The 144179-nt window shown below is 37.8% G+C and overlaps 5 protein-coding genes across 8 annotated transcripts; 3 read left to right on the forward strand and 2 right to left on the reverse strand.

The window, feature by feature from the left end:
• Positions 1–46592: 46592 nt before the first annotated feature.
• LOC122014352 lies at positions 46593–64795 on the forward strand. The gene is made up of 5 exons (XM_042570568.1): positions 46593–47095; positions 47250–48593; positions 62361–62428; positions 62639–63262; positions 64073–64795. The coding sequence occupies exons 1-5, from the start codon at positions 46987–46989 to the stop codon at positions 64565–64567; spliced, it is 2640 nt and encodes an 879-aa protein (XP_042426502.1). The 5' UTR covers positions 46593–46986; the 3' UTR covers positions 64568–64795.
• Positions 64796–66820: 2025 nt separating this feature from the next.
• Positions 66821–72975, forward strand: LOC122014920 (E3 ubiquitin-protein ligase SINAT5-like). Its single transcript, XM_042571440.1, has 3 exons — positions 66821–67203; positions 71881–72267; positions 72442–72975. Exons 1-3 carry the CDS (start codon positions 66988–66990, stop codon positions 72808–72810), a joined length of 972 nt encoding a protein of 323 aa, XP_042427374.1. The 5' UTR covers positions 66821–66987; the 3' UTR covers positions 72811–72975.
• A 980-nt stretch (positions 72976–73955) lies between these two features.
• LOC122015314 (probable lactoylglutathione lyase, chloroplastic) lies at positions 73956–80885 on the forward strand. Its single transcript, XM_042572139.1, has 9 exons — positions 73956–74217; positions 76790–76991; positions 77099–77223; positions 78128–78192; positions 78916–79128; positions 79245–79292; positions 79888–79995; positions 80123–80266; positions 80614–80885. The coding sequence occupies exons 1-9, from the start codon at positions 74097–74099 to the stop codon at positions 80653–80655; spliced, it is 1068 nt and encodes a 355-aa protein (XP_042428073.1). The 5' UTR covers positions 73956–74096; the 3' UTR covers positions 80656–80885.
• A 15988-nt stretch (positions 80886–96873) lies between these two features.
• Positions 96874–98896, reverse strand: LOC122014601. 4 transcript variants are annotated; one of them, XM_042570926.1, is made up of 4 exons: positions 98756–98896; positions 98622–98651; positions 97626–97747; positions 96874–97571 (listed from the first exon to the last, which is right to left on the reverse strand). In XM_042570926.1, exons 1-4 carry the CDS (start codon positions 98822–98824, stop codon positions 97475–97477), a joined length of 318 nt encoding a protein of 105 aa, XP_042426860.1. In that variant the 5' UTR covers positions 98825–98896; the 3' UTR covers positions 96874–97474. The 4 variants fall into 4 exon arrangements, with proteins under 4 accessions (XP_042426860.1, XP_042426862.1, XP_042426861.1 ...); XM_042570928.1 differs by having other exon boundaries at positions 96879–97560; XM_042570927.1 differs by adding an exon at positions 98374–98551 and having other exon boundaries at positions 97519–97747.
• On the reverse strand, positions 98824–102305 carry LOC122014600 (auxin-responsive protein IAA21-like). Its single transcript, XM_042570924.1, has 5 exons — positions 101699–102305; positions 100975–101204; positions 100050–100194; positions 99690–99751; positions 98824–99153 (listed from the first exon to the last, which is right to left on the reverse strand). The coding sequence occupies exons 1-5, from the start codon at positions 102166–102168 to the stop codon at positions 99116–99118; spliced, it is 945 nt and encodes a 314-aa protein (XP_042426858.1). The 5' UTR covers positions 102169–102305; the 3' UTR covers positions 98824–99115.
• Between the last annotated feature and the right edge of the window lie 41874 nt (positions 102306–144179).

Raw genomic sequence — 144179 nt, forward strand, 5'->3', positions numbered from 1 at the left:
ACGCTGAATCGATCCATTGATCAATCCAAATGCTTTCTGGAAAATCGAAAACGCGTTCCAATCGATCCATTGATCGATTGAAACACTCTAAATCGATCCATTGATCGATTCAGATGCTCTCTGTGGTGAAACGCAAGCCTCTTAATTGATCAACCGATCGATTGGGAGGTTTGATATTACTGCACTTTCGAAAACTTTCAGATCCAAGTTTTGGAAATGCACAAACAAACGTACACTACTCTAAAAATCATGAAATTTTGTGTAGACACTATACATATCACATATTATCAAGGAAAAATAAAATTTGACAAGATTTGACTCTTCTTAGCGAAAACTTACACAAAATTGAAGATTGTCGAAAACTTCAATGATTTGAGTAAGTACGTATCTAAATGTTCAGTGTTAACTCCCATCCAATAACAAACTTCACTCAAGATTTCAAAAATAAGTTTTACACATATGTTAAATTTAAAATTTCCAATCATAATCGTAGGGCAACGTGCACATGATTTGTACACTTGCTTTCCCTATGATTGGACAAATGAATTTTTCATATGAAAGTCATTTTTCTTGACCAAAATAATGCATCATAACAAGCATTATGACCAAGATAAATGTCTCTAACCTATCACCCCCATCTAAATCATATTAAGAGGACAAATCTAGATTTTTGTGAGAGGCAAAATTAAGGTGAAGAGACCTTAAAACGTTTTACCTATAAAATGATCATGGAGGATGTGATTTAATTAATACAACAAATTCCCAATTCCCTTCTAAGAAAGCTAAATTCGACTTCGGGAAGAGGTTTAGTGAAGATATCGGTTAAGTTTGATTTTGACTCAACATAATTTAAAATGATGTCACCTCGAGTCACATGATCACGAATAAAATGATGTTTAACCTCTATATGTTTCGTTCTTGAATGATGGACGGGATTTTTGGTCAAGTTGATCGTACTCACATTATCACAAAGAACTTAAACATTGTTGTAGGTAAGCTTATAGTCCTCTAGAGTATGAGCCATCCACAATAATTGTGATACACACTCTCCCATGACAATATATTCTGCTTCAGTTGTGGAGAGTGCTACACAATATTGTTTTTCTACTTGACCAACTTACTAGAGAGGATCCTAGAAATTGACAACTACCACTAGTACTTTTGTGATCCAATTTACATCCGGCATAATCGGAATCGGTATAGCCCACTAGGTCAAAAGATTCTATTCTAGGATACCAAAGACCAACATTTTGGGTTCCCTTAATATATCAGAGAATTTGCTTGACGGCACTCAAATGTGACTCCTTGGCGCAAGATTGATACCTTGCACACATTCCTACGACAAAGAGTATATCGGGTCTACTAGCCGTAAGATAGAGAAACCTTCCTATAGCACTACGATACACCTTGGAGTCAACCTCTTTCCCCTCAATGTCTTTAACCAATTTTGTACTAGTGGCCATAGGAGTAGATATTTCCTTTGCATTTTCCATTCCAAACTTCTTAAATAGCTCTTTGACATATTTTGATTGATGAATGTAAATGCCCTCTTTTGTTTGCTTGATTTGTAACCCTATAAAAAATGTTAACTCGCCAACCAAACTCATTTTAAACTCACTCTCCATGTGACTAATGAATTCATTTAAAAAGTCTTTATTTGTGGAGCCACAAATAATGTCATCTACATATACTTGGGCCACAAACATATCATCACCACTATTTTTTAAGAATAATGTGGGATAAATTTTCCCTCTATGAAATCCTTTTGATACTAGAAATGTTGACAATCGTTCATACCAAGCTCGGGGAGCTTGTTTTAGCCCATATAAGGTCTTTTTAAGTTTATATACATGGTTTGGATACTCCAAATTCTCAAATCCCGGTGGTTGCTCAACATATACTTCTTCTTTTATAACACCATTTAAAAATGCTGATTTTACATCCATTTGGTACAACTTAAACCCCTTGTGGGCGGCAAAGGCCAACATCATCCTAATAGACTCTAATCTTGCTACGGGTGCATAAGTTTCATCATAATCTAATCCTTCTACTTGATTGAAACCCCTAGCAACCAATCTAGCTTTGTTTCTCACAACTATTCCCTTATCATCAAGTTTGTTTCTAAAAACTCATTTTGTATCAATAATTGATTTGTTGGTAGGCCTAGGAACTAAATCCGAAACTTGACTTCTTTCAAATTGAGATAGTTCATCTTGCATTGCTAAGATCCACTCCGGATCAAACAAGGCATCATCAATGGTTTTTGGTTCTATTTGAGATATTAAGGCGACTTGGCTTCCTTCATTTCTAAAGTAAGATCGAGTTCTCACTCCTTGAGTGATGTCTCCTACTACTTGATCCAAGGGATGATTTACATGAATCCTAGTAGATCTTGATTCTTGATTTGTTATAATTTCGAGTTTAAGTGGAAAATGTTCATTTTTCTCACCATCACTCTCTTGGTATTCTTCTCCTTGATGATTTACTTTGTTTAGTGTTAGTTTCTCTAATTCAAATTGTAATTCTTCATCGTTTGCTCTTGTAGAGTTCAAAGAAGGATTTTTTTCAAATACAACATTTAGTGATTCTTCAACTAATTTTGATCTTTTGTTGTAAATTCGATATGTCTTACTGTGACTAGAGTAGCCTACAAGAATGCCCTCATCCGCCTTAGCGGAGAACTTCCCCAAATGATCTTTGGTGTTTAGAATATAAACTTTACACTCAAACACTCTAAGATGCTTAATTGTAGGGGGTTTACCAAACCACATCTCATGAGGTGTTTTTTCCTAGAAACCTATGGATTAATGTTCGATTTTGCACATAACATGCCGTATTAATTGCTTCGGCCCATAGGAAACTATGAAGTGAATATTTATTTAACATGCTCCGAGCGGCCTCTTGCAAAAACCCTATTTTTCCTCTCAACAACTCCATTTTGTTGAGGAGTCCTAGGGGTGGAAAATTCATGTTTATACCCTTTTTCCATACAAAAACTTGTGAATCTATCATTTTCAAATTCACCTCCATGATCACTTCTTATCTTGTTTATCTTATGACTCTTTTCATTTTTTACTCTATTACAAAAAGTAATCAAGATATCTAGAGTTTGATCCTTATGCTTCAAGAAAAACACCCATGTATATCTAGTGTAATCATCCATAATCACAAAGCAATATCTACTAACATTTAAAGAAATATGTCTACTACTATCAAATAAATCCATATGAATGAGCTCCAAAGCACTTGAGCTACTTGCTATATTTTTACCTTTATGAGTAGCTTTGGTTTGCTTACCCATTTGACATGCATCACATATTTTATCTTTTTGAAACTTCAATTTTGGCAATCCTTGCACCAACTCCTTCTTTGAAAGTCTTTTGATATTCCTCATGTTGGTGTGAGCAAGTCTTCGGTGCCAAAGCCAAGTCTCCTCCTCTTTAGACATGAGACACTTAGCAAACACATTAGTAGCACCAAATAGTTCAACTTGATAAATATTTTCTCTTCTATGGCCTATGAGTATATTTGTGTTTAGTTCACTATGCTTAATTAGGCATTGAGATGAATTGAACTCAACTCCATAACCCGAATCACATAGTTGACTAACACTTAAAAGATTAAAGAACATGCCTTTCACTAACAACACATTTCTTATCACAAATTTTTCAGAAATTCTAATATCTCCTATTCCTATGACTTTTAATTCACCACTATTACCAAAAGAAACAGTACTTTTACTTTTGTGTCTAAATGATGAAAATTTTGAAGAGCCCCCCGTCATATGCTTAAAGCATCCACTATCTACGAACCATGTTGTTGGATTCTCCCCCTCGACGCATGCATGTTTACACACGATGAACCAAATGTTTTGGTACCCAAACTTTGGGTCCGGTAGCATCAATAACAAAATGCTTGGGTACCCAAGCTTAAACAAACTTAACCCTTGAAGCATGATTTCTACTAATTAGAGACATGAATTTAACTTCCTTATCTTGTGATTTAAAACCTAGTCCTGCTTTGTTGTACACACCCCTTTGAGCTCCTAGAATCATGTCTAAATATTTTGAGCTTGAAGTAAATTTTTCTAGAGCACCTCTAAGATCAACAACTTGTAATTTCAACGATGCATTTCCCTTTTTAAGATCATCAAAATCATTTTTGTCATTTTCATGAAGCGTGCAAATTTCACATGACACAATTTCATTTTTAAGTAATTTCAATTCATTTTGCAATTTTTTAACCTTCCCTTTTGATTTAGCTAGTGCATTGGTTAAGCATGCAATGGTGGCATACATCTTATCAAGCTTGGGAGAAATTACCTCATCATCACTAGATGATGACTCACTTGAGGACTCCACATCCTCTCCATGGCTATCTTCATCTTCACTATCTTCAACATGACTTAACGCCATGAGAGTCATATGCTTTGAGCTCTTCCTTTCATCTTCTTCCGATGAGCTTGACGATGAGTCGTCCCATGTGGCTTTCAAAGCCTTCTTCTTTTTCTTAGTCTTTTCCTCTTACTTCCTCAACTTTGGACACTCCGTTTTGTAGTGCCCCTTTTTCTTACATTCATAGCAAATTACATCAGTCTTAATCTTAGAATCCACAAGAGATTTACCTTTTCTCTTTTCATCATTGAAAATCTTTTTAACATCCTTCTTGTCAAACTTCCTTGAACGTCTCATCATTCTTCTAACAAAATTTTCCATTTCACTTGATGATAGCTCTTCATCACTATCACTATCACTATCTTGCTCAGATTCTGAAGATGATTCCTTATTCTCCTTCTTCTTTTCTTTGTGCTTCTTTTAGCTCTTTTCACCTGCAACCAAGGCTATACCTTTCTCTTTGTGGCTTGTGTTAACTTGCTCATGCAATTCAAGTTCACAAAATAATTCATTCAATTTTACTACTGACAAATCCCTTGAAACCTTATATGCATCCACCATAGATGACCATAATGAGTTTCCTGGGAAATATTTTAAGGCATACCTTATGAGATCCCAGTTCTCCACACTCTCTCCAACTGAATGAAGACCATTTAATAGTTCCTTGAATCTCCCATGTAGTGAACTTACCGTTTCTCCATCCTTCATTGTGAAATTTTGAAGTTGATTTATCAAAAGATCTCTCTTTGCAATTCTTGAATCCTTGGTGCCTTCATTTAGCTCAATGAGCTTATCCCATAAATCCTTGGCACTTTTGAAAGGTCCAACCTTGTTGAGTTGTTCCGAACTCAACCCACACTGAAGAGTCACAATTGCCTTAGCATTTGCTTGAGCCTTCGATTTTTGTTCAGCGGTCCACCTTGATGATTCAAGCATCTTTCCATTTTCGGTTGGCGCCGTGAATCCCATGTCAATTTTGGTCATGAGATAATGCTCCATGCGGCTCTTCTAATAAGCAAAATTACTGCCTTTATAGAATGGTGGTTGTGAAGTACTATGTCCCTCCTTCAATGACATCTTGTAGCTCTTTAACTTGTGCTTTCTTGGCGATGAATCCTCAAAAGCAAACCAATGCTCTGATACCACTTGTTAGGATCGGTTGAGCTAGAGGGGGGGGTGAATGGCTCACTTCGTTTTCTTGATAAATTTGATCTTTCGCAGCGGACACTTGAAGGCAATGTTAACTCTTGTATTTACTTGGTATCCACCTCCTCAAGGAGGTGACTAGTCCAAGGATCCACACCACCGTCACCCTTTCCACTATTAAACTTCTCCTTCTCGGACTAACACCGAAGGTGGAGAAACCTTACAAGACTTACAAGCCTCCCTTTCCAAGAGAAAAGATTACACTCACAACAATGAGGAAGAAAAGAAAGATTACAAACGTGAAATGCTTCTTCCTTGTGACGTGAGTCTTGAAAGCGTGGGGAGATGGAAAGCTTGATCTTCAATTCCTTGAGAGATCTTGAGCGCTTCAAAGGTTGATCACACTAGAGCAATAGAACAGTAATTTTTCTCAAGAAGATCCTGTTGGATCGTGAAACGTCGATAGAGGGGGGGTGAATATCGATTCGAAAAAATCGCATTTAATAAGAGTTAAGCGCAGCGGAATAATAAAAAACTTAGGCAAACTGAACAAGGTGTTTTTTACTTTGTTCGGAGCCTGTGACGACTCCTACTCGAAGGCCCGTACTCCTTGAGTACTTTCGTTGGGCAATTCACTAGCAATTTGAAATACTATTACAAATTAAAATACAGAAATGCTAATGGAAATAAAGTAATACCGACAAGAAAGTTAACCAAAGAAGAAGGAGCACTTTGTCGGAGCTTTGTTAGCGTCGCAGGAGCGTAGAGCAGCAGAGCAAGCAGTCGAAGAGTTCTCAGTTGTTATTGAAGCTCCACCCCTGGGGTTTCTTTTATATGCTGCTCCGGGCGCCTGGATCCCTTCCGGGCGCCATAGTGCGACGTGACAGGTCTAATCAGCGAACTCCACGTGGCGACGACTCGGCCTGGATAAAATTCACCTCCGGGCGCCCGGATCCCTTCCGGGCGCCCGGACCTCCTATTTCCAGAAACTTCCTTTCCTGCAAAACAGAGTTAGTCCGAGGCAAATATATATTCTGCAAAACAGATTATTAGCACAACTAAAGTAATATGATTTAACAAGAAAAGATTATGACTTAGATTCCATCTTTCCGAGACCGGAATCTAGTCACGATCTCGACTTAGATATCCGAAATGGATCTAAGCCGGATCGGCGCCTAATGTTCCCTTCCTGGGAACGCGTCCAAGTCACTCCCCTCCGGTGACTTACCTCACTTACCCGTCGATCCAGCCCGTCGACCCATCCGGACTTCGTGCCACTATCAGCCCGTCGACCTAGTGGGCTTCATGCCAAAGCGTCCGGTCAGCCCATCGACTCGCTTGGACTTCGTGCCCATCCCCACCGTCGACCTGGCGGGCTTCGTGCGGACATCCGGTCACCCGTCGACCTGTCTGGACTTATCGTACACACGATCAGTGTTAGATCAACAATAAACCTAACTTAACTTTGTCATTCATCAAAACCTGGTTAAATCGTTAGTGCTAACCGCACCAACAATCTCCCTTTGATAGAATGACACCGTTAAGTTAGTGAAGACATTTGCAAAAAAAATAGATAACATCATTATGTGGAGGTTTTTAAGTTAGTTTGTATTTTCAATTGGTTTGGCTAACTTAACCCACCTAACCCTCCCCCTTTGGCATTCATAAAAAATAAGCATGCTTAAAGTAATTAAAAATACAGACTTCAGACAAAGTAAGGAATCATGTCAAGTTAATCTGGGGGAGTTAAACTTAGTAATTTATCTTTTGTAAAAGAGCTAAGTTTTGAGACAAGTTTAATAGATCTATTTTTCAAAACTAGGTAAAATTGATTTTCTAAAACTGAGTTGGTAAAGGATTCAACTTTCAAGACTTAAGTACATAAAAGACTTGATTTTTTTTTTAAAGCTAGTTTTCAAAAAAAAAAAATCCAGATTTAAAGGCTAAGTTTTGTGAAAAATAGCTAATTTTTCAATTATAGCTTCTAAGGTTAAGGTTTAAGAATAAGTTCTAAATTTCAAGATTTTTTTTTTTTAAAACAGGTTTCAACTTTTTTCAAACATAAGCAAAATTTCAAAACTAAGTTTTAAAATATATTTCAAGATTGATTGAAGTTTAATTTTCAACACTAAGTTTGTAAAAGATTAAAAATTTTAAAAAGACTTAGTTTATAAACTTACGCTTAGTTTACAAAAATTAATTTTTGTAAAATTAAGTAGAATTAAGTAAAGTCAAATTCTCAGAACTAGATTTTTAAATTCAATTTTCAAAACTACGTTAAATCTAATTTTGAAATTCAATAACTTAGTTTTCAAAAATAGGTTTAAGAAATTTTTAATAACAATGTTTTGAAAAACCGAAAAATTTTAATTGATTCCTCCCCTGGACCTGACATCAAATCAAATGTCTAACCAGTTAGTTACTGACTGACTTATCAAAAGATAGCAGCTTTCACTTGGTTAGTCAAGTTAAGGTCAACCTTAACTTGATTAATATATATTTTGTTTTTAACGCCCAGACTTATGTCGATGCACTGAAATAAGCATCTTAAGTCTTAGGCAAGTGGCCTATGCATCTCACCCCTTTCTATTGTTCGGCAAACACAAGCAAGGTAAGCCTAGGGTGTTGGTGAGATGCTCAAAACTAGTCCTATGGGTGCATGTCCTCTAAGGATTTTGAACTAGTCTAAGGCTAAAAGTTTATTTAAAAATCTAAAAATAGGAAGGTTTTAAAAACTGACACATGTTTGAACCTATGAGTTAAAAACAATCATCTTTGAAAATATTTCTGAAATTCAAAATTCCTAGGCTACCAAGATAGAACATAATCAATGCAAGTCTGAAATATCACTAGATAGATCCAAAGTATTTTACAGGTAGTGTAGCTACAGAAGTGAGTCATAACTAGAGCTACTGAGATGATGAAGGGGGTGGTCCAGATCCCAAGGATCGGAGAAGCGCCATCAGCTCAGTGTGTCGGGTCTCCCCGGCAGCTCGTAACTCGGCAACCTCTCGCCGTATGTCCCGATGAAAATCAGAGTTCTCCTGCTGGAGACTCGCCATAGCTCTCTCTAGTCCGGTCATACGGTCGGCTAGAGTGCGGGGAGCGTGACGTGGTGCTCGAGCTGGGGGCGGTGGTGGAGCCGGTGCGGCTTCCTCTGGAAACAGTGCAAGCATGAACTCGTCCCCCTGTGCGTCTGGATCGGGCTGGTGCTGTGCCCCCCTCCGCCAAGACATAGTCCCGTCATCCCTATCTACGTGGATACCAGCTAGGGAGAAGTTCCTAGCTGCTATAACATCGAACTCGGTCATATAGACAATGTCTCCTCTAGTGACATCAATGTGCAACGAGGACATATATGCTGTCAGAATATGACAGAACGACATGTGGACTCGTCTATCAGTCACGTATCCAGCCGAGTAGATAATGGTGGAGAAGATATGTAGGCTGATGTCAATATCTAACCTATGACTCAGGGCATAGAGTAAAAATGAATGGAATGGGCGCATCACAGCGATGTCCCGAGTAGTCAGTGGTAAAATGCAAAAGACTAAGACCCTATAAAGAGCGTAGTCCTGGACTCGAAGTTCTACCGACCTAAACTGGGTCACAGTAGGATCTTGCTCTCCCCCAAAAAAATATGAATAAATCGTATCGAGAGTAATATGTGAGTAGGGATCTCCGAATGGTAGATCCCTGGGAGGATAGCACAAGAAAGAACAAGTAGATGGACGTAACTCTAAAAACTCTCGGATAGTCGTAGGGGAAAACGTGATATCAGTACCCACTGCCCTAGTGGTATAGGTGAGATCGTCTACTTTCACTAGGTTATTGCAAAATTCAGCACACAAACTTATGTTTACTGGACCGGTACATTCGACAAGGTTCTTTAAGTTATAGTGGTTTATAACCTCTATAACTGAGGCACACGAACCTAGAAAGAATGATCTATCTATACATTTAGTCCTAATGGCCTTATAAATGGTTGACTCAAACTTAGTCCTTAGTTCATCTGTGGGAAACCTAGGGTCAGTGCTAGCATTAGAGGGCACAGCACCAGTATTTGTTCGTTTCCTACTGTATATAAAAAAAATATTCTAAGAAAAAAAATGAGAAGACAAATTCTAATAAATTTTCAGATAGGGGAAGAAGATTTACCGAGGAGCCATCGACAAATATAGATCTGACGACCTCGGTTGAATCGCAGCAGCGTCTTCATCGCAAGAAAATTTTGATTTAAAATACTCTCGCACTGAGGTTCGGAGTGAACCTTGGCAAAAGTGAAGATTTTGTGGGGCAAGGGTTGGGGGCGCCCGCTGCCCCTTATTTATAGGGAGCTCCGGGCGCCTGGAGCCATTCTGGGCGCCCGGAGTTGATTTCAGGCGGGGCGCCCGGATTCCCTCCCGGGCGCCCCGGAAGTGAATACCAGGGGCGCCCGCCTTTTTTTTTTTTTTTTTACATTAAGATTTAGAGATTAGGTTCAAAATTAATTTTTAAGTTTTTAAAATTAAAATTTTGAAATTAAGTTTTAAAATTAAAATTTTGAAAATAAGTTTAAAATTAAAATTTTTGAAATTAATTTTTAAGTTTTAAAATTAAAATTTTGAAATTAATTTTTAAGTTTAAAATTTTGAAATTAATTTTTAAGTTTAAAATTAAAATTTTGAAATAAAGTTTTTAGTTTAAAATTTTGAAATTAATTTTTAAGTTTAAAATTAAAATTTTGAAATTAATTTTTAAGCTTTAAAATTAAAATTTTGAAATTAATTTTTAAGTTTAAGATTAAAATTTTGAAATTAATTTTTAAGTTTGAAATTAAAATTTTGAAATTAATTTTTAAGTTTAAAATTAAAATTTTGAAATTAATTTTTAAGTTTTAAAATTAAAATTAATTTTTAAGTTTAAAATTAAAATTTTGAAATTAATTTTTAAGTTAAAAATACAATTAATTTTTAAGTTTAAAATTAAAATTTTGAAATTAATTTTTAAGTTTAAAATTAAAATTTTGAAATTAATTTTTAAGTTTGAAATTAAAATTTTGAAATTAATTTTTAAGTTTGAAATTAAAATTTTGAAATTAATTTTTAAGTTTAAAATTAAAATTTTGAAATTAATTTTTAATTAAACAAATTTAAGCCTTATTCATCTCACCCGATCTATATTATCAATCAGGGAATCCTATGATTTTATGAGATGAAATTGGATTTTTAATTATAGAGTTTTGGTTTAACTTGTGTTAGATTCAGATTTAGCTTTGGTCTCCACAAATAGGCAATCTTCGAATAAACTTCTAAGCTTGGTGAGTCACATGGACGTCATTAGTAGTAACCAACCTTTCGAGGTTTTCCGAATAGTCCTATCCACGGAGCTTAGTACTAAATCTTGGTCTAACTGGTTAGGATTCATTTAAGGGTAGCTTCGGTCAGTTCCACTTGGCCAAATGCACCAGATCGAAACCATATCTTTCTAGACATGCGATGCCCAAGCTTCCCTAACGTACTATCATTCAAAAACTTCACCAGTACCATGATTCAAGTTAAATTTGGTCTCTTTTTTAACTAATCCTAATTACCCTACCGGGTTAGTTAATTTTGGAGGTGTCAGCTATTCTGGAGCTTCCCCTGAATTATTGATCTTTAATTTAAATTTTCGTTTTAGGTTTGTGTCTGCTTCTTTTATAGTTATAATTAACTTGGTGATAGTTTATATTTTGTTGAGTTTTAAATTTTGAATTTTTCGATTTAGGTTTGTATTTTGGTTTTTTATTTGGTTTAATCGAGTTTATATAATATACTTTTTCTTTAGGTATATAATATTGATTAAGTCCTACTTGCGTGGTCAGACACGCTTTTGGAACCCAAGCTTGATTAGTTGATTTGTATTGAGTTATTAATGACTTAAAAGTTTTATTTGAGTTTGACTTGTATCCGAGTCCGGTTTTATTATAACATGCCTTTTGATTGTTCAGGATTAAGTCAAAAAATTTTGATCTTGTTGTAAATTTTTCTAGCATTTCTTTTAAATTGTTAATATCATTTTTTTAATGATAAATTCTCCTCCTCAAGTGTTAGATCTTGAGTTGGATTTGAATTTTTGATTTGTTCCTTGAGGTTTTGATTTTCCTCAAGAAGTGATTTATTTTCATTTTCTATTTTAATTAATTTACTATTTAAACAGGAAATAATTCTAAAAAATTTTTGTTTAAATTAAAATATACCTCATTTGGGCCTTCGGAAACAGTACAGACTCATGGCTTGTTTCGGGTTCAGACCCGTCTTCATCTTCCGATTCGTCTTCTGTTTCAGCTTCGCGGGCCATCAGTGCGAGGTGGCTCTGATGTTTCTGCTCTTCTTCCTCCGATTCGTCCGAGGAGCCGTCCCACGTTGCTTTGAGGGCCTTCTTTTTGGTTGGCTTCGGTTTGTCGAACTTCAGTTTTGGGCATTCGTTCTTGTAGTGTCCCTTTTTATTGCAGCCGAAGCAAGTCATGTTCTTTTGTTCTGAGGGAGAACTAGGGAGAACTGATCTTTTGAAGGTCCTTTTTGCTGAAGCTCCTTTTTCTCCTGGTGAACATTTTTCTTACTAAGTTCACCAGGTGTTCTTCATCTTCGGAGTCTTGGTCGGAATCTTCTTCATATTAAGGCTTGCTCTTCTCTTCTTTGGAGGAACCTGCAAATAAAGCTATACCTTTCTCGGCTCCAGCATTAGTTTGTTCATGAAATTCTAATTCACAGAAAAGCTCATCTAATTTTAACTTAGAAAGATTTTTAGAAATTTTGTAGGCATCTACGATTGATGCCCAAAAACTATTACGTGGAAAAGCATTTAATGCGTACCTTATTAAGTCTCTATTTTCCATCTGGTGGCCTATCGCATGAAGTCCGTTGAGGATGTCCTTGATCCTCGCGTGGAGCTGATTCGCCGTTTCACCTTCCTGCATTTTTATATTAAGAATTTTATTTAAAAGCAGGTCTCATTTTGTTACCTTGGCGTCGCTCGTTCCCTCGTGCAGCTCGATCAATTTGTCCCACAGCTCTTTAGCGTTTTTGTGTGGACCGACTCTGTTCAGTTCTTCTCTTGTTAATCCGCACTGTAGAGTGTTAATCGCTTTATTTTCTGTTGACGCCTTTTTCTTCAAATCTGCTGTCCAGTCTTCAGGATCCAGTATATTCCCAGAGCTGTCCGCTGGAATTTTATAGGGTCTCGTAACGCTCATCCACTAGTCGAAGTCTGTTTTGAGGTAAACCTCCATGCGCTTCTTCCAGTACGGAAAATTGTCCCCGTTGAAGAGTGGAGGTCGTACTGTGCTGAATCCTTCTGTCTGAGACATTTTAGTCTTGCGCACAGAAGAAAGAAAAGAAAAACAAAAATCCCAAGACTTGGTCTTGGATTAGTAGTGCGGAAGAAGAAAAAATAATAGAAGTATCTAAATTGGTGTTGCACCAATTTAGATTTAATTGCAACGAAAAAAAAATTCAAAACAGGTAATAATACTAGTTTGAAATTAAACGTAAAACTGAAAACCGAAAAAAAGATTAATTTTTCACCCCCTGTCTGATTGGTGGTTGCACCAAATCAGAGCGGTACCTGCTCTGATACCACTTGTTGGATCGTGAAACGTCGATAGAGGGGGGGTGAATATCGATTCGAAAAAATCGCGTTTAATAAGAGTTAAGCGCAGCGGAATAATAAAAAACTTAGGCAAACTGAACAAGGTGTTTTTTACTTCGTTCGGAGCCTGTGACGACTCCTACTCGAAGGCCCGTACTCCTTGAGTACTTTCGTTGGGCAATTCACTAGCAATTCGAAATACTATTACAAATTAAGGTACAGAAATGCTAATGGAAATAAAGTAATACCGACAAGAAAATTAACCAAAGAAGAAGGAGCACTTTGTCGGAGTTTTGTTAGCGTCGCAGGAGCGTAGAGCAGCAGAGCAAGCAGTCGAGGAGTTCTCAGTTGTTATTGAAGCTCCACCCCTGGGGCTTCTTTTATATGCTGCTCCGGGCGCCTGGATCCCTTCTGGGCGCCCTGGTGCGACATGGCAGGTCTAATCAGCGAACTCCACGTGGCGACTACTCGGCCTGGATAAAATTCACCTTCCTGGCGCCCGGACCTCCTATTTCCAGAAACTTCCTTTCTTGCAAAATAGAGTTAGTCCGAGGCAAATATATATTCTGCAAAACAGATTATTAGCACAACTAAAGTAATATGATTTAACAAGAAAAGAGTATGACTTAGATTCCGTCTTTCCGAGACCGGAATCTACTCACGATCTCGACTTAGATATCCGAAATGGATCTAAGCCGGATCGGCGCCTAATGTTCCCTTCCTGGGAACGCGTCCTCGCAGTCACTCCCCTCCAGTGACTTACCTCACTTACCTGCCAGACGTCCTGTCAGTCCGTCGACCCGTCTGGACTTCGTGCCAGCTATCCGGTCAGCCCGTCGACCTAGCTGGGCTTCGTGGCTAAGCGTCCGGTCAGCCCGTCGACCCGCTTGGACTTCGTGTCAGCTATCCGGTCAGCCCGTCGACCTAGCTGGGCTTCGTGCCAGACATCCGGTCAGCCCGTCGACCTGTCTGGACTTATCCTGTACACTCGATCAGAGTGTTAGATCAATAATGAACCTAACTTAACATATTTTTCATTCATCAAAACCTGGGTTAAATCGTTAGTGCTAACCGCACCAACAGATCCGTTTCTTTTTCTTCCAGCTCTTTTAAATGACGCGAAAACTAGCCGTTTCTCACATAACTGTCACCGTGAATCGATTGGGATTATATTTGAATCGATTCACAAGTATCTGTTGGAAGCCATCGCGTCAAGATCAACGGCGTAGATTACTTTACTTGAACTTGAATCGATTGGTGCAGTGCTTGAATCGATTCAGACACACGCTCGTGAAATCGCAGAATCGCAGTGACTCTGTGAATCGATCGACCGATCAATTGAGTAACTTCAATCGATCGGCTGATCGATTCAGGAAGCTTCTGTGCTTCGCACAGAAGCTTCCTGGATTGATCGCTCGATCGATTGGATTACCCCAATCGATCGGTTGATCGATCCAGAAGCATTCTGTGCTTTACGCAGAAACTTCTCGATTGATCGGTCGATCGATCCAGAAGCATTCTGCGTTTCACACAGAAGCTTCCTGGATCGATCTATTGGATTACCCCAATCGATCGGCTGATCGATCCAGAAGCACTCTATGCTTCGCGCAGAAACTTCCCGATCGATCGGTCGATCGATTGGCTTCCTTCCAATCGATCGGATGATCGATTCAAAGGCATTCTACCTCACAACCATATCTAAATCGATTTACCAATCCATTTTTGCCAAGTGAGCTTAACACGCATCCAACCTTCTGACTTGCAGGAACTTCTCTCGCCAAGAATCCGGTCCTCGACCTTCTTGGACTTCTCTTGCCTTGCATCCGATTTTCTGACCTGCAAGGACTCTTTTGCCAAGAATCCGGTTCTCGACCTTCTTGGACTTCTCTTGCATCCGGTCTTCCGACCTGCAAGAAACTTCTCCTGCAAACTCACAATGCATGTTAGATTCAATGTATTAACCTAAACTTAAACAATTGTCAACACATTGAAACTTCCAAGGCATGATTGCACCAACAGTATTCGCCTGGTCGACACACGAGCTCCCGGGCATCTCGCCGAGCATGGCTTAGCACAAGCTTCACGTCTGACCAGATGCTCGGCCGGTGAGACAAAGAAAGAGGGACTTTAGCTCATAACAGAATCAAATCATTCGAGTAGAGATAGAGAAATTGCTATAAGTCAGTCACATCCACGAGGTGAAATTTCCCAACTAGCTTGCCAACGTCGTGTTGGTCTCTAAGTCAAGTAACAAGTGGCAAGTCTGCATCAACTTTCATGATTTAAACAAAGTTTGCCCGAAGGACTTCTATCCTCTTCCCTGAATAGATCAAATGGTGGACTCCATGGCGAGGTGTGAATTGATCTGCATGCTCGACGCATACCATGGCTACCACCAAGTGTAGCTCGCTCGTGAAGATCAAGAGAAGGTCAGCTTCATTATGACCAATGGGATATACTGCTACAATGTCATGCCATTTGGACTGAATAACGTCGAGGCCACTTATCAAAGATTGATGAACAAGGTGTTCTGACAGCAGATTGGTCATAACATGGAGGTGTATATTGATGGCATCTTGATAAAATCTCTCTGAGTCACTGACCTTTGCATAGATATTAAACTTGCCAAACTTTGAGGGTATATGGAATAAAGCTGAATATGAACAAGTGCCTATTTGGAGCAAAGAGTGGATGCTTCCTTGGTGATATCGTCAATGAATAGGGATCGAGGTAAATCCGAGGGAAATGAAGGCATTGCAGGACGTGCCCCCACCCCACAACTTAAAGATGCTGAACGACTGACCGAACATATCACTACGTTGTCAAGATTCATCTCCAAGTCATCTGACCAGAGTCACCCATTCTTCATGATTCTGCAACATGCGACAAAATTATAGTGGGGCGCGGAGTGTGACAAGGCTCTAGAGGAACTTAAGAAATATCTTACCTCTCTACCAGTACTGACAAAGCCCAATGTCGGAGAGCCACTTTGGATTTATTTGGCATCCACAGAGCATGCTATTGGCTCGATGTTAGTGCGGTAGAACGACTCTGAATAGCAGTCAATGTACTTTTTTAGCCATATATTGGAAGATGCAGAATCCCACTATACCAGTCTCGAAAAATTAGCGTATGCGCTAGTACACACCTCTCAAAGGCTTTGTCTATATTTTCTCTCACATCCCATCATTGTGACGATTAACAGCATATTGGGAAAAGTCCTCTTTAACAAGAAGTATTCGGATGGCTGATCAAATGAACCACCGAGCTGAGAGAGTCTAACATACAGTATCAGTCGTGGATGGTGATCAAGGCCTAAGCCTTAGCTGATTTTGTCAGTAAGGTCCAGGACGCCGAGCCAAACGTGACTTGGAAGATATATGTGGATGGTTCATCCACTCGGCAAGGTAGCGGGATCGGCATCCTCCTAATATCACCACGAGAGGATAGGATGAAACTATCCGTATGGCTGGATTATCGAGATACAAATAATGAAGCAGAATATGATACCCTAATAGCAGGCCTACAGGCAACTCGGCATATAGAAGCTACAAGAGTCATCATCCACTTAGATTCTCAACTAGCAACTCAGCAACTATTGGATATGTTTGAGATAAGTAACGCCCGACTCAAGTTGTATGCCAAAGCTTTCGAGAAATTAAAAATAAGTTTTCAGGAAGTGATTATACAGAAGATCCCCTGGTCGGACAATTAGACTGCATATGAGCTGGCTAAGTTAGTCAGTGCATTATCGCCGATCATCATAGATAAGTTGGTCGAACAAGTCTCACTGGTGGCAAACATCGACAGAACAGAGGGAATAACCTTCTCGAGCGATTAGAGGGCGCCAATGATAGAGTTCCTCCAATCGGGCATCACATCAGCCAGTCCGAAAGAAGCACTTTTATTAAAAAAGAGGGTCGGGCAGTACATCTTGCAAGAGGTTCATCAAGGCTCCTTGGTAGTCATCCAAGCGGCAGATCACTGGCCTGAAAGATCCTGCTGGTGAGGTACTTTTGACCCATAATGCAAGGTGGCGTCGCTCGGATAGTGGTCACTTGCTTATAATGCCAGAAGTATCACAACATCCCACACCAACCCACTAAGGAGATGAAAGTATTCACAGTGTCCTGTCCGTTCGACCAGTGGGGCATGGACATCGTTGGATCATTTCTCATGGCAATCGGTCAGTGAAAATTTCTACTTGTGGCACTAGATTATTTCTCAAAATGGATGGAAGCTGAGACGCTAGCCAAGATAATCAAGCATATGATTATCAAATTTATATGACAAAACATATTGTGTCAATTTGGCATCCCTCGTCGGTTCGTCTCAGATAACGGGAGATAATTTGCAGGGAAAAGCTCAAGGAGTGGTGCGAGTGCTATGACATTGCACAGACTTTCACTTCAGTGGCTTATCCGTAAAGCAATAGCCAAGTAGAAGTCACCAATAGGAAAATCCTCAGAGGGCTTTGGCGTGGCTCGACCACGCTGGAGGCAGTTGGATTGATGAACTTCCCAGTGTATTGTGGGCTTATCATACCACACCAAGAGAGGCAACCGACATAACCCCGTTCCATCTGGTGTACGAGGGTGAAGCAGTGGTTCCAGTAGAAGTTGGGGTAGAGTTTGATCGAGTGCAGCTTTATAATGATGGAAATATCGATCGAAGGCTTATGGAGCTCAAATTGATAGAAGAAGCACGACATAAGACTGCTATTCGACTGATGGCATACCTACAATGCATGAAGTAGAGCTACAACCGAAGGGTGATCCCAAGGTCATCCAAGTCGGTGACTTGGTATGGAAGAGAGTGAAGTTGGTTGACAACGTCACCAAGCTAGAAGCCATGTGGAGAGGACCCTACAAAAGTCATTCAAAAATTCTGATCGGGAGCATATTATTTGCAGGATGAAGACGGGAGAAAGCTCGAGCGGCCTTGGAGTGCAAACCACCTCCAGCTCTATAGGGTCGGGTGAGAGGTGCATGGTTACATTTAGATACACTTGTGTAAACATATATCTTGTAAGTGCAGGGGAATGATAAATAAAAATCTCAAGTGTCCCAAACTCTTGCACTAGTCGGTCAAGTTAAAAATCGAGCGGCGACTATAAACCCCTGATATGAAATTATTCAGACAAAAAGGTACAATAGTTGAGCGATGACTATAAACCTCGGATCAACAGTCGAGCAACGACTATAAACCCCAGACCAATAGTTGAGCGATGACTATAAACCCCAGATCAACAATCGAGCGGTGACTATAAACCCTTGAGTCAATGAAATTAACAGTCGAGTGGCGACTATAAACCCTTAAATCGATGACATCAACAGCCGAGCGACGGCTATAAACCCGAGCGTTTACGCCAAATAAAGTTGAGCGGTGACTATAAACCCTCGAGTCAACGAAATCAACTGTTGAGCGGTGATTAAAACCCTTGAGCTGACGACATCAATAGCCGAGTAGCGGCTATAAACTCGAGAGTCTATGTTGATCATAAAGTCGAGTGGCAACTATAAACCTAAGAGTCGACGAATTCAACAGTCGAGCAATAGCTATAAACCTGAGAGTTTACGCCAAATAAAGTTGAGCGACGACTATAAACCCTTGAGTCGACGAAACAAAAGTTGAGCGGCGACTATAAACCCCAGATATGAACCCTGGTTTTACTGTTGATTAGAAGATAAGATTTTTTATTAGAAAGGATAAGAGATCGTTTGCCCTGCCAGAAATGGTCAGTCGGGCATCTTAGTGACTAGTTATATGGAAGAGCAGGAGCACAAGGATTCACACTTAGAATACTTCTGTGAGTGTTACCAGACTATAAGATGGGAAACTGGATAGTCTTATGGAGCCGAGTAGCGATGCACGAAAGGACACTTGGAATGTTTAAGAATATGGCTTACAAGAGAAGTTAGGAAATTATCGAACGGGCGCACGTTCATTGATACTTAGAAAGTTTTTTACAATCGAGGAAGTACAAAAGGCAACCTAAGAAACTAAAGAGGAGTTTATTCAAGGTAGTCGAGTACATCATCCGACAGTGACTCGGTGAGCTTCTCCCTATTTATGACTTTGTTGATCAGCATGGGAGAGAGATAGCCGTCATCCTTCTACTGCTGGAGAGTCCCATCAATGCCATAGTTGAAGATGTGAAGAGCCCTGATCGACGAGCCTGTCATTGAAAGGGTCGAATCAGAGATATTTGTGCTTGAGCACTTCAAACCGTCCAAGCTCTTCCTCTCGGTACTTCTTGAAGGCCACTCGAGACGACTCCAATTCAACCTTTAGGGATGCCAACTCGGCATCTTTGGCATCGAGCTGAAGCTTATTAGTCACTTGCTCCTCCGATTGAATCTCCTATTTGATCACCAAAGTAGCCTCCTCCTCCTTGAGATTTTGGGTCAAAACTCAAGATTCTTTATTTTTGATGCCTAAGGATTAGCGCACTTTCAGAGCCAATTAGCTACTCGAAGCTCCTCTCTAGTTTGGCCATCAACCGAGCCACCTCGGTAGTCAGCTACTCAAAATGAGCTCAGGAAGCCTCAGATGGGTTGCTCAAGGCATGCAGCTGTTGCACTTCATGCTCCAAAAAAGCCAACCTCTAGCACATGGCTAGGCTTTTGACCTAGAACTGCATTGAAAATAGGTTAAACAAGGCCGATCGAGAAATACGCAGGTAAAAATAAGGATGATATACATACTTCAATGGACTTCTGAGTATAGCCGTCTGCAAGCTCGCTAGGAGGAATAGTCACCGTGCAAGCCTTAGCATCAGCCCATACTTGCGCCAGTGGTCTTTGAATTTTGATCTGGTGCTCGGGAGAGTGCGGCTCGGTGTCGTCCAGATGGCGCCACTCGTCTGTAGGTAGATGAATGATGGTCGTTATGTGCTTACAGCCGCTTGACCTAGATGGCTCGAAGGTAGCCTGCCCCGTAGACCTAGGCATGGGGGAAGAGTGAATGGTGGATACTTGGACGGGCGGTAGGGACGATGAAGGTAGAATGAACGCGACGAGCGACGTGCATATGGTCCTTGGGGGTAGGGTGGACAATGAGGGCATCTGGTCAGATGACATAGGGGTGGAAATAGTGGCAACCTCCAGCTCGGGATAGGCGAGAGAGGGGGTTTCGCCCCGCTTGGAAAGTGGACGAACGATAGTGGGAACGGAGGTTTGTAGGGCAGAGGTTACGGACTGGGATGATTCTTCCTCATGGTGCCTCTTGTGTCGCTAGATCAAGGGCTCACCCGAGGTGACCGACTTGGAGCGTATAGAAATCAGTGCCATCGATGCCCACTCAGGAGGGAGTTTGGTTGTGGCGGCCACGACATCGTTGGTGGTTGTTCGGCTTCCGCCTGCCTTATTGGTCACTACGTGATTTCCTCCAACATCGCTGGTTAGATCGTTGAATTGGTTGACCTGTAATAGGTCCCAACTCTCCAGTTTGGCAACACCCTTGGCATTAATCTCTGCGTCAGTGAGCCTGATCTTACCGCTCAGTTGTGCCCTCAACATGATTTGAGCTGTAAGAAAGAAGGAAAAATTAGTTAGATTCAAAGATGAGGAGAAAAAATAGCATACCTAGAGTAAGGGGTAGCCACTTGCAGATTGGGCGCAACCCGAACACATAAAAGACACTCTCTAGTAGAAGCTGGTGGATATGATATTTCTGACCGGCTAGACTGGAGGCTACTTAGAGGTAGTCCGATCGACTTCGATATTGTAAGTACCCCATGGTAGTTTTGATGTGATCAATAAAGTCAAGTTAGGTCCTGTTATATTTTTGATGTCATATGTCTAAGTGTGCAGGAACTTAGGAGCACAGCAAATCGAGCGAAAGATGTAGCTAGCAAGAAGGACGGCACGGGAGAGAATCGACGGGCTCGGTCCATCCAAGGGACGAGGTGCTGTGGAAGAGTATGCTGGCGGACGAGAAGGAGGCGCATGATGTTTCTAAGGGACGAGAAGTCAGAGCGAAAGGTTGCTCGAGAAGGCCAGAAAATGAGTTCGGGTGAGCCATATTCCGGATGGTCGAAGTCACCCAAGCGAGTGGAGTACGCTAGTGGACGAGAAGGAAGCGTATGACAATTCCGAGGGATGAGAAGCTAGAGCGGAAAGTTGTTCGAGAAGGCCTAAAAATGGGTGCGGGTGAGCCCTATTCCGGATGATCGAAATCGCCCAAGCAAACGGAACCGAAGTAGAAGACCCGGACCAAAAAGTCAACCAAAGTTTACTTTTGGGTCTAAGCACCCGGATCACCTGGGTGCCTCGCCCAGGGGCTGTGTCGACCTGGTCTGGGTGCCCGGAACCCTTCCGAGTGCTTGGACTAGAAACTTTATCAAAACACAATGTGACGCGATCCATTACGACGGGGATAAAATTTTATCTCTTTCCAGGAGCCTGGAACCCTTCCAGACACCTCGATCAGGGCTATAAATACAGCCCTGATCCCAGTAGCTTAGAACAAACACTTGTAAATGATTTATTTGTTTGTTCTACTACTGTTTGAGCTATCAACGCTGTAAGAGGCTTCGTCGCCTGAAGGAGACTTTGATAGTGAACTCTAATTGCCTTGGATTAGCAATCCTCTGATTGCAAGCCAAGTAATTCCTTTTGTGTCTCTGGCTTTAGTTTACTTATTATTTCTTTTTATGCAAGTGTTGATTTTAATAAAGTTGTAAAGTTTGAGGAAGGTTCATTTTTTTCAAGGCTATTCACCCCCTCTAGCCGACCGATAGGGGTCCAACAATTGGTATCAGAGCAAGGTCGCTTCAAAAGGACTAACCGCTGACTGAAGTACAAGAAATGACCAGAGCTAGCATCTACAAACCAGTATTCAAGGGAAAGTTCATGTTTTGGAGACGTCAAATGGAGGTATACTTTAATACCGATTTCAATATTTTAGTAACAATTAAGTACAGTTTTAATATGCCCAAAGTGAAGAAGGAAAAGAACTTGAGGAGCATTGATGGACTGAGAAGCAGCGCAATGATTTTATGGCACATGGTAAGGCTGAGTTCCACCTTCTGAGAGTTCTGCCTACTCAGGATCTCGACAGAATCGACAAATATAAAAGTACAAAAGAACTCTGGGAAAAGTTCTTGAAGCTTTACGAAGAACCAAAAGAAGTCGAATCCAACTCCTCGATGGACATCAAGTCATCGTCAGAAGAATCTAAGATCCAGGAAGTTACTAGAATAACTCTTATAACCGAATACCTACTTGAAGATAATGAAAACTCACCCGAGATGAAAATTGATGAAGGGGGAGAGTCTTTAGAAGAAAACAAAGATGAAGGGAGAGGAACATCAGAAGAAAGCAGCTCAAAGAGGGAGCATCAGATTTAGAGATCGACAAGGTAAATCAAGTACGATCTCTACCTTCGGATAAATTGGTTAAATTTATAAAAATATTGTCGAAGAGTTCTTACAAATTAGAAATAGAAAAAAAAATATTAAAAGAAAATAATGAGTTAAAAGGAACTTTAACAACATCTTGTCGACTTTGACAAGATAAAAATGGAAAATTAAAAATAAAAAATCTTGCATGCTCACATGTTCAACAAACTCGAAATAATAATAGACTAAATTGGCAATTTAGATATCATCAGGGTCAAATTAGAAAATTATCATCAAAAAATATCTTAAAGAAATTTTTAATTAATCTTATTGGATAGAATTTATGTTGGGTACCAAAATAATGCCTAAATTAAATTTTTTTCACATGCCCTAATTTTTAACTAAATTAAAGTTTTATTGTCTAATGATTTCAAATAAATTTCTTTGCATAATTTCTATTAAAATTTAATTTTTTTTTAGAAAGATAATTTCATCTCTTATCTATGGAAAAATTTTCAAAATTTTCTGTTCATTATATTTTGTTTTATGAATTTTTCTCTCAAAAATCATATTTTTCAATTTAAAATTGCTTCAACAAGGTATTTTTGCAAACCTTATTTTTCTAGAAAATCTTCTCATATTATCTATTAAATAAAATATTTTCAAAAAAAAATTGACCATTGTATTATTTTTCTATAATTTTTTAAATATTATTTTAAATGTTAAAAATTGGATTTTTGTTCAAATTTTGGAAAATAATGTTTCTGCAAAAATGCATGCTCTATTTCATTTTCAAAACATTTTCCATGATTTCCTTGAGATTAGAAACTATCTTTAAATATTTTTTAATACAACCTTTTGTAAAAAATATTTTATTACTGCTTAAAATCAATTCAATCTTTCGTGAAAATTTTATCACAATTTTTATATATTTCTCTGATTTTTAAATTCTCAGAATTTTTGAACAATTAAAAATATTTTTTTTTCAAAAATGTTATTATAAATCAAGATCTTCAAAACTTAAGCTTCTTGATTTTTTTATGATAGTCACTATATTTTATCCCTTAGACTTTAATTTAATTTATTTTTAGTTATTTGCATAGATTATCCCATTTTAATGTGATCAAAGGGGGAGAATTAGCAATTAAGTCTAGGGGCGGGTACATTTTTTTGAAAATCATGTACTTACAATTTTATAATTGTTATTTGTTTAAGGTTCCCTAACTTAACTTGGGGTTGCTCATATCAAAAAAGGGGAGATTGTAAGTACCCCGTAGTATTTTTGATGTGATCAATCAAGTAAAGTTAGGTCCTGTTATGTTTTGATACCCTGTGTCTAAGTGTATAGGAACTTAAGAGCACAGGAAGTCAAGTGAAAGACGCAACTAGTAAGAAAAACAGCACGACAGAGAGTCGACGAGCTGAGTGTATTCGAGGGACGAGGTGTTGTGGAAGAGTACGCTGACAGACTAGAAGGAGGCACACGGTGTTTCTGAGGGACGAGAAGCCGAAGCGAAAAGTTGCTCAAGAAGGTCAAAAAATAGATTCGGGTGAGCCCTATTCCAAATGGCTAAAATCACCCAAGCGAGTAGAGTACGCTGGCGGACGAGAAGGAAGCGCACGGAGGTTCGGAGGGATGAGAAGCCGGAGCAGAAGGTTGCTCAAGAAGGCCTAAAAATGGGTTCAGGTGAGTTTTATTCCGGATGATCGAAATCTCCCAAACGGAACTGGAGCGAAAGACCCGGACCTAGTCCGAGTGCTCGGATCACCTAGGCGCCCCTGGGCGCCTTGCCCAGGGGGTTGTGTTGACCCGGTCCAGGCACCCGAAACGCTTCTGGACACCCGAACCAAAAACTTTATCGAAACGCAATGTAGCACAATTCATTGTGATAGGGATAAAATTTATCCCCTTCCAAGCGCTTGGAACCCTTCTAGACACTCTGATTATGGCTATAAATATAGCACTGATCCCAGTAACTTAGAAGAAACACTTATAAATAATTCCTTTGTCTGTTTTATTACTGTTTGAGCTGTTAACGCTCTAAGAGGCTTCTCTGCCTCAAGGAGACTTTGATAGTGAGCTCTAATTGTCTTGGATTAGCAATCCCCTTATTGCAAATCAAGTAATTCCTTTTGTGCCTCTATCTTTAGTTTACTTACTATTTCTTTTTATGCAAGTGTCGATTTTAATAAACCTGTAAAGTTAAAGGAAGGTTCATTTTTTGTATTCACCCCCTCCAACCAACTGCCAGGGGTCCAACAGATATCTCTCAAGCAATGGAGCCTTCATCACTTTCATTTGCCAACCGGTCGGAAAGTCGGGCCAAGCGGGAAAATGAATGAAAAAATAATGCTCCCTCCAGTGCTTATTGGAGGATGACATTTTGTCAAAAAAGACGGCGCCCACTCGAGCTTGAAAGAGAAATGTCCCTAACTCAGACAACGTAGGATAATAAAAATAATGAAATACCCTAGGTACTAAGGTGATGTTGTGTAGACGGAATAGCACAACCACCCCTCATAACAACCTAAAGGAATTGAGCACTAGTTGGTATATGTTGATACGGTCTGACCTGACTATTGTTTTGATGTTGACACTGATTTAAGTTTGTATCAGATATTAATTAAACTCAGATTGATTACTGATCAATGTTGATCAGGTGGAAGGGAAAAGTCCAAGTATGGAAACTTGGCACACGAAGTCAGAGAGGGCTCGGTAGCTCGTTCTCCGGACTAGGTCAGAGAGGGCTCGGTAGCTCGTTCTCTGAACCGGACGAAGTCGGAGAGGGCTCGGTAGCTCATTCTCTGGACTAGGTCAGAGAGGGCTCGGTAGCTCATTCTCTGGACCGGACGAAGTCGGAGAGGGCTTGGTAGCTAGTTCTCTGGACTAGGTCAGAGAGGGCTCGGTAGCTCGTTCTCTGGACCGGACGAAGTCGGAGAGGGCTCGGTAGCTCGTTCTCCGGACTAGGTCAGAGAGGGCTCGGTAGCTCGTTCTCTAGACCAAGAAGGCTTTAGAGTTTAGGGCTGGGAAGCTCTAAACCTACCTACATAGGCATTGGATCGGTCTGTTGACCGATCCAGTGATACTATGGATATCTGATCGGTCTGTTGACCAATCCAGTGATACTATGGTTATCTGATCGGTCACATGCACTCGATAGAAAGATAAAGTGTCAAGGATCGATCGATTGGTACTATTGACAAGGTGACTGAAAAGCTGATCTAATTAGCGGATTGAGTGGGATAAACTATGGGTTGGTTGAGTGGATAGGATTTTTCAATTGACCGAGAAAGGGCTATCAAGATAGTTCGATGTAGAGACTTCGTGATCAATTTTCAAGCGATCATCAATGATTCAAGCATCCAAAGCTATCTGAAGTTTCTGCTGTTTCTCTGCAACTTCTGATCCATCTGATTTAACCATCTATTGTTAGCTTTTTAAGTTGCAGATTGCAGGTATCATGCCAATGCTCAAATTCAAATTAAGCTCCATCAGAAGAATAAGACAAAGGGTTCTTTCTGCTGTGTTTCGCTGCAAATGGTGCAATTGGAGCATCAACGGTTACTGGCTACGATTAGGCTGTGATCTGGCTGCGATTAGTTGGGAATCAGCTTGACTCTTGCTCATTGGTTCGAGCTCAGAGACCCCAGTGAAGACCATGGGTTCTATTGGTGTGAGTTCAGAGAACCAGAGGAGGAGGAAGAGTGATTGGCGACGTCGTAGATTGCAGCAGGGATTCGGTGCAGGTTGACAGCAATTCGAGACAGGATGATCGCAGTGGAAGCAGAGGCATAAGAAGAAGGATGAAGAGATGTTTGAAAAAAAAAAACTCTCGGCCGATCAAGCAAGGGTGCTGAGCTTTGAGTTCTTGGTTGTGCTTCCTTCTTGTGATCTGTTTAACTGCTGTCTTCGCGTGGCTGTGAGCGTCTTTCTTCATTCTCTTTAGCCACTAATCTGTAAGTCTTGTGCTTTATTTACATATTTTCTGAGACTTTGTGGAGAGGTTACTCCACCGAGAAGGAGAAATCTTTAGCCGGTATCTATCCGGGGTGTGATCTACCGAAAGATCAAGGGATCGTCCACCTTACGGACACGCCGAGGAGTAGGGGCCAGTTATCCCCGAACCTCGTATATACTGGTGTTAGTGGTGTGTGTCTTTCTTTTCTTTGTATTAGATTTTCATGTGCATATTTCCGCTGCGCTAACGATTTGATTGAAGAATTTAGTTAAGTTTTAGAGGAGGCTATTCACACCCCCCCTCTCTAGCCATTCGAAGATCCTAACAGTATAGAGAAATATGGAAATATTACACACGGCGAAGAAGAAAGGGTGAACAGGAAAGCAGAGGCTGACGCAAAACTAATCCTTGAAAAAGGGTAAAAAAAACCATCGAGAGGTAGATGGGGTCGATCGTAGGCAGAGGGGTGACGATTTGATAGTCGGAGGGAAAATGGTAGGTGAGTTTCATCTGATCAATCTTATTGTTGGCACCCCGTGGTAGTTTTGATATAATCAACCAAGGTAAATTAGGTCTTGTGTATTTGAACCTTGTGTCTAAGTGTGCAGGAGTTTAGGAAAATAAGAAGTTGAGTGGAAGACGCAGCTAACGAGAAGGATAGCACGGGAAGAGAGTTGACGGGCTCGGTGCATCCGAAGGACGAGGTGCTACGAAAGAGTACATCGGTAGATGAGAAGGACATGCGCGGCGGTTCGAGGGATGAGAAGCCTGGGAGGAAGACTACACGAGGAGAAAGTTAGAAAATGAGTTCGAGTGAGCCCTATTCCGGTTGGTCGAAATCACTCAAGCGAGTGAAGTAGAGGAAGAGCTAAAGGAGAATACTTGGAGCTCAGCAATAGTTGCGGAAGGTGCCTTCAAGTGGATTGAAGGCACCCTCGCACCTTTCTGGTGGAAGGTGCCTTCAACCCTTTATGGAAGGCACCTTCAATCACTTGAAGGCGCCTTCGACTGGGTAAAACTATCATTGGTAAAGGATAAAGTTTTATCCTTTCTTGCCTTGTTGGAGGTGCCTTCTAGCAGCATTGGAGACGTCTTCCAGCCCCGAATAAGATTTTCCAGGGGCTATAAAAAGACCCTTGGACATAGGAATTATCAATCAACTCTTGTATTCATTTCTTAGTAACTGTCTGAGCATTCAACGAGTGTAAGAGGCTTCTCCACCTTCATCGAAAGAGACTTTTAAGAGCTTTTCATTTGTCTTGAATTAATAATCACCTAGGTTGTAATCAAGTAAATCTTGTGCCTCTTCTTTCATTTTGTAGTTGTTAATTTAATTTTTATAATTATACGGTTGCTACTAATATAAGTTAAAAGAATGAGAAAGACATTTCATTTTACAAGCAATTCACCTCCTCTGGTAAGCACCGCTGCACCAACAATTGGTATCAGAGCCCAACCGCCTCAGAAGGACTAACTGCTGACTAAAGCACCGAAACGATGGTCGGACCGACAATCTTCCCACTAAAGTTTGAGGGTAAATTTGCGTCTTGGAAGAAACGCATGGAGGTATTTTTCAAAACTGATTATGAAATTCTACTAATAATTAAATATGATTTTATAGTTCCCAAAGACTCCCAAGGAAATGAAAATGAAGAATACCAATGGACCAAGAAGGAGCAAGCAGACTTCGTAGTGAACAAACGAGCCAAGTTCCACCTACTAAACATACTTCCACCCCAAAAAGTAAATCAGATCGGAGATTTTTCATGGAGCATTATCTCATGACCAATTTTTCTCTTATAAACCCATGATCTTTTTCATGTGTTTTCAATGTGAGACTATGTTTATAACCTTGCAACCCCAACAATCCCCCCTCCCCTCAAATAAAGTACCACAGGCTTCCCACATCCGATCCTCGACCCACCAGGTCTTCCTGCTCCTCGGTCCACCCGACCTACTAGGACTTCCTTGCCTAGCCGTAACTAGGACTTCCTGCTTGGTGTCTGGTCCTCTTGATCTGAACATAGGAGCCCCCACTTTTTTTGTTCGAGGTCAATATTGTACTCACATGGCTCAATCAGACCATAGCTCTTATGCACAGTCGGCGATTAAACCTTCTGGTAGTCCGGACTCTGATATTAATTGTAGGATCGAAAATAATTTAAATATCTCCACAATAGTATGATATTGTCCACTTTGGGCCTAAACCCTCATGGTTTTGCTCTTGAGCTCTATCCAAAAGGCCTCATGCTAATAAAGATATTTTTTCTCTTATAAACCCATGATATTTTCAATGTGTTTTCAATGTAGGACTATGTTTGCAACCTTGCAACCCCAACACGCCTATCACATCAGGCGTGCGACGGCGGAGAGCAAGACACGTGGCAATGGGCGACAGGGGAGTATTAATGAGGCTTAATTAAAAAGCATGAGCACCGTGCTCGACAATAATGATCGGAGATTTACACAGTCTTCCAGAAATTGAGAGGACGTCAACAACCCAAAAAAGGCACTCATCTAAAGGAGTGACATGATGTATAAAAAATTCTAAGTGTTGTCATCAACCATCCTGATCGGCATAGATCTCTGACTAACTGATAGTCGAGCGGCAGCTCTAAACTCAGGTGCATAATTAATTAGCCAAGCAACGACTCTAAACTCAGGTGTGTAATTAATTAGCCGAGTGGCAGCTCTAAACTTAGGTGCATAATTAATTAGCTGAGCGGGAACTCTAAATCCATGGGAAGAATCAGCTTCAATGTTCACTGTAGCCAAGTTGCGGTTTAAGCTCAGGTCAGTAAGATAAAGCAGAATGGCGACTATGAAGAGGATAGAAGCCAATCAGAAGCTCTAGAACAGAGAATACCCGATCAAGGGAAGGTCACCGAAGACACTGCTTGTCCAGTCTGTCGGACTTACAGCCTCCTTCGACTAGACTTGAGGGGAAGGCTTATGATGCGGTGATAAGGGGGTCCACCAAGTGCGGGTCAAGGACGGAGATAGCTGCTACTCGGAAAACCTAATGGTTCCACTGTACAAAATTTTGTACAAAGGTCTGAACCTTTTCCTAGCTACCATGTGTTCTTTTAAATTAAACTTAGATCGCCTGTGGAACTTAACACGTTTGATCCAAAGTTTAATTTATTTGTTCTTTTAGGTTTAGACTTGGATCTCCTGCGGAACTTAACACGTTCGATCCAAATCACCTAGGTTATTAATTTCATTAAATATTAATTTCCAAAATTAGCTTCCAGGACTGCATGGCGAGGCACATGACCTTCTTGGATATGGGAACAACCACCACCGCCTAGACAAAGCCTTTTAAGGAAAGCTAATATTTAATTTACTTAAATAACTTTAGGTCAACCGAAAAGAACAATCAAATCACAAGGAAAAGAAAAACAAAAGAACACAACATCGAAAACAAATTCGAAATACTAGAATCACATGCCTCTTGTATTTGATATTTTTACATAAAGATAAAACTAGTATGATGCGAAAATTAAATACTAGTATACCTTTTCTTTTGCAAGCAAAAACCTCTAGGTCTTCTACCGTATTCCTCTTCTAACCTCGGGCGTTGTGTGGGCAACGATCTTTCGAGATGAGAAACCACCAAAACACCTTCTTCTCCTTTCTTCAAGTTTCGGCCAAGCACAAAGCTTCCAAAAGATGAAGATCTTTTTCCACCAACCAAGCTCCAAGGGATGCAAGATTTCTCTCCTTCTTCTCCAAGCTAAATTCCGGCCACCACTTGATCTCCAAGGAGGATGAGAGGTTCGACCACAAAGATGGAGAGAAGAGAAAGGGAAGAGGCCGACCACACCAAGGAAGAAAAGAGGGAGAAAAAGAATAGAGTCGTTCACCATGAAGGCACCTCTACCCCCTCTTTTATAATCCTTAGTCTTGGCAAATAAGGAAATTTAAATAAAAATTTCCTTAATTCCTTTGCCATGAAAAAGAAAAATTATTTTAATTAAAACAATTTTCTTTTTTCAATTGCAATGGCCGACCACCTCTTTCCCCAAAACAAGGAGAGTTTTAATTAAAACAAAAATTAAAACTTCCTAATTTGTTTCTAGAAATTTATAAAAATTTCTCCAATAATTTTTATCCCTTTATGATTGGTTAATAAAAAGGAAATTTTATAAATTAAAATCTTTCTTTTAAACTGTGGATAATTTCCAAAAGGAAAGTTATCTCTAAAAATTAAAATCTTCTTTCAATCTATAAATAAGGAAAGATATTAAATCTTTTCTTAATCTTTTGTAGAAACTAATAAAAGAGAATTTTTAATTTTTAAACTTTCTTTTAAATCAAGAACATGAATAAAAGGAAAGTTTTTCCCAAAAGTAAAATCAACCTTTTAATCTACAAATAAGGAAAGAGATTTAGCTCTTCTCTTAATCTTTTGTAGAATCTTATAAAAGGAAAGATTTAAATTTTTAAACTCTCTTTTAAATCATGTTATCCACATAAGAAAAAATTTTAAAATTAAAATTCTTTTTATTTTAATAGGGCCGGCCACCTAAGCTTGAGTTCAAGCTAGGGCCGGCCACATGAATTCACCCATGAACCAAACCATGGTCGGCCCTAGCTTGGTCTCCAAGCTAGCTTGGTCGGCCCCTATAGGATGGGTAAGAAGGTGGGTATAGGTGGGTATAGTACTCTATAATTAAGAGGGTATGATAGGGACCGAGAGGAGGAATTGGTTTTGGTCTCCCGATAAAATTAAGCATCCCGTGTTCGCCCCGAACACACAACTTAATTTTATCAATAATAATTCATTCCACTAGAGAACTATTATTGAACTACCTCACCAATCCCAAATTACATTTTGGGCTCCTTCTTATTATGAGTGTGTTAGTCTCCCTGTGTTTAAGATGTCGAATGTCCACTAATTAAGTGAGTTACTGACAACTCATTTAATTAATATCTTACTCCAAGAGTAGTACCACTCAACCTTATCGTCATGTCGGACTAAGTCCACCTACAGGGTTTAACATGACAATCCTTATGAGCTCCTCTTGGGGACATTCTCAACCTAGATCACTAGGACACAGTTTCCTTCTATAATCAATAACACACACTATAAGTGATATCATTTCCCAACTTATCGGGCTTATTGATTTATCGAACTAAATCTCACCCATTGATAAATTAAATAAATAAATATCAAATATATGTGCTTGTTATTATATTAGGATTAAGAGCACACACTTCCATAATAACTGAGGTCTTTGTTCCTTTATAAAGTCAGTATAAAAGAAACGACCTCTAATGGTCATACTCAATACACTCTAAGTGTACTAGTGTAATTATATAGTTAAGATAAACTAATACCTAATTACACTACAACCTTCCAATGGTTTGTTCCTTTTCATCATGGTCGTGAACTACTGTTTATAATTTATAAGGTACTGATAGCATGATCCTCTGTGTGTGACACCACACACCATGTTATCTACAATATAAATTAATTGAACAACTACATTTATCATAAATGTAGACATTTGACCAATGTGATTCTTATTTCTAGATAAATGTTTATACCAAAAGCTAGGCTTTTAGTATGCATCCTAACAATAGCAGCCGACATGGAGGTCAAAGTCAAGGTTGTTGGGATTCAATCAAAGTTTTACATTGAAAAGATTTGGGAAAGATCATGGGGTTAAAAAGATGTAGGATATCTCCATTGGCATGAGACCTTTTGGGTAGACTCCAAGAGAAAAGTCATGAGAGCCTGGCCCAAAGTGGACAATATTATCCCACTTTGGAGATCTGTGAGCATCCTTTAGGCATAACAAATGGTATTAGAGCTATGATCTAGACCAGATGCAATGTAGGGTGACCTTTAACGAAATTGAGGGTAGGCCCAGAGCTGGTCATGAGTGACCGGATGTTCGTGGGGATGCCCGGAGCATGTTAAGGTGACCGGATGCTTGTGTGGAGCTTAGAGCAAGTCAAAGCGACCGGATACTTGCATGGGGGACAGTAAGTCAGGGTAACCAGATGCTCATGGGGAGGCCGGAAGCAAGTCAGGGTGATTGGATACTCACGGGAGGCCTGGAGTAGGTAAGGCTGATCGAATACTTGCAAGGAGACGAGTAGGTTAAGGTGACCGGATGATCGTAGGGAGGCTCGGAGTAGGTCAAGAGTGACCGGATACGGATGCTCGCGGAGAGGCCCAGAGCAGGTCAGGGTGATTGGATGCTCATGAGGAGGCTCAGACTATGAGAGTAATTGCAATCCTTCATTTGAGGGAAGGATTGTTGGGACTCAATCAAAGTCCCACATTGGAAAGATTTAGGAAAGATCATGGGGTTAAAAGGATGTATGATATCTCCATTGGTATGAGGCCTTTTGGGTAGAGATCAAGAGCAAAGTCATGAGGGCCTAGGCCCAAAGTGGACAATATCGTGCCACTATGGAGATATGTGGACATCCTTTGGGCATAACAAAGGCGGTTAACGCCAAGGAACTAAAGGGCTCACACAAGGTGGGCCTAGCGGAGGTCGACTTTAGCTGTCGATCGAAGGTCGACTTCAGCTGCCAATCGGGCTTGAAGGGTCTGATCGGCCAGGAAACTCATTGAATTAGATCGTGTTGGTACCCCAAGGTATATTTGATGTAATCAAACAAGTTAAGTTAGGTCCTGTTGTGTTTAACCCTGTGTCTAAGTGTGTAGGAACTTAGGAGCACAAGAAGTCGAGCAAAAGACACAGCTAGTGAGAAGGATGGCACAGGAGAGAGCCGATAGGCTTGGTGCATCTGAGGGACGAGGTGCTGCAGAAGAGTACACCGGCGGATGAGAAGGGAGCGTGGGGTGTTTCCGAGGGACGAGAAGCCAGGAGCGGAAGATTGCTCGAGAAGCAAAAGACGCAGCTAGCGAGAAGGTCAACACGGGAGAGAGCCGACGGGCTCGGTGCGTCCGAGGGATGAAAAGCTATGGAAGAGTACGTTGGAGGACGAGAAGGAAGCACGCGGTGATTCTGAGGGACAAGAAGCTAGAGCGAAAGCTTGCTCGAGGAGAAGGTCGGAAGTTGGGTTCGGGTGAGCCCTATTCCGGATGGTCGAAATCACCCAAGCGAGTGGAGCAGAGCGGAAGACCTGAACCGAAGCAAACAAAGTTGAAGCTGGAGTCCTAAAGAGAAAGTCAACTAAAAGTTGACTTCCACCTTCGAGGCGCCTGGAGCAGTCTGGGGCGCTCGAAACCATTCCGAGCGCCCAGAGCAATCCGGGGCGCATAGAACCATTCCGGGCGCTCGGAACCTAAGTTTCTTCCAGATCGATGTGGTGATTGACCGTTACATCGGGGATAGAATTCTATCCTATTCCAGGTGCCTGGAACCCTTCTAGGTGCCCCGAGCAGGGCTATATAAGCAGCCCTGCTCCCAGAAGCTAACGACAACTAGAAATATCCAAACAACACTTGTGCGCTTTTACTTTTCTGTTTAGCTTCGTCTTTCTATGCGCTCATTGCTGTAAAGAGGTTTCTCCGCCTGAAGGAGATTTTTAGCGCGCTTTAACTTCCTTTGATTAACAACCTCCCCGGTTGTAACCAAGTAAATTCCTGGTGCCTCTTTCCTTTTAGTTTCTTTATTATTCTTTTATGTAAGTGTTTATTTTAATTAAGTTATAAGTCCGAGAAAGGTTCGTTTGCTTGATTTGTACAGGGGCTATTCACCCCCTTTAGTCGGTCGTCGAGGGCCCTAACAAGTGGTATCAGAGTTAGGACGCTTCAGGAGGACTAACCACCGATCGAAGCACTGAATCGATGGCGGACCGAGCATATACCCATCGAAGTTCAAGGGGGAGTTCACGAGCTGGAAAAAGAGAATGCAGATATTCTTTAAAATCGATTTTGAATTGCTTTTAATAATGAAGTTTGGTTTTGTAGCACCCGAAGATAAGGAAGAATACTAGTGGATGAAGAAGGAGCAGACCAACTTCGTGGCAAACGGTAAAGTAGAGTTCCATCTGTTGAGCGTCATATCGCCACAAGAAGTCAACTGGATCGGCGCCTACGACTCAGTAAAGGAGCTTTGGGAGAAGTTCCTTGAGCTACACAAAGGGGCGTCCGAAGCTAAGCTCGTAAGACGAGATCTGCTAAGGAACCAGTTAAGTAATATCAAATTGGAAGCAGAAGAAACCGTTGCACATCTTCACTCAAGAATGAAAGAACTCATCACCGGACTCACAAATCTCAGAGAAAAGGTAAGCAACCAAGATTCGCTAAGGTACGTACTTAATGCATTTCCTAGAACTATAGAGTGAGCATCATTAGTAGATGCTTACTATATATCTAAAGATTTAGAATTTGTTACCTTAGAGGAAATGTTTTCAACATTTGAAGTCTATGAAATGAAATGTGCAAATCCGAAGAAGGACCTGAAGTACAATGTTGCCTTTAAGGCAAGAATGGACGAACAAGATTCAGAATCCTCTCTCAACAACAAAGAAACGACAATGATGGTAAGGCGATTTAAAAAATTAGTTAAATCTAGAAAAACTAACCATCTGCAGGGTAGAAAGAAAAGAACAATCAGATGCTACCACCGCAATGAAGAAGGGCACGTTAAAGACAGTTGTCCTAAGTCATAGATCAAAGACAAGGACAAAGGAAAGAACAAGAAGTTTGTCCAATCTAAGAAGTACAAGACGTTAAAGGCGATGTGAGATGAAACATCATCCGAATCAAAGATTGAGGCTTTCTCCGAACTTGTGTTAATGACAAGTCATCAAGAAGATGAAAACAAAGCAAGCTCGTCCGAAATGAGTATCAAGAACATCGATGAAGGGGGAGCAACATCAGAAGAAAGCATCAATTCAGGAGGAGCTATGGATAACGATATCGACAAGGTAAGTCAGGTACGATCTCTTCCTCCTAATAAGTTATTTAAATTTGTAGATAATAATCTAAAAATTATTGTAAACTAGAAAAATAAAATAAAAAACTAAAGTTAATTCTAGCCAAATCTTATCTATTAGAAGATTTAAAAAAATTAAAATTAGAAAATGATAAATTAAAAATACAAATAGAATACTTGAAAAATCGTGCATGCTTAAATGTGAAAAAATAAAATATTAGGAAATATAATAATTTGAACTGGTATTTTAATTACCACAAGGGACAAATTAGGAAAAAAAATTTAGAAATATATTCCTAAGAGATTTCTAATTAATTCAGTTGAAAGGAACCTATATTGTGTTTCCAAATATGGTATACATTGAACTTTAATTAGACTTAGGGCTTTCAGAGAGAAAATTAAATGTTTGATTTCCTTAAGAGGCTTTGTCTAGAAAGTGGTTGTTGCTCTAATAACCATGAAGGCTTAGTGCTTCGCCACAGTCTGGTAGTCAATTTATGAAATAAAATGTTTAATTGACTAACTGATAAATCATTTAATTATAATTAAATAATTCTTTAAATAGTTACTCAAACATTTTTCAGTGTTTTTAACTTAGAATTTTTTTAAAAAAAAAACTTAAATTTTTTTTAATTTATTTATTTATCAAAGTTTTTTTTGGAAGTATCAGCTTTACTTTACCAAAATTATTTCACCAAAATTACTCAAATATTTTTTTGTAAATTTGTTTAACTTAAGAAATTGTATTTGCAAAACTTAAAGTTTTTAAAATTATTTACGTTGAAAATTATTTTTATTTTTTTTTCAAAAATTTCAAAATTTTGATAAGTTTTTTATTGGAAAACTAGAGTTTTTTTTATATATAACTAACAAACTTTCTAAAAAGTTACCCTTAGATTTTTTTGGTACCCCATTTTTTATGTGATCAAAGGGGGAGAAGGGAAGATTAAGTCAAGGGGGAGGTAGTTTAAATTCTTTTTTACTTCTTGCACTTCATTGCAAATTTATTACTTTTACTTCATGTTGGTTTACCCTAACTTAACTTGGGTTGCTCACATTAAAAAAGGGGAGATTGTTGATACCCCATGGTAGTTTTGATGTGATCAAATAAGTTAAGTCAGACCCTGTTGTGTTTAAACCTATATCTAAGTGTGTAGGAACTTAGGAGAATAAGAAGTCGAGCAAAAGACGCAGCTAGCGAGAAGGACGACACCGGAGAGAGCCGACGGGCTTGGTGCGTCTGAGGGACGTGGTGCTGCGGAAGAGTACACCTGCGGACGAGAAGGGAGCATGTGGTGTTTCCGAGGTATGAGAAGTCAGGAGCGAAAGATTGCTCAAGGAGCAAAAGACGTAGCTAGTGAGAAGGTCAGCATGAGAGAGAGCCGACGGGCTCGGTGCTTCCGAGGGATGAGAAGCCGGAGCGGAAGCTTGCTCGAGGAGAAGGCCGGAAGTTAGGTTCGGGTGAGCCTTATTCCAGATGACAGAAATCACCTAAGCGAGCGGAGCCGGATCGGAAGACTCGGAGCAAAGCAAGCGGAGCCAAAGCTAGAGGTCCGAAGAGAAAGTCAACTAAAAGTTGACTTTCACCTTCGAGGCACCCGGAGCAGTCCGGGGTGCTCGAAACCATTCCGAGCGCCTGAAGCAGTCTGGGGCGCCCAGAACCCAAGTTTCATCCAGATCAACGTGGCGATTGACCATTGCGTTGGGAATAGAATTCTATCTCATTCTTGACACCTGGAACCCTTACAGGCACCCTGAGAAAGGCTATATAAGCAACTCTGCTCCTAGAAGCTAATGACAACTAGAAATATCCAAACAACACTTGTGCGCTTTTACTTTTCTGTTTAGCTTCATCTTTCCGTGCTTTCATTGTTGTAAAGAGTCTTCTCCGCTTGAAAGAGATTTTTAGTGATCTTTAACTTTCTTGGATTAACAACCTCCCCAATTGTAACCAAGTAAATTCCTGGTGCCTCTTTTCTTTTAGTTTCTTTATTATTCTTTTATGCAAGTGTTTATTTTAATTAAGTTATAAGTCTGAGAAAGGTTCGTTTGCTTGATTTGTGCAGGGGCTATTCACCCCCCTCTAGCTGGTCGCCGAGGGTCCTAACAAGTGGTATCAGAGCTAGGATGCTTCAGGAGGACTAATCGTCGATTAAAGCACCGAATCGATGGTAGGACCGAGCATATATCCATCGAAGTTCAAGGGGGAGTTCGCTAGCTGAAAAAAAGAGAATGCAGGTATTCTTTAAAACCGATTTTGAATTACTTTTAATAATGAAGTTCGGTTTTGTAGCACCCGAAGGTAAGGAAGAATACCAATGGACGAATAAGGAGCAGGCCAACTTCGTGGCAAACGGCAAAGTAGAGTTCCATCTGCTGAGCATCTTACTGCCACAAGAAGTCAACCGGATCGGCACCTATGACTCAGCAAAGGAGCTTTAGGAGAAGTTCCTTGAGCTACACCAAGGGGCATCCGAAGCCTAGCTCGTAAGACGGGATCTGCTAAGGAACCAGTTAAGAAATTGGAAACAGAAGAAACCATTGCACATCTTCACTTGAGAATGAAGGAACTCATCATCAGACTCACGAATCTCGGAGAAAAGGTAAGCAATCGAGATTCGCTAAGGTACGCACTTAATGCATTTCCTAGAACTACAGAGTGGACATCATTAGTAGATGCTTACTATATATCTAAAGATTTAGAATCTGTTACCTTAGAGGAAATGTTTTCAACATTTGAAGTTTATGAAACGAAATGTGCAGATCTGAAGGAGCCGAAGCACAATGTTGCCTTTAGGGCAAGGATGGACGAACAAGATTTAGAATCCTCTCTCGGTGACGAAGAAACGACAATGATGGTGAGGCGATTTAAAAAATTAGTTAAATCTAGAAAAACTAACCATTTGCAGGGTAGAAAAAAAGAACAATCAGATGCTACTACTGCAACGAAGAAGGGCACGTTAAAGATAACTACCCTAAGTTAAAGATCAAGGACAAGGACAAAGGAAAGAACAAGAAGTATGCCCAATCTAACAAGTACAAGACGCTAAAAGCGACGTGAGATGAAACATCGTCTGAATCAGAGATTGAGGCTTTCTCTAGACTTGCGTTAATGGAAAGCCATCAAGAAGATGAAAATGAAGCAAGCTCGTCTGAAATAAGCATCGAGAACATCGATGAAGGGGGAGCAACATCGGAAGAAAGCAGTAGTTCAGGAGGAGCTACGGATAACTATTGGTTGCTACTCGGAAAATCTAATGGTTCCACTGTACAAAAATTTTGTACAAAGGTCTGAACCTTTTCCTAGCTACCATGTGTTCTTTTAAATTAAACTTGGATTGCCTGCGGAACTTAACACGTTTGATCCAAAGTTTAATCTATTTGTTCTTTTAGGTTTAGACTTAGATCTCCTGCGAAACTTAACACGTTCGATCCAAATCACCTAGGTTATTAATTCCATTAAATATTAATTTCCAAAATTGGCTTCCAGGACTGCATGGCGAGGCACATGGCCTTCTTGGATATGGGAACAACCACCACCGCCTAGACAAAGCCTTTTAAGGAAAGCTAATATTTAATTTCCTTAAATAGCTTTAAGTCAACCGAAAAGAACAATCAAATCACAAGGAAAAGAAAAACAAAAGAACACAACATCGAAAATAAATTCGAAATACTAGAATCGCATGCCTCTTGTATTTGGTATTTTACAAAGGAATAAAACTAGTATGATGCGAAAATTAAATACTAGTATACCTTTTCTTTTGCAAGCAAAAACCTTTAGGTCTTCTACCGTATTCCTCTTCTAACCTCGGACGTTGTGTGGGCAACGATCTTCCGAGATGAGAAACTACCAAAACACCTTCTTCTCCTTTCTTCAAGTTTCGGCCAAGCACAATGCTTCCAAAAGATGAAGATCTTTTTCCACCAACCAAGCTCCAAGGGATGCAAGCTTTCTCTCCTTCTTCTCCAAGCTAGAATCCGGCCACCACTTGATCTCCAAAGAAGATGTGAGGTTCGGCCACAAAGGATGGAGAGAAGAGAAAGAGAAGAGGCCGGCCACACCAAGGAAGAAAAGAGGGAGAAAATAATAGAGGTTGTTCACCTTGAAGGCTCCCAAAACCCCCTCTTTTATAATCCTTAGCTTTGGCAAATAAGGAAATTTAATTACAATAAAATTTCCTTAACTTTCCTTGACATGAATTAATTAATAAAAATAAAATAAAATTTCCCAATTAAACATGTCATGGTCGGCCACCTCATGGAGAGCAAACAAGGCAATTTTCAATCAATAATTAAAAATTCCTTATTTGTCTTCGGAAATTTTAAAAAATAAAATTTCCCTTTAAAATCCCTTCATGGTTGATAAAAAGAAATTTCTATAATTTTAATTTTTCAACATGTGAATAATTTACAAAGAAGAAAAATAAAATATCTTTCTAATCTACAAATAAGGAAAGAGATTTAATCTCTTTCTTTAATCTTTTATAGAACCTTATAAAAGAGATATTTTAATTTTTAATCTCTCCAATAAATTATATCTTTCACATAAGAAAATTTTAAAATTAAAATTCCTTTTTAATTTAATAGGGCCGGCCACCTAAGCTTGGGTTCAAGCTAGGGCCGACCACCCATGAACCAATGGTTTGGCTGGCCCTAGCTTGATCCACACACTAGCTTGGTCGGCCCCTACACCATGAGTATGAAGGTGAGTATAGGTGGGTATAGTACTCTATAAATAAGAGACTACGATAGGGACCGAGAGGAGGAATTGGTTTTGGTCTCCCGATAAAATTAAGCATCCCGTGTTCGCCCCGAACACACAACTTAATTTTATCAATAATAATTCATTCCACTAGAGAACTATTATTGAACTACCGCACCAATCCCAAATTATATTTTTGGGCTCCTTCTTATTATGAGTGTGTTAGTCTCCCTGTGTTTAAGATGTCAAATATCCACTAATTAAGTGAGTTACTGACAACTCATTTAATTAATATCTTAGTCCAAGAATAGTACCACTCAACCTTATCATCATGTCAGACTAAGTCCACCTGCAGGGTTTAACATGACAATCCTTATGAGCTCTTCTTGGGGACATTATCAACCTAGATCACTAGGACACAGTTTCCTTCTATAATCAACAACACACACTATAAGTGATATCATTTCCCAACTTATCAGGCTTATTGATTTATCGAACTAAATCTCACCCATTGATAAATTAAAGAAATAAATATCAAATATATGTGCTTGTTATTATATTAGGATTAAGAGCACACACTTCCATAATAACTGATGTCTTTGTTCCTTTATAAAGTCAGTATAAAAGAAACGACCTCTAATGGTCCTACTCAATACACTCTAAGTGTACTAGTGTAATTATATAGTTAAGATAAACTAATACCTAATTACACTACGACCTTCCAATGGTTTGTTCCTTTCCATTTTGGTCGTGAGCTACTGTTTATAATTTATAAGGTATTGATAACATTATCTTCTGTATGTGACACCACATACTATGTTATCTACAATATAAATTAATTGAACAACTACAAACAAATGTAGATAATTTGACCAAATGTGATTCTTTATTCAAAATAAATGTTTACAAAAGCTTAGGCTTTCAGTATACACTCTAACAATAACAAGATCGATAAGGTAAGTCAGGTACAATCTTTTCCTCCTATAAGTTATTTAAATTTGTTAAATTATTATCTAAAGACTGTTGCAAACTAGAAAAAGAAAATAAAAAATTAAAATTAATTCTAGCCAAATCTTGTCTATTAGAATATTTTGAAAAATTAAAATTGAAAAATGATAAATTGAAAATACAAGTAGAAGATTTGAAAATCGTGCATGCTTAAATGTGAAAAAATAAAATATTAGGAAATATAATAATTTGAACTGGTATATTAATTACCACAAGGGACAAATTAGGAAAAATTTTTAGAAATATATTCCTAAGAGATTTCTAATTAATCCAGTTGAAAGGAACCTGTATTAGGTTCTCAAATCTTGTATAAATTGAACTTTAATTAGACTTAGGGCCTTCAGTAAGAAAATTAAATGTTTGATTTCCTTAAGAGGATTTGTCTAGAAAGTAGTTGTTGCTTCAATAACCAAGAAGGTCTAGTGTCTCGCCACAGCTTGGAAGCCAATCAATGAAATAAAATTTTTATTTGACTAATTGATAAAGTATTTAATTGTAATTAAATAATTCTTTAAATAGTTACTAAAACATTTTTCAGTGTTTTTAACTTAGAATTTTTTTAAAAAAAAACTTAATTTTTTAAAATTTATTTGTTTATCAAAGTTTTTTTAGAAGTATCAGCTTTACTTTACCAAAATTATTTCACCAAAATTACTCAAATATTTTTTGAAAATTTATTTAACTTAAGAAATTGTATTTGCAAAACTTAAAGTTATTTACATTGCAAAGTATTTTCAATTTTTTTTAAAATTTTCAAAAATTTGATAAGTTTTTTATTGGAAAACCAGAGTTTTTTTATATATAACTAACAAACTTTCTGAAAAGTTACCCTTAGATTTTTTTTTATCCCATTATGTGATCAAAGGGGGAAAAGGGAAAATTAAATCTAGGGGGAGGTAGTTTAAATTCTTTTTTACTTCTTGCACTTCATTGCAAATTTATTGCTTTTACTTTATGTTGGTTTACCCTAACTTAACTTGGGTTGCTCATATCAAAAAGGGAGAGATTGTTGGTACCCCAAGGTAGTTTTGATGTGATCAAACAAGTTAAGTTAGGTTTTGTTGTGTTTAAACATGTATCTAAGTGTGCAGAACTTAGGAGCACAGGAAGTCGAGCAAAAGATGCAGCTAGCGAGAAGGACGACACGGGAGAGAGCCAACGGGCTCAGTGCATCTAAGGGATGAGGTGCTGCGGAAGAGTACGCAGGCGGATGAGAAGGGAACGTGCTGTGTTTCCGAGGGACGAGAAGCCAGGAGTGGAAAATTGCTCGAGGAGCAAAAGACGTAGATAGCGAAAAGGTCAGCACGGGAGAGAGCCCACGAGCTCGGTGTGTTTGAGGGACAAAAAGCTGTGGAAGAGTATGCTGGCAGACGAGAAGGAAGCACGATGCGATTCCGAGGGATGAGAAGCCGGAGCAAAAGCTTGCTCGAGGAAAAGGCTGGAAGTTGGATACGGGTGAGCCCTATTCCGAATGACCGAAATCACCCAAGCGAGCGGAGCCGGATCGGAAGACCCGGACCAAAACAAGTGGAGCCGAAGTTGAAGGCTTGAAGAGAAAGTCAACTAAAAGTTGACTTTCACCTTCAGGGTGCCCGGAACCATTCCGGGAGCTCGGAGCAGTCCGGGGTGCCCGAAACCCAAGTTTCATCCAGATCGACGTGGCGATTGACCGTTGCGTTGAGAATATAATTCTATCCTATTCCAGGTGCCTGGAACCCTTCTAGGTGCCCCTAGTAGGGCTATATAAGCAGCCCTAGAATATAATTCTATCCTAGCAGGGCTATATAAGCAGCCCTATTCCCAGAAGCTAACGACAACTAGAAATATCCAAACAACACTTGTGCGCTTTTACTTTTCTGTTTAGCTTCGTCTTTTTGTGCGTTTATTGCTATAAAGAGGCTTCTCCGTCTGAAGGAGATTTTTAGTGCGCTTTAACTTACTTGGATTAACAACCTCCCCGGTTGTAATCAAGTAAATTCCCGGTGCCTCTTTCCTTTTAATTTCTTTATTATTCTTTTATGCAAGTATTTATTTTAATTAAGTTATAAGTCTGAGAAAGGTTCGTTTGCTTGATTTGTGCATGGGCTATTCACCCCCCCTCTAGCTGGTCGTCGAGGGCCCTAACAGATCGCTCTCCTGGACGAAGTCATCTAGAAAGAAAATTAGATGGCACACCACTGACTAAGCGAGTACCTGGCTGACTGGAGCTCATGTCCAGGCGGGTTAGAGATAATCGACCGAACCAAACTGCAAGGAAGAAGAGCAGTTGAGATCGATTGGGCGAGGAGTTCTGGCCAAGTGGCTATCCCGCTTGGCCAAACAGTGGGACCCCTCCCATAACTCATAATATCCCTTTGGGAGGTAATGTCGCTGACAACATGGCATGCTCAACAAGCAAATCGTACGATGAAAGCTTCTACGGTCATGTTAGGGATTTGCATGCCCTGTTAAGGTATGGTAACAAAGACACTTTTCTGACATGTCTTTTTATAGGACGGTTGAAAAAATGTGTCCATGCCCTGAGGAGCGTGCACGTTGCTTATTGTAGCACTATATAAAGGGGGTTCCATGCACCGCGCAGAAGTATGCGCTATTCATCATTCACGTTTGTACTTTCACTGTTTCTCAGCATTGTTCTACTATTCCGATGACTAACTTGAACGTCGGAAGGCCAAAGTCGGGGACCCCTTTCTTGACCTGACACTGATATTACTTGTGTTACAGATCGAAGCCGAATCTTCACATGAACAACTGAGGAATCACATTCCTAACTTGCCTTCTTTATAATTTTTGGACACGATGATTATAAAAACTCAACTTGTTACAAGTTTATTCAACTTTAGGACCATATCAATTTAGTAAATCAATTTGTCAATTGAGCGTTAACGCTCACAAAGAAATAAATGATCTTTTTGATAGCATTTCTTTGATGAAGTAACAAAATGTGCAAATAAAAAAACTAATACTCGCCATAAGGGCAGCAGAGACTTGATCTAGATGCTTAGTCATACTTGCTACACCATTTGCCATGTTTCGCTTAGTAACATACATAAATGCATAAAAGGAGATACCCTAACAAAAACATAAAAGAGAATAACAAGTATATTAGGTCACCTAAATTATATAAATCAAAATCCACCAAACAACTCACCAAGAACCACAAGAGAATGAGGTGTCAAGATAACATATATTTTGAGTTGATATTTATCTAAAATAAAGAAAATTAGGAAGAACAACTAATATCCGTTTGACATAATTACTTTGCATAGGTAAGCGAGATTATTTCAGTAGAAAACAGAATTTCCGCAAACAAAAAGAAAATAATAATACGAAGAAACATACTTTCCACCACTTGATGCCGCAGAATAATGCTCCCAATGCAACACCTACAATCACAACTGGTGTCATATATATCCCCTGGTACAGAGAGCAGATATAGTTTTCAGCAAAAAATTTCAATACAAAAGGCAAGAGTTTATATATATATACAAGAGAAATAACTAGTTTTTTAAAGTACGAAGCAATATAAGAATAATGACTAAGAAAATGTTTTTATGCATCCTGTGATAATTGTCAATTATGCATAATGTGGTGATAGTATTTAACTTTTGGAAAACCTATGCTAAGAAACTATTTCTTGCGGTATGAAAAGGATAAAAAAATGTCTTGACAAAGAAAAGAGGACCTTTGCTACACCTTTCAAACATATGTGAAAGCATGTAAAATAAATACCTTCTACACCAGAATTTTTATTGAGAATAGAAGCAATTTGGTGCATCTCGATTGCCAAACAATGAACCTGCATATAATTGATAGGTGAGGTTTCTAAGTAAATACAAAGAAAATAGATTTATCCCAATTGTACAAGAAAACTACAGTAAATACAAAAGTGAGAAAGAAATAAAAAAAAACATAAAAACTATCGACGTTCATAAACTAAGTGAAAGGTTTGCAAAGGATGTCCATTTTTTCCTTAGGGATAATAATCAAAGGATGTTGATGGTAGTGTATGGTTTTTAATTTATCCCGATGATTGATAGGAAATTTTCGTAGGATTAAATCGATCATCTCTTAAATAATTAATGAAAATAATTAGATTTATTACACTGAGCACCAGCACTATCATCTAATGACAACTACAGGTACAGCTAGTCCTCTCGGATGGGTCTAGTGGCTAGCACATGAGGTGTTGTCATAATGAAGTCTGGGGTTCGAATCTCGACAAAGCTGAGGTAAATACTTCCCTTATGTGCTAATCACTATATATATATATAGAGAGAGTTGTAGTACATTGTACACTTATTTAAAATATATAAAAAAAAGGTAAATAGTTTTTATTTAATATTTTATAAATAGAACTTACTGTATTATTATCCATAGTTATTTAGTCTAGATTACCGAGTTATATGAAGACATTTTTGCAATAATATATGGCATTTAATTTTATGTAATAATAATATTTAAATTTATTTCTATCCAATTGAGGAATAGTGTTCATGAGAAACTTGTGGTAAAAAAAAAAGTACTTTATTATATTACTGGAATTTATCTTTTTTGACATTATACTTGAATTTTTTAATAACATATTTATTTCTTATGTAATTATAAAATTCTATAATATTAATGTTAATGGTAGTAATTTAATTTTTTATGTCATCACAATTAATTCATGATTAATTTTAATATGGTCTATTTTTGTCTTTAATTACCCTCTATAAGTAAAGATGATAACGCTCATTTGAGACGGTGCTCCTCTATTAAATGTAGATAAATAAATTATAAAGACATTTTATTCTAACAACTCCTCTTTACATGAGGATTTTAGACTTTCATTAAAATATTTTGCACCTCTTGTTATGCCTTGTCATCTTCCTTCTTGCAAATGAGAGTTTTATGGTATTTTATTTGGGGAATGATTTATAAATATAGGAGGGCCTTAAATGTAACAATACATAAAAAATATATTATTATTTTTTAAAATGACAAACTATTCTCCCATTATTGTTTCAAAAGAGTCAAAATAAAATTCCAACATAGAAAATACTCTCTTTTATATTTTAACGTTTCAAAATTATTTATTTATTTATAAAAAACAGTCTATTTTAATGAAAATCATAATAAGAAGCGTCTTTTTCATTTTTTTCATTATTTTTTAAAATTATCAAAATGGTATCTCTATTTTGATTATTATCAAAAGTGAATCAGTCGATTGTCTCTAATATCGCCATTGCATTTCTTTTTATTTTATTTAAAATATAACAAGTGCAAAATTATTCACTTATGCTATTCTAAAGAACAAAGAAACTATTCATAATAATTATTTAGTTATTCCTACCAGTGAAATTAATTTTCTTAAAATTGTTCAATTTTATAAGTTTTAGAATTGTAATCGTAAATTCTCTTGCCATCAGAAAATCAAATTTAAAAAATGAATTTGATTTTTTTTTAATCCACGAGGGGTCTGACCATAATATTGTAAACAATGGAGGTTCTAATTGGATAAAGGTAACCCTAGAAATAGAAAGGGCATGCCGTCGAATTGTCGTCTTCTGGCAGTTCTTCCGCGCTGTTCTTCCCTTCAGTTGCCTCCAAAACCCCCTTTTGAAAACCTTCCTTTTTCTTCCCATTCCAATCCGCTCCGGCCTCCTCCTCCTCCTCTTCACTGCATTAATTGCGTTTATCCCTAGTGCATCTCCCTTCCATCGCCACCCGTCGCCGAGCTTCGCATTGTGGTTGTCGTCGCATCCCCCCTACAAATTATGAAGCATATCTTCTCTTTCGTCCCTCGCTTTTCCTCTTTTTCTCGCTTCCCCAACGGAAATTCCTGCTTTTTTCGTCCTTTCCCAAACTTGTGCTCTGCGCTCGCGGGCACTTGGCCTCGGGAGGGCCGCTGCTGCTCCTGGTGTGCTATCGACCACCCTATGCGTGCTCTGGTGATCGGAATTCGAAGTTTGAGATGGAGAAGCAAGAGGGAGGCCGTGAAGACTGTCCTGCGGAGGTCGGTGTTCGGGAAAAAAGGAGAAAGAATCCGCTTCAGAGGCTCATCCTCGAGGAGGCTTATCAAGGTTCGTCATATCATTTTAAAGTTTGGATTTTTTTCTTTCTTTCTAGTTTCTTGTGGACTTTTATTTCTATATGATAAATCTGACGTTTTTGTGTTATTGAAACCGTGCTGATCATTGGTTTGCTGCGTGGTGGTGTTTCTATTTGTTCTTGCAGTGATGCCGCAACCATCGTCACATATGAAGAGGGAGCTAGCAAATATTACGGGGCTGGAATACATGCAAGTTCAGTATTGGTTTGGGAACCGAAGAGCCGTTGCCAAGCATGGCCCTAGGAAGAAAACGAAGAAAGATCAAGATGATCTCCTGGTAGCTGGGCAATCTTCTCAAGCGAAGGAGTCCAATCCTGGCTCGAACATGCCACTTGTTACAATAGCTATACCTGGGCAATCTTCTCAATCGAAGGAGTCCAATCCTGGCTCAAACATGCCACTTGTTACAATAGCTTTTCATGGGCCATCTTCGACTGGTTTGGTAGATCCGGAAGAGCATGAAGTTGCATTGACCCTGCCATTGCCAATTCCTACAGCACAATCGGAGACCATACCTTATGTTAGAGGTAATGAATCGGCAAGCAACTTTGCATATGCAAGACCATGTGAGACACAAACAGGAGAGGAGCCGGCCTTGGCATTGCATCTATCAATGAAACAATTAGATACCATGCCTTCTGTCAGAGGGAATGAACTTCCAAAAACCTTTGAGAATTCAGGACCAGATTCCATGCAGCCTGATGTGGTGCCGGCCTTGGTATTGCCCACTTGGGTGAAACAATCAGATTCATTACCAATTCCCCTTTCCTTGAAACAATCGGGAAGCAAGCCTTCTGTTAGAGGAAATGAATTTTCTAAAGATTTTGCTTATGCAGGACCATATGCCATGCAACCTGGAGAGGAGCCAACCCTGCCATTGCCTTTGTCGATTAAACGACCAGATAACATGCCTTCTGTCATACAAAATGAGCTTCCAAAAACCTTTGCAAGTACTAGACTGTGTTCCATGCAGCCCGGTACGGTGCTGGCCTTGCCATCACCTAATTTGATGAAAAAATCAAATCCATCACCTTCAGGGATGAAACGATCAGATCCAGTGCCAGTGTCATTTTCAATGAAACAATCAGAGACCATGCCATTTGTTAGAGGTAACGAATTGCCAGAAAACTCTTTATATGCTGGACCATATTCCATTAAACCTGGGGAGGAGCCACTTCTTGCATTGCCACTCTCAATGAAACAACCAGATAACATGCTGCCGCAATACTTTGCAAGTAGGGAACCATATTCCATGCAGCCCAGTCTGGTGCCGACGTTGGCAACTTCAACTTGGATGAAACAATCATATCTATCGCCTCCAGGGGTGAAACAATCAGAACCATTGCCAGTTCCTGAAGAGCTACAACCTATTTTAATGCATGTTGAGACTAATCATGGGCGTCCTGTAAGAGACAATAGACCAACTGAGCGTACTCCGTTACCTCCTCCAGCTACTGGGACCTCTTTAGGTACCCTTCTCTGAATTCTTTTGTACTAAAGATATTTGCTTCCTGTTTTTTTCTTACAGTAAAACCAAAATGAATCACTATGCAGCTAGGCAATTGTTGCTTCATAATATACTACATTACAACTCTGTTGATAGTTTGTGTTTCTGTTTCTAATTATCTTAGACAATGCTTTATTCTGCATCTTTATATGTGACACTGGTCTCTTATTTGTATAGCTAGGATTATAGAAATCGAAATGTTAGCATCACAATATGCTGGTTTAGCAATGAATAGTCAGGAAACTACATTTGAATAAGGTCATAACTACTTTTTTTTGGTTGACATCTAAAATTTCCTGTTGCTATGCTTATATATAACATCAACAACAACAACAACAACAACAACAACAACCAAGTCTTTTCCCACTAGGTGGGGTTGGCCGTATGAATCTTTTTACGCCATTGAGCTCTATCTCCTACTATATCATCATCTATATTTAAATAAATTTTAGCTTGTTTTATTGTTATTAATCAAGTCTTTTTTGGTCTTCCTCTTCTTCGTTTGATATGCATGTTTATCATAGTTTCATATCGCCTAACTGGAGCATTTATTGGTCATCTAAGTACATGTCCGTACTATTTTAAACGTGTCTCTCGGAGTTTTTTCTCAATAGATGCAACTCCGACTTTCTCTCTAATGTTCTCATTTCTTATTTTGTCCATACTCGTATGCCCACATATCCACCTTAACATCCTTATCTCTGCAACTCTCATCTTCTGCTCATGTGCTTGAGTTATATCTTAACATTCAGCTCTATATAACATAGCAGGTCTAACTGCAGTTTTATAGAACTTACCTTTAAGTTTAAAAGGTACTTTACGGTCACATAAAACACTCGATACTCTTCTCAATTTCAACTATCTTGCTTGTATTCTATGTAAGATATTTCTCTCAATTCCTCCATCGTTTTGCAAAAATGATTCTAAATATTTAAATCTCTCGGTTCCGGACAACTCATCCTTTCTTATCTTAACAATTGTCTCATTAAACTTAAATTCTATATATTATGTCTTTAATCTACTAAGCTTAAAACCTTTCCCTTCTAGTGTTTTCCGCCAAAATTTTAGTTTAACATTTACTCCTTCACGTGTTTCATCTGCCAAAATAATATCATCTGCAAATAACATGCACCACGGTACTGTGTCTTGAATGCGCGCAGTGAGTTCCTCCATAATTAGTGTAAAAAAATAGGGACTTAGAGTTGATCCTTGATGTAACCTTATCTTTATTGGAAATGCTTCAGTTACTCCTCCTGAAGTCTTTACTTTGGTCGTTGCATCCTCGTACATATTCTTAATTAGTTCAATATATGTTACGCTAAAACCTCTCTTTTCTAGAATCCTCCATATAATTTCTTTTGGGATTCTATCATAAGTTTTTTCTAAAGGGTAGCCCGGTGCACGAAGCTCCTGCTATGCGGGGTCCCGGGGAAGGATCCATTGTACGTAGCCTTACCCTACTTTTTGTAAGAGGTTGTTTCTAGGATTTGAACTTGTGACCTTTTGGTTATAAAGCAACAACTTTACCGCTCCCCTTCCTATCATAAGCTTTTTCTTAGTCAATGAATACCATGTGTAGATCTTGTTTTTGCTCTCGATATTTTTCAATTAATTGTTTAAGAAGATGTATAATTTCTATTGTCAACCTTTCAAGCATGAACACAAATTGATTTTCGGTGTCTCATTCCTTAATCTTTTTTCTATTACTTTTTCCCAAAGTTTCATAGTATAACTCATTAGTTTAATACCCTTATAGTTTGCACAATTTTGTACGTCTCCCTTGTTCTTATATAAGGGAACCAAAGTACTTATCCTCCATTGATCAGATATTTTTTTCGTTTTCAATATCATGTTAAATAATTTTATAAGTCATTCAATACCTTGTTTTCCTAGTCACTTCCATACCTCTATCAGAATACCATCTAGTCCAACGACTTTTCCATTATGCATCTCATTTAAAGTTCGTTTTACTTCTTAAGTTGGAATTCTACGATAAAAATTAAAATTTTTATGCTCATTTGACCTACTTAAATTACCTAAGTTAAGTTGGTCACCTAAACCTTCATTAAAAAGTTGAAAATACGTCTTCCACCACTCTTTTATTTCTCCATACTAATACCCTATTACATTCATTTTTAATACATTTTATTTGGCTAAGATCTCTTGTTTTCCTTTCTTTCACTTTAGCTATTCTATAAACGTCTCTTTCCCCTTCTTTTGTATCCAATTTTTGATATAATCGTTTAAAAGTTCTATTTTTTTCTTCACTCACTACTTTCTTAGTTTCTTTCTTGGCTATTGTATATTTTTTAAAGTTTTTCTCGTTTTTACAAATATATAATTCCTTATAAGTTATTCGTTTTTTCCTTCACTTTCTCTTGTACTTTCTCATTCCACCACCAAGATTCCTTAGTGGTGCATGTCCCTTTGACTCATCGAGTACATTCTTAGCTATTATTTTCAACTTTGATATAATCTTATCTCATATTGTATTAGAGTCATCGTACATTTCACAAAATGTTTGTACTTCTACCTTCTTCTTAAATATATTTTGCTTCCCATCCTTACTTCCACCACTTAATTTTAGGAATCGTGTATATATTCTTTCTATTGATATTATGTTTGAAGCGTATATTCAACATTACTAATCTATGTTGGGTTGTTAAGGTTTCTCCAGGGATGACTTTGCAATCTTTACAAATCTTTCTATCCTTTTTTCTAACTATAAGAAAGTCAATTTGCGATTTATTATTTCCACTTTTGAATGTGACTAAGTGTTCTTCTCTTTTCTTAAAAAACGTATTAGCTAATATAAGGTCATATATTATCGTAAAATCTAATATAGTTTTCCCTTTCTCATTTCTTGTTCAAACCCATAACTCCCATGCACCCGCTCATATTCCTCATTTTTCACTCCGACATGCTCATTTAGATCACCTCCTATTAAAATCATTTCATTTGGTGGAATATTTTGTAATATTTCATCAAAGTCGTCCTAAAAACTTAATTTGGTAGCTTCATCTAATTCTACTTGTGGTGCATATACGCTAATTATGTTCATAGTTTCTTTTGCCACTATTATTTTAAGGGTTATAATTCCATCCCCTTTTCTAACTACTCCTACAACTTCATCCTTTAACAAACTATTTACAATAATACCACTTCATTTCTTGCTTTACTCTTTCCAGTGTATCATAACTTAAAATCCAAGTTTTCTATCATCTTCGCCTTCTCGCCTATCCATTTTGTCTCTTGTACACACAAAATACTAATTCTTCTCCTAATCATCATATCTACTACTTCCTTTGATTTACTAGTGAGAGTTCCTATGTTCCATGTTTCAAATCTTAAATGATTAGTTTTTCTATTATATTTGTTCTTATCCAACCTATGGTGTGAGAAAATTTGCCTATTTAATACTACACCCAAGTTCTTATCGAGATGTAGCGGTCCTTACTAAGATGTTACAGTCGAACCATATTTAGCACTATACCCGAGTTCTGGAGATGTAGCGGTCCTTGCCGAGACGTTACAGTCAGATCCTGCAACGCGTTCCTTTCGGGGAACAATCTAGCATTAACACAATAGTTTAATGAATTCATTCATTGAATATTTGCCATAATTTTAACGTTGGCTGACAACCTAACACAACCTTCCTCCTTTATCCGGGCTTGGGACCGGCCATGACCGGTCGTCCTGGGCGAAGTTGCCATGTATTTCATACAAAAAATACATATTATTACTTGAACTAGTTCAATGGCCACTTGACATGTATTTCCATGTTTGCCACATGGAATCTCTAGAATCTAGGATGTCTTTGTAGCCAAATAGGTAATTACAATAATTTATGGGCAGATGATTTGCATTTTTTCTTAGGAAAACATAGACATTGCACACAGGAGATTTTTTTGACTTTATCAAACTAATCATCCAAACATCATATGATGGCTTGATAATAAGTTTCTATTGTGTTTAGCATCTAGTCATTTCAGTTAAATTGCTGCTGACCTGGGAAGTTTTTGTCAGTTTTTTTTTGTCAACCATCAGTCAATTATTACCAAAAGTATCCAGAATAAAAGTTTCTATTCTATTTGGCTTCTAGATTACATCCATGTTTGTTTGGTTGACCACTTACTCAAAATCTTATACAAGAAATGACTCCTATGCTTTTATCTTAATATCATTCACCACATGGATTAAAATACCATTCTCGTTGCATAAACTGTCCTGTTGAAGAACCAAGATGAAAAATAACACTAATACCCCTTTCTCTTGAGTTACTGACTCTCTATCTGAGAATGCTGCTACCACTTTTTAATCTTGGACACTAATGCCTGGTCTCAATTTGAAAGTCCTTGCCACTCTGACTGCTTAAGTCCTTCCATAGTCCCAAGATCAAGCACCAAACAACCCTTTGTCTGTTCAATCACCTGCCAAGTGAAGAAACCTTATCTCCATTCTCATTGCACCATTGTTTGCCACTCTACATCTATCAAGTTTCTCTAGGCCTGTTGTTGGTGTTGCTTGACATCGATCAATAGCCCATCTTACTTTCCTCTGGATGCTTAACAATGGACCAAAGTTCTTCGACATTGACCTCATGCACGACTAGAGCTTAGCGAGTTTCATCTCACAGTTTTGCTCCCAAATTGAATCCCAAATTAAGATCAACTATGATTAGATTTTTCAAAAAAAGAACGAAAAACAAACCCAATTACTGTACCAAGCAAAAGAGTAACTTGCCTTTGGATTTGGGCTCCAACTAGATTTTTGACTTAATAGGGAAAATTTAATTTGAAGCAACTTGCTCATGGACTTCAGAGCACAAATCCAGAGAGAGAGAGAGAGTAATCATTTAGTTGATTTAATTAATTTTTATACTAATTTTCCTTGCACATTATCTATTCTTCCTATTTCATCATTATTTTTATTTGCTTAAACTTTTTACTTGTTTTCTTAATCTGACGCAACTTGCTCATGGACTTCATAGCACAAATCCTGAGAGAGAGAGTAATCATTTAGTTGATTTAATTAATTTTTATACTAATTTTCCTTGCACATTATCTATTCTTCCTATTTCATCATTATTTTTATTTGCTTAAATTTTTTACTTGTTTTCTTAATCTGAAGCAACTTGCTCATGGACTTCATAGCACAAATCCTGGGAGAGAGAGAGAGAGAGAGAGAGAGAGAGAGAGAGAGAGAGTGAGTTACTGGAGTAATCATATAGTTGATTTAATTAATTTTTATACTAATTTTCCTTACACATTATATATTCTTCCTATTTCATCATTATTTTTATTTGTTTAAATTTTTTACTTGTTTTCTTAATTTATTGTGTTACATGGTTTTATAATTTTTATTACTCGGCAAACCTTCACATTGGCTATGGTGAAAAACTTTACTATTAGAGAGGGTGTGAGGTAGATAATAGGTGTGAGCTAGTGGAATACAATCTTAGGTCTAGGATCTAGAGTAGAAGATTTAGGAATTTTATTGCTAATGTAAAGGACAAGAGTCCTGATCATACATCTCATGTAACTCCACGATGTCACTTAAACATCACTTGCGATTGACTATATAAGTTGACCCCCGATATACCTCCCTTCACATAATCTAGGGACGGACTGTGAAGAGTGCCTGAGGTGAGCGTAATCATCTTTTTTTTACCATAGATGTCACTTAAACATTATTTATTGTGAGACCATCGTTTTGTTCTTGACTAAGAGGACCACTTTTTGAACCCTTATAATCATCAATTTAGGTTGGGCCCGTTGGGTTGGCCCGTTCCACTAAACAATTTAAGCGGGTTGGATTGAAATTTTATTAATTTATTTTAAGACAAGTCCAGGCCAACCCGCTCGGGCACGACCCACTCTTGCGGGTCAGCCCGTGGTGGGCTTAGATTGGCCCGCATGTTGAGAAAAAAAATTCTTTTAAAATTTAAAACTAAAGTGGAAAACTCAATGTGCTCGTAGACTTGATCCGTCTCATCCACAATCCAAACTTAAAAATTTCAACTTTTTTTTATATATATTTTATATTTTATATTTTTTGGTGAGCTTGTGGGATGGCTCGCCTGACTCCTCGCCTGACTTACAATCCGCCTTAGGTTGGGTTGGGTGGGGATTTCTCAACTCACTAGGATGGTGGCCAACCCGCTCCGCCTTGCCATATGATGAATTTTTGGCGGGTCATCCCGCCCCATCACAGGTTGGCCTGTTTGACATTGCTACTTATACTTAACCTAGGCCTAAACATGAGACAAATACTACCATCTTAGTTAAATTTGAAGCTCTTAATTTTGATGGTCGTTTAAGATTAAATTCATTTCTCGATTGAATTGTTGAAATAGAGGATTACTTAACTGATATTGTACTGATCGAATTGAATAAACACGATTTGTAAAAATCAAACTCGTGGACTCGACGTAGAAATACTAGCAAAGCATCTAAGATCAATATGCTATGAATGGAAAGAAAAACCCAATCACAAGGTAGATATAAAACAAATATTGAATAAGAAAGACATCCCAACACACTTCAAAAATTAGTAATACATTTTGTGGATTAACTCAATCAAACATGAGTGTGATTAGATGCTTAAACAAATTGGATAATTTATGCATGTGGTGTAATACTAGATTAGACCTTATGGAAATAATACACTATGTAGATTAACTTAAAACAATCAAACATGAGTGTGATTAGATACTAAAGCAAATTTGATAATTTATGCATGTGGTGTAATGCCAAATTAGACCTTAAGGAAACTCTGATCCACTTTATTAATGAATTTAGGCATGAAATCCAATGACAAGTTGTGTTTTTCTCTTGATCTCGATAGAAGAGGCTTGCCATTTGTGGACCCTCGAACCGGTAAGCCTAAAGATATTGATTAATTTGTGAAACCTTCTATCTTTTTTACTGTTAGGTTCCTCAATGAGTAATGCTCCTACTTATAGGGCGTTACCATAATTGAGAAAACTCACTAATTTGGCTCAACTTAGGACTATCATCCAACAAGGGGTGACTAACATACAAGGCCCTTGAAAAGAAAATAATCTCAACGGCAACATTTAGTGCTATAAATGTCATGGCAAAGGCCTTGTAACATTAAAGCTTCCTTAGAGAGTCTTAACATTTGAGTTGGAATACAACTTTAAAGACGAGGTAATGTACTTCCTAACTTCTGATGGTGATGAAAAAGTTGAACCCTTTAATGAGTAGCAAGAGACTGAGGGGACATGAGGGAGAGACTTAAGACTTAAACGTAGTGCTTTGTATCGTTTTCACTCCCATGTTAGTCAATACATGGATTCAAACGTAGTATTTTCTATACATATGTAGTGTGGAAGTAACTCTTAAAAAATATTATCAACAGTGGGAATTTTATGAACATAACTTCGATATACACCCTTTTTAAGATTTAGAAATGCCCAAATCACACCTAAGCCCCTATAATGTGGCATGGGTAAATCATACATCCCTTTTGGTTATAGAGAGTCGGTGGTTCCCATTGAGATGAATGTATTCATTGGCCAAATATGGTGTAATATTTTTCCTATGAATGTGATGTTTTTTGTTAGCCTTGATTTTATGATCCCTTTGTTTCTCACAATTGACGAGAAAAAGTTACTTTTTCAAACACAATGAACATTAGGTTGTACTCAACCAAGCTTAGTGAGACCAAGTCCAAACCTAAGCCATCAACTGAACCGACCTAATCTTCTAAGCAACCCTTTCACCTTTTCACATAATCTCAAATTGAACAAAGAAATGAATCAGGAGAAATTGTAATATTAATGACCCATGATCTCATAGTCGACGTTAGTGTGTGATAGAGGGAGCATCCCAATGGCATATTAGGCAACACATTTGAAATATATCATTCTAATAAATTCATGAAACCTATTATTCACAAATAAGCTCTCTTGTGTTGCCCATGTCAATCTTATCAATGAGTAATGTACCACGCCAACACTTGATACGTTCCAACACGTGTCAAAATAAATTCAAATAATCTTGTTATGTTTTGTGAAATTCTCCAAAATTACTCTTTTATTTTTAAAAGTAAAGTTAAATTGGAAGAAAATTACATGAGTAAAAATTATATGATCATCTCGACTATATTGAAGAAGGGAAGTCTTGATACAATCGTAAAGTTACTGCCGTGTGACCTGGAGGTCACGGGTTTGATCATTCTAATTCGGCTATCTAATTATGTAGTTGTTTTAAAAGTAAAATTTTTAAGTGAAGTATGATCAAAAGTATAAGCCACCTTAATTCATCTCATTATACTTTAATACATATTGAAGTGCTTCTACACAACATATTACAATAAAATTTAAATTCATTTGACTATCTAGCATATGTTAAATGTGCCGAAGCATATGAAATATCCACTTAGTGCAGCATTGTAATCATACTGCTGCAATCGAAGACGCGAAGTGCAATTAGAAATAATATTTTATATATTACTCTCTTTCAATATATGATAGTTGTTTATGTTAGCAAGGTGTAATAAAAGTCGAGATTCTTGCAACATTCACTTGTTGCTATTTTAATTACTTAAATTCATCTTGGCGCACTTCGGAGCATACCAATGGAAACTGGGTATCTACTCGACATGACATTAAAATCATACTATTCTAGTGGCTGATCAAAACTTGAATATAACCGTAAATGTAAACCTTGATCAAAGCCAATATATGTATACACACCATGTTATATATATATATATATATATATATATATATATATATATTACCTGATCGCCCAGGATAAAAAATTTCTCTCTCTCTCTCTCTCTCTCTATATATATATATATATTACACAATAATTTATTAAATATATTATAATATTATCTTTAATTAATAATCCGAAGTTATGAATAATATGGTATTATGTATTGGTTACAATATGTATTTTTTTGATAGTAAACATATTATGCAATGCCATATATGTAAATTTTGAGAATGTATTAATTTAATAGCATTACTATGCTAATAGATTAATATGATATATAATTTTAGAAAGTCATTAAAATATGATATGGTTTATATTTAAAATGATATCTATCATACATATGAACTAGAGTCGAAGAGAACTATGATGATTGCATGTGAATTGATTTTATAAATTTGGTATGAGTCCTATATTATACAACTTTTAAAGGACGGAAAATGAGAAATTCATTTGAAATTAGATTTGATCCAATAAAAGTAAATAATAGCTATCGTGTAAGGAAACTAGACCAGATAGCTTGGAAACTAAATTAGCATTATTACATTAGAAGCATGGTTTGAAATCTCATACCATGCGAGGTGAAACGGTCGAAATGTATCATTCTGGTAAATTACTAAAATTTGATATCACTTGATTAATCTCTAATCCGTCATTGACACCATGCATTGGAACTTGACACAATACCAAAATAGTATAGTTCTAGTCAAAATGAAACTGTGCTAAGTTAGAGATGTTGAACCATGATTGGAAGAAAGTACAAATCCTCTATATTACGATAAAGAAGCAAGGTGAACATGTTGGAGTGGAATCTCGAAGTCAATAGGGAAGTATGATGAAAAAACTTTATGGAAAGGAGGCACAAATTTGATGACAACCAAGGTGCAAATAACACACAATAATTGAGTTTGTCTTGTCTTATTGAAACATGACGATGACTATGAGGGCGGAGTTGATGGTTGGTTAGGAAGTCTTCCCATATGAAAGTGATCTTCTTTTCCTCGCTTCACATTGATGGGTCCGCACATGCCTTTTCCTCTCTTAAATTGTCAAATATGGGCGAACATCTATAATCTAAACTGATAAACGAAATCGAACCAATCCTATCCAAATCGAAAAAATTGATTGATCCATATCTTGGTTTGGTTTCTATTTGGATACTAGGAATGCCCATTTCATTATCTTAGACTCAACAATAATGTTTTAGTGATTTAGAGAAATAGGTGTCTCAATGCAATAGGAAGAGAGTGGGGTTGAAGGTGGTTAACAAGTCTTGCCATGTTAAAGTCATCTCACCATCCTCTCTTCAGGTTAGCGTAGTCTTCATATTCCTCTTTCTCCCTTTTACCATGTTGATTTATTGGAAGTTGGAGTTAGAGAACAAACGTGAGTCAGTGATGATTTATGTATGGGTAGTCATCGTTGGTAGTGATGGTTATATGGGTGGGTAAAAGAATCTATCTAATGGATATATAATCCGACTCCATGGGATCTCACCTGATCTAATCCAACAAAGAATTATGCTATTTTGATTTTAGGTTTGTTCACAAGTTTAGATATTAATATCTAATTCAAAATATCAAATAACTCAACTCAAGAGGGGGGCAATGGTCAAGTTGTTGTTGTGTGACTCTATGGTCACGGGTTTGAGTCGCAAAAATAACCTCTTGTAATGTAGGGTAAAGTTGTGTACAATAAACCTAATGTGGTCCGACCCTTCCTCGGGACCCCACATTAGCGAGAGTTTTGTCCACCAGGCTGCCTTTTATAATTTTCTCAAAATTTAGTTACGTACATAGTAAATCACTAATTTTCCATCCCTATCTCTAATTAATAAGTGTAATTTACTAGATGAAATTTTTATGGTAGATTGTAATAATATTAATAGTGAGGAATTTACAATTCAGAGATAGAGAATCCTATGGATTTACTCTTGGAGACTATATTGTATTTCGTGACATGTTTAGATATGATGTATTTAGCTTTATAATTATACAACATTAATTGCCTTTTTGTATCTTTACTTATGGAATTTTATTTTATAATATTATAATTTAATTTATTGAATTAAATATTTGTAAACATTAATAATCACTTTGATGTAACCATGTACTTGGTTTTAAGCATGGTTTCGGATCGATTAAAAAAATTTACATCCGGTCAAATTTTGAGAACCTATCGGATTCGGCCTTCGTTCACCTAAACAACTAAAATAATTCAATGATGGTTATGGTAATGTTACCATTTACTTAATAAACTTCTTCTCAAGAATAAAGCAAGCAATATTCCATGCAGAAATCCAACAAATAAATAAACAAATATATATATATATATATTTGTTTATTTATTTATTTGTTGGAGTTCTGCATGGAATATTGCTTGCTTTAGTAAGTGATTATGAGCTTTATACCCATCAAAGTGTTAGGTGCTAAATTTAAAGCACCTTTTATAGAGAACTTATAATGTGAATAAGACAGTTAATTTAAAACAGGCTTTGATATGAATTCATAAGCATTTGCATAGGAAGTTATATAGCATATATGCACTGTGCACTGGACCACCTGCATAAGTTCCACTTAATCATTAAACAACCAAAACTTTCCTTTTATCTATTGGAGTTCCTCTTGTACACTTGAATGTTATCTCTTCCACTTAGTTTTTCTTCCATTACATATGTCATTTGCTTTCTTTGCTTCATATTATTTATCACTCAGTTGACAACAATAGTTATGGATAAGGATGGTGATGAAATAAGGTCGATATATTTGAATATCCCCATTCTTTGTGTTTAAGGTCATTCTTTACTTGTTTTAGATATATCTTTTATGTTCATCCTTTTTATGTGGTAAAAAAATTTAGTGAGTAGCCTATATCTGCTATAGCCTTCTCAAATTTACATTGGCCCATTAACTTAATATTCCAATAATTGACCAAAATACTTAAATCCAAAATGGTAAAAGGGCAACTCGGTGCATGAAGCTTCTGCCAATGCGGGGTCATGGGAAAGGATGTATTGTATGTAGCCTTACCCTGCATTGCAAGAGGGAACCATGACGACCAAATTATAATTTTACCATAGCACCAAAGCTCCCCTTCAAAATGCTAACTATACAAAAAAAATTTGTAGCCTTATTGACCATTCTACTAGCTCTCACTTTCCTATGTAGGATTATGGTTGCTCAATCAACTATTCCTTAAACTAAACTGAGGTGTTATAGTCTTGCATTTAGATTTGGCATTCTTGTCAAGATCTCAAGTTCCTAGTTGGTGAAATGTGAGATCTGGTCAATAATGGTTGCCCCATCATAGACAACCATTCCCAATTAGAATATTTCACCAAGCCTAAGACTAAGTTTGGTCTGAAATCACCCTATAACAACTCTATCCAGTTGGGAGAATCTACTTGTTTACTTAATAGGCCTACCATTTGCTATGGCTCATAATTCTTGTGTGTTATAGTAGCTCATTTGGTTAAGATCTTGTAAAACATATGAGTTCTTTGGTTCACGACCCAAGAGTTACCTTAAGATAATATTTTCTAATAAAAGGACTGGAACTGTTGTCCTGATTCTCTTTTAATTCGTTCCTGTATCTTCTATCTCTTATGATAATTGATGCTTATTTAGGATTTATTCACTAAATTGGTGCATTGTTGGAACATTATTGGTATAGTATTTTTGTACGTTGAATGAATCAAAAGTATTGGTATAGTATTTTTGTATGGTTGAATGTATCTAAGTGCTACAATATAATGTATCTTTATGTCTCAGCAGTTTAAGTAATAATTGTTTTTTGTCATTTAATGCAATGGAGTTGGACTACTAAATGACATGTAATTTTAAAATAAAAGTAGGACATGTACCTGTCATAATTGTTGTCGGTCAATAAAATCATGTCTTGTATGATTTTAATTTCCAGCCTTAAGTTTTAGTAAGTTTGGGTTGATACACGTCTGCCTTATTCCATTTTTCATTTTGGACAGGTCCAATGTTGGATGTACCATGGGTGTCATTATATAAATGCTATAGTGTCTCAGTCTCCACTATTTTATAAATTATTTACCATTGCATGATGAAATTCGACCTACAAGTGCCTGTCAATATTTTCTTCACTATCAATCTGTCTTGTTGGACCTATAAATTATAGATTCACCATAACACTATGGAATGTGACCTATAAATGGCAGTCAATGCTGTCAATCTTGTCTTCACCAACAACTTGTCTTGTATTTTTTTTTCTTTTTGTTCTTTTTGAGAAGAAAGTAAGGTTGACACATGTTGGATCTTTTATGGGGTCAAGGGAAGAATTATTGGTAGATTGAAAGTTAAACATTGAATGGAGGTGGCCATGTTTCAACAAAGGGAAATTGTTTTAGATGTCTGAGTGGGTGTACACAAAACTATGGACTTGTTAATAGTTCTTCTGCACCAAATAGATGATAACCACCCGAGCAAGAGATCACATAGAGGATGAGGTTTACATACAGCAAGATGCCAAGTACATTACATATTTGTCTTGTGGAAGATCCAAACGTTTTTTCCATTGCCATCAGAGCACTAAAAGTTCAAAGAGTTTGTCCCAGTTGTTAATTAGTGAATCTAACTTGCCAAATCTAAATTTCCATGTCCTTCCATATTAGCTGTTAGGGTTACAAGGTTAGTAAGGCTTTATTATAGTTCTTAATATTAGTTTCTTATATAACTCACCGGTTTCCAACCTTACATGTTTTGATATGATTAGCTGTTCCCTAACACATTACTATCAAGCTGTCAAATGATATGAATACTGATGCATGGTTTGGTTTCTTTGTAAGTTTTTGGGGAAGGCATTTTTTGTTAAGTTGATTGGTTAAATCTTATGATTATATTTATTGTTCTTGATTTCCCTTTCTTTAATGTTCTTCCAAATTTAGTCTTTTTGCATACCTTGAAGATTTTTTTATCTTGCTTTGCATCTATTTTTAATTGGATAAATTTTTTCTGCAGAACAAGAATTTGCTTCACGATCTTCTAATGGGCAACAAACTGAGAGAGAAAAGTTGGACTTGGCCAAGGTTTTCTTTCTTCAATTCATCTGCTTGGTTATGACTTAATGTTGGCATATTTGAAACTCATTAAGCATATTAATAAAGCTCTACAGCTTGTTCTGTTTGCATTATCAGGATTAAGTCCATTGGTGAACATTTATCACCTTCCCTTTATAAGGGACCTTTTTTTTTGTTCATTAGCAGATTCTTACATCTACTTATTGGGTTGTTTGGCAGGCGGAACTTTTCTTGTCTTGTTTGAAACGTAAAATGGCAGATTCAGGAAATAAAATGAATTTTACAGTTCAAGATGCTCAAATGTTCGAAGCTAAGGCTCCAAATTATGCGGAAAAATACCAATATTTTCCAGTCCAACAAAGCCCGTTGCAAGAGTACAAAAATGCCAGCCCAACTAATTTTTCTGGCTCTATACACAAGGTATTAAAAGATACAACTCCAAGTGTTGTGGATGAATGGAAGTTCTCCCCAACTGAACTACGCCTGCTGCAGAAATTCAAAAATATCATGACAACTACTTTTCCTTGCTCTTCCAGCAAGATGTTAAATCATGGTCATCTTTCAAATATAGATCCATATGCTGCATCCTCTTCAAATTCACATCCGTATGCTGCATTGTCGCCAAATGAACATCTTTATCCTGCATCATCCCTAAATGCACATACATCGTCTCGACAAAGTGGATTCAAGGTCCCAGCTCTGTTAGCAGAAAGCAGCAAGACCTCAAAGCTTGCTGTTACTGATGATTCCCGTTGTCTTTCTCCTAAATTGGGCAATTCATTTTCCCCATCTGACAAAACAATTCTTGATTCTGGCTTCCCTGATAAGGCAAATAACACACAGGTATTCCAGACTTTCTGAAAAATCTTTGGCATTCAATACTAATAAATTTAGTTGCAATTCTTGAGATCCTTTTATAAGAAAGCTTGCTATATTTGCAGCTACGGTGATTTGGTTACTAAAGTTACTAAAAAGATTTATGGATAATTGTCTCTTTTATTTATACTTTCAAAAAATTTAAATTGTAAGCTTAACTCTATAGTTCTATGATAACATATTTACTGCACAATGGTTAGTTGAATCTCGTCCTCAATGCTGTAGTTAGTATTTCATCTATAAACATGCCAAAGGTTTCTTGTAAAAGCTTTTTTTTCACCAGAAATGGAAGGTTTTATTAAAGGACTAAGGCGAGACCCCTTGTTTTAGTGGACACTCTTCTTATATGGTTAAACTTTGTTGAAGCAACAGTACGAAGTGACTAATATGAAGCCTTTGGATAAAGAGGATTAAGCACAAATCAATCTGGAACATTATTAATCAGCAGTGCAAATTGATTCACACTTTGATCTGAGGTTCGAAAGCCGCCATATCTTAACCTACATTCCTTTTCTGGGAACCTTGAATATCGACCAAACTTAGGTGACACCGGATGGAACATATAAATTGCTATTGAATTCAAAATATGTACAATGATAAAAATCTTCCTCAACATATGCCACTATTTCAGGTCTTCTGGTCCTGTACTGGTGCTATGATGACCGATTAATGATTCATGTTGATCTGGTGGCATTATGACCTTTGTAGGAGCTGTATTGACATTCTGAATATGCAGATATTTGACATTCTTGCTAAAATTTCCATTTTCCTCTTTAGGTGCATACTCCTTCTGGATTGCTTATTGTCAATCGGCCTCGAAATATCAATAATGTAAATACCTACACCGCAGCATTCTTGGAGGAAGCAAACAACAAGAGCAGTCACCAAACACTGAAAAACCCAAGAGAAGAAATAAACAAGCCAAGACACAGTTATGGCAAATATATTGTTAGATCCCGAAAGACACCTGATAATACATCGCAACGGATGAGGTATTTCAGTGAGGTTGATACGAGTTACAAAACACTTGTTGCTAAGTGGGATCCGAAAGAAAAACGAGCTGTTTGCATTCAAGTTGACTCAGATGATTCCCAATCTTTGTCAAGAGAAACTGGCTCAGAGAATGAGACCCCTAGTATTGCTAATGCTTGCATAGATGATCCCATGGAAGATACTGACACTGATGAAGCAACTCAAAGTGTGAGAAACTCTCCTGAAAGTGTTGGAAATTTCGCTGATGGCGTAGAAATAATCAACATTGATTCAGACTAAGATCATTCAGGTGAGGACCATAGAATCATGATATGAAAGATGAATCTTGGAGATTCATCAAAGAACACTTGTCCCTTTTCATACAACTGACTCTCTTACTTTTATTCTCCAAACTTGTGTATTGCACCTTATATTTTGCTACATGCAAAAACCAGGGAATGCTTAATAATTTGGTGAACAATTTCACCTGATACTTGCTCCATGCAAAAACAGTGAATTCTTAAGGATTTTGTTGGACAACATATGATTTCTTTTTTTTTTTACAAGTTTTGTTATGAAAGTTGATGGTTAGATATGGTTTTAAGAGTACTTATTTTATTATCATGATGCATTGGCTCATAAGAGTACTTATTTTATTCCTTGTGAATTCTTGAGGAATAAGTATTTTGTTTGTGGTCAGTTAATGAGCTTGAAAATTAGTTCTTATGAAATTGTTATCTCTTAATCATCCCTTATTACTATTGTTTGTTCTGTTTTGAGGAATACCTATGTTATCTTTGTTCTATTATCTAAAGAATATCTTATTCTCATAGGATACCAAGGCAGAGTAGTTCCAATGGGTCTAGCAAATTGAATCGGTTGACGTAGATTGTAGCCAAATGGCCCAAATAGGTTTAGGCTGAACAACCAAGATGGATGGACTAACTAGAAGGATCGATGAGGCATGACAAATTAGTTAAATGGGTTGAATGGATCAGTCGGGTGGGACAAGCCTAGTGTATCGAATGAGAATAGGCTTGGATCATTCGGGTGGATTTAAGCGATTGTACTTAATTCTATTAGTGAGCTTGTTGAGTTGATGGGTTGGTCTGATTTGGTTGAATATGTTGGATGGTTCGAACAAGCTTGGTGAGCCAATTGAATTAGTTAGAGAAGGTAAGCTAACGCCTCAAGGGAAAACCAAACTAAAGTTGTTAGTCGAGCAAGGTGAGACGTTTCAATTCTCATCCATACTAATAATATTATATTTTAGCACTAAAGCACAAAGTTATTACCATATGAATATTTTATATTTATTTAAAATAATATTTTAATTCTTATCCATATTAATACCATTGTGATACAGCAATTATATAACTATTACGATATGAACATTTTATCTCTCATCAATATTGATTAATATTAATTACTGTGAGTAGTTATTATAACTAAGATGATATACAATTTCACTTAAGGACTTCATACTATTAATTTTTGAAATAATGATTAACACATAAGGAAAATATTTATTTCGATTTTATCAAAATTTGAATATGAGATTTAATAATGACAACATCTCATGCGCTAATCAGACGTGGACCGTAATGATTATTCCAATATTTTTAGATTAACTATATATTAAAACAATTTGATTCTGTCCGAGCGCTGAGTCGACGGACACTGGGGACGAAGAAGCCGAGCCGGGAGGGGTTTTCCGACGACGACCCTCCGACGCTCAAGTCAAGCAGTGAAGAAGGAGAGGAACAAAGTAACGCTACTGTGGCTACAGTGATGAGAATCGCATACCTCCGTCGAAGTCCGGAGGTTTTTATATAGGACCCCGGGGAGACGTGGGCACGCTTCTCGATGCGTGCACGCTTCCCCAAACATACCTCAGTAGGATTGTGTCAGAAAAGCATGTCTGACGTCATTCCGTAATCGTCCGAGTTGTCGGCGGCAGATGTCTCGAGGACGATGTTACCAGCTGTCCCTTTGCGCCTCTTGCCTGTTCTCGGGCCGAGCGGACCAGTCGCTCGGCGCTCATCTCCTCCGGGAATGCGCATACCTCGGACCGGATGGGGAAGCCTTGCTCATGTGCTCGGATGGGATTGTGTCTTATTGTCCTGTGGCTCGGCCGAGCGGCCTGTCCGCTCGGCCCAAAGACTCTTTCATTTTGAGCATCGGAAACCCGACTCTTGGTCGGGCTGTCTTTCGTCCGGCCTGGGAGACTCCTGGCCGGATGTTCGGTCGGCCGGATGTTCGGTCTGCCGGATGCTCGGTCGGCCCGCCAGTCCGCTCGGCATGACCTTTATTTGCTCGGCATGATCTTGAGATTGACCCACTTAACCATTAACCTTCGCATATCATTGACCTTCTGCAAATAAGGGTCTCCATTCTTACCACGGGATCACAATTGATGAAACTGAGACTTAAAAAATTAAGAACGCGCCGTGCAGTTGCACGATTGACGTCAATTGACTTTTGCCCTTGCAAATGTAGACCCAGTATTTGATAAAAATGGCTGTCGCTTCTCCCTCTCCTTTTGGTGCCTTTCCTTTCCTTCCATATCAACGGCATCCAACGCTCTCCTCCAAATTCGACGGCCCAAATCGCACGCCGCCGCCTAAAAGGAACCGGAGAAGGGCAAGAGAGGAAACGCGCTCCCGGCGGTTTCGGCGGCCGAGGCAGGGGAAAGGCGTCTCGTTAGATCCCTCCAGGACATGGAAGCCGACAGCATCGCGTGCATCTCGCTGTCGGATGGGACGGCGGTGGACGACGAGGTCACCGTCCCCTTGTCGAAGCCGCAAGGCGGCAGGATCGGGACTGTTGACGGCGGCGGAGTCGTTCCGGCGACGACGATGAGTCCGGCGAGCAGCGTGCACGAGTTGCTCGAGTGCCCCGTCTGCACCAACTCGATGTACCCTCCGATCCACCAGGTTGGTTCTTTTTTTCTTCGTCGCCTTTCTGGAATTTTAGGACTTAGATTTCTGATGCTCAAAACGTTTGGTCTTTACTTTCCTTGCTTTCTCAAATTAATGCTATCAGAGTTTCATTCGAATTGCAAGTTTTGATGAGCTAAAGATGAAATGTTTACATTGTATTTCCGATTTTTAGAAGCCAAAAGTAAGGAATTTTTGGTCGCTTCTAAAACTATTCTTCACCTGGATGAAAATGCACTTTCTTTGTAAGAAATATGTAACAGAACTTCCGATTCATGTTTTTCTTCTACGACCCAGCCTGTGTGATACCAATTAGTTTTCTTTGCCATCATCAGATTTCTCCCTTATGTTTCTTCGTGCCCTTGCGTTTGAATTTGGTCTTCAAGTATACATGGCTAGTTATACATCTGGAGAGAGACATACTTGAAGCAAATGTGAATTTTCTTTTTTATGTCTTCATATGTTCTCTAGTTGTCGATATGATCTATGATGAAGATAACCTGTGTTCTCCACTTCAAACCATTGAGATTTACTTGAATCACCGACATGTAGGTTTCAAATGCAGTAGCTTATTTCGTTGAACAAATTGCGGTTTGATATGATATGTTAGACGAGAAGTAGTTAAGAAAGCAGAAACATGCAACATTATGGCTGCATGTAAAGATGACGCCTGGAAAGAGATTGAAAACATGTTGACCATGTTCTCTTCTTTCCCTTATTTTGAATGGCTGATTCACATATGGATACATGCCGGATAAGGCCTTCCCTAATTGTAAATAAGAACATGCATGATACACAGTTCCCTCTCTTTGGAATCATTTTCGTCAAATGGGAAATAATCTACTTACTTTCGTGGACTTCTCCTGTTCCATGATTATCTTGAGCTCAAACGCATCTCGTAGTTGACATACTTTGTTTATTCTTTATTTTCATTTTGTATTATTTATGTCATGTAAACTGCTGAGCAATACTGACAGGTTTCAAGGTCAAGAGTTACTAATCATATGATGGTTATCAAGTCACAATATTATGTAGAGCATGTAGATGTAGTTTGGAAATCCCATGCTTCATTTCTCTAGTTTCTTTTAAACCTATTGTCTTTGTCTAGGACTCAGTAAAGATCTATATTCTTTGTTTTGGGTGTATCTATTTTCATCATTTTGTTCCTTTGCAATTAGTTCTTCTGCTTGCATTGGAAGCATATTTGAATTAGAAAAATCGGTGGGGTACAACTACTTTGTCTACGTGTTTCGTGACTGCAATTTTGTTTGGCTAGGAACCATCAGATCCACCTGCCACTTCATGGGTGAGATACTAGTAGTTAGGAATTAGGATGAAGGATACTAGTGTTCTAAAGTTTGGAAGCAGTGGTAGAGGTGGTAGCCATCAGTGTAGGTAGTAAGAATTGAGGTGGATGGTAGGTGTTAGCTTGCAATTCAAATCAGATCTTTAACTGCTTCCAATAATGAAACAAATAAAAGGTTTTACTGTTTTACAGTAATTGCACGTCAAATAATTACAATCATGTATTATGCTCCTTTGGAATGTTAACATGATTTATAAAGGATGTTGGGTTTATCTTTTCTGGGGAAAAATTCTTGGAAAAATTTTATATATTGAATTTGGGCAACACACATGGCTAAAGGGAATTTCAAGAAAAGTGGTTTGGATATGTTCAATCAGCTACACGTGACAAGCGATGTTGTTAGTAATGCCATAGTTTCTGTTAGGGAGTTATATCCAAATATGTAAGGGGTAATTGGTTATTATAATATTCCTATTTATCAATAATACATAAACATAGAAAGAATTACCTAGGGTTCCTAAGGAGGAAATCAAAATTTGCTCACACATGATTATAATTGCCTTTTTTTCCCCTCACAACCTATCTTTGCGCTGATCATTTGCACATTCATGTGAGCCTCATCCACGTTAATTTCTTGTATGTTCTCTTCACTTGAGATTCTCCTTATGGTTTTTAGATGCTGTCGGTCCTTACTATTTTCATGCCTAACACTTCTTGTCTCATAGAACACTCCAATTGTGATCCTCACCATTGCAACCTTGACTTCAATCTCAACTATGTGTCGCAACTTCATATTCAACAGCGCTTATCCTCTTGTATGCCCGTGACTTCATTCTCAACTGTGTCACTCCATTGCTTTGTGTTGCTTCTAGCTCCGCGCCAATGCCATTTCTTCCATTGCCATGTCAACAAGATTCCTTCAGTGTCTGTGCCCTTGGTTGTCATCTCTGACTGTCTCTGCCTCCATTTTTGAATTATTGCATTGCCAACTCTAGTTTCTTACTTTTCTTCTCAGGTTGACCTGCCTACCTTTTTTTATCTTCCCATTCGTTAGGCCTCTCTTCCATCTCAAGCCTCACCAAATAGATCCAACAACTCTTTAGCCAATAGTTTCCTATGTGTGAGTTCTTTGTGGTAGTGCTTTTCCTCCATGGGAGTCCCTTCCATGTGAGCTCCCTCTGTGTGTATCAGTTTGAGGATTTCAAGTTGGCATGCACTTCTTCCTCTGCTTGCATCATTTTACAGATTTCAAGTAAGCATTCTCTTCTCACTCAATATGCGCCATCTGATGGAACTTAAGCAGGCATAATCAAGCGTACTCTTCTCTCTAGGCAAGCATTGTTCCATGAATCTCACTTTGGTGTACCCTTCCCCCTCCATGTGTGTCACTTAGTGGATCTCAAGTTCGCATAGGATGCCCTTGTATCCTCGCAAGCATCACTTCATAAAAACATCAAGCCGGATTAATTGTCTCACCATGTGTCATTCTTGGACCTCAAGTTGGATTAGTCTCCTTCTCTGTGTCATTTTGCGAGCCTCAATCTGGATTAGTCCTCTCTCCAAGTACGTCATGTTACAGACATCTCAACCTGGATGCAACCTCTCACTAGATGCGTTATTCCACAAACATATCAAATTACAGAAATTTGTAACAAGTTGCTTTCTATAGTATTTGAACCGCCTTAAGAGGGGGAGTTATAGGGAATTATCTCTAAATTTGTAAAGTTTGGGGCTATTTGTAATACCTTTTATTCATCAATAATATATAAACCTAGAAAGTGCTACCTAACAATTTTTATATGAAAAATTTTTTGCTAGGAAGACAATATTTAAGTTGGTATATGGTCAATGATGAAGATGAGGAACCTAAATTTTCTCTCAACAATTTCTATATGAAGAATTTTTTGCTAGGAAAAATACATTTAAGTTGGTATGTGGTCAATGATGAAGAGGCTACATATCTAGAGAATGTGGGTGGGAACTAAAACAGTTATCATAAGTAAAAGTGAATTTTATGCCATTATAATTCACCATTGCCTACCTTTGCAGCCTAATTAGTCAATAAATAAAAGGTGCGAACTAATGAAATTCAAAGGTGCATATTCATGCTTCTTAAATTTGGTTTGCTAGTATATCACAGTGATCAGAAAATATCTGTTTATTCTCATGGCCATTCTTTCTATGTACATAAAATAAAATCTTTTGGTGCTAAAAGGATTCTGATGTTTTGTACTTTTTGATCTTACTTGAGCTTGAATGTTGAAGTGATTGTCTGCTCTAACTCTAAACAAGGAGCGATTGCTGATAACTCGTAATTCAAGCGAATAGCTACTTTAAAAATATCAAGACCATGTGTTTTACAAAGATATCCTTCTTCATTGTCTATCACTCAGGTTTATAAGTTCATATTAAAAAGTTAATAAAACACATATCAATCTGCAAAATAGTAAAAGTTAATATGAAGATGAGATCATTATAAAGTGATGATTTAAAAATTTTTAAAAATCACTGCAATTATTTTGATCTTTCTTTAAAAAAGTCCTTTTCACTAATCTAGTTCTTGAGTGCATTATTCCCTCAATGCGACACTAATAACCATAGAAACATAGAATCATAAATAACAGGAAGGAAGTTATCAAATATGAAAGCAGATATTGTGACATAGAGGGAAGCAATATGTGGATGAAATTAACATAGAATTTAGTGAGAAGAAAACTGAGGAGAAATAATATGATAGAGAGAGGATAAGAATACTGTGCCCTAGTAATTTGCAGCACATAGTAAAGTTAGAGGGTCAGAGTGAAGATTGAATTAACAGAAAAGTTTAACTAATCGAAAATTGACACTCAGATGACTCATAGCTGTCATCTCTCTGTATTGATTAGCTTTTACTGGTATATATACTTTTCTGTTCGGCACACATGGGACATGACATATAGCATTCAAGAATCTATGGCAATATCTTGTTGGTTATTCACAATGAATGAAAATGCATAGTTCCACTGAATTTTATGGACAACTAATGGACATTGTTTTTAATATATATCATAGGTATGCACCAACTATAGATTGTTTCTCATCATTATTAAGCGTTGTTTAATTTGAAATAATTTATGAAATTATTGTAAGGTGAAGGAAATAGCAAGTCAAACTGAGTTAGCCTGTTGTACATACTTTGCTAATGCCTATGAATAATGCAACATAAGATGTGATCATATTTGTTGCACTTTATGGCTTGTCGGTTCATGTTCTGTCTTTTTAAATTTTTGTGAAACAGAATTTCTAAACTTCAAATGTTATTTTCACCTACAAAAGTTGCCGCGTTACTTATCACTATAGTACTTCTTAACTCGTTAGACACTTTGCAGTGTCAAAATGGACACACTATTTGTTCAACCTGCAAGACGAGGGTCCATAACCGATGCCCCACTTGCAGACAAGAACTTGGGGACATAAGGTGTTTAGCTTTAGAGAAGGTGGCTGAATCACTTGTGCTTCCTTGCAAGTACTTTTCTGCAGGATGTCCAGAAGTCTTCCGATACTACAGCAAACTCAAACACGAAACGGTATGCAACTTCAGACCGTACAACTGCCCTTATGCTGGTTCTGAATGTTCTGTGGTCGGGGAGATTCCTTTCCTGGTTGCACACTTGAGGGATTACCACAAGGTGGATATGCATACCGGATGCACATTCAACCATAGATACGTTAAGGCCAATGCTCGAGAGGTTGAAAATGCTACCTGGATGCTGACTGTAAGTATCTTCGATCCCAACATCACTTGATTCTTTCCTTTTGTTGTCTATAGAAATTTACTTAGGTTTCTATATCATTGTTTTTGTTGCTCTAACTTCTTTGAAGACTAACGCTTCATCATCCCAAGAATTTTGTAGAGTTGAGTCGGTCCAAAATTTATATTTCCCCTGCAGGTGTTCCACTGTTTCGGTCAGTACTTCTGCCTGCACTTTGAGGCATTTCAGCTCGGCGTTGCTCCAGTTTACATGGCGTTTGTCCGCTTCATGGGCAATGAACACGAAGCGAAGCAATTCAGATACAGCCTTGAGGTTGGTTCGAATGGCAGGAAGCTCATATGGGAAGGCATTCCTCGTAGCATCCGCGACAGCCACCAAAAAGTTCGCGATAGCCACGATGGTTTAATCATCCAGCGGAACATGGCACTTTTCTTCTCAGGGGGAGATCGGAAGGAGTTGAAGCTCCGGGTTACCGGCCGCATATGGAAGGATCAGCAGAACCCCGGCGGTGGTGCTGGAATGTCGACGACACCACCCTATCTCTGAACCTGAAACTTGCAGCCATAGCGATTGTACAAATTGTTCTGTTACGTTGGATCTGTCTTCACTTCTTAGAAGAACTCTATGCTCAGTTAAGTTTGTCTGCGCCAAGGAATATTCAGTTGTCTGCTGATTTTAGTGTTCATCTATTGAGAACATTCGCTTCGTCAATTTTGTCCAAGGGATTTAAGTACCTGAATTCCTGATTAGAATCAGAAAATAAATTAATGGATTCACATAAAAATGAAGTATTAATTTATATTTAATAATTTTAAATTCATGATTAATAACATTAAAGCATATTTTTAAAGTTAATAACTTATGATTGTTTAAGGTACTTTTAAATTTTTAAGAAAATTTTCTGTCTCATAAAATAAAATGCTTGTTAGACTTATTATATTATATGAATAGAAAATGATATCAATGTGGAAAGTACGATTATAAGATCGTTATAACCATACAATATTAATCAAGAAAGAAACAAAAAGAATAATTGCTGTTGTATTTAAATGAGAAGATATATTAAAAAAATTGAGATGATATTTTTCTTTTTGGTAATTTTTCAAAAGGTGCATCTAAGACTTGAAATTATCAAAAGACACCATAAGAGTCCAAAAGGCACCAAAAGCTTTTTGTTTTTTTTCATTTTACCCCGTTGAAGAAAAAATTCAATTAATATTTACAGATGAGATTTGTTCCACTTTTCTTATATCCCTATATTTTATTTATTATCGGACGGACCACATCAGATGATTTAAGTCATGTTAGATCTTAAAGATGCATGATCTAAAATGATTCATCCGATAATAGATAAGACACGAGGATACAAGAAATATAGTCCGTTCTATAAAAGTATTTATGACATCATTAACGTGTGATGCATTAATGATAATATATTATTATCTATATATAAGTCATGTTTAAGAAATTGAATACATTAATACTATAGGATGCTCTAATTAAAGGGTTAACTATTGCACCAAAGTGCATTTATGTAAAAGAGAGAAAAAATTTCATATAAAAATGAGAGAAAATTTTAATTTGCGGTTTTCTTTTATATGACTTGGTGCAAAACAAAGAAAAAATATTGACGGTGACGAGATGGAGGATGGACGGTCGATGTGCTGACAGAAGCCGGCGATAAGAGGGAGCTCTCGGCACGAGGCGGTCACGTGAGGGTGGAGAACAAGGATAGGAGAGAGTGCGAAGGGGATTTGATTCGAGCTCAGAGAGGAACGCGATTGCGAAGGCGAAGCCTCCGAAGGGTCCGAGAGGATTTGCTCCGAAGGTCGATGGCGCGGATCGTCCCCGTGATCGCCTCGTCCTCTTCAGTTGCTTTTTCTCGTAACCTTCATCTGGGTCTCTGCTCCGCCTCTCCTCGACCACCCTCTCCTTTACTCGGCCTCGGCTTTGGTGAGCTCTTCAATCTGTGTTTTATGGGAACCCTATGTCCTAGTTGTCACCGTTCTTCGATATCTTATCGCTGGATTCGTGATGGTTTTGTTCTTATAGGAATAGAAGATCTTTTTTGCTATTTTAGATTGTTTGGTAAAAGATCTGCTCCCACAATGAATCCAGTTTTTTTTTTCAGGTTTCAACAATTTTAATTATGCTCAGGTTTTTTTTTTAGTCAAGTACACTCTTCGGTTCAAAATTTCGTTTTGGTGAAGTATGCTGCTATGAATATTGCTTGTTAGTGACCACTTGACTGGTATTGGCTTTTATTTATGGTGAATGGACTATTTTAATTGGTAAAGATTATTCCAAGTGAAGATTGCTGCGAACCACCATGGGTGATGGTAGGGAAAGGAAAAACAGAGGAGGGGAAAAAAAAAGAGAGAAATCTAGAACATGAAGTAAATAGTAGGGGTAGATAGAGATGGAGAGATGAGGCAACGTGGAGATAGGAGCAGATAAAGGAATGAGAGAAGAAGTTACTTGTATGATTACCTTCCTAGTGCAAATTCCATTTAGTTTTTCTTATACAGTAGTTACAAATTTTGTTCAAATTATTTATTCAATTGCAGAATAGCTCAGAACTCTTTACTTCTTCAACTAACAACTTAGTCCTATGTTCTTCTATTGTCTTTCCTAGATCTGTTTGAGATAGGCTCTTCCTACTGCCCAAATCTTTGTTTTCTTTTTTGAAACCAATTCTTCTCCTGCATCATATGTTTTTCTACCCCACCAAAATTGTGATTATCTTCAAGCACACTGTTGGGCCACTTGTCTCGCCCTGATTATGTCTTTCATGAACCTTTGTTTGGTTGTAGTCCTGCTGTTGGAGTGTTATTTCTTGGTGATGGTTTTTTTCCTTTTCTTTTTTTTCTCCCTTAAGAGTAGTTTAAGTAAAGAGGTTAGCTTAGGGAAGTGTTTTTTTTCATTTTATAAAAATGAGAGTAGGAAGAATGATTTAGGGGAAAGGATGAAGTATTTGCTTTCTATTGCTTTGCTATTTTTGTTTAAAGAGGGTGTAAAGAATGGGTTGAAATGTGTTGTTTTACTTTTTTTTATTGTGGTAGAATGATTTCCTTTGTCTGGACAAAGTAGATGGTGATGTTTTTTCTGATAAGATGGAGCGATGAGAATTTTTTTGGATAATTGAGGAAGTGGAGGAAGTGTGTGTGTTTTTATTTTTGAAGGAAGCAGAGATTCAAAGCCCTTTTTTTCTTAAAAAAAAAAATGAAGAAATAAGAATAACATTTTTTTTCAAAAGAGAGTAATGGAGGAAAGGATAGAGAAACACTGTTTTATTCAGGAAGAACATAATGAAGATGGGTGACAGAAGCAGTGTTTTTTTTTCCAAAAAGGAGAATGATTGGCAGAGAGAGCAACATTATTATAATTATATATTTTTTTAAAAAAAAGAAGAATGTGATGAGGTAGGACTAAGTTTCTTTTACATTACAAGTGTGGTGCAAAGAATGTGGGTGGTTTTGAGTAGAGGGGAAAGCATAGAAAAACGAGGAATAAGTAAGGTGTTTTTAACAGGGTAGGTACTTCTAACAAGGGAAAGAAGAGAACAGAAGGTACATGTACCTGACTTGAAATTCCATAAATTTGATTACTTTTGTTCGTTCCTCATAAGACACCTTCACTACAAGAAAAATATTCTACAAATGCTACAATTACATAAAATAAATGTTGCTACATATCATTTTTCTTGTAGTGCTTGGATGATTTCCACTTTTTTGGTCACTGCTGCAATCTGGGCAGACAATTTTTTTTTGCATTTCGCTTGTGCTTGAGCACATTCAATCCATTTGTTTGGCAAGACCTTCCACCAACTTTTAGAAAATCTCCAACATGTATTGTTGAAAATTGTCACCCATGGCGGGCACAGATAAATTGTTACAAACCCAGGACCGGAACCACAAGCAGCACAAGAGTAGGAGAGAGCGATATAAGGATAGATAGAGAGAGAAAGAAGAGGGAGATAGGAACTGAGGAAGAAAAGAGAGGGAAAATAACTTAAATTATTCCTCGTGCAAATTCCATCTTATTTTCTTATAGAGTAATTGCATACTTGGCCGTGAATATTTATTTATTCAATTACAAACTTGGTCCTAGCTATTCACTTGCGCAATTGTCATGAGTTTTGACTTGTTCTTCTATTGCTTTCTCCTAATAATTTTTGAGATTGATTCCTTTGTGGCTGGGTCTTTGTTTGCTTGCCAAGACCAATTCTTCTCCATAATCATGATCTTTACAAAGTTACTGATCTTGTAGTTTATTGAAATTTGTTTAATATTGTAGTTGATGTATGCCGGTGATTTATTGGTAAATTACTTCATTTTTGTGTCAAAATTGAGCCTTCGCTGTTTGCAGTGTGTATGTGTGTAAAGAGTAAACATTATCTCTAAATGTTGTGTATAGTGTTATTTGCTACTCATGTCTATCCCTATAGTGTTATTTTTATTATTTTGCCCCCCATTGCTAATCTTGGTCTCCTTTTCATCTTTTTTTTTTTTTTTGTTTCATTCAGCCATACATCAGCATTGTTTATCTGGAATCAGAACTTCTAGATTGATAAAGAGAGAAACTTGTATAAAGGTCTCTTCTCCTGGTAACATGGCACAACCAATCACCACTATTGGTAAAGAAGAGGCTTTAGAGTGGGTGAAAAAGGATAACAGGAGATTGCTTCATGTTGTTTACCGTGTTGGCGATTTGGAAAGGACAATAAAGTATTATACAATTATAATTTTTGTTGTTTCACCTATATTTTTAGGTCCTGTTTTAGAGATGTTAACATTTTTTCTTTGGTTTTGAGTCATTGACATATTTCATGCAGATTCTACACAGAATGCTTGGGAATGAAGTTGCTGCGGAAGCGTGACATTCCTGAGGAAAAATACACCAATGCATTTTTAGGATATGGTCCTGAAGACTCACACTTTGTTGTTGAGCTCACTTATAGTAAGTTTCAGGGGTTATTTCTTTTTTATATCAGTAGCTTCATTTAAATGATTGTGCACAATTGCTATTACTGTGGCATGGGCTTACCCACTAATTTTTAATTTTTTATACTCTTTTCCAATGGTTTTAAATGTGAAGTTTACCTTTTTCCAATAACTTGTTGAAACTTTATAATGCCAGCTTTGCTAATCTTTCTTGCACCCCATGTCGAGGAGTACTATACCATGCTGATGCTCAATGTGTCAGCATGTCAAGATAAATCCAAACGAATTGGACTTATGATTAATTGAGATGTTTGTTATATTGTGCTAACATGTTTCTCTGCAATTTTAATTTAATTAAATATCTCATTGATATAGTCTTTTTTTTAGAAGTATACAAGTTTAAGTTGAGGGGATTACAAGATTAAAACTCATTTGAGTTCATGTCATAAACTCCAATGCGTGGTAAGTGTGCCTAGTGTTGATGCGGTATGCCACAAGAAAATTTTAATTTAATTGACTGTTTGAATTGTTAGTCTTACTTTTAAAAGAGAAAAAAAATGCTAAGTGGAAGGGGGTTAAAGGAATAAAGTTAATCTCAATTTAATTGTCAAAGCTGTTGAGTGTTGGCATTCTATAGTACCATGAAAATTTTATTCAATTGATTTTCTTTTAGTATAGTCAAATAAATAATCTAAGTGGAAGGGGTTAAAGGAGTAAAAGTCATATGAATTCATCTCGAAGACTTTGATGCATGCCTAAGTGTGCCACGTGACTGTACAGTACTGTAAAAAAATTATACCATGGCTATCAAAATTCTAGCATTGAATGATATTTTGAACATTTCTTTTGCCTGTTATATAATATGCCAAAATGTCCATCTGAGTATTTGAGTCTTAATTTCCTTCAACATAATTTTGCAGATTATGGAGTCGACAAGTATGATATTGGTACTGCTTTTGGGCACTTTGGTATTGCTGTTGAAGATGTAAGTTTGTTTTTCACATCATAAAGTATGATGGCTCAACTTGTTTGGTGAATGCTTGTTTTGTTTAGTGAGAGGTCGTTCTGCATGTATGTATGTCTATATGGTCAGGCATGCTTTGAGTTTTTTTTTTTCCGAAGAAATAATGAAGCTCCTAGAACCATAACAATGTTTTTTGCATCTGAATTCTAAACGCTCTTTTTGGCCTCTTAGTAATGCTTTGAGAGTTGGCCATCCTCTTCATTCCTGTAGATGATGAAATTATTGCCTCAGAACTCAGAATGCATACCTCATGATTTGATGTTTTTTTTGCCGACGAACTGTTTAATTTGTTGGAACAGTTACCTAAGATCATTTCACAGCCCACATCACATTAGGTACTACGGTTTTGCTCAATAGCATGCATAACTCCCACATCACCCTGAATTTGACATAATAAGTAGCTTAGTTTTCTCTTCCATTCATTTTCTTGGTGAATTCATTTCTTTAAGATGCCTGACTTTACTAACTTAGATTTCAAATGTTTGATGTCTTACTCTATTCGAGAACCACTAGTGCTGTAGGCAGTGCGCACTTTACAACATAGTGCTGACCCCTCTGTTTAATCAACTCTCTAATTTTTTAATGTTCTGTGATCTAGGCGGGATGCATTGTTTTCTTTTTGAATTTTATCATTTCTTGTCAGATATGTTTCTTCAAGGAATATTACTTCTCTTCTGATGATAGGTAGCTAAGACAGTGGATCTTATAAAAGCCAAAGGAGGAAAAGTCACCAGGGAACCTGGTCCTGTAAAAGGTGGAAAAAGTGTCATTGCCTTTATTGAAGATCCTGACGGTTACAAATTTGAGCTAATTGAAAGGGGCCCAACACCTGAGCCCTTGTGCCAAGTAATGCTTCGTGTTGGAGATCTTGAACGTTCAATAGAGTTCTATGAGAAGGTTTTTGTTTCTCTGTTAAATTTTGAGGCCATTTCTACATCATTTTACCTTTTTGTGTTCCTTTGTGGATGTTGTGTATTCATTTCTTTGTCCATTAATTTGTTGGTTTTCTTCAGGCATTTGGAATGGAGCTTCTCCGCAAACGAGATAATCCTGAGTACAAAGTAATCATATTACCCCTCTATATCTATTGAAAATTGTCTGATAATATTCTCCTGGTTGTATTTTCCCGTGTTTTCTTTAATTTCTCTAGTTTAGTTCAAATTTAAGTAAATGTCCATATTAAGATGAAAAATGATATGCTCAAGGAAATACTCAATGATAGACACATAAAATGATGGAGCCCACAAAAAGTAAAATGGTGGGCCATGAATTTATGTGTCTATCCTTGAGCATTTCCTTGAGATTTTTCCTTGTGCATATCATTGCTCTAAGATTGGATGCCAACCAAGGCCTCAGAACTGTTTGGTTCCTTTCTTATTTGATGTTTATGGGATCGTGAGTGTGAGCTTTGGCCATTAGCTTTCCTTTTTGAATCTGCAGTATGATGTTGTATGGGCTTGTCTGCAATTTACCTATCCATGTGTTAAGAGCAGCCTTGTTAGAGATCATGCATAATATCTTGCAACTTTTTATTGAAATTGCTTTATGCAGAAAGCTTAACCACTTCTAGTAACTATGTCTGTGTTATTTTCCTTAAAACAAATTCAAGATTACAAACTTGGGCATATTGTTACCCATCTACAAGTTCTTTTTCAGTACACCATAGCAATGATGGGATATGGCCCTGAAGACAAGAATGCTGTGCTGGAACTAACTTACAATTATGGGGTTAAGGAATATGAACAAGGGAATGCCTATGCACAGGTACCTTAGCAACAGTATTTTTTTTGGTGATGTATGTTGCTTTAATTTTACTTTTGTATATTTGTTATTCTTTAACTGAATTGCATTTACAATGGATCTGAGATTTTCTATTTTTTTTATTTTAAAGATTGCAATTGGCACAGATGATGTCTATAAAACAGCTGATGCTATAAAACTACACGGAGGAGGAAGGATCACCCGCGAGCCAGGTCCTTTGCCCGGTATCAATACCAAGATTACTGCCTGTCTGGATCCAGATGGATGGAAAAGTGTATGTATTTGTGTTGAACCTCTCTCACCGTCTTGATTTATTTCATTTCAACATTCTTGCGGTCCTCAAATATGATGTTATAGGTCCTAGTTTGTACATAAGTTCATATATTCACTGATTTGACAAGTTACTTGTTTGTTTCTTCAGCTGTTTCCTTTTTCTGTAGCTACATTCACTTAGAATCAATCTTTCGATGAAAGAGAGGTTTTGTTATCATGATTAATAGCAACAGCCCAAACACTATTGAAACATTCAGAGAATGTTTCAACTTCTTATTGTTTCTTTCTTCTTTAGATTAATAAATTTCCACCCACTTTGTTATTTTTTCTGATTGAGATTCTTTGCAGGTCTTCGTTGACAATATAGACTTCGCCAAAGAACTGGAGTAATCACTGACCATTGTGTGCGTCACAAGGTGCATAATTTTCCTTCAGGGAGGCAACGTTTAACCTTGCAAATCATGTAAAACACCTCCCTCTATCGTTTTCATCATGTACATAGTGGTTTTGTCTACCATGGAAGCAAGCAAAACATTTAGTTCACTCTGCGGTGTAGATTTGAGATTCTAGTTTGTCTTTAAAAGCAATACAAAGCCAGACTTATCGTCATTATTTCATTATCTTAAAACGGTTGCATTTTCTTTCACGTTTCACTATTCTCACGATGGCACTACGATCAAGCAAGCATTTACATTTTTAACACTGATCATGTTTCGATCAAAGCAATTTTCAGAGCCGACTCAAGCATGAACAATTATAAACTTCGAGATAACTGTGCTGCTAAAAATATGCTAAGTTGAACCTTGACTGACCCTCACTCGTATATTTAGCAAAGCCAGTGTTCTTGGGTTTAGATATTAGGAACATTGAAAGGCTAGTTTCGATTATAAATTTCAACTAACATAAAAGTCTGTAGATGTCTCTTAATCTAATATAAATTAATGTTAAGGACGTCTCTAAATCAGCTCTATCTCCTCTGTGACAAGCCTTTCACCTGTTGTTCATGAGCATGTTTTACGCGTATTTTTGGTATCTGAGCAAGGTTTATTTAGGCTTACTTAAGAAGTTGATATTATGCAAGCTAAATTAGTAAAAGAATAAGTTTTACCCTGAAGATCGCAGCAAGAGGCTTGTGACTTAGGAGAGCTATTGTGTGAGCTAAGCTAGCAAGGAACTGTCCTTCTTAAGCTTGTTATGAACAACTTTGTTATAACAAAAAACACAACCCCATACCGTGAAGCTTTCCAAGAAACTGATCCTATAGAATCTCCAGCCGTAGGATTTGTAAAACCAAGTGACTATCAGGGAGCGAACTCATCACTAGCTAATATTATTAAACAAAACAATATCCAAATACAACTTTTGGTCCAAATCTCCGAAAAATTAGAAGAAATCCAAGCTAGTGTATCCAACCTTGATAAATCCAAACATAGGAACCAATCTTTTCCTGAAGATATCATTTGCAAACTCCAAAACCTTTCATTAGGAACTCAAAACAAGACCAAAGAAACAATTGGAAAACTAAGGGGTTTTAAAGACTCTTATTCCATATTAAAACAGGAGTAGGCTAAGCTTAAGCAAAAATAATGGCGGAACAACAAACGGGATCTATAATGCCGACCCCATTATTTGAAGATCAGATTCGAGAATATCGGCAATCCCAGCGAAGACTACATAATCCAAAGAGAGCTATCCAAAGAATCAACCGAAGGGTAACAGGAAGACACTCTCCTGTTTATACTATTGAACAGCAGCTGGATCCGCAAGCTGAGTTACAATCATCCATGACTGAGCGAGCATCTATAGTTCCTGTAGAAGTATTATACCACTCAAGAAGGGATGATGAACATCATCGAGTCTATATGCATCGGTTAGAAGAGCCCCTTCTAGTTGTCAATAACAATCAAGTTGACAGAAATTTCATTCAAGAAGAAAGTTTTAGACAACTCCAACGTAGCCATATGCAGTATATCCACCTTGGTATCCTTCAGGTGTGTATACAAACACTTCATCGACAGGAGGAAGGAGTCTTAGCACTTATTATCTTTTGAGATAACCGTTGGATGGGTGATCAAGCTATTCTTGCAACCATGGAAGTAGATTTAACTAGAGGCAGTCAAATGGTATATATTATTCCAAATATTATGATGACAATTAATGATTTTTACAAAAATATACAGCTTTCAATCCTCACAAGAGGCTATGACCAATGGCAAGGAGGAGAAGCAAATCTTTTAATAACTAGAGGAATGGTAGGACGCCTCTCAAACACTCCAAACGTCAGTTTTGCATATGAAATTCAAGGAGTGGTGGATTATTTAACCAGCCATGATGTTCGAGCCTTACCAGGAAGACGGTACTCAACCACACCATTACTGGGTTTGGACTGGGTAATAAGGCCAACACAAATCTGCATACCCATGCAACCAACTGAGGTAAACAACTGTAATCTTGTAGATGGTCGAATATCTGTTAGTTTTACTAACTACAATGCAGCTCGGGAACAAAATGATGAAATAGAGCATGAGCTTTTGGCAGTCTTAACAAAAACATATAAGGCCATTGAAGAAAACGAGGAATATGATGACAATTATACACAAAATCTGGAAGCTTTACACCAAGAAGATTCTCCTGATATTAGTCCACAAGTTAACCAAGACTGCTGTGATGCTGAAAAATAAGACGACTGGAGCTGCAGGTTTCGACCTTGCTGCAGATCAAAGCACTGTTATAGAGCCTAGAGGGCGAGCCCTTATCCCAACAGGACTCAGCCTGGAAATCCCCTGGGGAGCCTATGAAAGGATAACAGCTAGGTCAAGCATAGCCTAGAATCTTGGGCTTGATATTGGAGCGGAAGTAATTGATTCAGATTATCGAGGTGAAATATTTATTTTAATCTTTAATCATTCTAATGAAAGAATTTTTATCCCACAACTATTGCACAAATAGTTTTTGAACAAATTATTCATCTAAATATTTATGAAGTAACTCAGTTATCAACCACGATGAGAGGAAAGGATGGTTTTGGGTCTACTAATACCTCATCACCAGCACCAGCAGAAAGCAGTTCTAAGAAGAAACCCAAAACAAAATCCAAAAATACCATAGGAAGATAGGATACTTTGGAACAACTCAGTGGAAAATTTGATTATTATGTTAATTATGACATCCCTGTTGGTGCAACCTTAGGTCAAGGTTGACCTGGTTGACCTGACTCGAGTTGTATTTTGATGTTTGACTTAGGAAGATTGTTGGTGCAACCTTAGGTCAAGGTTGACCTAGTTGAGTTGTATTTTGATGTTTGACACTCGTGGAAGAGTTGTATTCTTGATATGGGACAAGAATAGATGTTTGGGAGATTATTGGTGCAACCGTAGGTCAAGGTTGACCTGGTTGACCTAATTCGGGAAAAAGTCCAAGTATGGAGACTTGGCAACGGAGAAGTCCAAGCAGGGAGCTTGGCACGAGGGAAAGTCCTAACTGGGATGTTAGGCAGTTGGAAAGTCCTGGTGAGTGAAGCCAGGCAGTGGGAAAGTCCTAACTGGGATGTTAGGCAGTGTGGAAAGTCCTGGTGAGTGAAGCCGGGCAGGGGAAAAGTCCTAACTGGGATGTTAGGCAATGGGAAAGTCCTAACTGGAATGTTAGGCAGTTGGAAAGTCCTGGTGAGTGAAGCCAGGCAGTGAGAAAGTCCTAACTGGGATGTTAGGCAGTTGGAAAGTCCTGGTGAGTGAAGCCAGGCAGTGAGAAAGTCCTAACTGGGATGTTAGGCGGTGCGGAAAGTCCTGGTGAGTGAAGCCGGGCAAGGGAAAAATCCAGATGGATCAAGGGTGATCAGACATCTGGTGTGGAGAAGTGCTAGCAGGTCAAGGGAGTGACCGGATGCTAGGAATGATGTACCAACAGGTCAAGGTTGACCGAATGTTGGTGTGGAAGCTTTAGGTCTAGGGCTGAGAAGTTTGGATCGGTCTGGTGACCGATCCAGTGATACTGCGTTTGCCCTGATCGGTCTGGTGACCGATCAGAATCAGATCAGTGGCTCACTGATTGTAATCTGATCGGTCTGGAGACCGATCAGGAGGCAACGCAACCTCGCGAGAAGAAAGCCGTGGATCGGTCTGCTGACCGATCCACGCATGGCCTGATCGGTCGGCAAGACCGATCAGGGATTCGATCGCGACACCTGATCGGTCTGGGGACCGATCAGGTGACAAACAGAAGCTTCATGCGCCTAGGCTGATCGGTCTGCAGACCGATCAGGGTTCTAGCCGTTGCGACGCAACGGCTAGTTTCTTCGCTGTCTTCTTCGCAGGTATAAAGGGGTCGAGGGCTGCTGCTGCATTACTTCTTCTTCCTCTTCTCTTCTGCTACTGAGCTGCTTGTGTGCTCTTGAGCTTTGCTGAGCTCTCATCGCTGCTGAAGCTCTGCGTGAGTTTCCTGCTGGTGTTCTAGCTGCTGGATCTGAGAAGCTGCTGCTTCATCAAGGTTCCAGTCGACAACAAGAGGCAAGCAAGTGTTTTACAATTTCTGTTGTTCTTGTTTGTTGTCTCTATTGTTGTACTCCTTTGTTTGCTGTTGCAAAAGACTGTGGCGAGGTTTCTCCACCCATAAGGAGTATTTATTAGTCGGGTTTTCGGGGATTCATCCACCGACGGATTGACAGGGCTCGTCCACCTTACGGACACGCCGAGGAGTAGGAGCCCTAATCTCCGAACCTCGTTACATCCTTGTGTTAAGGTTTGGTTTTCTTCTCTTTCGTTTCTTTGTTGTATTTTCCGCTGCGCTAACCCTAGTTTGTAGAAAGAAACGCGACCGATTTGGGGTCGGCTATTCACACCCCCCTCTCTAGCCGTACGAAGGATCCTAACAAGTGGTATCAGAGCGAGGCCGCTCTTCGACGGATCAACACCCGGGGGAGCACGGGCTAGAGATGGATCTCTATGGAGAAGACATCACCATTCCACCCTTCTACAACGACAACTTCGCATATTGGAAGGTAAGGATGATGTATTTTCTTAGGACTAATATGTGGAACTGGTTTTGTGTACAAGAAGGGTTTACTCCTCCAATGGATAAAGAAGGAGAGCCTCTAGAGAAGAACAAGTGGACGAAGGAACAAGTCCACCAATCCACGATCAACAATGAGGTAACTAAAACAATTGAATTTTCATTACCTACTAATATTTTGTGTAAGATAGGTAAATACAACAATGCCAAGGAGTTGTGGGATAACTTGACCAAGTACCATGAAGAGAGCTCCACTTCAAGCCATGAAGAGGAGCCTAGTGAGCCAAGTAGCTCACATCATGGAGGGAGCGAATTGGGAGTTGAGGGCTACTCAACATCCAAGGAAGAAGAGGAGGAGAGTTCCTCTTGCTCAAGTTCGGAGCAAGAAGAAGAAGTTTCCACCTCCGGAAGGGTTGAAGAAGAAAGCTCATCTCCACCCTCAACCCTAGGTAACTCAAGCAATTTAAGTTCAATTAAATTACACATTATGTGCTTTGAGTGTAGGGAACATGGACATTACAAGAGTAAGTGTCCAAAGAGGGTAAGAAAGACTCCACCGGCGCCAAAGGTCAAGGAAGCCGGAGTCCCGAAACGCAAGGGCAAGGAGCACATCGTGTGCTTCCAATGCAAGCAAAGGGGACACTATAGGAGCCATTGTCCGAGGGGGAGGCAACCTCACAAGGGCAAGAGACCGGGCACAACGATAGGGGGAGCTAAGGCAAACCCTAAGGTAACCTCTAAGGTTCATTATTGCAATTCTAATAAAACTCATGCTAGTAGTTTTGTTGCAATTGTTAATAATGATAAGCATGTTAACTTTAGGAACCAATACATGTGCTTAGGAGCTAAACATGTTAGCCTAGGTAAGGATAACACTAGAAATACCAACCCTAGGATTAACGCTTCTAAAGTTAAGGAAAACCTAGGTAGAAATCCCAAGAAGACTAGACACATGCCTAGGAATATCTCAAGAGAAAATGACAAATTAAAACTTGAGGTATTAGAGAGAGAAAATCAAGTCTTGAGGTCAAGACTTGATAATTTAGAAAAGGCTCTTAAAAACATGGAGAAGTCATCTCTAGGGTTTAAGAGTCAAAAACTCAAGTCCAAGGACAAGAAAGGTTTGGGTCACAAACCTAAGTCCCAAATGGTCAAGCCCACTTACCACAATGTTCCATTCGATTATGGAACAAAACCTAGGGCTAGGAAGACCATTAACAAGGTTACAAGGGGAGTCACCCCTATAGTTGACCTTGACGAGACCCAAATGACCAAGGCTTCAAAGCCTAAGAGGGTCATTAGGAGGGTTGCTAGGGAAGTCATCCCTAGTGAATATTTAGTGAACCCAATGAGCTCAAATAGGTATTGGGTTCCTAGGAGCATCTTCTCTACCCCATAAATGGGTTAGAGAGTGTCAACTCCAATAAGAAGGGTAGTTAACCCAACTTTGAGGAAATTGACACTCAAGGAGCATTTTCAAGATTTTGTGAACCTTTGAGAATGAAAAGGAATTATTATTTACTCCTTGAAGAGTAAATTGTGCCATATTTGAAAAATATCGATTTTAATCTTATTTGGCACAATTTAAGAAAACCTAGAGAAATACCATAATTGGGATTTTGGTTTTCTCTTAGGGATATATGGGCAATCTAGGGTTAGATTTTAAGTTAGCTAAGGCTAAGGATACTTAGATAGGGAATTTAGGTATTTTATTTGTGCTAACTTACCATGATTGTTTGCCATATGCCATGTCATGACATCATATTTAATTTATGATCATTTGAAATGTCATGATAATGCTTAGGTTATTTATATGTCATGTTTATTTAAGTTTCAAACTTTATGCCATGACATCATGACATTGGCACATGTTTTTACTTATGATATCATTATATGCCATGTCATCATCTCTTGCATTATAATCAATGAAATTGATTTAAGGACAAACATATAATTTGATATTGAGATCAAATTGATGTTTAGAAAATGCATGAGAACTTAGCCTAAGTTGATCTTAATCCATATCTCACATCAAATTGACTTGAATGTGATGTGATACACCTTAGATGTGTGTGAGATATTAGGATCATGAGTTAGAATCAAGGTGCATAGTCCTTGTACCTAGATGACCCTAATTCAAGAAATTAAGGATCATAGGGAAAGCTTGTGTACAAGTCATGTACATCTAGCCCTAAGATTATGGTCCTAAATTCAAATGGTTTTAAAAGCATTTTAAAATTGATTTGAAAAACCTTGATGAAGCTTTCCTAGTGATAGCATTCATCATTGAACATTGTGATACAAAGTTGAGTTAAACTTGAACAATTTCAAAGTTTTTGAACTTTGTATCAAGATTGAAAAATGGAAGTTATTTTCATAGAAAACTATTTTTTTCATGATAGTATATGTTATGAGGAATGTATCCTCAAAATTTCACAATTTTTCGAATTTTCTGGAATTTTCTAGGAGTTTCTGAATTTCGGAAGGAAATTCTGAAATTCTGATATCAGTCTTGTGGACCGATCAGAGAGGATTCTGATCGGTCCAGGAAAGTGTGGATCGATCACTCGGACCGATCCAAGAGACCGTGGAGGTTTGGTGCGATCTGGTGAAGGCCTGATCGGTCTGGGGACCGATCCATGGGGTTTCTGATCGGTCTGGGGACCGATCAGAGCGTGCCAGTTTCTGATTTTCAGCTGTTGGTCTGAAATTTCAGCTGGAAGTTGGGTTTTGTGGATTTCTAAAGGTTTGAAACTCAAGACATTGTTGGTGCAATGGTCAAGGGGAGTTGACCTTTAGGGGGAGTTTTACCTAATTGTCAAGGGGGAGTTGACTTTTAGGGGGAGTTTTTACTCCAAAAGACTTTTGTGGATTAGTGATATGGGATTATCACTAAGCTGATTGTTGAGTTTAGTATCAAGGGGGAAATTAAGAGTTTCAATGAAAGGTATGGGACTTTCATTAAGAAGAAACTCTTGACCTTGATACCCTCCTTTTTTTCTTTTTGATGTGTGTCAAAAAGGGGGAGAATTATTGGAGAACTCAAGTTAGGTTATCGGGTTAACCTAAGCTAGGGAAAGAATGTCAAGGAATGTTCAAGAAAAGAACATTGGAATTCTTTTTGATGTGTGTCAAAAAGGGGGAGAATTATTGGAGAACCCAAGTTAGGTTATCGGGTTAACCTAAGGGGAGAATGTTCAAGGAAAGAACATTGGACATTGGAAGATGGTTGGAAAACCTAAGTTAGGTTATCAGGTTAACCTAACTTGATTATAGGTTTTGTCAAACATCAAAAAGGGGGAGATTGTTGGTGCAACCTTAGATTATCGGGTTAACCTAAGGGGAGAATGTTCAAGGAAAGAACATTAGACATTGGAAGATGGTTGGAAAACCTAAGTTAGGTTATCAGGTTAACCTAACTTGATTATGGGTTTTGTCAAACATCAAAAAGGGGGAGATTGTTGGTGCAACCTTAGGTCAAGGTTGACCTGGTTGACCTGACTCGAGTTGTATTTTGATGTTTGACTTAGGAAGATTGTTGGTGCAACCTTAGGTCAAGGTTGACCTAGTTGAGTTGTATTTTGATGTTTGACACTCGTGGAAGAGTTGTATTCTTGATATGGGACAAGAATAGATGTTTGGGAGATTATTGGTGCAACCGTAGGTCAAGGTTGACCTGGTTGACCTAATTCGGGAAAAAGTCCAAGTATGGAGACTTGGCAACGGAGAAGTCCAAGCAGGGAGCTTGGCACGAGGGAAAGTCCTAACTGGGATGTTAGGCAGTTGGAAAGTCCTGGTGAGTGAAGCCAGGCAGTGGGAAAGTCCTAACTGGGATGTTAGGCAGTGTGGAAAGTCCTGGTGAGTGAAGCCAGGCAGTGGAAAAGTCCTAACTGGGATGTTAGGCAATGGGAAAGTCCTAACTGGAATGTTAGGCAGTTGGAAAGTCCTGGTGAGTGAAGCCAGGCAGTGAGAAAGTCCTAACTGGGATGTTAGGCAGTTGGAAAGTCCTGGTGAGTGAAGCCAGGCAGTGAGAAAGTCCTAACTGGGATGTTAGGCAGTGCGGAAAATCCTGGTGAGTGAAGCCGGGCAAGGGAAAAATCCAGATGGATCAAGGGTGATCAGACATCTGGTGTGGAGAAGTGCTAGCAGGTCAAGGGAGTGACCGGATGCTAGGAATGATGTACCAACAGGTCAAGGTTGACCGAATGTTGGTGTGGAAGCTTTAGGTCTAGGGCTGAGAAGTTTGGATCGGTCTGGTGACCGATCCAGTGATACTGCGTTTGCCCTGATCGGTCTGGTGACCGATCAGAATCAGATCAGTGGCTCACTGATTGTAATCTGATCGGTCTGGAGACCGATCAGGAGGCAACGCAACCTCGCGAGAAGAAAGCCGTGGATCGGTCTGCTGACCGATCCACGCATGGCCTGATCGGTCGGCAAGACCGATCAAGCATAAGCCTGATCGGTCGGCAAGACCGATCAGGCATAAGCCTGATCGGTCTGTGGACCGATCAGGGCTTCGATCGCGACACCTGATCGGTCTGGGGACCGATCAGGTGACAAACAGAAGCTTCATGCGCCTAGGCTGATCGGTCTGCAGACCGATCAGGGTTCTAGCCGTTGCGACGCAACGGCTAGTTTCTTCGCTGTCTTCTTCGCAGGTATAAAGGGGTGCTGCATTACTTCTTCTTCCTCTTCTCTTCTGCTACTGAGCTGCTTGTGTGCTCTTGAGCTTTGCTGAGCTCTCATCGCTGCTGAAGCTCTGCGTGAGTTTCCTGCTGGTGTTCTAGCTGCTGGATCTGAGAAGCTGCTGCTTCATCAAGGTTCCAGTCGACAACAAGAGGCAAGCAAGTGTTTTACAATTTCTGTTGTTCTTGTTTGTTGTCTCTATTGTTGTACTCCTTTGTTTGCTGTTGCAAAAGACTGTGGCGAGGTTTCTCCACCCATAAGGAGTATTTATTAGCCGGGTTTTCGGGGATTCATCCACCGACGGATTGACAGGGCTCGTCCACCTTACGGACACGCCGAGGAGTAGGAGCCCTAATCTCCGAACCTCGTTACATCCTTGTGTTAAGGTTTGGTTTTCTTCTCTTTCGTTTCTTTGTTGTATTTTCCGCTGCGCTAAACTTAGTTTGTAGAAAGAAACGCGACCGATTTGGGGTCGGCTATTCACACCCCCCTCTCTAGCCGTACGAAGGATCCTAACAATCCCCAAGCCTCTCCCAGATGTAGAACTTCCCCCGCCTTCATGGGATGATGAAAAAGAATTCAAAAACCCAAATCCAAATTGGGATGTGCTTTTACCAAAAGAAAAACACACATTATCCGCATTCTTTGAGGAAGAAGCTCTCTATCCACAAGAAACATCTGAAGACCTTGTAGGGACTACAAGCCCATGGGCTTCTGTACCCCAGTCCAAGGATCCTTTTGATGAAATTCTTGAGGAAGATAGTGACCTTTCCTATATCCAGTATTTTGCACAGTTATCCCAACCCAAACAAGTACCAGAAGAAGAATTCAACAATCCTTTTGCCACTGAAACCTCTCAACTACTAGCTATGGGTTATGAAATGGAGTATCCAATTCTCCAGAGCCTAGTAAACTCTATACCACGGGAGGAGCCAAATCAGCAAGTCTACTCAACAAGTACAATGGTTTCACCATATCAACCACCAGCAGATACAGCTATGGGATTGCCAGGTTACCCCCCAGCTATACAAGGAACATGCATGACCCCACAACAACCAGCTACGCAACTTGTTTTCAGAACCCCCAAATTCCAAAGGAATACAAACACTAAAATGTGGACCCTTCCCTCAGCACAGCAACAAGGAGGACCGATCTTTGTAATACCAGAGCAACTTGGACTATTCCAAGATGTTTTCTCCTGATGGGAATCAATTACCCTAAACCATGTTGTTGCTCAAGGCTTTACAGATCCCGCAGAAAAAATTGAATATATGGAAAATCTACTTGGGGAAATGGAGAAGCTAGTCTGGGTCCAGTGGAGGATGACATATCCCAATGAATATGATGCATTTATCCAAGCAGCAGAAGGCAGGCGAGGCACTCAAAATATACTTTCTCAAATGAGGTGAGTCTTCTCATCCGAGGATCCTACACAAGGATCAACCTTAATACAAGATAAAGCATATCGAGATCTTGAAAAACTCTCCTATGAAAACGTTAAACATATCCTCCAATACATGAATGATTACATGCGCCTTACATCAAAGACAGGATGCTTATACACAGGACCAGAATTATCTAAAAAAATTTGGTTCAAAATGCCCGGTGACTTAGGTAAGCGGATTATAGAAGCCTTTGACACAAAGTACAAGGGATTGACAATTGGTGTAATCCCTAGAGTATTGTTTGCTTATAAATTTTTGGAGCAGGAATGCAAAGATGCTGCTTTTAAAAGATCATTAAAAGACCTATCCTTTTGTAGTCAAATACCTATCCCAGGGTATTACAAAGGATCAGGATTAGGCACAAAGAAGTATGACCTACGAAGAAGCAGAACTTACAAAGGAAAACCTCATGATACATATGCAAGGGTGGAAAAATGTAAGCATTTATTTAAAAATAAAAAATGCAAATGCTATCTTTGTGGACAGGAAGGACATTTTGCACGAGATTGTCCGAACGACAAAAGGAGCAGTAAAAGAGTTGCTATGTTCGAGCAACTTGATATTTCTGATGACTGTGAAATCCTCTCTGTTCAAGAAGGTGAAAACCTTAGTGATGCCATTTACAACATTTCAGAAGGAGAAGAAACGAATGATCTACAAAGGTCAATACAAACGTTAATACTCTGAAAGTATTTTTATGCTAGGACAAATAGATGGTGGTTATCGACCACAGATTAAAGTGATAGATCAGCAGTATGAGTGTGTCCATCAATGGATAGCCAATGGGGACACTTACCCCCCACAATCAAGTAAATGCACAAGATGCCAAAGGAACACCCAGAAGAGGGCACGGATTCATTACCCAAACTGTTTAATAACCGCATGCAATTTATGCGACCCATATTATTTTGGGCAAAAGGTACCAATACTACCTCCTTCTTCCACTCCTTTCTTTCCTAACAAATTGTTACAGGAACAACAGAAATACATTTCCAGGTGTGAATCCGAGATAGAAAGACTAAAGCAGGAAGTTTCTTATTATAAGAATCTTTATGAAGAGCTTAACTTAGAACGAGATCTTCAACGTGATTTTGATAATCTTGCTACTACACATCTTGAAGAAGAAGGAGATGAAGATAATGATTTGGTTACTTCTTCACAACTTGCTCATGTGCTCTATACAGAAACAACCGAAAGGGGTTCTTTAACTCAAGGAAGTCCAAGTCCTCGACTCGTCAAAAATCTGTTATATAATCTTCAGGTGGAAATTGATATTCCAGGTTATCTCAAAATTTATTTTAAAAGCAATTTTAGATACTGGAGCTACTACCTGCTGTGTAGATCAACATTCAGTACCAAGCAAGGCACTAGAAGAAAATTCCTTTCTAGTACACTTCTCTGGCATTAATTCACAGCAAACAACAAGGTTAAAGTTGAAACCAGGAAAGATGACAATTGGTGATAATAATTTCCGAATACCATACACCTACAGTTTTCCTATGATCTTGGGAGACAAAATTCAGATGATTATCGGTTGTAATTTTATTCGAGCAATGAATGGAGGAGTACGTATAGAAGGTAACATTGTTACTTTTTACAAAAATCTGACTGTGGTAAACACTCTTCCCACAGTAAATACACAGGCAACAATTCAAGAGCTTGATCTCGAAGAGGAAGAATATTTACAAATAAAAGAAGTGACATTCTATTCTATTGGTCAGTCTTCCCAAGCCTTTTCTGAGCAATTTGGGCCTTTGCTAAAAGAATTGGAACAACAAGGTTATATTGGAGAAAACCCATTACAACATTGGGCTAAAAACAAAATCTTGTGCTATTTGGATATTAAAAATCTGGATTTCATAATTGAAGACCAGCCTATTAAGCATCTAACTCCAATGCAAAAATCAGCTTTCACTAAACATATTGATGCATTACTTAAGCTCCAAGTTATACGACCCAGCAAGAGTCGACATCGTACTACAACAATCATTGTTAATTCCGGTTCAACTATTGACCCCATCACGGGTAAAGAAAGGAAAGGCAAAGAGAGAATGATCTTTAATTATAAACGACTTAATGATCTGACAAATAAAGACCAGTATAATCTTCCAGGGATTAATACGATACTACAAAAGGTTGGTACAAGTTCATTATATTCCAAATTTGATTTAAAGAGCGGTTTTCACCAGGTAGCAATGCACCCTGAGTCCATAGAATGGACAACTTTTTGGGTACCAAACGGGCTTTATGAATGACTCGTTATGCCCTTCGGTCTCAAAAATGCACCCGTAATTTTGCAAAGAAAAATGGATGCATGCTTCAAAGGCACAGAAGATTTCATCGCTGTATACATAGATGTGGTTTTCTCAAAATCGGAACAAGAGCATGCAAGGCATTTAAAAATCATGCTTACTATTTGTCGAGAAAATGAATTGATACTGAGCCTAACTAAGTTAAAACTTGCAATTCCAGAAATTGAATTTTTAGGTGCTGTCTTGGGCAATCTACAAATTAAACTTCAGCCTCATATCATTACCAAAATTACCGAATTTCAAAAAGAAGATCTTATGACAAAGAAGGGGATGCGTTCATGGCTAGGTATCCTTAATTATGCAAGGAATTATATTCCTAATCTGGGTAAATTACTAAGCCCCTTATATGCAAAAATAAGCCCAACTGGTGATAAGCGTATGAACTCCCAAGATTGGTCTTTGGTCAAACAAATTAAAAACATGGTTCGAAATCTTCCTAATCTGGAAATTCCTCCTGAAGAAAGTTTTATTATCCTTGAAACTGATGGTTGCTTAGATGGCTGGGGCGGAGTTTGCAAATGGAAGCATTATAAGTTTGATCCCCGATCCCTAGAAAAGGTATGTGCTTATGCTAGTGGAAAATTTGCACCACCAAAATCTACTATAGATGCTGAAATTTATGCTGTAATGAACATGCTGGAAGCATTGAAGATTTACTATCTTGATAAGAAGGAATTAATCATCAGAACCGACTATCAAGCTATCATTAGCTTCTTCAGAAAAACAACAACCAAGAAACCCTCAAGAATTCGATGGCTGGCATTCACAGATTATATAACTGGCACTGGCATTCCTATTAAATTTGAACATATTGACGGCAAATATAATTTACTTGCGGATCCATTATCCCCACTAATCACCTGCCTTACTATTTCAGAATGGTCGGAAGTGATTCTCAATGGTCTGGGGTTAATCCCTCAGGCTCTACAGGAAATTCAACGAACGCCAACACCAAAGGCGGAGGAGAGTCTTTCGGAGGCACTCAATAGCCTCTTTCATTGGTTGAACAATACCAACAGAGCCTCAAGTCAAAATCATACCCTATCAGCCTTGAGGTTGACGACAAAAGACGAGAAGAACTTCATCAAATAACAATAATTGGCGGTACAAGCACAAAATGCACTCCAATGCCTACGCATAGTACACATGCTTAAGGTACGGGAGTGACAATCTCTTAGTACAATGGATAACTGGTGGCATGATTGGTTACCAGCTACAAGACAAATTAATCAACAGCTGGAGCAGATAGTGTATCTACTAAGTGATCCGGTCCGACGCATGTCTAATTTCAAAATCTAAGTGCTTTGTAAAAAGAAGGAATTGATTCCTTCTTTAGTCATGTCAATAGACCTAAGTGTGCTGTGTGCTTTATAAAAAGAAGGAATCAAATCCTTCTTTAGTCATGTCAATAGACCTAAGTGTGCTGTGTGCTTTGTAAAAGAAGGAATCAAATCCTTCTTTAGTCATGCCACAGAAAGAATAATATTCATCTTTAAATAAGCCACCTCATACTCGATCTTATCAGATAAGGTGAAATCCTGCCGATGGGGCCCACTGAGCACCCGAGGCTTTCTCCTTTTCTATATAAGACGAGCTGAGGAGCCTTTGCAAGACATTCAAGCCTAACTTGAGCCTTACTCAGGCAAAGAAGTGTCTAAGTTCTTGAAGTAAGAAGTGTCTGTAAGTTCTTATCCTTTTACTTCAATCCTGTTTTCCTCTTCCATAACCTTTTCCCTTTCGAAAGTTGTTCATGAGCATGTTTTACGCGCATTTTTGGGGTTTTAGCAACTACAAGACTTTCACCTTGGGTTTTTAGCAACTACGATAGTAAAAAGTGATAACTCTCATCTCGGAGCCCCTCTGGAAATGTCTCACACGATCTAAAAAGGAAGTTGATTATCAGCTCTATCTCCTCTGCGACTAGCCTTCTTTCACCTTATTTTTTAGCAGTTACTATAGTAAAAGGTGATAACTTTCATCTTGGAGCTCCTCTAGGAATGTCTCATGCGATCTAAAAAGAAGATAAATCAACTGTGTTAGCCCGTGGGAGCTGCTTTTTAACAACTGCACAATCAAGGGAAGAGGAGTGGGAGACTTCATACATGACGAAGACTCCTTCGTATTAGTTTTGTCCACGGAAAGAAATAGGCCATCGCAGAGTCGTAACAAGTTCTCAAAGCTTGGTTTAGTTGGAAGAAGAAAGATAATCCTTCCGAGTTTTGTGGCATTGAGAAAAAGATGAAGGAAAGAGTCTACTTAGCTATTAATTAAACAAGAAGCATACTGCTCACTTGTTTCTTGTGTGGGCTAAATCATTATTTATTAACTACTTGCAAAAAATAATACTCTTCTAATTTTTCAAGTAGGCCATTGTGTTTCTTCTGTCATTTTCCTTCTTTTGGTGGTCGTGATCTGTCATACTGTATAAGATTTTGGAATGATGGCTAGCTGATAACATACCATGCAATCAATTGAATACAATGCTTGATTGTTTCAGGAACTTCAAAAGTCCACATAACTCGTAGCTTTAGGTCCCAGGAATTGAAGTCATCATGTTTGAGCAAATGACATTCTACTCTAGTGGTCAGCTATATTTTAGTTTCAGGGACAGAGTTGTTAGTAGTGGCATTCAATCAGTCACCTTATGTCTGACTAATCTGAACGTAAACGGCCTTCCTTGTTAGTTCCTCTATCTGGAAGTGCTTTTACACTACACTTGGGGAGGTAAACGAGTTGACTTTTATGATGTTCAAGTTTACTTAGAGGATCTATCTATCTATAAGTGCTTTTACACTACAATTAGGGAGATAAACGAGTTAAGTTTTATGATGTAAAATAATCGAGTTAAATCAAGTTGAACCTAAAATAAATCAAATTATTAAAATGATTTTTTTTTTATTTCGAACTAAATTTAATTTGAATGTGATTCTTTTAGATAGTTTAAAATTTGTATATTTAAAACTTATTTGGTTCATTATTGAGATTGACAATAAAAATTATTTGTTTATTTTAAAATTTTTTATTTATTTACCATTGATAAAAATTTATTGATTAACATAATTCACAAACTTTAGTCGTGAATAATATTCATGCAGTTCTTAATCTTTATTATTATTATTTTTAATTGACACCAAATATTCAACTTTAATCGATCCTGGAATGACCAGTCCGACCCCAACAGAAGTTTTCTATCAACCACTAAAGTAAATCAAAAAGTGCTCATTACGGACAATTCATTAGCCCATTATTCTCAGATCAACCACTCATTAAGAAAAATCATATGTTAATTCGTTAAAATTGAGACTTAATCCTTAAATACTTGGAAAACAAAAAAGATGCCTGCTGCTAGACCATTGACCTAGGGGTTACAATCTTTATTATGGGTATTTACAAATACAAAAATATGTGTTCAAATGTATTCATTTAAGTTAATGAATTGTTTAAGTTTATTTATAATTGATTTTATGTATATTAAATGAACATGAATAACATCAAATTTACTCATGAACATTTAATTCATTAAGAGCCCTAAGTACACTACTCCCGTGAAGGCATCTTCTACTCTTTTAATTAAGCGAAGGCTGTTCCCTCACCCACTGCCAGTCTCCGACTCTCCATGCCACATTGGGCCCTCATTCATTGCACCATCGCACTGTTCCCCATCACTTTCCTACTTATCAACATCCACAGTTCACAAGGTTTCTTCCATCAATTGCCACTCAATTTCACTCATCACTATCAGTCATGGTTGATGATGGATCATCTTTTTTTTTCTTCATCTAAGTCTTCTTTAGTCTTTTTTCTTGTCTGATGCATTGGAAATGCACCCATGGCCTTTGGCTGATCTGCAGCTTTCCTTTAGAAGCTTCAGATAAAGGAAAAGAAATGACTGAGGCTAGCAGATGTTTACCTGAAGTGACAAAAGTGGAGTTGAAGGACACTGAGTGGATGAACTCTGTTCATCTGTTTGGTTGATATGAAGAAAACACTGAGCTTGCAGATGTTAGCTTTTTCGATATCTGAAAAATAGTCCTAGCACAAAATTACATGTAAGATGGTAACAGCAACAGTAGGTTCATCAAGAATCAGCATAATCTCAAGATGCAAAAGATAGCATAAATAATAATGGAAGACAAGTAACATATTATACAAAGTTCAAAAGTGGAAGTGGAAGTTTGCAGGTTTGTTCAGGATGGATCAATAGGATAATGAATATCGATTACACGGAATAAAGTAAGAGCATTATTGTGTGTCTAGCTTCTTTTAGAAGTCTCAGCTAAAAACATTTGTGAGATTCTAAATCATCCGACAAGTGCAGTTCCAGGAAGAATCAGCATAAATATATCTGCAGCATGTAACGGAAAAAGGTAGTTGACATGATGGTAATATACCAGAAGCAATGTTCTTTGAGAGCATCCAGCCTGCCAACATATGGAATTTTCTTGATTTACTTTGGACAAAGGAAATACTATACAAACAGTGAGCCTCATAAGCATAAATGTGGTAGGAAGCATCAAAGTTTAAGAACTTTGTAGGATATTAAATGTTTGCGAGAGGAATACCAAGTTGCGATTTTTCTAGTGGTGTTAAGTAAATTACATTACTTTAAAGGCCACCAACAAGAGACATCATGAGTAAAAGAAAGTGGAGTGTAGCACCATCATTTGTTAAAAGGAAGCTTGATTCCGAGTTACAAACGGGAATGAACCAACCACCAATAGCCTGTAAACTACAGTCACAGCATCTATCATGGTTCTTTAAAAGAAAGGTAATGAATGCAGGTTCCAACCCAACACAACTCCAAAAAGCTGCAGAGTTCACCATGCATGTCTGATACTGAGAAGAGTGAAAAAAATGACATGAATGCGAGGAACTTGTATGAAATTATTAACTTTCAGAAACCCACCTGAAAAACATTTCTGAGAGATAGATATATCTGCATCAATTAATATACACAGACTCATTTAGGGAGCAAGTCAAAGCTATAAGAATGGTCATGAAGTGTAATAACCTTTAGATGACCAGAGGAGAGCTGCTTACATGAAGTATTAGCCAGAATGGAGATGGTAAGCCATGATTCAGATCAGCAACAAGACTTGTAAACAACATTTGCAAACAGAAAATATGATTTTAGCAGTTCCAAACAGCAAGCCAAGTGTTTACACATAAAGACACAATAGTTGCGACTCATACAAACACTGAATTCACATCATAGAAAGCTTAGGTCCCTAGAGAATCTCATCTAACAGTCTTAGTACATGTAAAGAAGCAGCAAACCAACTAGTTTAATAGGTATGTTACGATTTGCCAAGAACCTTGTTAAACCTTTCAGTATCAAGGAGAGCTTTGCTGAACATGATCTGGTCGCATTTGCTTTCATTAGGGATCCAACATCGGAATCTAGTTATGGTTCTTGCATTTCTCCATGGCCCTTGGAGCTGCGAGAAATATTTCATGGTTCATTTTTGTCATAACAGCAAAGCCAGTAGGGAAATGCAAAGAGAATGATGCTATGTAGTATTGAGCTAAAGTTCTAGGACTTTGGAGTTGATGGAACATCAGCACCTATAATTATTCTATACCACAGTTGGCAGAGCAGATGATGTGTTTTAGCAGTGTATTAGAAGGTGAAGAAGGGTAAGGCTAATGAATATATAATAGAGTATGGCATGAGCCTAAAAGGTTCAAGATATATGGATCAGGCAATAATAGTGGATCCTGGATCGAGCAGAAAATGCATGTTCCTTTGAAAGAGGAAAGAGAAAAAAGCTTCCAAATATGTGGTGAAACTTAAAGCATAGTAGAAATACATACATGCAATGATATATAAATCATGTTCATTGTTTGCCTAATGGAGTCCTATGTTGTATATTGCTTGGTCATGCTGCAATCTTCATATACAGGAATAAATTTTAATGGTGCATGAAAGCTTAATGACTCTTAAGGTTAGCTTCATGTGTTTATTTGTACTCACCAAGTCCTATTGCATCTGAACCCTTCATTATCCTCAGCCTCCTGCAAGAGTCGGTGAACATCCTGAAATTTAAAATCAAATGTAAAATTTTAAGCTACAGCGAGACATAAAATATGGAACAGAAAAAGCAAGAAGGAAAAAAGAACAACCTAAAACAAGCTTAGGCAAATAATAAGACATTAAATCAGCTACCCAATAGTTCAAACAATCGAAGTCACAAAATATCTTGTGGTCAACACCAAAATATACAGAAAAATGAAAAATCATTGCCAGTAACGAGCCAGTGGCGTTGTTATAGTCTTTGCTATTTGACCAATAAATAATAGTTAATAAAATTGCATTAAGAAATTATGTCCTTACTCCCATGGCACATCCCCGACAAGCATCCAATCACCATCTTTGTCCTCATAAGTGAGTGCATATTCCGATCCACTCAGAAGATCAGTCAACTTGCTGTCAGCTAATCCATCGCAAAAGCCTGGTATTCCATGAGAATCACACTGGCCTACAGTGACACAAATTACACAGACCAAGTAAACTCCTTCTGAAACTAAGAAATCTCAGTATGTAAAGATTTTCTATTCAAGAAAAACAAAAAGGACAAAAGATTCTTCATAAACAATAAGAATCCCATACATTATATGGTTTTCCACAAGTACAAGATAGTTTGGTCTGAAATTGTTTTTAAACTCTTTCAAATAAGAAAACCAACACAATGGTAAGATTCTTAGGGAAGCTCCAGAAGAGACAGTTACAATCTAGTCGATCCATCAAATATTGCAAGGGTTGTTGGAATCAAATGGAAACTTGCACGCAAGAGGGCTAGACTGATCCAGGAAGGGAGAAACTAGATGACACATGGGGGTTGTTAATGTTGGCTTCCTTCCTCATTTGATAATAATATTATTTATCTATATAATATGCATTTTCACTATGTCATCTGCGAAGAAAACTACAAACTTTTCATTGACAATTTAAATTCATCTATGGTTTATAAAGAAAAAGAAGAAGAAATAGAAAGATGTTAAAAAAAAATCTAATGTTTTAGTAAAAATAGATATCGTTCCTTTGAAGTTATAGCAACATGGAAGAGTAACCAAAACAAGATATTATATATACAAAAAATGAAAATAAAAAAGGAAATCACATAGCACAAAAGAAATCTTATGTTCATCATGAAACGGTGCCTATAAAAAAGTAAGAAAGCAATTATCATGAACAGGTAATGCAAGGAATAATATTTTGTGAGTTCATATGGAAATATTGGAGAAAAAACAGAGCTCACCAATGGTGAAGCCACTAAACATTTCTTCTAGTGCCAACGAGAACTCCTTATAATTTTTGTACATCTTCAGATCAACTTTCCTAAGGTATGGTGCTCCATCCATGCTGACTTTAACATAAAGGCACGCTGATCCTTGCTTTCCATCAGCATCTTCTTTGTTCTTTGGTGGATTTGTAGCCATACTGTTCTTACGATAATTACGAATTGGTGGCCAACCTACTACCTGCGCCCTGTGACGGTTATGCTCATCATTTTTTGCATGCCAGCAAAATTGATACAAAACTAAGTGAAAATCTTTTTGAAATTGAACGAGGAAAAAAACCCAACAAATACGGCGATCTTTCCAAGTTTGACAATAACAACAACAATAAACCATCTTAATCTCAACTATTTGCGGTCAGAGTAGATGGATCTTATCTGCATGAGAAGGAAGAATAGAAAGCAAATATCAGAAAGAAACTCCATGCTGAAGAACTATGAATAACTAAGTTTATCAGTACTTTCAGATAATCTTTGGGCAATCAATTAAATGCAGTATATGTTTAACAGAGAACATGTGTATTTTTTTTCTGGATGAAACCCCAAAAAAAGAACATCTTCATAGAAGAAATGAACACTCTAGGCAAGAAAACGACCCATCAAAAAAGACATAAAAGATGAGACAAAGATCGCAAAAACACATTTCCTCAATCAAAGACCGCTAGAGAAAATCCGAGACACTTACTTTGCAGCAGGCGCGACGCCACGCTCATTCCCATTCGCAATCCCTACCTGTCCGGCGGCCTTCCTCTCATGCTCGGTCGCCTTCGCCACCGCGTCCTTGCCTTTTCCCGCATTCCCGAGGGCAGGCAGCTGCCCGTCGCAGTTCTCCCCTTTGGGGGAAAACAAGGCGCCACCTTTACCAGCATCCACCTCAGATCTACCTCCAACGGCGGCGAGTCCCCACTTTCTCGCCCCGTCGATGGCGTCGGAGAACCCTCGCTTTGCGCCGGATACCAAGGGCTTGGGGAGGAGGCCCAAGCTGAGGCTGCCCACCAAGTCATTCCGGTCAGGCAACTCGGACCCCGGGAGGCCGAGCCTTAGCTCCGTCTCCTTCAGGTTGAGGGCCCCATCCTCGGCTGCGCCGACGGCGACGGCGGCCGGGGAGTGGAGCTCGGATAGGCCTATGTAGTCATGCTCGAGAGGCGGTGACATCAACCTCTGCAGATAGAGCCAGCGACCATTAAAAGTTGCGAGCTTTAGAGAGAGCAGAGTGGAGAAGAGAAGCGAAGAGAAGGCAGTGTGATAGTGTCTGTGTCTGTGATAGTGAGTAACAAAGAATATTCTAAGGGGAGAGGCAAATAAAAAGGAACAGAGAGAGAGAAAGGGGGGGGCTTTAAATATTTAATTATTTGCTTTAGTGTTAATACCCTAATTACCACAATTTATATTTTGTTAAAAGTATACAATAATTTCCTCAGGACACACCTGAAATATTATAATCATAAAATCTGATATTCAAATCTTTATAAAATCGAGATAAATGCTTCTTTTATGTATTAGTCATTATTCTAAAGATTAATAGTCATCTGTAATTTACCTTTTCCGTATTAACTATAAGACGAATTGACAGAAACACTAGGGACAAATATTTATTTCATCATTCTGAATTATACCCTTCCATCTAAAAAATTGATCATAGAATCGATGATATCGAGATGAAAGATATCATCTCCTACCGGATTAAATGAGATAATGCACTAAAATAGTAATCTAGGAATTAAATCATAAAGACGGATGATCTTTTTCTTTAATTTATCTATAGATAAATTTAGAACACAATTTATGAAGCCCGCCTTTAAAATATTCATCCCATTTGACATTCAAATCTTGCTTATATTATTCCTTTGAATATTTCATCACTGTACCATACTCATCCGAGTGGAATAATGCACTAAAATTATGTGTACGTGTATATGTGAAGTGAGATATATTTCATTCCAAAAATGATAGAGGGCATTGAAAAATTTAAAGAAATACAAAAGTAAAGTAACCTTCAAAATCTTGATTATGGGATTCTTGAGCCTTCGAAATCATGGAAGGTAGGATATCCGAGTGTTTAGTAATTACCATCAACTTCTCAAACTAGTTTAAGGTGACTTTTGAGGCAAATGATGCTCTATTGTGGTCCATCTAAGGAGAGTAGTAGAGAGCTCGAAGAAGTCATTTTGAGACTTTAGTATAAAGCATATCCCTGTTGGAGTGTATACTGAGAGCCTAAGCTTTGTAAACATTCATTATAAATAAAGAATCACTTTTGGTCTAATTATCTACATTTGTTTGTAGTTGTTCATTTAATTTATATTGTAGATAACATAGTATGTGGTGTCACATACAGAAGATGATGTTATCAGTACCTTATAAATTATAAACAGTAGCTCACGACCAGAATGGAAAGGAACAAACCATTAGAAAGTCGTAGTGTAATTAGGTATTAGTTTATCTTGACTATATAATTACACTAGTACACTCAGAGTGTATTGAGTAGGACCATTTGAGGTCGTTCCTTTTATACTGACTTTATAAAGGAACAAAGACCTCAGTTATTATGGAAGTGTGTGCTCTTAATCCTAATATAATAACAAGCACATATGTTTGATATTTATTTCTTTAATTTATCAATGGGTGAGATTTAGTTCGATGAATCAATAAACCCGATAAATTGGGAAATGGTATCACTCATAGTGTGTGTTGTTGATTATAGAAGGAAACCGTGTCCTAGTGATACTAGGTTGATAATGTCCTCAAGAGGAGCTCATAAAGATTGTCATGTTAAACCTGCAGTGGACTTAGTCCGACATGATAATAAGGTTGAGTGGTACTACTCTTGGACTTAGATATTAATTAAATGAGTTGTCGATAACTCACTTAATTAGTGGACATTCGATATCTTAAACACGGAGACTAACACACTCATAATAAGAAGGAGCCCAAAATGTAATTTGGGATTGGTGCGGTAGTTCAATGATAGTTCTCTAGTGGAATGAATTATCATTGATAAAATTAAGTTGTGTTCGGGGCGAACATGGGATGCTTAATTTTATCAGGAGACCAAAACCAATTCCTCCTCTCGGTCCCTATCGTAGCCTCTTATTTATAGAGTACTATACCCACATATACCCACCTTCTATACCCACCTAAAGGGGGCCGGCCAAGCTAGCTTGGGAACCAAGCTAGGGCCGGCCTAAGCTTTGGTGGCCGGCCCTAGCTTGAACCCAAGCTAGTAGGGCCGGCCATAATTAAATAAAAAAAAAGAAATTTAATTTTAGATTTTATTATTATGTGGAAGATATATTTTAAAGAGAATTAAAATTAAAATATCTCTCTTGTAAAAGTTTTACAAAAGATTAAAGAAAGAGATTAGATCTCTTTCCTTATTTGTAGATTGGAGAGTTTTTTATTTTCTCTTTAAAATTATTCACATGTTAATAAAATTAAAATTATAGATATTTCCTTTTATTAACCATGAAGAGATTTTTAAAGAGAAATTTTATTTTTTAAAATTTCTGGAAACAAATAAGGAAAGTTTTAATTGTTGATTAAAAACTTGTCCAATTTGTTTCCTCTTGATGTGGCCGGCCATCATTGTTTAATTGGGGAAATATTATTTTATTTTTCTCAATTAAATCATGTCAAGGAAATTAAGGAAAATTTGTTGTAATTAAATTTCCTAATTTACCTAGGCCAAGGAATATAAAAGAAGGGGTGAGGGTGCCTTCACAAGACACAACATCTATTATTCCTCTCCCTCTTTTGCTCCTTGGTGTGGCCGGCCATCATCTCCTTCTCTTCCTCTTGTGGTGGCCGAACCTCTCCCTCTCCCTTGGAGTTCTTGTGGTGGCCGGATACTACTCGGAGAAGAAGAAGAAGAAGGAGAGAAAGCTAGCATCTCTTGGAGCTTGGTTAGTATTTTATTTTTCCTCCTTGGTGAAGTTTCCCTTTGTGGCCGAACCTTGCTTGGAGGAGAAGAAGGTGGTTGGTGGTTCTCATCTTGGAAGATCGTTGCCCACACAACGTCCGAGGTTAGAAGAGGAATACGGTAGAAGATCAAGAGGTTTTTCTACAAGGTATAACTAGTAATTTCTATTTCCGCATCATGCTAGTTATTTATGGAAATAATACCAAATACAAGAGGCTTACGTTCTAGTATTTCGAATATGTTTTTTCGAAGTTGTGTTCTTTTGTTTCTTTCTTTTCCTTGTGATTTGATTGTTCTCTTTGGTTAACCTAAAGTTATTTTAGGAAATTAAATATTAGCTTTCTATTAAAGGTTTTGTCTAGTCGGTGGTGGTTGCTCCCATATCCAAGAAGGCCATGTGCCTCGCCACGTCAGTACTGGGAACCTTTTATGGAAATTGATATTTAATGGAATTAATAACTTAAGGAGACTTGGGTCGAACGTGTTAAGTTCCGCAGGAGATCCAAGTCAAAACCTAAAAGAACAAATAGATTAAGTTTTGGATCAAACGTGTTAAGTTCCGCAGGAGATCCAAAATTTAATTTAAAAGAACACATGGTAGCTAGGAAAAGGTTCAGACCTTTGTACAAAATTTTTGTACAGTGGAACCTATAGGCTTTCCGAGTAGCAACCAACAATTGGTATCAGAGCTAGGGTTTTGCCTCTGTGTATTTGGTATTTAGTTTAATTATGCACATGTCATACATAATTTAGGCAGGTTAATAGTAGGATGTGCTAACTCTATGGATCGCAGGATCCAACTATTATGGCTTTTAGTTAATTATGTGCGATTGGACCCTTGGACATGTCAAGGGCAATTTATATGTGTGTGCATGATTGTATTAAAATACGGCAGGCTGTATTTAGTTTTATTAGGATTTTATTTTGATCTAGATACATGTACATTCCTTTTATGGAATATAGGATCAAAATGTAAAATTCTATTTATGTCATGGATCGAATCTTGCAAAGCGTGGAACCTTCTAAGGACCGAGGCGCAGCGGAACTCGGAGCAAGATGGATGCGGCTAGACCCGGTGGCGGTGGCCAAATATGGCGGCAGCTTTGGATGACAACACACGGAGGACAATTAAAGATAAAAGCCATAATAGTTGAAAATTAGATTTTCTATTTATTGCTTTTATATTGTGTGTGTGCATGTTAGTTTACAAGTTTAGTAGGCTAGAATAGTTAAAATTCCTCATTTATAAATAACTAATGGGAGAGGGATTTTAAGTAAATCCCATGGTCTCCATTCTTGGTTTGTAAGTGATGCAAACAAGCATGCTGGCTCGAGTGCCTTCCTCCATAACGGATGAGCTTGTTTGCGGATCACTAGAATGACTTCCATTTTGGATGACTATAGGAAGTTAATTAAGAGCGTGTGATCTTCCCAACCAAGGGGCATAATCTTATTAATGGACTTAGTGTCAAGTAATGGTGTACACTTAGACACATCTAATAATATCCTCCCCAACGGAGTCACTGCTATTATTTGTGTGACCAAATAATACCAACTATTAATTTTATTTGTCAAAAGTTAGGTTGACAAGATAATAAAATTAATGGGTTAAAACCTCCTTTTACAAATGTTGAATTTGTATCGTCCACACTAACGTGGCATACAAAATTCACGGTGTTTAAGGTGTTGGTTAATTTAAAATAGTATTGTTTGAGGAATCAATATTATTCTAAATTTAGAGTTCGACCAAAAGTTATTTGTGATTCTTAGGATGACTTTCAACCCACTGTCCATCATACTTCAACAAAATAGACTTACTGGACCAAATTACATATATTGGAAAAGAAACCTGGATATTGTTCTTATTCTGAAAGCTATAAATTTGTACTGACTGAGCATTGCCTGATGCATCCATCGGTGAATCTACCCAAGAGGAGATTGAATATCATAGGAAATGGGTAAAAGCGGATGAGATGGCGCGGTGTTACATTTGGCTTCAATGTCAAATGTATTGCAACATCAAGATAAAGATTTACCAACGACTTATGATATAATGAACAATCTCAAGGAACTCTTTGGTCATCGGATAGGGCTTCAAGACAAGAAGCTATGAGAAAGATAATGACCACCATGCAAGAGGGTACTCCGTAAGGGATCATATCCTAAACATGATGGCTTATCCGAACGAAATACGATCCTTGGAGGAGAAATTGATGGGAAACCCAGATCGATATGATCCTCCAAACCCTACCTAGAAGTTTTGAGCATCGACTGAACTATAATATGAATAAAAGGATTTATTCATTGGGGAACTACTGAACTTCAAGCAGAAGGGTTATTTCGTCACAATGCTCAAATTCACTATGTTGAAAATGGTTCTACTTCTAAACCAAAGGTAAGAAGAAGAAGAAACAAACTGGTTCAACAAAGAAAGTGAATAAATCTCAGTGTACGGGATTTAAAGCTGGAAGAAGCCGAAGGGCAAGTGCTTCATCCGCAAGCAGTCAGGACATTGGGGACTGTCCTCGTAAGAACCAAAACAAAGGTATATCTCATACTCTAGTTGTTGAAACATGTTTAGCGGTGTTATCTACCAGCACCTGGTGTGTAGATACGGAGCCATTGATCATGTCTGCAATTCCTTGCAGGGGTTCCAGGAAACCCGACGACTATCTGAAGGGAGATTACTGTCTACATGGGCAATGCTACTAAGGTGGCGGCTGTTGGAGTGGGAGACGTCTACTTATCTTTTAGTAGAAATAGAAATTTGATTTTAAGAAATTATCTTTATGTACCCAGTTTTAGAAAGAATTTAATTTCAGTTTCTAAACTGTTTTTAGATGGATATTCAGTTTCTTTCAGTAACGATGTAGTTATTAAAAGAAATAAAGTGATTATCTGTTCTGGTGCATTAGTTGGCAATTTGTATACTTTAAATCCAATTTCTTCCACAAAGCAAAACATGGAAATTTATAACTCATCTTCTAATTCTAATAAGAGAAAAGAACCTTCGGAAATGAACCAAGCATATCTTTGGCATCTAAGGCTTGGTCATATTAACTTAAGTAGGATTCAAAGGCTTATAGCCGATGGACTTTTGGGTTCATTAGAGTTGGAAAATGTTCCAACTTGTGAATCATGCTTGGAAGGAAAAATGACCAAGAGGCCATTCAAGGCCAAGGGGTATAGAGCCAAAGAAGTGTTAGAGTTGGTTCACTCTGATTTGTCCTATGTCTGTCCGTGCAAGAGGAGGTTTTGAATATTTTGTCTCTTTCATAGACGATTATTCAAGATATGGATACATTTACCTAATGCGCCGAAGTCCGAGTGCTTTGATAAGTTCAAAGAATACAAGGTGATGTGGAGAAACGACTAGGTAAAAGTATCAAGACACTACTGATCCGATCGTGGTGGCGAATACCTCTTAGGAGAGTTTAGGAATTACTTATCGAGGTCGGATTCAATCCCAATTCTGCACCTGGAACACCCCAGCAGAATGGTGTGGCAAAGCGAAGGAATAGGACTCTTATGGAGATGGTTAGATCAATGATGAGTTATTGAATTACCAAATTCGTTTTGGGATATGCTCTGGAAAAGAAGATACATTCTGAACTTAGTACCTTCTAAATCGTTTCTTCTACTCCCATAGAATTGTGGAATGGGCGAAAACCCGCCTAAGACATATTCGGATATGGGGTAGTCCACACATGTGCTGAAACCAGATCGATAAGTTAGAATCTCGTACTGAAGTTCGCGTGTTTGTAGGATATCCCAAAGGAACGAAGGTGGTTTATTTTATAGTCCTAAGACCAAGGTCATTGTTAGCACCAATGCCCGTTTTTAGAAGAAGACTATATAATGGATCACAAGCCCAGAGTAAACTTATTTTAGAAGAACTTAGAGAGGACATGTCTACTTCAGTACAACAAGACAAGATGAAGTACCACAAGAGACCGCAACACGTGTCACACATGATACACAACCACGCATGCCTCGTCGTAGTGGGAGGGTTGTAATGCACTGAAAGATTCATGTTTTGGGAGAGTCTTGGATCCCTGGTAAACATGAACTGATCCCCATATGATGAAGCACTCCAAGATATAGATGCAAGATCTTGGCAAAAGGCAATGAATTCAAATAGAGTCCATGTACTCTAATAAGGTCTGGAGCTTGTAGAACCACCGATGGTGTAAAAGCCGTTGGATGCAAGTGGATTTACAAAAGGAAAAGAGGGATGACGGGAAGGTAGAAACCTTCAAAGCTAGGCTTGTTGCGAAAGGTACACTCGGAAAGAGGGAATCGATTATGAGGAAACCTTTTCACCGTAGCCATGCTTAAGTCTATCCGGATACTCTTATCCATTGCTCATATGGATTATGAGATTTGGCAAATGGATGTCAAGACACTTTCCTTAATGGAAGTCTTGAAGAGAACATCCATATGAAGCAACCGGAAGGATTTATTGAAAAAGGCAAAGAGCATCTAGTATGCAAGCTCAATCGTCCATTTATGGATGAAGCAAGCTTCAAGGTCTTGGAACATCCGGTTTAATGAAGTAATCCATCATATGGATTTATTCAAAGTCCGGATGAGTCTTGTGTATATAAGAAGTGTAACGGAAACGTGGTGGTATTTCTTGTACTATCGTAGATGATATTTTGTTAATTGGCAACAATGTCAAGGTATTATCGACGTAAGGGTATGGTTGTCCAAACAATTTGATATGAAGGACTTAGGAGAATGTGCACACATTCTTGGGATCAAAGTTATAAGGGATCGCAAGAAAAGAATGTTGTGTCTATCCCAAGCTTCATATATAGATACAATCCTTGCTCGTTTTAGCATGCAAGACTCCAAGAAAGGTTTCTTACCTTTAGACATGGAGTAGCTCTATCTAAAGAGATGTCTCCAAAGACATCAAAAGAGATAGAGGACATGAAAGCAGTTCCTGCTTCGGCTGTAGGAAGCCTAATGTATGCAATGCTATGTACGAGACCTAATATCTGTTTTGCCGTAGGCATGGTTAGCAGATATCGAGTAACCCTGGACAAGGACATTGGAATGCGGTAAAGCATATATTAAAGTACCGAGAAGGACTAGGGATTATATGCTAGTTTACCAAGCGGATGATTTGCTCCTGTGGGTTACACTGATTCGATTTCCAATCGATAGGGATAACAGTAAGTCTACATCGGGCTATGTGTTTACTCTAGGAGGTGGAGCCATTTCATGGAGGAGTGTTAAGCGAATGCGTTTCGGACTCAACCATGGAAGTCGAGTATGTAGCACCTCTGAGGCTAAAGAAGCAGTATGGCTCGGGAACTTTCTAATGGACTTAGATGTGATTCTGGTTTGCCCAAAATCATCACAATTTATTGTGATAATTGGAATTGCAAACTCGAAGGAACCACGAGCCCATAAGGCAAGTAAACATATAGAGCGCAAGTACCACTTGATAAGAGATATCGTGAAGCGAGGAGAAGTTGTCATCGCCAAGATTGCATCAGCGGATAACCTGGCGATCCTTTCACTAAGGCCCTTCCGACGAAAGCTTTCGATCGGCATGTGGAGGGAATGGGAATCAGATGTATGGTAGAAGATATGGCAGCTTAGTCATTAGTATAAGTGGGAGATTGTTGGAGTGTATACTGAGAGCCTAAGCTTTGTAAACATTCATTATGAATAAAGAATCACATTTGGTCTAATTATCTACATTTGTTTGTAGTTGTTCATTTAATTTATATTGTAGATAACATAGTATGTGGTGTCACATACAGAAGATGATGTTATCAGTACCTTATAAATTATAAACAGTAGCTCACGACCAGAATGGAAAGGAACAAACCATTAGAAAGTCGTAGTGTAATTAGGTATTAGTTTATCTTGACTATATAATTACACTAGTACACTCAGAGTGTATTGAGTAGGACCATTAGAGGTCATTTCTTTTATACTGACTTTATAAAGGAACAAAGACCTCAGTTATTATGGAAGTGTGTGCTCTTAATCCTAATATAATAACAAGCACATATGTTTGACATTTATTTCTTTAATTTATCAATGGGTGAGATTTAGTTCGATGAATCAATAAACCCGATAAATTGGGAAATGGTATCACTCATAGTGTGTGTTGTTGATTATAGAAGGAAACTGTGTCCTAGTGATACTAGGTTGATAATGTCCTCAAGAGGAGCTCATAAAGATTGTCATGTTAAACCCTGCAGGTGGACTTAGTCCGACATGACAATAAGGTTGAGTGGTACTACTCTTGGACTTAGATATTAATTAAATGAGTTGTCAGTAACTCACTTAATTAGTGGACATTCGATATCTTAAACACAGGGAGACTAACACACTCATAATAAGAAGGAGCCCAAAATGTAATTTGGGATTGGTGCGGTAGTTCAATGATAGTTCTCTAGTGGAATGAATTATCATTGATAAAATTAAGTTGTGTGTTCGGGCGAACATGGGATGCTTAATTTTATCGGAGACCAAAACCAATTCCTCCTCTCGGTCCCTATCGTAGCCTCTTATTTATAGAGTACTATACCCACATATACCCACCTTCTATACCCACCTAAAGGGGCCGGCCAAGCTAGCTTGGGAACCAAGCTAGGGCCGGCCTAAGCTAAGGTGGCCGGCCCTAGCTTGAACCCAAGCTAGGAGGGCCGGCCATAATTAAATAAAAAGAAATTTAATTTTAGATTTTATTATTATGTGGAAGATATATTTTAAAGAGAATTAAAATTAAAATATCTCTCTTGTAAAAGTTTTACAAAGATTAAAGAAAGAGATTAGATCTCTTTCCTTATTTGTAGATTGGAGAGTTTTTATTTTCTCTTTAAAATTATTCACATGTTAATAAAATTAAAATTATAGATATTTCCTTTTATTAACCATGAAGAGATTTTTAAAGAGAAATTTTATTTTTTAAAATTTCTGGAAACAAATAAGGAAAGTTTTAATTGTTGATTAAAACTTGTCCAATTTGTTTCCTCTTGATGTGGCCGGCCATCATTGTTTAATTGGGGAAATATTATTTTATTTTTCTCAATTAAATCATGTCAAGGAAATTAAGAAAAATTTGTTGTAATTAAATTTCCTAATTTACCTAGGCCAAGGAATATAAAAGAAGGGGTGAGGGTGCCTTCACAAGACACAACATCTATTATTCCTCTCCCTCTTTTGCTCCTTGGTGTGGCCGGCCATCATCTCCTTCTCTTCCTCTTGTGGTGGCCGAACCTCTCCCTCTCCCTTGGAGTTCTTGTGGTGGCCGGATACTACTCGGAGAAGAAGAAGAAGGAGAGAAAGCTAGCATCTCTTGGAGCTTGGTTAGTATTTTGTTTTTCCTCCTTGGTGAAGTTTCCCTTTGTGGCCGAACCTTGCTTGGAGGAGAAGAAGATGGTTGGTGGTTTCTCATCTTGGAAGATCGTTGCCCACACAACGTCCGAGGTTAGAAGAGGAATCGGTAGAAGATCAAGAGGTTTTTCTACAATGTATAACTAGTAATTTCTATTTCCGCATCATGCTAGTTATTTATGGAAATAATACCAAATACAAGAGGCTTACGTTCTAGTATTTCGAATATGGTTTTTCGAAGTTGTGTTCTTTTGTTTCTTTCTTTTCCTTGTGATTTGATTGTTCTCTTTGGTTAACCTAAAGTTATTTTAGGAAATTAAATATTAGCTTTCTATTAAAGGTTTTGTCTAGTCGGTGGTGGTTGCTCCCATATCCAAGAAGGCCATGTGCCTCGCCACGTCAGTACTGGGAACCTTTTATGGAAATTGATATTTAATGGAATTAATAACTTAAGGAGACTTGGGTCGAACGTGTTAAGTTCCGCAGGAGATCCAAGTCAAAACCTAAAAGAACAAATAGATTAAGTTTTGGATCAAACGTGTTAAGTTCCGCAGGAGATCCAAAATTTAATTTAAAAGAACACATGGTAGCTAGGAAAAGGTTCAGACCTTTGTACAAAATTTTTGTACAGTGAAACCTATAGGCTTTCCGAGTAGCAACCAACAATCCCAAGGATATCGCAAAGGTGGACAAATGTGGTTGTAGAAATATTATTAGATGGTTGATAAACAGGGGTGATAATGGATCAGATTTGGAACATATTTCATATTTTTCACATATTTTCCATATATTTGCATTGTAATCCTCATATCTATCATAGATCATATGTTCATATTCATACTCATTCGACGATCGAATATCTTCTATACTAATATTTATTTTTCATTCTATCTAAGTATCATTTTTCAACAAAAGTATCTTAGAATTAACATCATATCAAAAAAAATTAATTAAAAATAGATTAAATATGTCTAGTCCTAATTTAATAATATTCAATAAAAATAGATTAAACACTAACAAAATAGTTAGTAGATTTTGGGAAAAAAAAATTCTATTATATATATATTTATTTAATCTGATATTCAAATCAGGTATGGATATAATTTTACTAGACCCGCCTCTATCCCTGATTACCTGAATATCCAATTATCTGATTATTTAATCATGTCTAAATATCTCTTCATACTCTCCTCTATTCGAGTCAGATATCAGATCCTCCATTGGATTCAAAGGAAATTGTTAATGAGTTATTCATGTACATGAATGCAAGAAATTTCTATTGGGAGATTGTTGGTATAATAGCCCTCGGGTTAAGGTTGATCAGTTTAACTAAACTCGAGTGAATTCGAGCTTAAGTTTCAATATTTAGGTACAATATGTAAAGAAGAGGTTAAAGTTGATCGAATACTTGACAATATGTGAGAGAGAAGTCAAGTAGATTATGAATGACTGGATACTAGATTGGGAAAGTTCTAACTGCGGTTAGGTAAAGAAAAGTCTAAATGGATAAAGGAGGATCGTACATTGGCAAGGGAAAGTTCTAATTGCGGTTAGACAAAGGAAAGCCCAAGTAAGTCCAGGATGCCCACACGTTGGCAAAAAGAGTCCTAACTGCGGTTAGACAAAGAAAAGTCCAAGTAGGTCAAGGAGGACCTCACGTTGGCAAAGGGAATTCATAATTGTAGTTAGACAAAGGAAAGTTCAAGTGAGTCAAGGAGGACCGCACATTGGCAAAGGAAAGTTCTAACTGTGGTTAGGCAAGAAGAAATCTAAGTTGGTTAAGGAAGACCACATTTGGTGATCAAAGGTCCAATGGAAAGTTTGCATGAGATGGAAAGTCCAAGTGAGTCAAAGATTAACCGAACACTTAGTGAAAAAGTCCTAATAGGCCACGATTGACCAGATATTAGGCAAGGAAACCCTAGACTTGGATTAAGTAAGTTAGGGTTGATCCATTGATTAGCCCTAAGCTAATCAATTAGGGCTTAATTCGATAGAGCACACAAGGTACCAGAATTGATTGGGTAATCGATTCCGACATATCTAATTGATTGGTTCAATCAATTAGTCAGTGCTAAATCGATTGGGAAGAAATCTCAATCAATTGGGGGTTTCACGAAGAAAATTTATGAGAACAAAGGCTAAATCAATTGACTCAATCGATTTAGTTATTGCCGATCGATTGAGTCAATTGATTGGGTAGCAGTTTGTCACGAAGCGATAGAATCGATTGGGACAATCAATTCTAGAATCCCTAATTGATTAGAGTAATTGATTAAGGGCTAGTTTGCGAAAACACATAGAGTTGAGGAATCGATTGGGGTAATCAATTGAGAGAAATAGAAAAGAGTCGTTGCGTGTTTTGTACGGTTGAATTTGATCTGATCTAATATGGTAATCGATTGGGGGTAAGGTCAATTGAGAACCCTAAATAAGGGCGATATAAAGGATTTCACAAAGATTTAAATCTATTCTTCTTCTCCTCTATGTTGGAACCCTAAGGTTGTTTTGATGTGATCAACAAGTTAAGTTAGGTCATGTGGTGTTTTAACCTTGTGTCTAAGTGTGCAAGAGCTTAGGAGCACAGGGAGTCGAGCAAAAGATGCAGCTAGCGAGAAAGACGGCACGGGAGAAAGTCGACGGGCTCAGTGTGTCTGAGGTACGAGGTGCTGCGGAAGAGTACACGGGCGGACGAGAAGGAGGTGTGCGACATTTTTGAGGGACGAGAAGCCGAAGCGGAAGGTTGCTCGAGAAGGTCGAAATTGGGTTCAGGTGAGCCTTATTTTGATTGGCTAAAATCACCAAAACGAGCGGAGCCAGAACGGAAGACTCGGACCGAGGCAAGCAACATCGGAGCAGAGGGCCCGGACCAAAAGTCAACAAAGTTGACTTCAATGATCCGGGCGCTCGGAACTATTCTGGGCGCCTGGACCAGTCCAAGTGCCCAGAGCGATTCCGAGCGCTCGGAGTTGGATTTTGACCTGATCGCAGTTAAATGTGATCCGTTGTGAAGGAGATAAAATTTTATCCCCTCTTAGGTAGCTGGTGTTGGTGCAACATCCCTCAGGTCAAGGTTGACCTGGTTGACCAAGCTGAGTCTTGGTTTGAGTTTAGATGCTTGACAATAAGAAATTGATTGTAGAAGAGTCAAGTAGGTCAAGGTTGACCGGATACTTGACTGGGAAGTCCTAACTGGGATGTTAGGGAGATGGAAAGTCCTAGTGAGTGAAGCTAGGCAGATGGAAAGTCCTAGTGAGTGAAGCTAGGTGAAAGTCCTGGTGAGTGAAGCTAGGTGAAAGCCCTAGTGAGTGAAGCTAGGCAGATGGAAAACCCTAGTGAGTGAAACTAGGTGAAAGTCCTGGTGAGTGAAGCCAGGCAAGGGAAAATCCAGATGGATCAAGGATGATCGGACATCTGGTGTTGGGAAGTCCAAGTAGGTCAAAGGATTGACTGGATACTTGGCACGAGGAAATACGGATAGGTCAAAGGGATTGACCAGACATCTGATGGAAGTCCAAGTAGGTCAAAGGGAGTGACCAGATACTTGGCATGAATAGAAAGTCCAAGTGGGTCAAAGGAATTGACCAGACACTTGGTGGGAAGTCCTAGCAGGTCAAAGGAGTGACCAGATGCTAGGCATGGTGTACCAACAGGTCAAGGTTGACCGGGTGTTGGTTTGGTAGGCTTGGGACTTGGTTTTGGGCAAAAACCAAGTACTGGATCGATCAGTGGATCGATCCAGGAGCTGGATCGATCAGTGGATCGATCCAAGCCTTTCCTAGCGAACAGAGAGCCGCTGGATCGATCCGTGGATCGATCCAGATGTCCCAATCGATCAGTGGATCGATTGGGACGCAGCTGCTTCGCGCGATAAGGGCTGGATCAATCCATGGATCGATCCAGGCATTTTTCCCAGAGCACAGAGGCGCTCTGGATCGATCCGTGGATCGATCCAAAGCCTCCCCGATCGATTGGGAACTTTCGAATCGATCGGGATCCGACCGTTGGCGTCGATAAAGGCCGCAGGCGCACGATTCCTTCGGCACCTCTTCTCCGATTCACTTCAGATCTCTCGCCAGCTCCTCCACAGCACTCACAAAGCTCAGATCGCCAGTTCTTGAAGGATCTTGGAAGTTCTCCAAGTCAAGAGGCGGATCAAAGCCAAGAAGAGAAGCTAGGGTTAGGGTTTATACTCATTGTAAGCTTGTAAGCTTGTGTTTCTTGTATCATTTCCCTCTCTTCTTGTATTGAGTCTTGTAGGGCTTCTCCGCCCTTGGTAGTTACCATAAAGGAGAGTTTTATTTAGTGGAGGGTGTGTGTGTTGGTGTGGATCCTTGGATTAGTCACCTCTTGTGAGGTGGATACCAAGTAAACCAACCGTGTTAGCGTTGTGTGATTTGTTTCTGTATTTTCCGCTGCACATCTTAGAAGAAACAAGCAACGCCGAGCAACGAGCGAGCGACGAGCTATTCACCCCCCCCTCTAGCTACTTTTGGTCCTAACAAGTGGTATCAGAGCAAGGCCGCTCTTCACCGGAATCATCGCCTGAAGGGTCAAGCATAACAAGAAAAGCTAGAGGGCAAAGAAGTTGGAGCAAATTCATCAAAGTCAAAGAAATCAAAAGGCTCAACTTCAAGATGCAATTCCAAGATGGACTTGGATTTGACACAAGGGTGGCTCCACCATACACTTCCACGAGCTTCGATTCTTGGAAATCAAGAATCGAAAACTTTCTTATGATGGAGATAGAGCAATGGTTTGCTCTAATGGAATGATTTGAAGCTCCAACAAACTCGAAGGGCAAGCGTCTCAAGAAAAGCAAATGGAGCTCGGAGCAAGTCCAAAGGTGCGATGCAAATGACAAAGTGACCAAGCTTTTGGTCAATTTATTGCCAAGCACCATCCTTTGCAAAATTGGAGAATTTGAAGATGCAAAGGAATTATGGAGCAAATTGGCCAAGCTTCATGAAGAGATCCCCTCCACTGCACAAGATCATGAAGAATCCAGAGAGGGTGACTCTTTGGAGAAAGACCAAGAGGAGGACTCCGAGATTGAGAGATGCTCAACCTCCGAAGAAGAGAAAATCCAAGAAGCTTCATCCTCAAGGGAATGCACCGAAGGGAACAAGGAGGGAGTATACTCCTTGTTTCATATTCAAGATGATGAAGCCCCCACCTCTAGGATTGAGGGGGAGCAATCCTTGGTGACACCGGATCAAGAAGAAGGAGAAGCCTCTACATCCGGGTCAAGAGACAAAGAGGAGGAAGAAGATTCTACCTTCACAAGTCAAGAAAAATCAAATGGAGGAGAATCAAGGTCCGATCAAGAGGAAGCTTCTACCTCCGGATCCAAAGAAAATGCCACCCCTACAAGCAAAAGTATAAATATTTCAATGAATAATAAAAATCATATTATATGCTTTGAGTGTAGGGAACATGGGCACTACAAGAGCAAGTGCCCTAAATTGGCCAAGAAGAAGGGCCAAGTGGCACAAAAAGGCAAGGTGAAGCCCAAGGAGATCATCCCCAACACAAAGAAGAGCAAGGAGCATATTATATGCTTCTCTTGCAATCAAAAGGGGCATTACCGAAGTCAATGCCCCAAGGGGAAGAAGGTGGTCAAGGCTCAAGGAGGCACTAGTCAAGGGGGAGCCTCCAAGGTAAAGAAGAAGGTATCTTTTATTGAGCCTACTCCTTTACATTATGGTAAAAAGCATGTTAGTTCTAATTTTTATCATTTTAATGCAATTTACCATAAGAATAGGAAGCATGAGGGTTTTAAGGAAAAGCATGTGGCTCTACATGCCAAAACTACCCAACCTAAGGTTAGGAAGGTAGATGGACACTTGGGCAAGAACACTAAGGATAATAGATACAAGCCCAAAAACAAAAATGCTCATGGGTGTAATGAGAAATCAAAATCTAAGGATTTAATGGTAGAAAATCAAGTCTTGAGATCAAGACTTGATAAAATGGAAAAGACCCTAAAAAGGATGGAAAATATCCTAAAAGGGCAAAATGAGCATAACCTAGGTTTAGGGGTACAAAAGTCATCCAATGGCCATAGAGGTTTGGGATACAAACCCAAAGCTAAAAGGGATGTGCCTAGTTATCATAGGGTTCCATATAGCTATGGAACAAACCCTAAGTCTAGAAGTCAAGTCAAAGATACAAGGGAAGATATCCCTAGAAGTATCTTTGCAACCAAAGTGACTAAGACTTCTAAGAAGTCTAAGAAAGTCACTAACAAGGTCACAAGGGAGACTATCCCTAGAGTTGACCTAGAAAATGTGACCAAGGCTTCTAAGAAGCCCAACAAGGTCACTAGGAAGGTATCTAGGGAAGTTATCCCTAGTGAGTACCTAGAGCATCCAAGGAGCACCAATAGGTGTTGGGTTCCTAGGAGCATTTTCTCTACCTCATAAATGGGTTAGAGAGTGTCAACTCCGATTAGAAGGGTAGTTAACCCAACTTTGAGGAAATTGACACTCAAGGAGCATTTTCAAGGTTTTGTTAAACTTTGAAAATGAAATGGAAGTTTTATTTACTCCTTGAAAGAGTAAAATGTGCCTAATGGTGGAAGAATTGATTTTAATCTTAAATGGCACATATTGGGAAATTCAGAAGAACTACCAAGTTGGGATTTTGGTATGTTCTTAGGAAATTTAAGGCAATCCGGGCCTTAATTTAAAAGTGCTACTCTTGTGAAAAATGAAATATGCCAACAGTTGAGGTTATGCTTAATTTCGACTGGCATAATTTAATCAAGGAAATTAGAAATGCCAATTTAGGCTTTGGCATTTTTTTTTTTTTGAAGCACTTTAGGGCAATCTAGGTTTAAGTTGTAAGTTTAGCTAAGATTTTAAGGATACTTAGATAGTTAATCTAGGTATATTTTATTTATGCTAAATCTTGCCATGATTGTTTGCCCATCATATGCCATGACATCATGTCTATTTTTGCATTCATGTTTTATTATGCAAAATCCAAAAATACCATGTCATGACATTCATACATCATGTAGTTATAGGAATCTTTCTTTTGAAAGTTATTGTATTTTGATGTATGCTATAACATTATCATGCATTAGTTTAATTCCTTGTAATTAAGGACAAATGGCATTTTAGCAACACTTATTAACAAGTGACATCCTAGGTGGATGTCTAATATCTTTAAAATGCCTAGATAGATATGCATGATCCCTAGATTAGGGCAAAACCAAAATCTACATCTCACAAAGACTATAAGGTGACTTGTATGTGGTTTAGTGCACATTAGATACAAGTGAGATGTTAGGATGATGAACAAAGCTCAAGATGTTGATTTAGTGCATTCTTTTGAGTTTTTAGGTTCATCAAAACACATAGTTATGTGTTTTTCCCATCATTGGGAAAGCTAATGTACAAGTCATGTGCATTATGCCCAAGGAACATGATGGGATATTGGTTTTGAAAATATTTTTAAAAAAAAATGCTTTTGGAAAACCATGGTGAAGGCTATCTTTTGATAGTAATCACCATTGAATAGTTAGACACAAACTTGAAGAAAACGCTAAAGTTTTAGCAAGTTTTCAATCTTGTGTCAATCTTTGAAAATATGATGTATTTTCATAGAAAACTATTTTTCCATGATTAAGTATGCCCTAATTAATGTCTACACGAAATTTCATGATTTTTGGATTTTTGTAGAATTTTCTAGGGGTTTCTGAAGTTGACTGAAATGGAATTTCAGCAACTATCAGAGCTCCGATCGATCCATGGATCGATTGGAGTGCCTGAATCGATCCATGGATCGATTCAGAAGGCAAGTCCCCCACGAGCAGAAACTCGCTGGATCGATCAGCCGATCGATCCAGGTAGTCTGAATCGATCAGTGGATCGATTCAGAAAGGTTCAATCGATTGGAACCCAACTCCAATCGATCCAAGTTGCTGATTTTGACTGGGAAGGCCTGATTTCATCATCTTTGAACCCCTTTTGAGTCTAGGTAACCATTCCAAACCCCCCAAAATACATTTGTATACATACAAGGGTGTTTTCATGTGAAAACAAGGATGGATTGGTTAAGGAAGGCTTCATTGAAGTTTAGGTTGAGGTTTGTTTCAAATTTTGAGTATTTGAACCTCAAAACTTCTAAATTTGGGTTTCCTAAAGGTTTAGGGATTCCAAGTCATTGTTGGTGCAATGACAGAAGTTACCACCATGTCTTTAGGGGGAGAGACTTTTTAAAGACATGAAAAATTATTTTTCATGAACCTTGGAAGGTGGTTAACCTTCTTTAAAGAAAATACTCATGTATGAGCTTTTGAACTTGAAATGGGGAGCGGATATCCTCATTATTTCAAGTGGGAACTCAAGTGGTTAGAAAATGCTCAAGGTTGGGTATTTGTCTACATTGAGGGAGAAGTTAAGGATAAATGAAGGGTATGGGACCTTCATTATCGTGTTGATCACAACGAGTGATATTGTGAACAACGAGGAGCAACTCTTCAGGAGGAGAGTCGTCAACAAATGGATTTGTTGATGTGTACCCAAAATTGGGGTATGGGTTGATGTGTGCCCAAAGATGGGTTGATGTGTGCCAATAGGGGGAGAATGAAAGGACCTGTGAATGGGTGCAAGTTAGGCTTTCATTACCTAGAGGGAGTGTGCCCTCTTAGGGGGAGAATGAAGAGCTTAATTTATGTGTTCATTATCTAGTGGCATGAAGATTAAGGCTATAGGATTAGCCTAACTTACATGTGGTATTGTAAGTGTTATTGTGGTATTGTCAAACATCAAAAAGGGGGAGATTGTTGGTGCAACATCCCTCAGGTCAAGGTTGACCTGGTTGACCAAGCTGAGTCTTGGTTTGAGTTTAGATGTTTGACAATAAGAAATTGATTGTAGAAGAGTCAAGTAGGTCAAGGTTGACCGGATACTTGACTGGGAAGTCCTAACTGGGATGTTAGGGAGATGGAAAGTCCTAGTGAGTGAAGCTAGGCAGATGGAAAGTCCTAGTGAGTGAAGCTAGGTGAAAGTCCTGGTGAGTGAAGCCAGGTGAAAGCCCTAGTGAGTGAAGCTAGGCAGATGGAAAACCCTAGTGAGTGAAACTAGGTGAAAGTCCTGGTGAGTGAAGCCAGGCAAGGGAAAATCCAGATGGATCAAGGATGATCGGACATCTGGTGTTGGGAAGTCCAAGTAGGTCAAAGGATTGACTGGATACTTGGCACGAGGAAATACGGATAGGTCAAAGGAATTGACCAGACATCTGATGGAAGTCCAAGTAGGTCAAAGGGAGTGACCAGATACTTGGCATGAATAGAAAAGTCCAAGTGGGTCAAAGGAATTGACCATACACTTGGTGGGAAGTCCTAGCAGGTCAAAGGAGTGACCAGATGCTAGGCATGGTGTACCAACAGGTCAAGGTTGACCGGGTGTTGGTTTGGTAGGCTTGGGACTTGGTTTTGGGCAAAAACCAAGTACTGGATCGATCAGTGGATCGATCCAGGAGCTGGATCGATCAGTGGATCGATCCAAGCCTTTCCTAGCGAACAGAGAGCCGCTGGATCGATCCGTGGATCGATCCAGATGTCCCAATCGATCAGTGGATCGATTGGGACGCAGCTGCTTCGCGCGATAAGGGCTGGATCAATCCATGGATCGATCCAGGCATTTTTCCCAGAGCACAGAGGCGCTCTGGATCGATCCGTGGATCGATCCAAAGCCTCCCCGATCGATTGGGAACTTTCGAATCGATCGGGATCCGACCGTTGGCGTCGATAAAGGGCGCAGGCGCACGACTCCTTTGGTATCTCTTCTCCGATTCACTCCAGATCTCTCGCCAGCTCCTCCACAGCACTCACAAAGCTCAGATCGCCAGTTCTTGAAGGATCTTGGAAGTTCTCCAAGTCAAGAGGCGGATCAAAGCCAAGAAGAGAAGCTAGGGTTAGGGTTTATACTCATTGTAAGCTTGTAAGCTTGTGTTTCTTGTATCATTTCCCTCTCTTCTTGTATTGAGTCTTGTAGGGCTTCTCCGCCCTTGGTAGTTACCATAAAGGAGAGTTTTATTTAGTGGAGGGTGTGTGTGTTGGTGTGGATCCTTGGATTAGTCACCTCTTGTGAGGTGGATACCAAGTAAACCAACCGTGTTAGCGTTGTGTGATTTGTTTCTGTATTTTCCGCTGCACATCTTAGAAGAAACAAGCAACGCCGAGCAACGAGCGAGCGACGAGCTATTCACCCCCCCCTCTAGCTACTTTTGGTCCTGACAGCTGGAACCCTTCCAGGCGCCCCGACCAAGGCTATAAATATAGCCTTGGTCTAGAAGCTTTAAATCAATTCAAGCAATTAGCATTCCAACACTTGTACGCTTTCATTTGTAGTTGAGATTCTATTTTTGTACGTCATTACTGTAAGAGGCTTCTCCGCCTGAAGGAGATACTAGTGCGATACATTCCTAGGATTAACAATCTCCCCGGTTGTAACCAAGTCAAATCCGATGCCTCTTCTTTTTGTTATTTTTTTGCTTATTTAATTTATGCAAGTGTTATTCTGAGAGTCCGAGAAGGGTAGTTTTCTTTTGATTTGTGCAAGTTATTCAACCCCCCTTCTAGCCGGTCACCACGGACAAACACTCTATTCTCCATTGATTCTTAAACGATTCAGGGTGAAGTGTTGCTGCATTTCCGAGTCAACAAGAGGTAGTCTAGAGCAAAAGATCAAGAGCAAGGTTCCACATTATTGTATATACTTTTCTTGTTCTTGTTATATCTTTGTTGTATCTCTCGTGGTATTTCTCATGTTGAGACTGTACGAGGCTTTTCCGCCTTTTGGAAGGAGGTTTTCATAGTATATCTATGAGTGAGGAGAGTGAACTCTTGGATTAGTCATCTTAAGGAGGTGGATACTAAGTAAAATAAAGGGTGTTAGCATTACTTCAAGTTTTCGCTGTAAATCATCATTGACGAAGTGATTAAATCTAATCACCCCCTTTTAGCTCCTAAATTATCCTAATAAGTGGTATCAGAGCGAGACCGCTCTTCTTGGACTAATCTCCGAAAGAGCAATGAGCTAGAGGAAGAAGAAGGCATTGAAGCTTGAAGCCCTTGTTAGAGTGTATACTAAAAGCCTAGCTTTTTGTAAACATTTATTTTGAAATAAAGAATCATATTGATCAAATGTCTACATTTATATGCTAAGTGTAGTTGTTCAATTAATTTATATTGTAAATAACATAATGTCACACACAGAAGATCATGTTATCAATTCCTTATAAATTATAAACAGTAGCTCATGACTAAGATGGATAGGAACAAACCATTGGAATAGTCACAATGTAATTTGGTATTAGTTTATCTCGACAATAAAATTACACTAGTACACTCTGAGTGTATTGAGCAGGACTATTTAAGGTAAGTTCTTTTTATACTGACTGTATAAAAGAACAAGACCTTTGTTATTATGGAAGTGTGTGCTCTTAATCATGATATAATAACAAGCACATATACTCAATATTCATTTCTTTAATTTATCAAAGGGTGTGATTTAGTTCGATAAATCAATAGGTCCGATAAGTTGAGAAATGATATTATTTATATGGTGTGTTGTTGATTATAGAATGAAACTGTATCCTAGTAATCTAGGTTGATGATGTCCCCAAGAGGAGCTCATAAGGATTGTCATGTAAACCCTGTAGGTGGACTTAGTCCGACATGACGATAAGGTTGAGTGATACTACTCTTGGAGCTAGATATTAATTAAATGAGTTGTCAGTAACTCATTTAATTAGTGGACATTCTATATCTTAAACACAGGGAGATTAACACACTCATAATAAGAAGGAGCCCATATAGTAATATGGGATTGGTGTGGTAGTTCAATAATAACTCTTTAGTGGAATAAGATATTATTAATGAACTCGAGTTGGGTGTTTAGGGCGAACACGGGAAGCTCAAGTTCATCTGGAGACCAAAACCAATTCCTCCTCTCGGTCCCTGTCGTAGCCTCTTATTTATAAAGTCTTATACCCACCTTCTTACCCATCCAAGGTGGTCGCCCAAGCCAAGCTTGGAGCCTAAGCAAGGGCCGACCAAGATAGAGCTTGGATGGGTTGAGGTGTGGCCGGCCCTAGCTTAGGTGGCCGACCACATAAAAAAATAATAAAAGGAGTTTATTTTAAAATCTTTCTTTATGTGGAAATCATGGTTTTAAAAGAGAGTTTAAAATTTAAATCTTTCCTTTTATAGTTTTATACAAAAGATTAAGAAAAAGGTTTAATATCTTTCCTTATTTGTAGTTAAAAGGAAGATTTTAATTTTTGATAAAACTTTCCTTTTTTGTAACCATTCTCATGATTTTAAAAGAGAGTTTTAAAATTTAAATCTTTCCTTTTATAGCTTTCTACAAAAGATTAAGAAAAAGATTTGATATCTTTCCTTATTTGTAGTTAAAAGAAAGATTTTAATTTTGGAGAAAACTTTCTTTTTTGTAATCATCCACATGTTTTAATAGAGAGATTTTAATTTATAAAAGTTTCCTTTTATAACCAACCATGAAGGGAATTTTTAAAGAGAAATTTTTATTTTAAAAATTTCCAAAATAAATTAGGAAGGTTTAATTTTGTGTTTAAAACTTTCCTTGTTTGAGGATTTGAGGTGGCCGACCACATTAATAAGAGAAAAGGAAATTTTTTTATTAATTAAATTTTCCTTTCTATGGCAAGGAAAATAAGGAAGTTTTTATTAAAACTTTCCTTATTTGCCAAGACTAAGGAATATAAAAGAGAGGGTAGAGGTGTCTCGCCTCACAACACGATATCATCTAGTATTCCTCTCTTCTCTTCCTTGTGGTGGCCGACCCTCTCTTCCTCTTCCTCTCCTTTCTTCTTCTTTGGTGGTCGGCGGCATCAACTCTCAAGGAGCTTGTTGGTGGCCGAACTTTGCTTGGAGAAGAAGTAGAGAAAGGAGACTTTGTTTCTTAGCATCCCTTGGAGCTTGGTTGGTGGCCGAAAGTTCTTCATCTCTTGAAGATTGGTGGTGGCCGAAACTTGCTTGGAGAAGAAGGAAGCTTGGGTGGATTCTCGTCTCGGTAGATCGTCGCCCACACGACGTCAGAGATAAGAAGATGAATACGATAGAAGATCATGAGATCTATAAGTTACAAAAGGTATAACTAGTTATTATTTTTCGCATCATAACTAGTTCATCTTTTTGTTTAGATCTTGAAATACCAAACACAAGAGGCTTATGATTCTAAGTTTCGGATTTATGATTCGAATTTGTGTTTCTTTTGTTTTTCGATCTTGTGATTCGATTATTCTTATTGGTTAAACCTAGGGTTATTATAAGGAGATTAAATATTGAATTTCATTGAAAGGCTTTGTCTAGGAAGTGGTGGATGCACCCATAACCAAGAAGGCTTAGTGCCTCGTCATGTTTAACCTGGAAGCCGATCTCTGAAATAAATATTTAATCAAATTTGTAACATATGTGGATTTGAATTAATAATGTTAAGCATTGTTTGTAATCCAAGTCTAAACTTTTAAGAACAGATAAATTGAATTTGGAATCAATAATATTAAGTTCTGTTTGTGATTCCAAATTTAATTTCTAAAGAACACAATAGGTTGTTAGGAATGGTTCAGGACTTGTACAAAATTTTTATATAGGGGAACCAGTACGATATTTCGAGTAGCAACCAACAACCCTAATTTCAATGAGTCAAGAAATTATCATTCAAGGAGCTCAAGTTAAAAAATGGAGTATTAAGATGGATTCGGATACAATATCTAAGCACCTCTACCATTTGGAATTGGAGGCTTTGATCTTTGAATATCAACGGTGGAAAATTCTTTTATGATGAACATAGAGCAATGATTTGTTCTAATGGAGGGATTTCTAACTCCAATTGATGAAAATGGAAAGTTTCTCAAGAAGAAGAAATGAAATAAAGAGAAAGTCAAGAGGTGCGAGGCAAATGATAAGGTAATCCAATTATTAGTTAATTTATTGTCAAATACCATAATGTGCAAAATTAGAGAATTTCAAGATGTCAAAGGAGCTATGATGCAAATTGGCAAAGCTTAATAAAGGCCCATCCTTAATGGAATTCAACGAGAAAGGCAAAGAGGGAAACTATTTGTTTCATGTACATAAGGATTCAGAGGTTGAAAGGTGCTCAACATCCGAGGATGAAGTTGAAGAGATATCCACCTTAAGAATTGAGGGGGAGCGTCAATCATTGACACCGGAGCAAGAAGAAGCCTTTGTCTCTAGGTCAAATGAAGATAGATCATGTGCCACCCTTACAAGAAAAGGTATAAAAATTTCAATTAGAAAAAATAAAGATCATATCATTTGCTTTGAGTGTAAGGAAAAAAGACATTATAGGAGCAAATATCCTAAATTGGGGAAGATAAAGACCCAAGTGACACCCAAGATGAAGAAGAAGCCAAATGAAGCCTTACTCGTGATACGCAAAGGCAAGAAGCATATTATGTACTTCATATGAAATCAAAAGAGACATTACCGAAATCAATGTCCAAAGGGAAGGCTTAACAAGGGAGGAAGCTCAAATCAAGAGGGAGCTTTCAAGGGCAAACTAAGGTATCATTAGTTAATATTACATATTTAAATCATGATAAAAAGTATGTTAGAAATAATTTTTATCATTTTAATATTATTTATCATGAAAATAAAAAGTACGAAAAATCTAAAGACAATTACAAGTCTTTTCATGCTAGAACTAATTTACCTAAAGATAGGAAAGTAGAAAATAGTTTAAGCGAAACCAAAACAAGTTAAATATGTGCCCAAAAAGAAAAATGTCCAAAGCAATAATAGAAAATCAAATTTTGAGGATTTAAGGATGGAAAATCAAGTTTTGAAGTCAAAGCTTGAGAAATTAGAAAAATCATATAAAAGAATCGAAAATTTACTTAAGGGGTCAACAGAACAAAACATAGGTCTAGGAAAACAAGAGTTACTCAATGGCTAGAGAGGTTTGGGTTACAAACCAAAAGCCAAGAAGAATGTACTCTCATATCATAGAGTTTCATATGGTTATGGAACTAATCCTAGGTCTAGGAGTCAAGCCAAGATTACAAGGAAAGTTATCCCTAGAGTTTACCTTAAGGAGACTAGTGTGATAAGACTTCTAAGAAGCCTAGGAAAGTCACTAGGAAGATCTTTAGGGAAGTTATCCCTAATGAATATCTACAAATCCAAGGAGTACCAATAGATTTTGGATTCCGAAGAGTATGTTCACTACATCATAGGTGGATTTAGAGTGTGTCAACTCTAATTAGAAGGGTGGTTAATCCAACCGTAAGGAAGTTGACTCTTTTAAGACATTTTCGAGGTAGTGGTCAACCTTGAAAATGAAGAGTTGATTTTTACTCTTGAAGGGTAAAAGTGTGCCAATCAAAATTATTACGAATTGAGTTTGATCAAATTGACACAACTATGATAGAAGTTAAAGAAATGACATGTTGGGATTTTGATATCTTTTTACGAGATAAGGGAAAACTTAGGTTACTTTTAGTTTAACAATTAGTTAGTGATACTTAGATAGAAAATCTAGGTATTTTATTTATGCTAAGATTATCATGATTGTGTGCCCTATCACATGCCATGTTATCATATCATACATCTTGCCATGATATTTGATATATGTCATGCCATACATATACCATTTAGATATGATAGTTTTCCTTTTAAAAAATACTCATTTTGATGTATGTCATATTCATTATCATGCATTATTTTAAATTTCTTAAAATTAAGGATAATGACATCAATTGACATCCTAGGTTGGATGATCAAAGTTAAATTACCTAGTTAGATATGCTTGATCCCTTAGTTTTAGGGAAAACCTATTTAACATCTCACAAGACCATAAGGATACCTTTCATGTGTATTGAGACACATTAGATAAAGTGAGGTGTTAGGTGGATAAATAAAACTCAAGATGTTGATTTAGTATATCTTTTTGAGTTTTTAGTTTCATCAAAATACATGATTTTTGAGAAATCCAATCATAGAGAAAGCAAGTGTACAAATCATGTGCATTTAGCCCAAAGATCGTGATTGGAAACTTTAGCCTGAAAAAATATTTTAAAAAACCTTGATGAAATATATCTCTTGATAGGAATCACAATTGATTAGTTGGAAACAAAGTAGAGTGAAATATTGAAGTTTTCAATGACTTCCAATTTTATATCCATCTTTGAAATGAGAATTATTTTCATATAAAATTATTTTTCCCTGATAGTATATAACATGAGTAATGCCTATGGAAAATTTCATGATTTTTCTATAATCATAGAATTATTTATGATTTTCTAAAATTGAATATGAAATTGTTTTTAGAAATAAAAAAATCAAAAACGATAATCGACTAGACTAATCGATTACCTCATACTAATCAATCGATTCAATCGATTCAATTGATCAGGGTGAATTTCCATGAGCATAGAGACTCACGGAATTGATCAGGTGATCGATTAAGTGGGTGTAATCGATTAACGAAATCAATTGCATGGAGTGATCAATTGGCACCCAACGCCAATCGATTCAAACAAGCATGAATCGATTGGTTCTGAATCGATTGATAGCTGAAACTGATCGATTAGAAAGGCTGATTTGGGTTTAAGTGGTGTAATTGTAGTCCATTAAGTTATGTTTAGTCGAGTTAACCATCCCTAACCCTCTAAAGTATTTTTGATAAGTATTTAAGAGTAATTTTCTTGATGAAAATAAGAAATAATAGTTAAAGGAGACTAATTTGGAGTTTATGAGGAGGTTTAGATTCAAAGTTGAACTTTTAACCTCACGACTTCAGTTTTGGGTTTCCTAAAGGTTTAGGAACTTAAAATCATTATTGGTGCAATGATAAAATGTTGGAACATGTTTTGAGGGGGAGTTTCTTCTTAAAAGCATTATTTTTTTAAATGAAAATGATGAGGAGATAATAGAATATTAGAAATTTTCATTGTGATGGATATATGAGGCTGAGCATAGTATACAATGAAAGATATGATACTTTCATTGGAGTGTTTTTGAACAAATTGACTCTCATGTTGCGTTTGGTTGAGAGTAATGTAATCAACCTTGTAATGTAATCAAAATTATAATATAATGTAATGTAATTAATATTATATTACTATATTTGGTGAAAAAGTTGTGTACTATGTATGTAATCTTTGATTACAAAGGTGATTACATTTTTTTATTTGATGTCCATTATTTTTATAAATAATGTAATTCATATTATTATAAATGACAAAAATATCCTATGACCTTTGTCGGCGACGGTTGGTGGTCGTGGTCAAATGTGGCGGCGGTGCCGATGAGCGATGGGGCCAGCGGTGGCGACGATCAGTTGGTACAAGAAATGGACTAGAGGTATATTTAGCATATTAAATCTTAGGATCGTAATGTAATCAGATTACTTAGTATTAGCCTTGTAATCTAGATTACAAAAGTTTATTATCTTTTGTAATCCAAATTACATTACATTACAGGTTTAAAATTGTATCAAACAAAGTAATCAATCTTGTAATGTAATCTTGATTACATTACAAAGCTGATTACCCTTCACCAAATGCAGCCTTAAGGTGAAGAGTTTTTTTATATGTGTTAAAGGGGGAGAAAATATGGGGTTTAAGTTAGAAACTCATATTCATGCTTTGGTGTGGGATGAAGAATGAGGTTGGACCAATATGGGTTAGCCTAACTTAAACATATTATCAAACATCAAAAAGGGAGAGATTGTTGGTACAATAGCCCTTGGGTCAAGATTGACCAGTTTGACTAAGCTCAAGTGGATTCAACTTTCGAGATTGAGTTTCGATGTTTGGATAATATGTAAAGAAGAGGTCAAGTAGGTCAAGATTGACCGGATACTTGACAATATGTGAAAGAAAAGTCAAGTAGTCATGGAGGACTTGATACTTGACTGTGAAAGTCTTAACTGCGATTAGGCAAAGGAAAATCCAAGTGGATTAAGGAGAATTACACATTGGCAAAGGGAAGTCCTAGTTACGGTTAGGCAAAGGAAAGTCCAAGTGGGTCAAGGAGGACCACAAGTTGGCAAAGGGAAGTCTTAACTGCGATTAGGTAAAGAAAAGTCCAAGTGGTTAAGGAGGACTGCACATTGGCAAAGGGAAAACCTAACTATGGTTAGACAAAGGAAAATTTTAAGTGGGTCAAGGAGGACCACACGCTGCAAGAGAAAGTCCTAACTGAGGTTGGACAACACTTGGTGATCAAAAGTCCAATGAGAAGTTGGCACAAATTGAAAAGTCCAAGTGAATCAAAGGTTGATCAGACACTTGGTAAAATAGTCCTAACATGTCATAGTTAATCGGATGTTAAACAAGAGAAATCTAGACTTAGATTAAGCAAGTTAGGGTTAGACAATCGATTGGGGCAATCAATTAACCCTAAGCTAATTGATTAGGCAATCAATTAGGGCTTAATTCCCGAGAGCACATAAGACACCGGAATCGAATGGGCAATCAATTCCTGTAGGATTGAAAGAGTGAGATGGGGGGAGGGGTGAATATCACTCTTTTAAAAACTCTTTTCTTTTTGTAACGACTCGTAAAAAAAATAACAAAGCGGCGATGGAAAACAATACAAAAGACTTGAGTGGTTACTTGGTTCGGAGCTTACGCTGACTTATACTCCAAGACCAACGATCCTTGATCGGACCGTTGGACAATTCACTATAACTCTTCTTTCTAAAATCCTCGTAAAGAAGTAATGCGTACAAATAGATGAGTAAAATAGTAACAACCTACTATCTTACAAGTAAATAAATACAATGCAAGCTAATAAAAATATATCGACGGAAGATTAGAGATACAGCTTGTCGGCACTTCTTGGAGCAGTAGCTTATTTATGAAGACGAGTAGTTGTAGTATGAATAGCAGCTTGCACAGAGATCAACTTCGAACAGATTCGTTGTTAAGCCTCGGACCTCGAGCTTCACTTTTATAAGAATGGTCAATATTTAGTCGATCGATCCCTGGGTTCAGTCGACCGAACCCGCTCCCTGCCTTCTTTGCTGAGATCTGATCCTCGATCATTAATAATGTTTAATGGTTCGGTCGACCGATTCCATTGTTCGGTCGACCGATCCCATTGTTCAGTCGACCGAACGGTGAGCTTTCCTCGTTCATCGAGATTCTTTATTAATACGCCATTAATATCTTTATTGTTCAGTCGACTGATCCCCTGGTTCGGTCGACCAATCAGCAGTGTTCCTTTGTTGCTTCTGCTCGATCTGATCTGTGTTGAGTCATCAGGGTTCGGTCGACCGATCAACTTGTTCAGTCGATCGATCAAGCTTAGATCGGAAGCTATGTTTAGTTCAGTTCTGATATAGTCTGAGTCAACCTAGTTCGGTCGACCGATCCCTGCGTCCAGTCTACTGATCAGGCCAGATCTGCAAAACAGTGTTAGACATATAATCTTGCAAAATAGAGGTTAGCGTAGTAATATTATATTTGATGCATAAGTAATATTAGATAGTAGAACTGTCTTGATTTTAACTTGAACCTTCTTGATTTCTTCAGTTGGATCAGCGACCTTAAGTTGTTCTTTTTAGGAACACGACCTCACTATCGCTCCTCCAGTTGTTTACTTCAACCTACCTGCCAAACATGGTCCTCCAGACTTATTTGGACTTTCTCTACTCAGTGTCTGATCTCCTAATTCACTAAGACTTTTCCTGCAATACTACATTAGCTAGTAGTAATAATAGTAATACAGAATGCTATGATAAAACTAAACTTAGAATCACCAAGATCCGCTGGTCTGGTTGTCCACGCGCGATCGACCAGAAACCATCCGATCAACTTTGCTTGGAGTTCACTCTTCCAAGACTTTTCGTTACCTAAGGTTATCTCCCCTAGGATTTTTCACCATCTGGCTTTACTCACCAGAACCTAAGGTTACCACCCTCTAGGGTTTTCTCCACCTAGCTTCACTCACCAAGACTCAGTATTCGGCTACCTAGGGATCGGGTCCTCTAGATCTATCGAATCCACTTGGCTTCCAAGATCTACCGAGATTTTCCTTGCCTAGCCTACAACTAGGACTTTCTGTGCATAACCAAGACTCAGTATTCCGCTACCCAGGGACTAGATCCTCCAGACCTATCGAATTTATCTGGCTTCCACGATCTACCGAGTTTTCCCTTGCCTAATCTACTACAACTAGGACTTTCCATGATCAAGCTCTATTAAACATACTTAAACATATTTATCGGATATTAAAACCTTGGAGGTTGATTGCACCAACAATTCCAACATCTCTAATTGATTGGTTCAATCAATTAGTCAGTGTTGAATCAATTGGGAACAAAGCTCAATAAATTGGGAACTCCACAAAGGAAATTCGTTAGAAAGCTGAATCGATTGGCCCAATCGATTCAACCATTGCCAATTGATTGGGTCAATTGATTGGGCAGCAGTTTGTCACGAAGTAGTGGAATCAATTGGGGCAATCGATTCTGGCATCCTTAATCGATTAGGGTAGTCGATTAAGGGCTAGTTCATGAAAATATAGAGAGTTGGGTAATCGATTGACAAATCAATTCAGCCAAGCCAACCGATTGGGGCAATCGATTGAGAGAAGTAGAAAAGAGTCGTTGCATGGTTTGGGTGGCTAGATTTGATCTGATCTGATGTGGCAATCAATTGGGGATAAGGTTAATCGATTGAGAACTCTAAATCAATGTGATATAAAGGATTTTGTGAATATTCAAATCACTTCTTCTTCTTCACTATTCTTCGCTGATTCTTGAATGATTCAAGGTGAAGTGCTGCTGCATTTCCGAGTCAACAAGAGGCAATCCAGAGCAATAAGAGATCAAGAGTAAGGTTCCTCATTGTTGTATTTACTTTCCTTATTTTTGTTGTATCTCTCGTTATATTTCTCGTGTTGAGATTATATGATGCTTCTCCGTCTCTTAAAAGGAGGTTTTCATAGCGTATCATTGAGTGATGATAGTGGACCTTTGAATTAGTCACCTCAAGAAGATAAATACCAAGTAAAATCAAGGGTATTAACATTGTTTTAAGTTTTCATTGTAAATCATCATCGATGAAGGGATTAGAGCTAACCATCCCCTCCAGCTCCCAAAGTGTCCTAACAATTTCCAATCGAAAAAAATCATGTGTTTGTGTACAAAGAAAGTGTTAGATCTAGCACATTGGTTGAAGGGGAGGAATGACTAGAAGAAATCTTAAAATAAAACTTCTCTCAAAAACAAACACACTTCGAGCATTAGTTTAAGTGAGTGTTTATGTGAGTTTGGTTGTTCATGTCAAGTAGTATGAATATAAGCATAAAAATAAGGCAAACACACATCTATTTAATATAGTTTAGAAACTATGCTCCTAATCAATGACCTATGATGTGTCTACTGTGTTAGTAGTTACCATAGTAAATCCAAGACTATGGTACAAGTCTCTTATAATTATAATATCACACTCCTCTTATAATTATAATTAGATCTAGCACATGAATAGGGACTTTGTTCTAGGATTATGCACCTTAGTATTCTTTTTAACATTAACAATGTTAACTTAAACAAAGGTAATTAACATTGTCCATTGCTTCTCTACAATTTTGGGCGAAAGACCTTGATGATTTTTGCTATAATGTAAGACTCTACGATGGATGTTTGCATTTAAACAACTTGTTATCTTCAATTGATATTGTAGTGGGCAAATAAGGAGCATCCCCATCTGAATCTTCGAAAACTCCTAGCCCTTAACTTTATCCAAAAATCTAAAATATAATTATGCAATTTTTCTACCATATGTGCAACTAGGCCATAAATAAATTGAATGTTTGTGAACAAGCATAGTGTTTGACTTAATAAGAAATTGTTTATATTTGTTTAATACACATAAAATCAATTAAATAAATAAGTTTGAATAATTCGTTAAATTAAATAAATAAACTTGAACACATATGTGTTCAGCCCGTTAATATTTATGAACAACATTTGTTACCATGTTCATTAATAAAACTCTTATCAACATACTAATAACTATTTTTTTTTAAAATAAATAAATAAATTTGAATTATCAAACTCAATAACCAATCAAATAAGTAAGAGTTTCAAACAATCAAACAAATTTGAATTGAGAGTACAATGACATATAAATGAACTAAACTTAAGTCAAGATTGAATTAAGAGCTTGATAATATCTAAACGAACCATGATCAAGCTCAAATTAAACTCAAATTCATAAAAAAATAAATCAACCCAAGGTTGAACAATTATTTCAAAGGTTTAATTTATTTTAGGCTCAACTTGGCTTGATTACTTTATCCAAAAAGCTTGAACACCCCAAAACTTAGCTCGACTTAGTTTGTTTACAACCCTATATATAACACTTTAAGGGTGCGTTTGGTTCAAGTTATCATGTATAATCTTAGTTATGTGATTACCAAATAATCACATAACTAAGATTATGGGAAATAAAATATAACATAATATTATTTGGTTTAACTTAGATAATGTAACAAAAAATTGTTTATTTGAAAGTTTTAATGTATAACCTGGTTTTTTTTATTCTCTTTAAACTTTACATTTTTGTTAATTTTTGAAATATATATATAATATTTTTAAAAAATACAACTTTATTTTTAAAATAAAATATCACATATTTTCAATTTAATTTAATTTTTATAATTTAAAATGGAAATTTTGTTATAAAAAATTATAAGGGTATTTTTGGTTAAAAAATTTCATTAACTCTAGAATCAAGAAAACCTTCACTTTTTCGAAGTTTTATGATTTTGGATTGCATGCCCTTTTTACTGATGTATCGAGCATGGATCATTGCTCAGGAATCACTAATTATCTAAACCAAATAAGATTTTTGTTGATAATTTTAGATGAATAACTAAATTATTAAGGATAATCCCCAACTAAACGTGATCCGGTGATAAGGGTCCACCCCTCAGAGGGTTGTTGCCACGGTGGAAGTCAAAGTCTAGGCAGTCAACGCCCCTGCATCGCTGGTCGGTCGGACAACCCACTTGCCCGATCGGGTGAAGGATGGCCAAGCCGATATCAATCCAATGTTACCATAGCTCGATCGCATACCGAGCTTCCGACGCTCAGAAAACCGTGTGCTGATGAGGCATAGGCCAAGCGGCCGACTCGCTCAGACTTACATCGAACCTCAGAATCGACGAAATGAGATTGCAGCCGAGCAATCACACTCAGATATAGCTTGGCGCAACAGCGGAATTCGGACAGTGGAAGGATGGCCGAGCGGCCATTCCGCTCGGCCCAAGGGTCAGACCACCTGGACGGCTGAGGGCTGGCTGAGCGGCCATCCCGCTCGACCCACTAACAGACAAAAGGAGGATCAACCAATATTCTCGTGGGAACCCGTGCCATCGACAGACGGCATGGTTGGCGGCATGACCAGACAGAGGATCGTACAATAGAAGGTTCCACTGTCATGTTAGAGATATGCTCGGGTCATTGAGGTATGATGTCAGAGACGCTTTCCTGACATGTCTTTTCAGGGAAAGCTTGGAGAAGCGTGCACGCCTCGAGAAACGTGCACCCGTGCTCTCGGAGCCTTATATAAAGGGCTCCAAGTTTTGACGGAGGTATGCATAATTTCTACTGTAGCTATGCTGTTACTCTGCTTCTCCGCTTCTTTGCTTACACATCATCGGAGACTGACTTGAGCGTCGGAGGGTCATCGTCGATGAACCTCTCCCTGGCTCGACACTGACGTTGCTGTGATTACAGGATCCTCCAGCTCGAAATCCACCAACGATCAACAGGAACGATACGTCCCCAGCATCCATCGCCTCGATCCTCGGACAAGATAAAAACACATCAAAATATCATCCTAAAATGCAATCTAGTGAAATTATCTTGCACCAAGTGGAACAATATAGACAGGCCAGCAAAAAGGCAGATCCTGGAGATTGTCCCTGCAAAAAAGCAGTTGCATATTGATGGATTAAAATCAATAGCACATTGTCCTCTATTTATTTTATTTTTACGATGAATTATTATTATTATTTTAAATAAAATCAAGCATCTTCCTCGAGAATTTAATTACATAACCACGGTAGTGTTTTTAGATAAACTCCAAACAAAGTGGACCTTTTGTTTTTTCCCAAAACAAGAAGAAGCTTTTTCTAGTAGATTAAACATCTTTTTTTAATATTATTTTTTAACTATTGTCACTGAAGAAACAGAACACATGCACCTTTCCTTTTCTTCCCATTTGATGCTTCTCAGCTCCCTCTTTGTGGGTCCACCCTTGTCCATTCACTGGGCCAACCTTCATTTGTCATTTTATCTACAAAAAGGAATATTTAGACAGTATTTACAATCATGAATAAAAACTAATAAACTAAAAGTATACATGCTACGAACAGAGCATTCTTGTGCAATTCATTCTGCAAACTAAATGAGTCATTTAACTCTCAATAGGCATCATTTGTTGCAGTGTTACTTTCCATTTTCCTGATGCATGCATCAGGACAAGTTCCTCAGAAAAGAATTATTAGTTGGTGCAACCTAGTTTTAAGCACCAGAATGAAAGAGCAAGTATGAATGATTCCTTTCCATTCTCAGTTTCTCTGATTCAATTATTGAGGCGAAATTGCTAATGAAGTGCGGTGGAATTCAGTGGAAGATTTGAGCTACTTGATACAGAATTGTAGGTGGAAGGGGACCAATGTAGGTGGTTTAAGTAACAGAGTGATAAGAAGTCACCCTCACCTTCCTGTTTCTCACAGTTCTTGAACAAATTCCACTGTGCCAATGGGTTCCCTCCGGGGTCCATGAATAGACATTTGCTTGGCTGATGAGATGAGGCTGGACCAATAACCTCCTCTTTAAGTAGTGTCATCTGCGGTGGCATCAACTTCTACTTGCTGATAAACTCGGAGAAGGTAGAGGAAGCATGTCATGTTCCCAGTTCTTTTCTGTGCAAGACATTTGCGCTCTACCGAACCGCTGTCTTTCCTTCCTTCCTTCTTTCTTTCTTTCTTAAGTTTATAAATTTACATCATCTGTTGAGTTGAGCTCGAGAATAACTGGCCTGAACTGTTCCAACATTGATCTCAAGTGTTTGGCATCAAGTAAAGGCATCTTGTCATTCGAGTGGTGGCTACAGGGAGAGGTGATTGAATCAAGAGGTGGAGTAGCATCATCTCACATGGCCTTCTTGTAATGGAGTGAGAGGAAGTGATGGTGTTGCTTCGACTTGCCTGCACTGATTACAGTTTAGACTCGGTAACAGAAAGAGTCAACAGTGGCAAGAAAGCAAAAGATGATATGACACCATCAATCTCCAGCTTTGTGATTGCAATTTGATTCGAGGTTGCTTTTATTTCATGATAGAAAACAAAAATAACCTCACACCATTTACCGTTACTGGCTTGCTTGTATAGATCCTCTGACAAGGGTGTCAGCACCATTCTCTCATGAAAAACAACACTGGATCCTTTTCTTACCCTGCCACTCACTACCTGCAGATTGATTCCAGAAACATGTAGGGTAAAGACAATTGACTCCCTAGCACTTTTGACAACAAATGAATGGAAAAAAGAAAAAAAATGCACTATGATTCATCAAATGAAAGATTAAAAAGCATAAAGGATGTTTAGTTAATGTAACACCAGGAAAACATAATAAATAAAGGGATAAAGTTTGATTATTGTTGTTGTTGTTAAAAGTCTTAGTGCGTGAGTATAATGATTTGATAAATATGTTTTTTACACTCTTACTAAAAGGAAACCTAAAGAAGGGAAGAGAGAAAAGGGTGAATAGTGACCATGGGGCAAGAACAATTCAAGTCACTGAGTCGACTGCAGGAAGTGGAGGATGAAGTTACCTCCATTTCATTCAGCTATCCTGACACTCGACAAATTCCTAGATTGGGACATGGAATCAATTTCAATGATTTCAGTTAGCATTCAATAACTGGAATCAATTTCAATGATTGCAGTTACCTCAATAATTTTCAGGCTAGTGAGAGGCCAATAAGCAAGTAACATTCAATATTTTTAATTCCAGTTAGCATATGTGACGTGAATGAGTAGAAAATTTAAGTAATAAGTGAGAAATGATTTATATCTAGCATAATGCATATGATCAAAGGAAATATGTAGCATACAAGTTAAGAGTAAATAAGGTCACAAGGGTGCTACATGAATAAGAGTTCCTAACTAAGGTTCACTAGTATCCCAAATCCACCATACACAATAACAAACAACTCAAGAGGCAAGCTTTTCTTGCAGTGATATAATAACTCGATAGAAACAGAAAAGACCAAAGAAGACACTTGAATTCGCAATAGTAAAAGAACAGGGAATCAAATTCCAATGGATCACCATGGTAGGAGTGGCAAGAGAGGGAGTATGGGAAAGTGGAGCTCCAAGCTTTTAATAAATTCCAATGGGAGCTCGACAATGATCGTGTGTGGAGAATCATTTTGCTTAGCAATTAATATAACACTAAAATATGTCATTAAAGTATCAAATTGGCCAAAAATCAGGTGCCCATACAAAGTATAGCAATGTCATTGATTTCACCACTTTCTTATTAGAGGTGGAGGTGGCAGTGGAGTTCAAGAAGCTAGTCCTCTTCACCATATGGGCTAAGGGATTGCTAGCAAGATATAGTGCAATTATATGCACGTTAGTCTTTTTCCTGTATCTCTAATAATCCATCAACCAATTGAAGCCCCAACAACAACAACTTGCCTGGGACGGATCCAGGATTTTAGGTTTACAGGGGTCACATACTAAGTGACGAGTACTATCATACCAACTATAGACATTTATCTTCGAAGAAGCCAGAGCGGATTCTAGGAGAAGAATTGAAAGCCTTTAGCTTGCAAAGTGGACAACTTCTGTATTTCATCTCATTCTTTTTCCCTATTTGTCAATGTCCATGCCTTCTGTTTTCCTATTCAATTGTTATGTTATGAAAAAGATTTTAAAACTTTGTTTTGTGTTTCAAGTTGGTTGTGGTTTCGGTTTGAGAAATCGAGAGAAAAAACTTTTCATGACAGATTATGATAGATAGGAGAGAAAAATATGCTGATTAAATTAGTGGAAAGTCTTATGAGTTTTAGGAAGTAAATCATGGGTTCCTCGTATGATGTGAGAGATTTCTTTCTTCTTAATTCTTAAATTAAGAGATTGTCATTTCATGAATTTATACAAGTATTCGTTATTCAAAAATTGGTTTTTGTCATTGTGTCTTTTTCTACAAGTCAGCACAAAAAATATTATATTAGCGTGTTTCTAAATTCTCCATTCTTATGCAAATGTGAAAGTTTATGTTAATTATTAATTTTTATGTTGATAAACCCTCCCTTCGTGGGGTTTTTTTTTGAATTACCCCTAAAAATTAAAAAAATTTAGATTTACCATGATGCAGAATTGCGTCAAATCAATTGACACGACAAACGAATTTTATTGGCCTGTAATTTTTGATGAAATTCAATAATTTTCTGAATTTCAGGGGTGAGCATGAAATTTAGAATAAAGTCATATTATTGCAATTTGAAATCCTCCAACCATAGTGTGTAGAATCGCGATCCGATTTAGGGTGAGGATCGGATCGGTCAGGATCGGATCGTAGAATCGTACGATTCTATCAAAAACCTTTAAAATTTTATCATACATGATTAATAATTAGAAAAAAATACCTAAAAAACTCATTTACATATAAATAAATAACTAATTTTGTATATATATACAATTATTTACACTACACACATCAAATTACATTACTACATGTACAAATTTAAATTAACTTGTAATTCAACTATCATTCTCGCATAGTAATAATATTTATATTTTCATATCATAAAATGAAAGAATATAAAATATCTATTAACACAATAATAATAACACATACAATGTCAAAAATATTTCCTTGATTTATAAGATAATTCAATTTAAATGTCAACAAAGCATCTAACGTATATAACAGAAGCTATTGAATCCTTTGATTCAAATATGAATGCCGAAAATAATCTTCTAAAGACTGATTGATGCCACACAATACTAGACAATAGACATCCAAAAACTTATTATTTTGAGAAAAATAAATGACAGAATATTATTGATAAAAAACTAACTCAAAAATAATTAAACATATATTTAAATAATTTAAAACTCTAATAAGATGAAAAAAAGATAATGGTTAAGGATAAACTTTGAAATTTATTAAAGATCTCTGAACGGGCTTTAATTTGATATATTATAGGCCCCGTGGTTCAATCCGAGTCAAAAGTTATGACCTCTCAAAGCTTCCACCGATTCTGCTCCGATTCTGCTCCGATCCTGCTCCGATTCTACCGATTCTGCTCCGATCCTACCGATCCTACCGATCCTGCTGCGATCCTACTGCAAAAACGATTCTGCACGATCCTGGATCGATTTTGGGTTTCCGGATCGTAGGATCGTACGATCCTACGATCCGGATCGCGATTTTACAAACTATGCCTCCAACCATTTCATCATTGTATCTTTAGAAAGTCCCCTCGAGGCGGTGTGTTGGTTGTAGTATGGGGTGTTGTTATTGAAATTTTAGGGTCGAAACTTGGTATGCCTGAGTATGTTTTTTCTCATGCCTTGGTCACTTGCAACATACTCCTTGATTCGTACAATTATCGCTGATAACTCCTTTAATTAATATCGGAGGTATACAATTATCGCTGATAACTCCGGCGTATGTTGCAAGGAGTGACTACTAAAATAAATTTAAAATCTCATTTACCTATAAATAAATTAATAATTTTATATATGCGTACAATTATGACATTCAACATCACGGATGACATTATAACATGTACAAATTATAACTAATTACTAATTTACTTGGTTCACAAGATAGTTTAGTTTAAAAGTTAACAAAATAACTGATATAATAGAAGCCAAATCTTCGATTCGAACATGAATGTCAGAAATAATCTTCTAAAAATTATTAATTTCGTAAAATATCACGTAATAAGTATTTAAAAACTCATTATTTTTGAGAAAAAAATGAAATATTATTAATCAAAGAGTAACTAAAAATAACTAAATAAAAATTTAAGTAGTTTAAAAATTCTAACCCTAACTCTATAAAATAAATAAATAAATAACCTAAATTATAAATTAGTCTAAAATATAATAATAAAAAAAGACAAACTTTTTGGCCTTTGAAAAAGTTTTAAACAATATATTTTAGTTTAAACTTGGACGGTTATATATTTCACTAATAATTAATTATAGATATTTGAATATGCTTCAATTTGATATATTATAGGTCTCGTAGTTTAATCCAAATTAAAATTTATAATCTTTAAAAGCTTCTATCGATCCTTCTCTGATCTTACTCCGATTCTATCAATCCTATTACGATCCCATCGATCCTACTCCGATTCCATTGTAAAAATAATCTTGCACGATCCAAGATGGAATACTATATCATAGGATCGTGCGATCATGATTACGATTTTACAAACATGGATTATAATACACAAATCTTTTGAAAATCTTTTACAAACATGGATTACGATTTTACAAACATGGATTTTTGTTGACTTGTCAACTTGCAAATCTTTTGGGAGTTGACCAAACTTGTTGATTCGTCACAAATGGAGTTCAATGGCACATAGGAGGCAAGCATCCAAGCTTGAGAATGAAATACACTTGACAATTAATGGTGGAACAAATGAAAATGCAATATTGTCTATTGAAAAAAGGGCCATCATCATCAAGGTTTTCTGAATGCAGAAGTCCAATTATAGAACAGCTTTGCCATGGATGGACCATTAAGGAATACGAATGACAACAACACATAGGATGGAAGGATGTTATGTAGAAAGATAATATCATGATGAACTGATCAGCAACAACCATGTAACACTAGTTTGTAGACCAGAACAAAGGGCATAGAGTAAAAGCCTATAATTCTACCCTAACCAGAACATGTAAAGGGAATTGTTCCTTTTACAGAATGTTTAGATGGATAAAAAGAAATACTACCACACATACCTTTTATTACGAGGAACCAACATAAGGATATAATTCTTATTAATGAGCAGGTTCTTTGTGTCTCACCAGATACAAGCGAAGTAGAAGTATGAGAGACAAGTTATAGCCCCTAGGGTGTAGCATAGACAGTGGACACAATATTTCTGACGTAATAGTTAGGGGTCGATTCTTAGGAATTAACGACCTGAGATTTATCCCACCATGCGTCTTATGTCTGTGTACCTGTATATACCTCCCTCCATATCCGTGGGATCGATACTAAGAAGATTGTTAATGTAGCGGATGAGAGACAAGTTGTATGGCAAGATAAAGGACAAATTAAATCTATAGACAGCACAAGTTTATTTTCATGCATGAATTCTACGATATTTTCTCATGTTTAATACAGAGAAACTATCGTTATCGAGACATATGCTTTCCCGTCCAATTCCCACCCAATTATCACGAAGACATTAAAGAAACTTTTTTGTGAAAAAGTAAAAGCCTCATATGCAAATAACTACTAAACTCTTCTGACCAATTCAAACCGAGAATCCCAGAAGACCGAAAGAAAAATGTCAATCTTCATGGACTCTTTGCCCTTTAAACATCAAGTCATCGTCGATTACCAAGGTAATGAATGTAGGATCAACATTCCCGAAACAAATTGTTAGTCAACCTAGAAACAAAGAAATGGTGATTCTGCAATGAGGATTTGCATGTTCGAATCTCATGCTGAGTTCGAACCACTGACGTTGGAGTGTCGTGGTAGAATCCACCGCACTTTTTGGATTTGGATTTACGTGATTGGTATTTGGGTTCGGACGTCCATTAAAAAAAAATCTTGATTTAGGGATGAAAAATTTTCATCCTAAATTTGTAATAAATTTTACAACGAAACAAGAAATCGTCGCTAATTAACAATAAAATTAGCAACGAAAAGGTTTCGTCATCAGTTAGCAACAAATAACTTTTTGTCATAAAATTCGTTGTAAATTTGTGACAAATTTTGATATTCGTCGTAGAAGTTGCAACGAATTCTATATTCATTGCCAATTTTGCAATAAAAATAATATTTAAACTCTCTGACAAATTCAAAATTCGTCCCAAAAACTTGCAAAATATAGGAATTGATGCAGCCAATTATGCGACCAATCAATGGATTAATCGCTGAACTGAAAAAAAATAAAAATAAAAATAATGTATCTAAAACCGATTTTGACCATATTTATTTATTTTTATTCAGCCTGTGACGAATCCTAGAATTCATTGCCAATTCTAATTTGTGTTAAAAAAAATCATTGATCACAATATTTTGGGTCAAATTGATGTTTGATGGTATTTATATAAACACAATAAATAAATGAAAACACAAGAACTAATTTTATATCATTCTGAGCCCTCTAGTTCCCACGATTAGTTTCAAACATATTTATTTTTTTTAAAAAAATTTAATTCTGCGACAAATCCATGGATTTGTCACAGATAGAATAAAAAAATAAATGTGATCAAAATTGACAGATGGACATGATAACTCAGAATCACATGAAACCAGTTCGTATGAGTATCTAGTTTTCCATATTTTAAGGGCATTTTTATATAATCATGAGAAGTATATGAACAAATCAGAACTAGTTTTATATCATTTTGACCTCTCTACGTCCATCTGTCAATTTTGATCACATTTATTTTTTTAAATTTTTTATTCAGTCTGTGATAAATACATGAATTCGTTGCATAATTGAAAAAAAATAAAATCAAATGTGTTTGAAACCGATTGAGAGACCTAGAGAGCTCGGAATGATATGAAATCAGTTCCTATGTGTTCATGTATTTCCCTTGATTATATAAATATACTCAAATATC

Source organism: Zingiber officinale, chromosome 8B (assembly GCF_018446385.1).
Source record: "Zingiber officinale cultivar Zhangliang chromosome 8B, Zo_v1.1, whole genome shotgun sequence".
Taxonomy (NCBI): Eukaryota; Viridiplantae; Streptophyta; class Magnoliopsida; order Zingiberales; family Zingiberaceae; genus Zingiber; species Zingiber officinale.

What these genes read in the sequence shown, in the direction of transcription:
- LOC122014352 (XM_042570568.1), top strand. Translation starts at nt 46,987, where the DNA reads ATGGAGAAGCAAGAGGGAGGCCGTGAAGACTGTCCTGCGGAGGTCGGT. An exon ending in AGCTACTGGGACCTCTTTAG is followed by an intron (nt 48,594 to 62,360) that starts GTACCCTTCTCT and finishes TTTTTTCTGCAG; the next exon opens with AACAAGAATTTGCTTCACGA. An exon ending in ATAAGGCAAATAACACACAG is followed by an intron (nt 63,263 to 64,072) that starts GTATTCCAGACT and finishes TTTCCTCTTTAG; the next exon opens with GTGCATACTCCTTCTGGATT.
- LOC122014920 (XM_042571440.1), top strand. Translation starts at nt 66,988, where the DNA reads ATGGAAGCCGACAGCATCGCGTGCATCTCGCTGTCGGATGGGACGGCG. An exon ending in TGTACCCTCCGATCCACCAG is followed by an intron (nt 67,204 to 71,880) that starts GTTGGTTCTTTT and finishes GACACTTTGCAG; the next exon opens with TGTCAAAATGGACACACTAT. An exon ending in ATGCTACCTGGATGCTGACT is followed by an intron (nt 72,268 to 72,441) that starts GTAAGTATCTTC and finishes TTTCCCCTGCAG; the next exon opens with GTGTTCCACTGTTTCGGTCA.
- LOC122015314 (XM_042572139.1), top strand. Translation starts at nt 74,097, where the DNA reads ATGGCGCGGATCGTCCCCGTGATCGCCTCGTCCTCTTCAGTTGCTTTT. An exon ending in TGTTGTTGAGCTCACTTATA is followed by an intron (nt 77,224 to 78,127) that starts GTAAGTTTCAGG and finishes ATAATTTTGCAG; the next exon opens with ATTATGGAGTCGACAAGTAT. An exon ending in ATCCAGATGGATGGAAAAGT is followed by an intron (nt 80,267 to 80,613) that starts GTATGTATTTGT and finishes GATTCTTTGCAG; the next exon opens with GTCTTCGTTGACAATATAGA.
- LOC122014601 (XM_042570925.1), bottom strand. Translation starts at nt 98,824, where the DNA reads ATGTTGTTTACAAGTCTTGTTGCTGATCTGAATCATGGCTTACCATCT. An exon ending in CATTCTGGCTAATACTTCAT is followed by an intron (nt 98,652 to 98,755) that starts GTAAGCAGCTCT and finishes TAATTGATGCAG; the next exon opens with ATATATCTATCTCTCAGAAA. An exon ending in CTCTCAGAAATGTTTTTCAG is followed by an intron (nt 98,552 to 98,621) that starts GTGGGTTTCTGA and finishes CACTCTTCTCAG; the next exon opens with TATCAGACATGCATGGTGAA.
- LOC122014600 (XM_042570924.1), bottom strand. Translation starts at nt 102,168, where the DNA reads ATGTCACCGCCTCTCGAGCATGACTACATAGGCCTATCCGAGCTCCAC. An exon ending in GGCGTCGCGCCTGCTGCAAA is followed by an intron (nt 101,205 to 101,698) that starts GTAAGTGTCTCG and finishes TAACCGTCACAG; the next exon opens with GGCGCAGGTAGTAGGTTGGC. An exon ending in TTCAGATGCAATAGGACTTG is followed by an intron (nt 99,154 to 99,689) that starts GTGAGTACAAAT and finishes TATTTCTCGCAG; the next exon opens with CTCCAAGGGCCATGGAGAAA.